The sequence below is a fragment of the Rhipicephalus microplus genome, unplaced genomic scaffold (genome assembly GCF_043290135.1).
Source record: "Rhipicephalus microplus isolate Deutch F79 unplaced genomic scaffold, USDA_Rmic scaffold_13, whole genome shotgun sequence".
Lineage (NCBI taxonomy): Eukaryota > Metazoa > Arthropoda > Arachnida > Ixodida > Ixodidae > Rhipicephalus > Rhipicephalus microplus.
This window is the reverse complement of record NW_027464586.1, coordinates 3783169-3926465: the sequence shown is the minus strand read 5'-3', so window position 1 is coordinate 3926465 and position 143297 is coordinate 3783169. Positions and strand designations below refer to the sequence as shown.

General features: G+C 52.0%; 31 non-coding genes across 31 annotated transcripts; all 31 read right to left on the bottom strand.

Annotated features, from left to right (window-relative positions):
* Positions 1-35085: 35085 nt before the first annotated feature.
* On the bottom strand, positions 35086-35162 carry TRNAN-GUU (transfer RNA asparagine (anticodon GUU)). The gene has a single exon. It is a non-coding gene; the product is annotated as a tRNA-Asn (tRNA).
* A 6257-nt stretch (positions 35163-41419) lies between these two features.
* Positions 41420-41496, bottom strand: TRNAN-GUU (transfer RNA asparagine (anticodon GUU)). Its single transcript has one exon. It is a non-coding gene; the product is annotated as a tRNA-Asn (tRNA).
* Positions 41497-43916: 2420 nt separating this feature from the next.
* TRNAN-GUU (transfer RNA asparagine (anticodon GUU)) lies at positions 43917-43993 on the bottom strand. The gene has a single exon. It is a non-coding gene; the product is annotated as a tRNA-Asn (tRNA).
* Positions 43994-45684: 1691 nt separating this feature from the next.
* On the bottom strand, positions 45685-45761 carry TRNAN-GUU (transfer RNA asparagine (anticodon GUU)). Its single transcript has one exon. It is a non-coding gene; the product is annotated as a tRNA-Asn (tRNA).
* A 2422-nt stretch (positions 45762-48183) lies between these two features.
* On the bottom strand, positions 48184-48260 carry TRNAN-GUU (transfer RNA asparagine (anticodon GUU)). Its single transcript has one exon. It is a non-coding gene; the product is annotated as a tRNA-Asn (tRNA).
* Positions 48261-49441: 1181 nt separating this feature from the next.
* On the bottom strand, positions 49442-49518 carry TRNAN-GUU (transfer RNA asparagine (anticodon GUU)). Its single transcript has one exon. It is a non-coding gene; the product is annotated as a tRNA-Asn (tRNA).
* A 1400-nt stretch (positions 49519-50918) lies between these two features.
* Positions 50919-50995, bottom strand: TRNAN-GUU (transfer RNA asparagine (anticodon GUU)). The gene has a single exon. It is a non-coding gene; the product is annotated as a tRNA-Asn (tRNA).
* A 1981-nt stretch (positions 50996-52976) lies between these two features.
* On the bottom strand, positions 52977-53053 carry TRNAN-GUU (transfer RNA asparagine (anticodon GUU)). Its single transcript has one exon. It is a non-coding gene; the product is annotated as a tRNA-Asn (tRNA).
* A 1181-nt stretch (positions 53054-54234) lies between these two features.
* TRNAN-GUU (transfer RNA asparagine (anticodon GUU)) lies at positions 54235-54311 on the bottom strand. The gene has a single exon. It is a non-coding gene; the product is annotated as a tRNA-Asn (tRNA).
* A 1842-nt stretch (positions 54312-56153) lies between these two features.
* On the bottom strand, positions 56154-56230 carry TRNAN-GUU (transfer RNA asparagine (anticodon GUU)). The gene has a single exon. It is a non-coding gene; the product is annotated as a tRNA-Asn (tRNA).
* A 1980-nt stretch (positions 56231-58210) lies between these two features.
* On the bottom strand, positions 58211-58287 carry TRNAN-GUU (transfer RNA asparagine (anticodon GUU)). The gene has a single exon. It is a non-coding gene; the product is annotated as a tRNA-Asn (tRNA).
* A 1181-nt stretch (positions 58288-59468) lies between these two features.
* TRNAN-GUU (transfer RNA asparagine (anticodon GUU)) lies at positions 59469-59545 on the bottom strand. Its single transcript has one exon. It is a non-coding gene; the product is annotated as a tRNA-Asn (tRNA).
* Positions 59546-61387: 1842 nt separating this feature from the next.
* Positions 61388-61464, bottom strand: TRNAN-GUU (transfer RNA asparagine (anticodon GUU)). Its single transcript has one exon. It is a non-coding gene; the product is annotated as a tRNA-Asn (tRNA).
* A 1980-nt stretch (positions 61465-63444) lies between these two features.
* On the bottom strand, positions 63445-63521 carry TRNAN-GUU (transfer RNA asparagine (anticodon GUU)). Its single transcript has one exon. It is a non-coding gene; the product is annotated as a tRNA-Asn (tRNA).
* Positions 63522-64702: 1181 nt separating this feature from the next.
* TRNAN-GUU (transfer RNA asparagine (anticodon GUU)) lies at positions 64703-64779 on the bottom strand. The gene has a single exon. It is a non-coding gene; the product is annotated as a tRNA-Asn (tRNA).
* Positions 64780-71985: 7206 nt separating this feature from the next.
* TRNAN-GUU (transfer RNA asparagine (anticodon GUU)) lies at positions 71986-72062 on the bottom strand. Its single transcript has one exon. It is a non-coding gene; the product is annotated as a tRNA-Asn (tRNA).
* Positions 72063-74042: 1980 nt separating this feature from the next.
* Positions 74043-74119, bottom strand: TRNAN-GUU (transfer RNA asparagine (anticodon GUU)). The gene has a single exon. It is a non-coding gene; the product is annotated as a tRNA-Asn (tRNA).
* A 66-nt stretch (positions 74120-74185) lies between these two features.
* Positions 74186-74262, bottom strand: TRNAN-GUU (transfer RNA asparagine (anticodon GUU)). Its single transcript has one exon. It is a non-coding gene; the product is annotated as a tRNA-Asn (tRNA).
* Positions 74263-74776: 514 nt separating this feature from the next.
* On the bottom strand, positions 74777-74853 carry TRNAN-GUU (transfer RNA asparagine (anticodon GUU)). Its single transcript has one exon. It is a non-coding gene; the product is annotated as a tRNA-Asn (tRNA).
* A 1246-nt stretch (positions 74854-76099) lies between these two features.
* TRNAN-GUU (transfer RNA asparagine (anticodon GUU)) lies at positions 76100-76176 on the bottom strand. The gene has a single exon. It is a non-coding gene; the product is annotated as a tRNA-Asn (tRNA).
* A 1980-nt stretch (positions 76177-78156) lies between these two features.
* TRNAN-GUU (transfer RNA asparagine (anticodon GUU)) lies at positions 78157-78233 on the bottom strand. The gene has a single exon. It is a non-coding gene; the product is annotated as a tRNA-Asn (tRNA).
* Positions 78234-79414: 1181 nt separating this feature from the next.
* On the bottom strand, positions 79415-79491 carry TRNAN-GUU (transfer RNA asparagine (anticodon GUU)). Its single transcript has one exon. It is a non-coding gene; the product is annotated as a tRNA-Asn (tRNA).
* A 15581-nt stretch (positions 79492-95072) lies between these two features.
* On the bottom strand, positions 95073-95149 carry TRNAN-GUU (transfer RNA asparagine (anticodon GUU)). Its single transcript has one exon. It is a non-coding gene; the product is annotated as a tRNA-Asn (tRNA).
* Positions 95150-107281: 12132 nt separating this feature from the next.
* On the bottom strand, positions 107282-107358 carry TRNAN-GUU (transfer RNA asparagine (anticodon GUU)). The gene has a single exon. It is a non-coding gene; the product is annotated as a tRNA-Asn (tRNA).
* Positions 107359-108011: 653 nt separating this feature from the next.
* TRNAN-GUU (transfer RNA asparagine (anticodon GUU)) lies at positions 108012-108088 on the bottom strand. Its single transcript has one exon. It is a non-coding gene; the product is annotated as a tRNA-Asn (tRNA).
* Positions 108089-114037: 5949 nt separating this feature from the next.
* TRNAN-GUU (transfer RNA asparagine (anticodon GUU)) lies at positions 114038-114114 on the bottom strand. Its single transcript has one exon. It is a non-coding gene; the product is annotated as a tRNA-Asn (tRNA).
* Positions 114115-116536: 2422 nt separating this feature from the next.
* Positions 116537-116613, bottom strand: TRNAN-GUU (transfer RNA asparagine (anticodon GUU)). The gene has a single exon. It is a non-coding gene; the product is annotated as a tRNA-Asn (tRNA).
* A 17084-nt stretch (positions 116614-133697) lies between these two features.
* On the bottom strand, positions 133698-133774 carry TRNAN-GUU (transfer RNA asparagine (anticodon GUU)). Its single transcript has one exon. It is a non-coding gene; the product is annotated as a tRNA-Asn (tRNA).
* A 2862-nt stretch (positions 133775-136636) lies between these two features.
* On the bottom strand, positions 136637-136713 carry TRNAN-GUU (transfer RNA asparagine (anticodon GUU)). Its single transcript has one exon. It is a non-coding gene; the product is annotated as a tRNA-Asn (tRNA).
* Positions 136714-137955: 1242 nt separating this feature from the next.
* TRNAN-GUU (transfer RNA asparagine (anticodon GUU)) lies at positions 137956-138032 on the bottom strand. The gene has a single exon. It is a non-coding gene; the product is annotated as a tRNA-Asn (tRNA).
* An 806-nt stretch (positions 138033-138838) lies between these two features.
* Positions 138839-138915, bottom strand: TRNAN-GUU (transfer RNA asparagine (anticodon GUU)). Its single transcript has one exon. It is a non-coding gene; the product is annotated as a tRNA-Asn (tRNA).
* Between the last annotated feature and the right edge of the window lie 4382 nt (positions 138916-143297).

Genomic DNA, 143297 nt, shown 5'->3' with positions numbered 1-143297 from the left:
ATCTTCAAAGCTATCAGCCCAAAAAAAAGCAACACACCACTCCCGGAAGGGCTCGAACCACCAACCTTTCAGTTAACAGCCGATCGCATAGCCAATTGCGCCACGAAGACAGTCGTGCTCCACACTCACCACCATCAGAACATATTTTCAAAGCTATCAGCCCAAAATAAAAAAAGCAACACACCACTCCCGGGAGGGCTCGAACCTCCAAGCTTTCGGTTAACAGCCGATCGCGCAGCCAACTGCGCCACGGAGACAGTCCTGGTCCACACTCACCACCACCAGAACATATCTTCAAAGCTATCAGCCCAAAATAAAAAAAGCAACACACCACTCCCGGGAGGGCTCAAACCTCCAACCTTTCGGTTAACAGCCGATCGCACTAGCCTATTGCGCCACGGAGGCAGTCGTGCTCCACTCTCACCACCATCAGAACATATCTTCAAAGCTATCAGCCCAAAATAAAAAAGCAATGCACCACTCCCGGGAGGGCTCGTACCTCCAACCTTTCGGTTAACAGCCGATCGCGTTAGCCGATTGCGCCATGGAGACAGTCGTGCTCCACTCTCACCACCATCAGAACATATCTTCAAAGCTATCAGCCCAAAGAATAAAAAGCAACACACCACTCCCGGGAGGGCTCCTACCTCCAACCTTTCGGTTAACAGCCGATCGCGCTAGCCAATTGCGCCACGGAGACAGTCGTGCTCCACTCTTACCACCATCCGAACACATCTTCAAAGCTATCAGCCCAAAGAAAAAAAAAGCAACGCACCATTCCGGGGAGGGCTCGTACCTCCAACCTTTCGGTTAACAGCCGATCGGGCTAGCCATATGCGCCACGGAGACAGTTCTGCTCCACACTCACCACCACCAGAACATATCTTCAAAGCTATCAGCCCAAAATAAAAAAAGCAACACACCGCACCCGGGAGGGCTCAAACCTCCAACCTTTCGGTTAACAGCCGATCGCGCTAGACTATTGCGCCACGGAGACAGTCGTGCTCCACTCTCACGACCATCAGAACATATCTTCAAAGCCAAAAGCCCAAAGAAAAAAAAAGCGCCGCACCACCACCGGGTGGGCCCGAACTTCAAACCTTTCGGTTAACAGCCGATCGCGCTAGCCAATTGCGCCACGGACACAGTCCTGCTCCACTCTCACCACCATCAGAACATATCTTCAAAGCTATCAGCCCCCCAAAAAAAGCAACACACCACTCCCTGGAGGACTCGAACCTCCAACCTTTCAGTTAACAGCGATTGCATAGCCAATTGCGCCATGGAGACAGTCGTGCTCCACTCTCACCACCGTCAGAACATTTCTTCAGAGCTATCAGCCCAAAGGAAAAAAATCGCTGCACCACCACCGGGTGGGCTCGAACCGCCAACCTCTCGGTTAACAGCCGATCGCGCTAGCCAATGGCGCCACGGAGACAGTCGTGCTCTACTCTCACCACCATCAGAACATATCTTCAAAGCTATCAGTCCAAAGAAAAAAAAGCGCCACACATTCACCGGGTGAGCTCGTTCTCCAACCATTCGGTTAACAGCCGATCGCGCTAGCCAATTGCAGCACGGAGACAGTCGCGCTCCACTCTCACCACCATCAGAACATTTGTTCAAAGCTATCAGCCCAAAGAAAAAAAAGCACCGCACAACCACCGCGTGGGCTCGAACCTCCAACCTTTCGATTACCAGCCGATCGCGCTACCCAATAGCACCACTGAGACAGTCGTGCTCCACTCTCCCCACCATCAGAACATATCTTCAAAGTTCTCAGCCCAAAGAAAAAAAGCGCCGCACCACCGCCGGGTGGGCTCGTACCTCCAACCTCTCGGTTAACAGCCGATCGCGCTAGCCAATTGCGCCACGAAGACAGTCGTGCTCCACTCTCACCACCATCAGAACATATCTTCAAAGCTATCAGCCCAAAGAAAAAAAAGCGCGGCACCTCCACCGGGTAGGTTCGCATCTCCAACCTTTCGGTTAACAGCCGATCGCGCTAGCCAATTGCGCCACGGCGACAGTCCTGCTCCACACTCACCACCATCAGAACATATTTTCAAAGCTATCAGCCCAAAATAAAAAAGCAACACACCACTCCCGGGAGGGCTCGAACCTCCAACGTTTCGGTTAACAGCCGATCGCGCTAGCCAATCGCGCCACGGAGACAGTCGTGCTCCACTCTCACCACCCTCAGAACATTTCTTCAGAGCTATCAGCCCAAAGAAAAAAAAGCGCCGCACCACCACCGGGTGGGCTCGTACCTCCAACCTTTCGGTTAACAGCCGATCGCGCTAGCCCATTGCGCCACGGAGACAGTCCTGCTCCACTCTCAACACCATCAGAACATATCTTCAAAGCTATCAGCCCAAAGAAAAAAAGCAACACACCACTCCCGGGAGGGCTGGAACCACCAACCTTTCAGTTAACAGCCGATCGCATAGCCAATTGCGCCACGAAGACAGTCGTTCTCCACTCTCACCACCGTCAGAACATTTCTTCACAGCTATCAGCCCGAAGGAAAAAAAGCGCCGCACCACCACCGGGTGGGCTCGAACCTCCAACCTTTCGGTTAACAGCCGATCGCACTAGCCAATTGCGCCACAGAGACAGTCGTGCTCCACTCTCAACACCGTCAGAACTTTTCTTCAGAGCTTTCAGCCCAAAGAAAAAAAAGCACCGCACCACCACCGGGTGGGCTCGTACCTCCAACCTTTCGGTTAACAGCCGATCGCGCTAGCCAATTGCGCCACGGAGACAGTCGTGCTCCACACTCACCACCATCAGAACATATTTTCAAAGCTATCAGCCCAAAATAAAAAAAGCAACACACCACTCCCGGGAGGGCTTGAACCTCCAAGCTTTCGGTTAACAGCCGATCGCGCTAGCCAACTGCGCCACGGAGACAGTCCTGCTCCACACTCACGACCACCAAAACATATCTTCAAAGCTATCAGCCCAAAATAAAAAAGCAAAACGCCAATCCCGGGAGGGCTCAAACCTCCAACCTTTCGGTTAACAGCCGATCGCGCTAGCCTATTGCGCCACGGAGGCAGTCGTGCTCCACTCTCACCACCATCAGAACATATCTTCAAAGCTATCAGCCCAAAATAAAAAAAGCAACGCACCACTCCCGGGAGGGCTTGTACCTCCAACCTTTCGGTTAACAGCCGATCGCGTTAGCCGATTGCGCCACGGAGACAGTCCTGCTCCACTCTCACCACCATCAGAACATATCTTCAAAGCTATCAGCCCAAAGAATAGGAAGCAACACACAACTCCCGGGAGGGCTCGTACCTCCAACCTTTCGGTTAACAGCCGATCGCGCTAGCCAATTGCGCCACGGACACAGTCCTGCTCCACACTCACCACCATCAGAACATATTTTCAAAGCTATCAGCCCAAAGAAAAAAAAGCAACACACCACTCCCGGGAGGGCCCGAACCTCCAACCTTTCAGTTAACAGCCGATCGCATAGCCAATTGCGCCACGGACACAGTCCTGCTCCACTCTCACCACCATCAGAACATATCTTCAAAGCTATCAGCCCCCCAAAAAAAGCAACACACCGCTCCCTGGAGGACTCGAACCTCCAACCTTTCAGTTAACAGCCGATCGCATAGCCAATTGCGCCATGGAGACAGTCATGCTCCACTCTCACCACCGTCAGAACATTTCTTCAGAGCTATCAGCCCAAAGGAAAAAAATCGCTGCACCACCACCGGGTGGGCTCGAACCGCCAACATCTCGGTTAACAGCCGATCGCGCTAGCCAATTGCGCCACGGACACAGTCCTGCTCCACTCTCACCACCATCAAAACATATCTTCAAGCTATCAGCCCAAAATAAAAAAAGCAACGCACCACTCCCGGGAGGGCTCGTACCTCCAACCTTTCGGTTAACAGCCGATCGCGCTAGCCTTATGCGCCACGGAGACAGTCCTGCTCCACACTCACCACCACCAAAACATATCTTCAAAGCTCTCAGCCCAAAATAAAAAAAGCAACACACCACACCCGGGAGGGCTCAAACCTCCAACCTTTCGGTTAACAGCCGATCGCGCTAGCCTATTGCGCCACGAAGACAGTCGTGCTCCACTCTCACCACCATCAGAACATATCTTCAAAGCCATCAGCCCAAAGAAAAAAAAAGCGCCGCACCACCACCGGGTGGGCCCGAACTTCAAACCTTTCGGTTAACAGCCGATCGCGCTAGCCAATTGCGCCTCGGACACAGTCCTGCTCCACTCTCACCACCATCAGAACATATCTTCAAAGCTATCAGCCCCCCCCAAAAAAGCAACACACCACTCCCTGGAGGACTCGAACCTCCAACCTTTCAATTAACAGCCGATCGCATAGCCAATTGCGCCATGGAGACAGTCGTGCTCCACTCTCACCACCGTCAGAACATTTCTTCAGAGCTATCAGCCCAAAGGAAAAAAATCGCTGCACCACCACCGGGTGGGCTCGAACCGCCAACCTCTCGGTTAACAGCCGATCGCGCAAGCCAATTGCGCAGCGGAGACAGTCGTGCTCTACTCTCACCACCATCAGAACATATCTTCAAAGCTATCAGTCCAAAGAAAAAAAAGCGCCGCACATCCAACGGGTGAGCTCGTACCTCCAACCATTCGGTTAACAGCCGATCGCGCTAGCCAATTGCGCCACGGAGACAGTCGTGCTCCACTCTCACCTTCATCAGAACATTTGTTCAAAGCTATCAGCCCAAAGAATAAAAAGCACCGCACAACCACCGCGTGGGCTCGAACCTCCAACCTTTCGATTAACAGCCGATCGCGCTACCCAATAGCACCACTGAGACAGTCATGCTCCACTCTCCCCACCATCAGAACATATCTTCAAAGTTCTCAGCCCAAAGAAAAAAAGCGCCGCACCACCACCGGGTGGGCTCGTACCTCCAACCTCTCGGTTAACAGCCGATCGCGCTAGCCAATTGCGCCACGAAGACAGTCGTGCTCCACTCTCACCACCATCAGAACATATCTTCAAAGCTATCACCCCAAAGAAAAAAAAGCGCGGCACCTCCACCGGGTAGGCTCGCACCTCCAACCTTTCGGTTAACAGCCGATCGCGCTAGCCAATTGCGCCACGGAGACAGTCCTGCTCCACACTCACCACCATCAGAACATATTTTCAAAGCTATCATCCCAAAATAAAAAAAGCAACACACCACTCCCGGGAGGGCTCGAACCTCCAACCTTTCGGTTAACAGCCGATCGCGCTAGCCAATCGCGCCACGGAGACAGTCGTGCTCCACTCTCACCAACCTCAGAACATTTCTTCAGAGCTATCAGCCCAAAGAAAAAAAAGCGCCGCACCACCACCGGGTGGGCTCGTACCTCTAACCTTTCGGTTAACAGCCGATCGCGCTAGCCAATTGCACCACGGAGACAGTCGTGCTCCACTCTCACCACCATCAGAACAAATCTTCAAAGCTATCAGCCCACAGAAAAAAAAGCGCCGCACCACCACCGGGTGGGCTCGTACCTCCAACCTTTCGGTCAACAGCCGATCGCGCTAGCCCATTGCGCCACGGAGACAGTCCTGCTCCACTCTCAACACCATCAGAACATATCTTCAAAGCTATCAGCCCAAAGAAAAAAAGCAACACACCACTCCCGGGAGGGCTCGAACCACCAACCTTTCAGTTAACAGCCGATCGCATAGCCAATTGCGCCACGAAGACAGTCGTTCTCCACTCTCACCACCGTCAGACCATTTCTTCACAGCTATCAGCCCGAAGGAAAAAAAGCGCCGCACCACCAGCGGGTGGGCTCGAACCTCCAACCTTTCGGTTAACAGCCGATCGCATAGCCAATTGCGCCATGGAGACAGTCGTGCTCCACTCTCACCACCGTCAGAACATTTCTTCAGAGCTATCAGCCCAAAGGAAAAAAATCGCTGCACCACCACCGGGTGGGCTCGAACCGCCAACCTCTCGGTTAACAGCCGATCGCGCTAGCCAATGGCGCCACGGAGACAGTCGTGCTCTACTCTCACCACCATCAGAACATATCTTCAAAGCTATCAGCCCAAAATAAAAAAAGCAACACACCACTCCCGGGAGTACTTGAACCTCCAAGCTTTCGGTTAACAGCCGATCGCGCTAGCCAACTGCGCCACGAAAGAGTCCTGCTCCACACTCACCACCACCAGAACATATCTTCAAAGCTATCAGCCAAAATAAAAAAAGCAACACACCACTCCCGGGAGGGCTCAAACCACCAACCTTTCGGTTAACAGCCGATCGCGCCAGCATATTGCGCCATGGAGGCAGTCGTGCTCCACTCTCACCACCATCAGTACATATCTTCAAAGCTATCAGCCCAAAATAAAAAAAGCAACGCACCACTCCCGGGAGGGCTCGTACCTCCAACCTTTCGGTTAACAGCCGAGCGCCTTAGCCGATTGCGCCACGGAGACAGTCCTGCTCCACTCTCACCACCATCAGAACATATCTTCAAAGCTATCAGCCCAAAGAATAAAAAGCAACACACCACTCCCGGGAGGGCTCGTACCTCCAACCTTTTGGTTAACAGCCGATCGCGCTAGCAAAATTGCGCCAAGGAGACAGTCGTGCTCCACTCTTACCACCATCCGAAGACATCTTCAAAGCTATCAGCCCAAAGAAAAAAAAAGCGCCGCACCACAACCGGGTGGGCTTGAACCTCCAACATTTCGGTTAACAGCCGATCGCGCTAGCCAAAAGCGCCACTGAGACAGTCGTGCTCCACTCTCACCACCATCAGAACATATCTTCAAAGCTATCAGCCCAAAGAAAAAAAAGCAACGCACCACTTCCGGGAGGGCTCGTACCTCCAACCTTTCGGTTAACAGCCGATCGCGCTAGCCATATGCGCCACGGAGACAGTCCTGCTCCACACTCACCACCACCAGAACATATCTTCAAAGCTATCAGCCCAAAATAAAAAAAGCAACACACCACTCCCGGGAGGGCTCAAACCTCCAACCTTTCGGTTAACAGCCGATCGCGCTAGCCTATTGCGCCACGGAGACAGTCGTTCTCCACTCTCACCACCATCAGAACATATCTTCAAAGATATCAGCCCAAAGAAAAAAAAGCGCCGCACCACCACCGGGTGGGCCCGAACTTCAAACCTTTCGGTTAACAGCCGATCGCGCTAGCCAATTGCGCCACGGACACAGTCCTGCTCCACTGTCACCACCATCAGAACATACCTTCAAAGCTATCAGCCCCCCCAAAAAAGCAACACATCACTCCCTGGAGGGCTCGAACCTCCAACCTTTCAGTTAACAGCCGATCGCATAGCCAATGGCGCCATGGAGACAGTCGTGCTCCACTCTCACCACCGTGAGAACATTTCTTCAGAGCTATCAGCCCAAAGAAAAAAAAGTGCGCACCACCACCGTGTGGGCTCGTACCTCCAACCTTTCGGTTACCAGCCGATCGCGCTAGCAAATTGCGCCACGGAGACAGTCGTGCTCCACTCTCACCACCATCAGAACATATCTTCTAAGCTATCAGCCCAAAAAAAGCAACATTCCACTCCCGGGAGGGCTGGAACCTCCAACCTTTCAGTTAACAGCCGATCGCATAGCCACTTGCACCATGGAGACAGTCGTGCTCCACTATCACCACCGTCAGAACATTTTTTCAGAGCTATCAGCCCGAAGGAAAAAAATCGCCGCCCCACCACCGGGGAGCTCGAACCTCCAACCTCTCGGTTAACAGCCGATCGCGCTAGCCAATTGCGCCACGGAGACAGTCGTGCTCCACTCTCACCACCATCAGAACATATTTTCAAAGCTATCAGCCCAAAATAAAAAAAGCAACACACCACTCCCGGGAGGGCTCGAACCTCCAAACTTTCGGTTAACAGCCGACCGCGCTAGCCAATTGCGCCACGGAGACAGTCGTGCTCCACTCTCACCACCATCAGAACATTTCTTCAAAGCTATCAGCCCAAAGAAAACAAAGCGCCGCACCTCCACCGGGTGGGCTCGTACCTCCAACCTTTCGGTTAACAGCCGATCGCGGTAGCCGATTGCGCCACGGAGACAGTCCTGCTCCACTCTCACCACCATCAGAACATATCTTCGAAGCTATCAGTCAAAGAAAAAAAGCCACACACCACTCCTGGGAGGGCTAGAACAACCAACCTTTCAGTTAACAGCCGATCGAATACGCGATTGCGCCACGGAGACAGTCGTGCTCCACTCTCACCACCTTCAGAACATTTCTTCAAAGCTATCAGCCCAAAGAAAAAAAAGCGCCGCACCTCCACCGGGTGGGCTCGTACCTCCAACCTTTCGGTTAACAGCCGATCGCGGTAGCCGATTGCGCCACGGAGACAGTCCTGTCCACTCTCACCACCATCAGAACATATCTTCGAAGCTATCAGTCAAAGAAAAAAAAGCCACACACCACTCCCGGGAGGGCTAGAACAACCAACCTTTCAGTTAACAGCCGATCGAATACCCGATTGCGCCACGGAGACAGTCGTGCTCCACTCTCACCACCATCAGAACATATCTTCAAAGCGATCAGCCCAAAGAAAAAAAAGCGCCGCACCACCACCGGGTGGGCTCGTATCTCCAACCTTTCGGTTAACAGCCGATCGCGCTAGCCAATTGCGCCACGGAGACAGTCGTGCTCCACTCTCACCACCATCAGAACATATCTTCGAAGCTATCAGCCCAAATTAAAAAAAGCAACACACCACTCCCTGGAGGGCGCGAACCTCCAACCTTTCAGTTAACAGCCGATCGCATAGCCAATTGCGCCATGGAGACAGTCGTGCTCCACTCTCACCACCGTCAGAACATTTCTTCAGAGCTATCAGCCCAAAGGAAAAAAAAGCGCCGCACCACCACCGGGTTGGCTCGATTCTCCAACCTTTCGGTTAACAGCCAATCGCGCTAGCCAATTGCGCCACGGAGACAGTCGTGCTCCACTCTCACCACCATCAGAGCATATCTTCAAAGCTATCAGCCCAAAGAAAAAAAAAGCGCCGCACTTCCACCGGGTGGGCTCGTACCTCCAACCTTTCGGTTAACAGCCGATCGCGGTAGCCAATTGCGCCACGGAGACAGTCCTGCTCCACTCTCACCACCATCAGAACATATCTTCGAAGCTATCAGTCAAAGAAAAAAAAAGCCACACACCACTCTCGGGAGGGCTAGAACAACCAACCTTTCAGTTAACAGCCGATCGAATACCCGATTGCGTCACGGAGACAGTCCTGCTCCCCACTCACCACCATCAGAACATATTTTCAAAGCTATCAGCCCAAAGAAAAGAAAGCAACACACCACTCCCGGGAGGGCTCGAACCTCCAACCTTTCAGTTAACAGCCAATCGCATAGCCAATCGCGCCACGAAGACAGTCGTGCTCCACTCTCACCACCGTCAGAACATTTCTTCAGAGCTATCAGCCCAAAATAAAAAAAGCAACACACCACTCCCGGGAGGACTTGAACCTCCAAGCTTTCGGTTAACAGCCGATCGCGCTAGCCAACTGCGCCACGGAGACAGTCCTAATCCACACTCACCACCACCAGAACATATCTTCAAAGCTATCAGCCAAAATAAAAAAAGCAACACACCACTCCCGGGAGGGCTCAAACCACCAACCTTTCGGTTAACAGCCAATCGCGCCAGCATATTGCGCCATGGAGGCAGTCGTGCTCCACTCTCACCACCATCAGAACATATCTTCAAAGCTATCAGCCCAAAATAAAAAAAGCAACGCACCACTCCCGGGAGGGCTCGTACCTTTAACCTTTCGGTTAACAGCCGATCGCCTTAGCCGATTGCGCCACGGAGACAGTCCTGCTCCACTCTCACCACCATCAGAACATATCTTCAAAGCTATCAGCCCAAAGAATAAAAAGCAACACACCACTCCCGGGAGGGCTCGTACCTCCAACCTTTCGGTTAACAGCCGATCGCGCTAGCAAAATTGCGCCAAGGAGACAGTCGTGCTCCACTCTTACCACCATCCGAACACATCTTCAAAGCTATCAGCCCAAAGAAAAAAAAAGCGCCGCACCACCACCGGGTGGGCTCGAACCTCCAACATTTCGGTTAACAGCCGATCGCGCTAGCCAATGGCGCCACGGAGACAGTCGTGCTCTACTCTCACCACCATCAGAACATATCTTCAAAGCTATCAGCCCAAAATAAAAAAAGCAACACACCACTCCCGGGAGTACTTGAACCTCCAAGCTTTCGGTTAACAGCCGATCGCGCTAGCCAACTGCGCCACGAAAGAGTCCTGCTCCACACTCACCACCACCAGAACATATCTTCAAAGCTATCAGCCAAAATAAAAAAAGCAACACACCACTCCCGGGAGGGCTCAAACCACCAACCTTTCGGTTAACAGCCGATCGCGCCAGCATATTGCGCCATGGAGGCAGTCGTGCTCCACTCTCACCACCATCAGTACATATCTTCAAAGCTATCAGCCCAAAATAAAAAAAGCAACGCACCACTCCCGGGAGGGCTCGTACCTCCAACCTTTCGGTTAACAGCCGAGCGCCTTAGCCGATTGCGCCACGGAGACAGTCCTGCTCCACTCTCACCACCATCAGAACATATCTTCAAAGCTATCAGCCCAAAGAATAAAAAGCAACACACCACTCCCGGGAGGGCTCGTACCTCCAACCTTTTGGTTAACAGCCGATCGCGCTAGCAAAATTGCGCCAAGGAGACAGTCGTGCTCCACTCTTACCACCATCCGAAGACATCTTCAAAGCTATCAGCCCAAAGAAAAAAAAAGCGCCGCACCACAACCGGGTGGGCTTGAACCTCCAACATTTCGGTTAACAGCCGATCGCGCTAGCCAAAAGCGCCACTGAGACAGTCGTGCTCCACTCTCACCACCATCAGAACATATCTTCAAAGCTATCAGCCCAAAGAAAAAAAAGCAACGCACCACTTCCGGGAGGGCTCGTACCTCCAACCTTTCGGTTAACAGCCGATCGCGCTAGCCATATGCGCCACGGAGACAGTCCTGCTCCACACTCACCACCACCAGAACATATCTTCAAAGCTATCAGCCCAAAATAAAAAAAGCAACACACCACTCCCGGGAGGGCTCAAACCTCCAACCTTTCGGTTAACAGCCGATCGCGCTAGCCTATTGCGCCACGGAGACAGTCGTTCTCCACTCTCACCACCATCAGAACATATCTTCAAAGATATCAGCCCAAAGAAAAAAAAGCGCCGCACCACCACCGGGTGGGCCCGAACTTCAAACCTTTCGGTTAACAGCCGATCGCGCTAGCCAATTGCGCCACGGACACAGTCCTGCTCCACTGTCACCACCATCAGAACATACCTTCAAAGCTATCAGCCCCCCCAAAAAAGCAACACATCACTCCCTGGAGGGCTCGAACCTCCAACCTTTCAGTTAACAGCCGATCGCATAGCCAATGGCGCCATGGAGACAGTCGTGCTCCACTCTCACCACCGTGAGAACATTTCTTCAGAGCTATCAGCCCAAAGAAAAAAAAGTGCGCACCACCACCGTGTGGGCTCGTACCTCCAACCTTTCGGTTACCAGCCGATCGCGCTAGCAAATTGCGCCACGGAGACAGTCGTGCTCCACTCTCACCACCATCAGAACATATCTTCTAAGCTATCAGCCCAAAAAAAGCAACATTCCACTCCCGGGAGGGCTGGAACCTCCAACCTTTCAGTTAACAGCCGATCGCATAGCCACTTGCACCATGGAGACAGTCGTGCTCCACTATCACCACCGTCAGAACATTTTTTCAGAGCTATCAGCCCGAAGGAAAAAAATCGCCGCCCCACCACCGGGGAGCTCGAACCTCCAACCTCTCGGTTAACAGCCGATCGCGCTAGCCAATTGCGCCACGGAGACAGTCGTGCTCCACTCTCACCACCATCAGAACATATTTTCAAAGCTATCAGCCCAAAATAAAAAAAGCAACACACCACTCCCGGGAGGGCTCGAACCTCCAAACTTTCGGTTAACAGCCGACCGCGCTAGCCAATTGCGCCACGGAGACAGTCGTGCTCCACTCTCACCACCATCAGAACATTTCTTCAAAGCTATCAGCCCAAAGAAAACAAAGCGCCGCACCTCCACCGGGTGGGCTCGTACCTCCAACCTTTCGGTTAACAGCCGATCGCGGTAGCCGATTGCGCCACGGAGACAGTCCTGCTCCACTCTCACCACCATCAGAACATATCTTCGAAGCTATCAGTCAAAGAAAAAAAGCCACACACCACTCCTGGGAGGGCTAGAACAACCAACCTTTCAGTTAACAGCCGATCGAATACGCGATTGCGCCACGGAGACAGTCGTGCTCCACTCTCACCACCTTCAGAACATTTCTTCAAAGCTATCAGCCCAAAGAAAAAAAAGCGCCGCACCTCCACCGGGTGGGCTCGTACCTCCAACCTTTCGGTTAACAGCCGATCGCGGTAGCCGATTGCGCCACGGAGACAGTCCTGTCCACTCTCACCACCATCAGAACATATCTTCGAAGCTATCAGTCAAAGAAAAAAAGCCACACACCACTCCCGGGAGGGCTAGAACAACCAACCTTTCAGTTAACAGCCGATCGAATACCCGATTGCGCCACGGAGACAGTCGTGCTCCACTCTCACCACCATCAGAACATATCTTCAAAGCGATCAGCCCAAAGAAAAAAAAGCGCCGCACCACCACCGGGTGGGCTCGTATCTCCAACCTTTCGGTTAACAGCCGATCGCGCTAGCCAATTGCGCCACGGAGACAGTCGTGCTCCACTCTCACCACCATCAGAACATATCTTCGAAGCTATCAGCCCAAATTAAAAAAAGCAACACACCACTCCCTGGAGGGCGCGAACCTCCAACCTTTCAGTTAACAGCCGATCGCATAGCCAATTGCGCCATGGAGACAGTCGTGCTCCACTCTCACCACCGTCAGAACATTTCTTCAGAGCTATCAGCCCAAAGGAAAAAAAAGCGCCGCACCACCACCGGGTTGGCTCGATTCTCCAACCTTTCGGTTAACAGCCAATCGCGCTAGCCAATTGCGCCACGGAGACAGTCGTGCTCCACTCTCACCACCATCAGAGCATATCTTCAAAGCTATCAGCCCAAAGAAAAAAAAAGCGCCGCACTTCCACCGGGTGGGCTCGTACCTCCAACCTTTCGGTTAACAGCCGATCGCGGTAGCCAATTGCGCCACGGAGACAGTCCTGCTCCACTCTCACCACCATCAGAACATATCTTCGAAGCTATCAGTCAAAGAAAAAAAAAGCCACACACCACTCTCGGGAGGGCTAGAACAACCAACCTTTCAGTTAACAGCCGATCGAATACCCGATTGCGTCACGGAGACAGTCCTGCTCCCCACTCACCACCATCAGAACATATTTTCAAAGCTATCAGCCCAAAGAAAAGAAAGCAACACACCACTCCCGGGAGGGCTCGAACCTCCAACCTTTCAGTTAACAGCCAATCGCATAGCCAATCGCGCCACGAAGACAGTCGTGCTCCACTCTCACCACCGTCAGAACATTTCTTCAGAGCTATCAGCCCAAAATAAAAAAAGCAACACACCACTCCCGGGAGGACTTGAACCTCCAAGCTTTCGGTTAACAGCCGATCGCGCTAGCCAACTGCGCCACGGAGACAGTCCTAATCCACACTCACCACCACCAGAACATATCTTCAAAGCTATCAGCCAAAATAAAAAAAGCAACACACCACTCCCGGGAGGGCTCAAACCACCAACCTTTCGGTTAACAGCCGATCGCGCCAGCATATTGCGCCATGGAGGCAGTCGTGCTCCACTCTCACCACCATCAGAACATATCTTCAAAGCTATCAGCCCAAAATAAAAAAAGCAACGCACCACTCCCGGGAGGGCTCGTACCTTTAACCTTTCGGTTAACAGCCGATCGCCTTAGCCGATTGCGCCACGGAGACAGTCCTGCTCCACTCTCACCACCATCAGAACATATCTTCAAAGCTATCAGCCCAAAGAATAAAAAGCAACACACCACTCCCGGGAGGGCTCGTACCTCCAACCTTTCGGTTAACAGCCGATCGCGCTAGCAAAATTGCGCCAAGGAGACAGTCGTGCTCCACTCTTACCACCATCCGAACACATCTTCAAAGCTATCAGCCCAAAGAAAAAAAAAGCGCCGCACCACCACCGGGTGGGCTCGAACCTCCAACATTTCGGTTAACAGCCGATCGCGCTAGCCAATAGCGCCACCGAGACAGTCGTGCTCCACTCTCACCACCATCACAACATATCTTCTAAGCTATCAGCCCAAAAAAAGCAACATTCCACTCCCGGGAGGGCTGGAACCTCCAACCTTTCAGTTAACAGCCGATCGCATAGCCACTTGCACCATGGAGACAGTCGTGCTCCACTCTCACCACCGTCAGAACATTTTTTCAGAGCTATCAGCCCGAAGGAAAAAAATCGCCGCCCCACCACCGGGGAGCTCGAACCTCCAACCTCTCCGTTAACAGCCGATCGCGCTAGGCAATTGTGCCACGGAGACAGTCGTGCTCCACTCTCACCACCATCAGAACATATTTTCAAAGCTATCAGCAAAAAATAAAAAAAGCAACACACCACTCCCGGGAGGGCTCGAACCTCCAAACTTTCGGTTAACAGCCGACCGCGCTAGCCAATTGCGCCACGGAGACAGTCGTGCTCCACTCTCACCACCATCAGAACATTTCTTCAAAGCTATCAGCCCAAAGAAAACAAAGCGCCGCACCTCCACCGGGTGGGCTCGTACCTCCAACCTTTCGGTTAACAGCCGATCGCGGTAGCCGATTGCGCCACGGAGACAGTCCTGCTCCACTCTCACCACCATCAGAACATATCTTCGAAGCTATCAGTCAAAGAAAAAAAAGCCACACACCACTCCCGGGAGGGCTAGAACAACCAACCTTTCAGTTAACAGCCGATCGAATACCCGATTGCGCCACGGAGACAGTCGTGCTCTACTCTCACCACCATCAGAACATTTCTTCAAAGCTATCAGCCCAAAGAAAAAAAGCGCCGCACCTCCACCGGGTGGGCTCGTACCTCCAACCTTTCGGTTAACAGCCGATCGCGCTAGCCAATTGCGCCACGGAGACAGTCGTGCTCCACTCTCACCACCATCAGAACATATCTTCGAAGCTATCAGCCCAAATTAAAAAAGCAACACACCACTCCCTGGAGGGCGCGAACCTCCAACCTTTCAGTTAACAGCCGATCGCATAGCCAATTGCGCCATGGAGACAGTCGTGCTCCACTCTCACCACCGTCAGAACGATTCTTCAGAGCTACCAGCCCAAAGAAAAAAAAAGCGCCGCACCACCACCGGGTGGGCTCGTACCTCCAACCTTTCGGTTAACAGCCGATCGCGCTAGCCAATTGCGCCACGGAGACAGTCGTGCTCCACTCTGACTACCATCAGAACATATCTTTAAAGCTATCAGCCCAAAGAAAAAAAAGCAACGCACCAGTCCCGGGAAGGCTCGTACCTCCAACCTTTCGGTTAACCGCCGATCACGCTAGCCAATTGCGCCACGGAGACAGTCCTGCTCCACTCTCACCACCATCAAAACATATCTTCGAAGCTATCAGTCAAAGAAAAAAAAGCCACAAACCACTCCCGGGAGGGCTAGAACAACCAACCTTTCAGTTAACAGCCGATCGAATACCCGATTGCGCCACGGAGACAGTCGTGCTCCACTCTCACCACCATCAGAACATATCTTCAAAGCGATCAGCCCAAAGAAAAAAAAGCGCCGCACCACCACCGGGTGGGCTCGTACCTCCAACCTTTCGGTTAACAGCCGATCGCGCTCGCCAATTGCGCCACGGAGACAGTCGTGCTCCACTCTCACCACAATCAGAACATATCTTCGAAGCTATCAGCCCAAAGAATAAAAAGCAACACACCACTCCCGGGAGGGCTCTTACCTCCAACCTTTCGGTTAAAAGCCGATCGCGGAAGGTAATTGCGCCACGGAGACAGTCGTGCTCCACTCTCACCACCGTCAGAACATTTCTTCTGAGCTATCAGCCCAAAGAAAAAAAAGCGCCGCACCACCACAGGTTGGGCATGTACCTCCAACCTTTCGGTTAACAGCCGATCGCGCTAGCCTATTGCGCCACGGAGACAGTCGTGATCCACTCTCACCACCATCAGAACATATCTTTAAAGCTATCAGCCCAAAGAAAAAAAAGCAACGCACCAGTCCCGGGAAGGCTCGTACCTCCAACCTTTCGGTTAACAGCCGATCGCGCTAGCCAATTGCGCCACGGAGACAGTCCTGCTCCACTCTCACCACCATCAGAACATATCTTCCAAGCTATCAGCCCAAAGAAAAAAAAGCAACACACCACTCCCGGGAGGGCTCGAACCACCAACCTTCCGGTTAACAGCCTTTCGCATAGCCAATTGCGCCACGGAGACAGTCGTGCTCCACTCTCACCACCGTGAGAACATTTCTTCAGAGCTATCAGCCCAAAGAAAAAAAAAGTGCCGCACCACCACCGTGTGGGCTCGTACCTCCAACCTTTCGGTTAACAGCCGATCGCGCTAGCAAATTGCGCCACGGAGACAGTCGTGCTCCACTCTCACCACCATCAGAACATATCTTCTAAGCTATCAGCCCAAAAAAAGCAACACTCCACTCCCGGGAGGGCTGGAACCTCCAACCTTTCAGTTAACAGCCGATCGCATAGCCACTTGCACCATGGAGACAGTCGTGCTCCACTCTCACCAACGTCAGAACATTTTTTCAGAGCTATCAGCCCAAAGGAAAAAAATCGCCACACCACCACCGGGGAGTTCGAACCTCCAACCTCTCGGTTAACAGCCGATCGCGCTAGCCAATTGCGCCACGGAGACAGTCGTGCTCCACTCTCACCACCATCAGAACATATTTTCAAAGCTATCAGCCCAAAATAAAAAAAGCAACACACCACTCCCGGGTGGGATAGAACAACCAACCTTTCGGTTAACAGCCGATCGCGCTAGCCAATTGCGCCACGGAGACAGTCGTGCTCCACTCTCACCACCATCAGAACATATCTTCGAAGCTATCAGCCCAAATTAAAAAAAATTGCCCGCATCTTCCCTCGGGGGAACACTGAGGAGGATGCGGAGCATATAATTGGTTAACGGGGTGTTAAAGTGCGACTTACTTGGGTCGATGGCTAAATTGGTTAACGCGGTTGTGAAATGGGGTGTTAAATTGCGACTTACTTGGGTCGATGGCTAAATTGGTTAACGTGGTTGTAGGAGGGGGTGTTAAATGAGTGAACACGTACACACGTATGCGAAAGGGCGGCGCTGGTCGAAGGGACGTCGATCATTGTGTTTGTGGATTCGTTGGAATTCATTTCACCGCGACCTTGGACGTCGACGCGCCGTACAAACCAACCGACGAGCGGCAACTGAGCGAGCGAGCGCCGACCTTGAGTAAATATACAGCTCGACGGCGCATGCACTGTCAGCTGTTGAATGTTCTCGAAGCGCGACGCCACATGCGCGTCCACTGGAGAATCAGGAGAATTGTAGATGTCGAACGCGGTGTGTAGTGGAGGAAGGGTGCACAGATGGTGGAGGAGTGAAGCACGCACGGTGTGTAGAGGAGGAAGGGATGCACAGATGGTGGAAGAGTGGGCGACGGCGCGACGGCGCATGCGCGCGCGTCAGCTGTCGAATGTTTGAGAAGTGGTGCGGACGGCGTGGACGGCGCACTACAAGGCGCGAGTATAAGATGCTTCCGCATCTAAAAAAGCAACACACCACTCCCGGGAGGGCTCGTACCTCCAACCTTTTGGTTAACAGCCGATCGCGTTAGCCAATTGCGCCACGGAGACAGCCCTGCTCCACTCTCACCTCCATCAGAACATATCTTCAAAGCTATCAGCCCAAAGAATATAAAGCAACACACCACTCCCGGGAGGGCTCGTGCCTCCAACCTTTCGGTTAACAGCCGATCGCGCAAGTTAATTGCGCCACGGAGACAGTCGTGCTCCACTCTCACAACCGTCAGAACATTTCTTCTGAGCTATCAGCCCAAAGAAAAAAAAGCGCCGCACCACCACCGCTTGGGCGCGTACCTCCAATCTTTCGGTTAACAGCCGATCGCGCTAGCCAATTGTGCCACGGAGACAGTCGTGCTCCACTCTCAACACCATCAGAACATATCTTTAAAGCTATCAGTCCAAAGAAAAAAAGCAACGCACCAGTCCCGGGAGGGCTCGTACCTCCAAACTTTCGGTTAACAGCCGATCGCGCTAGCCAATTGCGCCACGGAGACAGTCCGGCTCCACACTCACCACCACCAGAACATATCTTCAAAACTATCAGCCCAAAATAAAAAAAGCAAGACACCACCACCGGTTGGGCTCGTACCTCCAACCTTTCGGTTAACAGCCGATCGCGCTAGCCTATTGCGCCACGGAGACAGTCGTGCTCCACTCTCACCACCATCAGAACATATCTCTAAAGCTATCAGTCTAAATAAAAAAGCAACGCAGCAGTCCCGGGAGGGCTCGTACCTCCAAACTTTCGGTTAACAGCCGATCGCGCTAGCAAATTGCGCCATGGAGACAGTCGTGCTCCACTCTCACCACCATCAGAACATATCTTCTATGCTATCAGCCCAAAAAAAGCAACACTCCACTCCCGGGAGGGCTGGAACCTCCAACCTTTCAGTTAACAGCCGATCGCATAGCCACTTGCACCATGGAGACAGTCGTGCTCCACTCTCACCACCGTCAGAACATTTTTTCAGAGCTATCAGCCCAAAGGAAAAAAATCGCCGCACCACCACCGGGGAGCTCGAACCTCCAACCTCTCGGTTAACAGCCGATCGCGCTAGCAAATTGCGCCACAGAGACAGTCGTGCTCCACTCTCACCACCATCAGGACATATCTTCAAAGCTATCAGTCCAAAGAAAAAAAAGTGCGGCACCACCACCGGGTGGGCTCGTACCTCCAACCTTTCGGTTAACAGCCGATCGCGCTAGCCAAATGCGTCACGGAGACAGTCTTGCTCCACACTCACCACCATCAAAACATATTTTCAAAGCTATCAGCCCAAAATAAAATAAGCAATACACCACTCCCGGGAGGGCTCGAACCTCCAACCTTTCGGTTAACAGCCGACCGCGCTAGCCAATTGCGCCACGGAGACAGTCGTGCTCCACTCTCACCACCATCAGAACATTTCTTCAAAGCTATCAGCCCAAAGAAAAAAAAGCGCCGCACCACCACCGGGTGGGCTCGTACCTCCAACCTCTCGGTTAACATCCGATCGCGCTAGCCAATTGCGCCACGGAGACATTCGTGCTCCACTCTCACCACCATCAGAACAATTCTTCAAAGCTATCAGCCCAAAGAAAAAAAAAGCACCGCACAACCACTGCGTGGGCTCGAACCTCCAACCTTTCGATTAACAGCCGATCGCGCTACCCAATTGCACCACTGAGACAGTCGTGCTCCACTCTCCCCACCATCAGAACATATCTTCAAAGCTCTCAGCCCAAAGAAAAAAAGCGCCGCACCACCACCGGGTGGGCTCGTACCTCCAACCTTTCGGTTAACAGCCGATCGCGGTAGCCGATTGCGCCACGGAGACAGTCCTGCTCCACTCTCACCACCATCAGAACATATCTTCGAAGCTATCGGCCCAAATTAAAAAAGCAACACACCACTCCCTGGAGGGCGCGAACCTCCAACCTTTCAGTTAACAGCCGATCGCATAGCCAATTGCGCCATGGAGACAGTCGTGCTCCACTCTCACCACCGTCAGAACATTTCTTCAGAGCTATCAGCCCAAAGGAAAAAAAGCGCCGCACCACCACCGGGTTGGCTCGATTCTCCAACCTTTCGGTTAACAGCAAATCGCGCTAGCCAATTGCGCCACGGAGACAGTCGTGCTTTACTCTCACCACCATCAGAACATTTGTTCAAAGCTATCAGCCCAAAGAAAAAAAAAGCACCGCACAACCACCGCGTGGGCTCGAACCTCCAACCTTTCGATTAACAGCCGATCGCGCTACCCAATTGCACCACTGAGACAGTCGTGCTCCACTCTCCCCACCATCAGAACATATCTTCAAAGCTCTCAGCCCAAAGAAAAAAAGCGCCGCACCACCACCGGGTGGGCTCGTACCTCCAACCTTTCGGTTAACAGCCGATCGCGGTAGCCGATTGCGCCACGGAGACAGTCCTGCTCCACTCTCACCACCTTCAGAAGATATCTTCGAATCTATCAGCCCGAAGAAAAAAAGCCACACACCACTCCCGGAGGGCTAGAACATCCAACCTTTCAGTTACCAGCCGATCGAATAGCCAATTGCGCCGCGGAGACAGTCGTGCTCCACTCTCACCACCATCAGAACATATCTTCAAAGCTATCAGCCCAAAGAAAAAAAAGCGCCGCACCACCACCGGGCGGGCTCGTACCTCCAACCTTTCGGTTAACAGCCGATCGAATACCCAATTGCGCCACGGAGACAGTCGTGCTCCACTCTCACCCCCATCAGAACATATCTTCAAAGCTATCAGCCCAAAATAAAAAAAGCAACACACCACTCCCGGGAGGGCTCGTACGTCCAACCCTTCGGTTAGCAGCCGATCGCGTTAGCCAATTGCGCCACGGAGACAGTCCTGCTCCACTCTCACCACCATCAGAACATATCTTCAAAGCTATCAGCCCAAAGAATAAAAAGGAACACACCACTCCCGGGAGGGCTCGTACCTCCAACCTTTCGGTTAACAGCCGATCGCGCTAGCCAATTGCGCCACGGAGACAGTCGTGCTCCACTCTCACCACCGTCAGAACATTTCTTCAGAGCTACCAGCCCAAAGAAAAAAAAAGCGCCGCACCACCACCGGGTGGGCTCGTACCTCCAACCTTTCGGTTAACAGCCGATCGCGCTAGCCAATTGCGCCACGGAGACAGTCGTGCTCCACTCTGACTACCATCAGAACATATCTTTAAAGCTATCAGCCCAAAGAAAAAAAAGCAACGCACCAGTCCCGGGAAGGCTCGTACCTCCAACCTTTCGGTTAACCGCCGATCGCGCTAGCCAATTGCGCCACGGAGACAGTCCTGCTCCACTCTCACCACCATCAGAACATATCTTCGAAGCTATCAGTCAAAGAAAAAAAAGCCACACACCACTCCCGGGAGGGCTAGAACAACCAACCTTTCAGTTAACAGCCGATCGAATACCCGATTGCACCACGGAGACAGTCGTGCTCCACTCTCACCACCATCAGAACATATCTTCAAAGCGATCAGCCCAAAGAAAAAAAAGCGCCGCACCACCACCGGGTGGGCTCGTACCTCCAACCTTTCGGTTAACAGCCGATCGCGCTCGCCAATTGCGCCACGGAGACAGTCGTGCTCCACTCTCACCACAATCAGAACATATCTTCGAAGCTATCAGCCCAAAGAATAAAAAGCAACACACCACTCCCGGGAGGGCTCTTACCTCCAACCTTTCGGTTAAAAGCCGATCGCGCAAGTTAATTGCGCCACGGAGACAGTCCTGCTCCACTCTCACCACCATCAGAACATATCTTCGAAGCTATCAGCCCAAAGAAAAAAAGCAACACACCACTCCCGGGAGGGCTCGAACCACCAACCTTCCGGTTAACAGCCTTTCGCATAGCCAATTGCGCCACGGAGACAGTCGTGCTCCACTCTCACCACCGTGAGAACATTTCTTCAGAGCTATCAGCCCAAAGAAAAAAAAAGTGCCGCACCACCACCGTGTGGGCTCGTACCTCCAACCTTTCGGTTAACAGCCGATCGCGCTAGCAAATTGCGCCACGGAGACAGTCGTGCTCCACTCTCACCACCATCAGAACATATCTTCTAAGCTATCAGCCCAAAAAAAGCAACACTCCACTCCCGGGAGGGCTGGAACCTCCAACCTTTCAGTTAACAGCCGATCGCATAGCCACTTGCACCATGGAGACAGTCGTGCTCCACTCTCACCACCGTCAGAACATTTTTTCAGAGCTATCAGCCCAAAGGAAAAAAATCGCCGCACCACCACCGGGGAGCTCGAACCTCCAACCTCTCGGTTAACAGCCGATCGCGCTAGCCAATTGCGCCACGGAGACAGTCGTGCTCCACTCTCACCACCATCAGAACATATTTTCAAAGCTATCAGCCCAAAATAAAAAAAGCAACACACCACTCCCGGGTGGGATAGAACAACCAACCTTTCGGTTAACAGCCGATCGCGCTAGCCAATTGCGCCACGGAGACAGTCGTGCTCCACTCTCACCACCATCAGAACATATCTTCGAAGCTATCAGCCCAAATTAAAAAAAATTGCCCGCAGCTTCCCTCGGGGGAACACTGAGGAGGATGCGGAGCATATAATTGGTTAACGGGGTGTTAAAGTGCGACTTACTTGGGTCGATGGCTAAATTGGTTAACGCGGTTGTGAAATGGGGTGTTAAATTGCGACTTACTTGGGTCGATGGCTAAATTGGTTAACGTGGTTGTAGGAGGGGGTGTTAAATGAGTGAACACGTACACACGTATGCGAAAGGGCGGCGCTGGTCGAAGGGACGTCGATCATTGTGTTTGTGGATTCGTTGGAATTCATTTCACCGCGACCTTGGACGTCGACGCGCCGTACAAACCAACCGACGAGCGGCAACTGAGCGAGCGAGCGCCGACCTTGAGTAAATATACAGCTCGACGGCGCATGCACTGTCAGCTGTTGAATGTTCTCGAAGCGCGACGCCACATGCGCGTCCACTGGAGAATCAGGAGAATTGTAGATGTCGAACGTGGTGTGTAGTGGAGGAAGGGTGCACAGATGGTGGAGGAGTGAAGCACGCACGGTGTGTAGAGGAGGAAGGGATGCACAGATGGTGGAAGAGTGGGCGACAGCGCGACGGCGCATGCGCGCGCGTCAGCTGTCGAATGTTTGAGAAGTGGTGCGGACGGCGTGGACGGCGCATTACAAGGCGCGAGTATAAGATGCTTCCGCATCTAAAAAAGCAACACACCACTCCCGGGAGGGCTCGTATTTCCAACCTTTTGGTTAACAGCCGATCGCGTTAGCCAATTGCGCCACGGAGACAGCCCTGCTCCACTCTCACCTCCATCAGAACATATCTTCAAAGCTATCAGCCCAAAGAATAAAAGGCAACACACCACTCCCGGGAGGGCTCGTGCCTCCAACCTTTCGGTTAACAGCCGATCGCGCAAGTTAATTGCGCCACGGAGACAGTCGTGCTCCACTCTCACCACCGTCAGAACATTTCTTCTGAGCTATCAGCCCAAAGAAAAAAAAGCGCCGCACCACCACCGCTTGGGCGCGTACCTCCAATCTTTCGGTTAACAGCCGATCGCGCTAGCCAATTGTGCCACGGAGACAGTCGTGCTCCACTCTCAACACCATCAGAACATATCTTTAAAGCTATCAGTCCAAAGAAAAAAAGCAACGCACCAGTCCCGGGAGGGCTCGTACCTCCAAACTTTCGGTTAACAGCCGATCGCGCTAGCCAATTGCGCCACGGAGACAGTCCGGCTCCACACTCACCACCACCAGAACATATCTTCAAAACTATCAGCCCAAAATAAAAAAAGCAAGACACCACCACCGGTTGGGCTCGTACCTCCAACCTTTCGGTTAACAGCCGATCGCGCTAGCCTATTGCGCCACGGAGACAGTCGTGCTCCACTCTCACCACCATCAGAACATATCTCTAAAGCTATCAGTCTAAATAAAAAAGCAACGCAGCAGTCCCGGGAGGGCTCGTACCTCCAAACTTTCGGTTAACAGCCGATCGCGCTAGCAAATTGCGCCATGGAGACAGTCGTGCTCCACTCTCATTACCATCAGAACATATCTTCTATGCTATCAGCCCAAAAAAAAGCAACACTCCACTCCCGGGAGGGCTGGAACCTCCAACCTTTCAGTTAACAGCCGATCGCATAGCCACTTGCACCATGGAGACAGTCGTGCTCCACTCTCGCCACCGTCAGAACATTTTTTCAGAGCTATCAGCCCAAAGGAAAAAAATCGCCGCACCACCACCGGGGAGCTCGAACCTCCAACCTCTCGGTTAACAGCCGATCGCGCTAGCAAATTGCGCCACAGAGACAGTCGTGCTCCACTCTCACCACCATCAGGACATATCTTCAAAGCTATCAGTCCAAAGAGAAAAAAGTGCGGCACCACCACCGGGTGGGCTCGTACCTCCAACCTTTCGGTTAACAGCCGATCGCGCTAGCCAAATGCGTCACGGAGACAGTCTTGCTCCACACTCACCACCATCAAAACATATTTTCAAAGCTATCAGCCCAAAATAAAATAAGCAATACACCACTCCCGGGAGGGCTCGAACCTCCAACCTTTCGGTTAACAGCCGACCGCGCTAGCCAATTGCGCCACGGAGACAGTCGTGCTCCACTCTCACCACCATCAGAACATTTCTTCAAAGCTATCAGCCCAAAGAAAAAAAAAGCGCCGCACCACCACCGGGTGGGCTCGTACCTCCAACCTCTCGGTTAACATCCGATCGCGCTAGCCAATTGCGCCACGGAGACATTCGTGCTCCACTCTCACCACCATCAGAACAATTCTTCAAAGCTATCAGCCCAAAGAAAAAAAAGCGCCGCACCACCACCGGGTGGGCCCGTACCTCCAACCTTTCGGTTAACAGCCGATCGTGCTAGCCAATTGCGCCACGGAGACAGTCCTGCTCCACTCTCACCACCATGAGAACATATCTTCAAAGCTATAAGCCCAAAGAAAAAAAGCAACACACCAATCCCGGGAGGGCTCGAACCTCCAACCTTCTGGTTAACAGCCTTTCGCATAGCCAATTGCGCCACGGAGACAGTCGTGCTCCACTCCCACCACCGTCAGAACATTTCTTCAGAGCTATCAGCCCAATGAAAAGTAAAGTGCCGCACCACCACCGTGTGGGCTCGTACCTCCAACCTTTCGGTTAACAGCCGATCGCGATAGTAAATTGCGCCACGGAGACAGTCGTGCTCCACTCTCACCACCATCAGAACATATCTTCTAAGCTATCAGCCTAAAAAAAAGCCACACACCACTCCCGGGAGGGCTGGAACCTCCAACCTTTCAGTTAACAGCCGATCGCATAGCCACTTGCGCCATGAAGACAGTCGTGCTCCACTCTCACCACCGTCAGAACGTTTTTTCAGAGCTATCAGCCCAAAGGTAAAAAATCGCCGCACCACCACCGGGTGGGCTCGAACCTCCAACCACTCGGTTAACAGCCGATCGCGCTAGCCAATTGCGCCACGAAGACAGTCGTGCTCCACTCTCACCACCATCAGGACATATCTTCAAAGCTATCAGTCCAAAGAAAAAAAAGCGCCGCACCTCCACCGGGTGGCTCGTACCTCCAACCTTTTGGTTAACAGCCGATCGCGCTAGCCAAATGCGTCATGGAGACAATCCTGCTCCCCACTCACCACCATCAAAACATAGTTTCAAAACTATCAGCCCAAAGTAAAAAAAGCAACACACCACTCCAGGGAGGGCTCGAACCTCCAACCTTTCGGTTAAAAGCCGACCGCGCTAGCCAATTGCGCCACGGAGACAGTCGTGCTCCACTCTCACCACTATCAGAACATTTCTTCAAAGCTAGTAGCCCAAAGAAAAAAAAGCGCCGCACCACCACCAGATGGGCTCGTACCTCCATCCTCTCGGTTAACAGCCGATCGCGCTAGCCAATTGCGCCACGGAGACAGTCGTGCTCCACTCTCACCACCATCAGGACATATCTTCAAAGCTATCAGGCCAAAGAAAAAAAAGCGCCGCACCTCCACCGGGTCGGCTCGTACCTCCAACCTTTCGGTTAACAGCCGATCACACTAGCCAATTGCCTCACGGAGACAGTCCTGCTTCACACTCACCACCATCAAAACATATTTTCAAAGCTATCAGCAGCCGATCGCGCTAGCCAATTGCGCCATGGAAACAATCGTGCTCCACTCTCACCACCGTCAGAACATTTCTTCACAGCTATCTGCCCAAAAAACAGCGCCGCACCACCACCGGGTGGGCTCGAGCCTCCAACCTCTCGGTTAACAGCCGATCGCGCTAGCCAATTGCGCCACGAAGACAGTCGTGCTCCACTCTCACCACCGTCAGAACATTTTTTCAGAGCTATCAGCACAAAGGGAAAAAATCGCCGCACCACCACCGGGTGGGCTCGAGCCTCCAACCTCTCGGTTAACAGCTGATCGCGCTAGCCAATTGCGCCACGAAGACAGTCGTGCTCCACTCTCACCACTATCAGAACATATCTTCAAAGCTATCAGCCCAAAGAAAAAAAAGCGCCGCACCACCTCCGGGTGGATTCGTACCTCCAACTTTTCGGTTAACAGCCGATCGCGCTAGCCAATTGCGCCACGGAGACAGTCCTGCTCCACTCTCACCACCATCAGAACATATCTTCAAAGCTATCAGCCCAAAGAAAAAAAAGCAACACACCACTCCCGGGAGGGCTCGAACCTCCAACCTTCCGGTTAACAGCCTTTCGCATAGCCAATTGCGCCACGGATACAGTCGTGCTCCACTCTCACCACCATCAGAACATTTCTTCAAAGCTATTAGCCCAAAGAAAAAAAAGCGCCGCACCACCACCAGGTGGGCTCGTACCTCCAACCTCTCGGTTAACAGCCGATCGCGCTAGCCAATTGCGCCACGGAGACAGTCCTGCTTCACACTCACCACCATCAAAACATATTTTCAAAGCTATCAGCAGCCGCTCGCGCCATCCAATTGCGTCACGGAGACAGTCCTGCTTCACACTCACCACCATCAAAACATATTTTCAAAGCTATCAGCCCAAAATAAAAAAAGCAACACACCACTCCCGGGAGGGCTCGAACCTCCAACCTTTCGGTTAAAAGCCGACCGCGCTAGCCAATTGCGCAACGGAGACAGTCGTGCTCCACTCTCACCACCATCAGGACATATCTTCAAAGCTATCAGGCCAAAGAAAAAAAAGCGCCGCACCTCCACCGGGTGGGCTCGTACCTCCAACCTCTCGGTTAACAGCTAATCGCGCTAGCCGATTGCGCCACGGAGACAGTCCTGCTCCACTCTCACCACCATGAGAACATATCTTCAGAGCTATCAGCCCAAAGAAAAAAAGCAACACACCACTCCCGGGAGGGCTCGAACCTCCAACCTTCCGCTTAACAGCCTTTCGCATAGCCAAATGCGCCACGGAGACAGTCGTGCTCCACTCTCACCACCGTCAGAACATTTCTTCAGAGCTATCAGCCCAAAGAAAAAAAAAGTGCCGCACCACCACCGTGTGGGCTCGTACATCCAACCTTTCGGTTAACAGCCGATCGCGATAGCAAATTGCGCCACGGAGACAGTCGTGCTCCACTCTCACCACAATCAGAACCTATCTTCTAAGCTATCAGCCCAAAAAAAGCAACACACCACTCCCGGGAGGGCTGGAACCTCCAACCTCTCGGTTAACAGCCGATCGCGCTAGCCAATTGCGCCACGGAGACAGTCGTGCTCCACTCTCACCTCCATCAGGACATATCTTCAAAGCTATCAGTCCAAAGAAAAAAAAGCGCCGCACCTCCACCGGGTGGGCTCGTACCTCCAACCTTTTGGTTAACAGCCGATCGCGCTAGCCAAATGCGTCACGGAGACAGTCCTGCTCCACACTCACCACCATCAAAACATATTTTCAAACCTATCAGCCCAAAATAAAAAAAGCAACACACCACTCCCGGGAGGGCTCGAACCTCCAACCTTTCGGTTAACAGCCGAACGCGCTAGCCAATTGCGTCACGGAGACAGTCCTGCTTCACACTCACCACCATCAAAACATATTTTCAAAGCTATCAGCCCAAAATAAAAAAAGCCACACACCACTTCCGGGAGGGCTCGAACCTCCAACCTGTCGGTTAACAGCTGATCGCGCTAGCCAATTGCGCCACGGAGACAGTCGTGCTCCACTCTCACCACCATCAGAACATATCTTCAAAGCTATCAGCCCAAAGAAAAAAAGCAATACACCACTCCCGGGAGGACTCGAACCTCCAACCTTTCAGTTAACAGCCGATCGCATAGCCAATTGCGCCATGGAGACAATCGTGCTCCACTCTCACCACCGTCAGAACATTTCTTCAGAGCTATCAGCCAAAAGGAAAAAAATCGCCGCACCACCACCGGGTGGGCTCCAACCTCCAACCTCTCGGTTAACAGCCGATCGCGCTAGCCAATTGCGCCACGGAGACAGTCCTGCTTCACACTCACCACCATCAAAACATATTTTCAAAGCTATCAGCAGCCGCTCGCGCCATCCAATTGCGTCACGGAGACAGTCCTGCTTCACACTCACCACCATCAAAACATATTTTCAAAGCTATCAGCCCAAAATAAAAAAAGCAACACACCACTCCCGGGAGGGCTCGAACCTCCAACCTTTCGGTTAAAAGCCGACCGCGCTAGCCAATTGCGCAACGGAGACAGTCGTGCTCCACTCTCACCACCATCAGGACATATCTTCAAAGCTATCAGGCCAAAGAAAAAAAAGCGCCGCACCTCCACCGGGTGGGCTCGTACCTCCAACCTCTCGGTTAACAGCTAATCGCGCTAGCCGATTGCGCCACGGAGACAGTCCTGCTCCACTCTCACCACCATGAGAACATATCTTCAGAGCTATCAGCCCAAAGAAAAAAAGCAACACACCACTCCCGGGAGGGCTCGAACCTCCAACCTTCCGCTTAACAGCCTTTCGCATAGCCAAATGCGCCACGGAGACAGTCGTGCTCCACTCTCACCACCGTCAGAACATTTCTTCAGAGCTATCAGCCCAAAGAAAAAAAAAGTGCCGCACCACCACCGTGTGGGCTCGTACATCCAACCTTTCGGTTACAAGCCGATCGCGATAGCAAATTGCGCCACGGAGACAGTCGTGCTCCACTCTCACCACAATCAGAACCTATCTTCTAAGCTATCAGCCCAAAAAAAGCAACACACCACTCCCGGGAGGGCTGGAACCTCCAACCTCTCGGTTAACAGCCGATCGCGCTAGCCAATTGCGCCACGGAGACAGTCGTGCTCCACTCTCACCTCCATCAGGACATATCTTCAAAGCTATCAGTCCAAAGAAAAAAAAGCGCCGCACCTCCACCGGGTGGGCTCGTATCTCCAACCTTTTGGTTAACAGCCGATCGCGCTAGCCAAATGCGTCACGGAGACAGTCCTGCTCCACACTCACCACCATCAAAACATATTTTCAAACCTATCAGCCCAAAATAAAAAAAGCAACACACCACTCCCGGGAGGGCTCGAACCTCCAACCTTTCGGTTAACAGCCGAACGCGCTAGCCAATTGCGTCACGGAGACAGTCCTGCTTCACACTCACCACCATCAAAACATATTTTCAAAGCTATCAGCCCAAAATAAAAAAAGCCACACACCACTTCCGGGAGGGCTCGAACCTCCAACCTGTCGGTTAACAGCTGATCGCGCTAGCCAATTGCGCCACGGAGACAGTCGTGCTCCACTCTCACCACCATCAGAACATATCTTCAAAGCTATCAGCCCAAAGAAAAAAAAGCAATACACCACTCCCGGGAGGACTGTAACCTCCAACCTTTCAGTTAACAGCCGATCGCATAGCCAATTGCGCCATGCAGACAATCGTGCTCCACTCTCACCACCGTCAGAACATTTCTTCAGAGCTATCAGCCCAAAGAAAAAAAAAGTGCCACATTACCACCGTGTGGGCTCGTACCTCCAACCTTTCGGTTAACAGCCGATCGCGATAGCAAATTGCGCCACGGAGACAGTCGTGCTCCACTCTCACCACCATCAGAACATATCTTCTAAGCTATCAGCCCAAAAAAAAGCAACACACCACTCCCGGGAGGGCTGGAACCTCCAACCTTTCACTTAACAGCCGATCGCATAGCCACTTGCGCCATGGAGACAGTCGTGCTCCACTCTCACTACCGTCAGGACATATCTTCAAAGCTATCAGGCCAAAGAAAAAAAGCGCCGCACCTCCACCGGGTGGGCTCGTACCTCTAACCTTTCGGTTAACAGCCGATCGCGCTAGCCAATTGCGTCACGGAGACAGTCCTGCTTCACACTCACCACCATCAAAGCATATTTTCAAAGCTATCAGCCCAAAATAAAAAAAGCAACACACCACTCCCGGGAGGGCTGGAACCTCTAACCTCTCGGTTAACAGCCGATCGCGCTAGCCAATTGCGCCACGGAGACAGCCGTGCTCCACTCTCACCACCATCAGAACATTTCTTCAAAGCTATCAGCCAGAAGAAAAAAAAGCGCCGCACCACCACCGGGTGGGCTCGTACCTCCAACCTCTCGGTTAACAGCCAATCGCGCTAGCCAATTGCGCCACGGAGACAGTCCTGCTCCACTCTCACCACCGTGAGAACATATCTTCAAAGCCATCAGCCCAAAGAATAAAAAGCAACACACCACTCCCGGGAAGGCTCCAACCTCCAACCTTTCAGTTAACAGCCGATCGCATAGCCAACTGCGCCACGTAGACAGTCGTGCTCCACTCTCACCACCGTCAGAACATTTCTTCAGAGCTATCAGCCCAAAGAAAAAAAAGCGCCACACCACCACCGGGTGGGCTCGTACCTCCAAACTTTCGGTTAACAGCTGATCGCGCTAGCCAATTGCGCCACGGAGACAGTCGTGCTCCACTCTCACCACCATCAGAACATATCTTCAAAGCTATCAGCCCAAAGAAAAAAAAGCAATACACCACTCCCGGGAGGACTGTAACCTCCAACCTTTCAGTTAACAGCCGATCGCATAGCCAATTGCGCCATGGAGACAATCGTGCTCCACTCTCACCACCGTCAGAACATTTCTTCTGAGCTATCAGCCAAAAGGAAAAAAATCGCCGCACCACCACCGGGTGGGCTCGTACCTCCAACCTTTCGGTTAACAGCCGATCGCGCTAGCCAATTGCGCCACGGAGACAGTCCTACTCCACACTCACCACCATCAGAATATATTTTCAAAGCTATCAGCCCAAAATAAAAAAAGCAACACACCACTCACGGGAGGGCTCGAACCTCCAACGTTTCGGTTAACAGCCGATCACGCTAGCCAATTGCGCCACGGAGACAGTCGTGCTCCACTCACACCACTGTCAGAACATTTCTTCAGAGCTATCAACCCAAAGAAAAAAAGCGCCGCACCACCACCCGGTGGGCTCGTACCTCTAACCTTTCGGTTGACAGCCGATCGCGCTAGCCAATTGCGCCACGGAAACAGTCGTGCTCCACTCTCACCACCATCAGAACATATCTTCAAAGCTATCAGCCCAAAGAATAAAAAGCAACACACCACTCCCGGGAGGGCTCGTACCTCCAACCTTTCGGTTAACAGCCGATCGCGCTAGTCTATTGCGCCACGGAGACAGTCGTGCTCCACTCTCACCACCATCAAAACATATCTTCAAAGCTATCAGCCCAAAGAAAAAAGTGCCGCACCACCACCGTGTGGGCTCGTACCGCCAACCTTTCGGTTAACAGCCGATTGCGATAGCAAATTGTGCCACGGAGACAGTCGTGCTCCACTCTCACCACCATCAGAACATAACTTCTAAGCTATCAGCCCAAAAAAAAGCAACACACCACTCCCGGGAGGGCTAGAACCTCCAACCTTTCAGTTAACAGCCGATCGCATAGCCACTTGCGCCATGGACACAGTCGTGCTCCACTCTCACCACCGCCAGGACATATCTTCAAAGCTATCAGGCCAAAGAAAAAAAAGCGTCGCACCTCCACTGGGTGGGCTCGTACCTCCAACCTTTCGGTTAACAGCCGATCGCGCTAGCCAATTGCGTCACGGAGACAGTCCTGCTTCACCCTCACCACCATCAAAGCATATTTTCAAAGCTATCAGCCCAAAATAAAAAAAGCAACACACCACTCCCGGGAGGGCTCGAACCTCCAACCTGTCGGTTAACAGCCGACCACGCTAGCCAATTGCGCCACGGAGACGGTCGTGCTCCACTCTCACCACCATCAGAACATTTCTTCAAAGCTATCAGCCCAAAAAAAGCGCCGCACCACCACCGGGTGGGCTCGTACCTCGAACCTCTCGGTTAACAGCCAATCGCGCTAGCCAATTGCGCCACGGAGACAGTCCTGCTCCACTCTCACCACCATGAGAAAATACCTTCAAAGCTATCAGCCCAAAGAAAAAAAAGCAACACACCACTCCCGGGAGGGCTCGAACCTCCAACCTTCCGGTTAACAGCCTTTCGCATAGCCAATTGCGCCACGGAGACAGTCGTGCTCCACTCTCACCACCGTCAGAACATTTCTTCAGAGCTATCAGCCCAAAGAAAAAAAAAGTGCCGCACCACCACCGTGTGGGCTCGTACCTCCAACCTTTCGGTTAACAGCCGATCGCGATAGCAAATTGCGCCACGGACACAGTCGTGCTCCACTCTCACCACCATCAGAACATATCTTCTAAGCTATCAGCCCAAAAAAAGCAACACACAACTCCCGGGAGGGCTGGAACCTCCAACCTCTCGGTTAACAGCCGATCGCGCTAGCCAATTGCGCCACGGAGACAGTCGTGCTCCACTCTCACCACCATCAGGACATATCCTCAAAGCTATCAGGCCAAAGAAGAAAAGCGCCGCACCACCACCGTGTGGGCTCGAAGCTCCAACCTTTCGGTTAACAGCCGATCGCGCTAGCCAATTGCGTCACGGAGACAATCCTGCTTCACACTCACCACCATCAAAACATATTTTCAAAGCTATCAGCCCAAAATAAAAAAAAGCAACACACCACTCCCGGGAGGGCTGGAACCTCTAACCTCTCGGTTAACAGCCGATCGCGCTATCCAATTGCGCCACGGAGACAGCCGTGCTCCACTCTCACCACCATCAGAACATTTCTTCAAAGCTATCAGCCAGAAGAAATAAAAGCGTCGCACCACCACCGGGTGGGCTCGTACCTCCAACCTCTCGGTTAACAGCCAATCGCGCTAGCCAATTGCGCCACGGAGACAGTCCTGCTCCACTCTCACCACCGTGAGAACATATCTTCAAAGCTATCAGCCCAAAGAAAAAAAAGCAACACACCACTCCCGGGAAGGCTCCAACTTCCAACCTTTCAGTTAACAGCCGATCGCATAGCCAATTGCGCCACGAAGACAGTCGTGCTCCACTCTCACCACCGTCAGAACATTTCTTCAGAGCTATCAGCCCAAAGAAAAAAAAGCGCCACACCACCACCGGGTGGGCTCGTACCTCCAAACTTTCGGTTAACAGCTGATCGCGCTAGCCAATTGCGCCACGGAGACAGTCGTGCTCCACTCTCACCACCATCAGAACATATCTTCAATGCTATCAGCCCAAAGAAAAAAAAGCAATACACCACTCCCGGGAGGACTGTAACCTCCAACCTTTCAGTTAACAGCCGATCGCATAGCCAATTGCGCCATGCAGACAATCGTGCTCCACTCTCACCACCGTCAGAACATTTCTTCAGAGCTATCAGCCAAAAGGAAAAAAATCGCCGCACCACCACCGGGTGGGCTCCAACCTCCAACCTCTCGGTTAACAGCCGATCGCGCTAGCCAATTGCGCCAAGGAGACAGTCGTGCTCCACTCTCACCAGCATCAGAACATAGCTTCAAAGCTATCAGCCCAAAGAAAAAAAAGCGCCGCACTTCCACCGGGTAGGCTCGTACCTCCAACCTTTCGGTTAACAGCCGATCGCGCTAGCCAATTGCGCCACGGACACAGTCCTGCTCCACACTCACCACCATCAGAACATATTTTCAAAGCTATCAGCCCAAAATAAAAAAAGCAACACACCACTCCTGGGAGGGCTCGAACCTCCAACCTTTCGGTTAACAGCCGATCGCGCTAGCCAATTGCGCCACGGAGACAGTCGTGCTCCACTCACACCACTGTCAGAACATTTCTTCAGAGCTATCAGCCCAAAGAAAAAAAGCGCCGCACCACCACCAGGTGGGCTCGTACCTCTAACCTTTCGGTTGACAGCCGATCGCGCTAGCCGATTGCGCCACAGAGACAGTCGTGCTCCACTCTCACCACCATCAGAACATATCTTCAAAGCTATCAGCCCAAAGAATAAAAAGCAACACACCACTCCCGGGAGGGCTCGTACCTCCAACCTTTCGGTTAACAGCCGATCGCGCTAGCCTATTGCGCCACGGAGACAGTCGTGCTGCTCCACTCTCACCACTATCAGAACATATCTTCAAAGCTATCAGCCCAAAGAAAAAAAAGCGCCGCACCACCTCCGGGTGGATTCGTACCTCCAATCTTTCGGTTAACAGCCGATCGCGCTAGCCAATTGCGCCACGGAGACAGTCCTGCTCCACTCTCACCACCATCAGAACATATCTTCAAAGCTATCAGCCCAAAGAAAGAAAAAGCAACACACCACTCCCGGGAGGGCTCGAACCTCCAACCTTCCGGTTAACAGCCTTTCGCATAGCCAATTGCGCCACGGATACAGTCGTGCTCCACTCTCACCACCGTCAGAACATTTCTTCAGAGCTATCAGCCCAAAGAAAAAAAAAGTGCCGCACCACCACCGTGTGGGCTCGTACCTCCAACCTTTCGGTTAACAGCCGATCGCGATAGCAAATTGCGCCACGGAGACAGTTGTGCTCCACTCTCACCACCATCAGAACATATCTTCTAAGCTATCAGCCCAAAAAAAAGCAACAAACCACTCCCGGGAGGGCTGGAACCTCCAACCTTTCACTCAACAGCCGATCGCATAGCCACTTGCGCCATGGAGACAGTCGTGCTCCACTCTCACCACCGTCAGGACATATCTTCAAAGCTATCAGGCCAAAGAAAAAAAAGCGCCGCACCTCCACCGGGTGGGCTCGTACCTCCAACCTTTCGGTTAACAGCCGATCGCGCTAGCCAATTGCGTCACGGAGACAGTCCTGCTTCACACTCACCACCATCAAAGCATATTTTCAAAGCTATCAGCCCAAAATAAAAAAAGCAACACACCACTCCCGGGAGGGCTCGAACCTCCAACCTGTCGGTTAACAGCCGACCGCGCTAGCCAATTGCGCCACGGAGACAGTCGTGCTCCACTCTCACCACCATCAGAACATTTCTTCAAAGCTATCGGCCCAAAGAAAAAAAAGCGCCGCACCACCACCGGGTGGGCTCGTACTTCCAACCTCTCGGTTAACAGCCAATCGCGCTAGCCAATTGCGCCACGGAGACAGTCCTGCTCCACTCTCACCACCATGAGAAAATACCTTCAAAGCTATCAGCCCAAAGAAAAAAAAAGCAACACACCACTCCCGGGAGGGCTCGAACCTCCAACCTTCCGGTTAACAGCCTTTCGCATAGCCAATTGCGCCACGGAGACAGTCGTGCTCCACTCTCACCACCGTCAGAACATTTCTTCAGAGCTATCAGCCCAAAGAAAAAAAAAGTGCCGCACCACCACCGTGTGGGCTCGTACCTCCAACCTTTCGGTTAACAGCCGATCGCGATAGCAAATTGCGCCACGGACACAGTCGTGCTCCACTCTCACCACCATCAGAACATATCTTCTAAGCTATCAGCCCAAAAAAAAAGCAACACACAACTCCCGGGAGGGCTGGAACCTCTAACCTCTCGGTTAACAGCCGATCGCGCTAGCCAATTGCGCCACGGAGACAGCCGTGCTCCACTCTCACCACCATCAGAACATTTCTTCAAAGCTATCAGCCAGAAGAAAAAAAAGCGTCGCACCACCACCGGGTGGGCTCGTACCTCCAACCTCTCGGTTAACAGCCAATCGCGCTAGCCAATTGCGCCACGGAGACAGTCCTGCTCCACTCTCACCACCGTGAGAACATATCTTCAAAGCTATCAGCCCAAAGAAAAAAAAGCAACACACCACTCCCGGGAAGGCTCCAACCTACAACCTTTCAGTTAACAGTCGATCGCATAGCCAATTGCGCCATGAAGACAGTCGTGCTCCACTCTCACCACCGTCAGAACATTTCTTCAGAGCTATCAGCCCAAAGAAAAAAAAGCGCCACACCACCACCGGGTGGGCTCGTACCTCCAAACTTTCGGTTAACAGCTGATCGCGCTAGCCAATTGTGCCACGGAGACAGTCGTGCTCCACTCTCACCACCATCAGAACATATCTTCAATGCTATCAGCCCAAAGAAAAAAAGCAATACACCACTCCCGGGAGGACTGTAACCTCCAACCTTTCAGTTAACAGCCGATCGCATAGCCAATTGCGCCATGCAGACAATCGTGCTCCACTCTCACCACCGTCAGAACATTTCTTCAGAGCTATCAGCCAAAAGGAAAAAAATCGCCGCACCACCACCGGGTGGGCTCCAACCTGCAACCTCTCGGTTAACAGCCGATCGCGCTAGCCAATTGCGCCAAGGAGACAGTCGTGCTCCACTCTCACCAGCATCAGAACCTACCTTCAAAGCTATCAGCCCAAAGAAAAAAACGAAACACACCACTCCCGGGAGGGCTCGAACCTCCAACCTTTCAGTTAACAACCGATTGCATAGCCAATTGCGCCACGAAGACAGTCGTGCTCCACTCTCACCACCGTCAGAACATTTCTTCAGAGCTATCAACCCAAAGGAAAAAAAGCGCCGCACCACCACCGGGTGGGCTCGAACCTCCAACCTTTCGGTTAACAGCCGATCGCGCTAGCCAATTGCGCCACGGAGACAGTCGTGCTCCACTCTCACCACCATCAGAACATTTTTAAAGCTATCAGCCCAAAGAAAAAAAACCACCGCACCACCACCGCGTGGGCTCGTACCTCCAACCTTTCGGTTAACAGCCGATCGCGATAGCAAATTGCGCCACGGAGACAGTCGTGCTCCACTCTCACCACCATCAGAACATATCTTCTAAGCTATCAGCCCCAAAAAAAGCAACACACCACTCCCGGGAGGGCTGGAACCTCTAACCTCTCGGTTAACAGCCGATCGCGCTAGCCAATTGCGCCACGGAGACAGCCGTGCTCCACTCTCACCACCATCAGAACATTTCTTCAAAGCTATCAGCCCAAAGAAAAAAAAGCGCCGCACTTCCACCGGGTAGGCTCGTACCTCCAACCTTTCGGTTAACAGCCGATCGCGCTAGCCAATTGCGCCACGGACACAGTCCTGCTCCACACTCACCACCATCAGAACATATTTTCAAAGCTATCAGCCCAAAATAAAAAAAGCAACACACCACTCCCGGGAGGGCTCGAACCTCCAACCTTTCGGTTAACAGCCGATCGCGCTAGCCAATTGCGCCATGGAGACAGTCGTGCTCCACTCACACCACTGTCAGAACATTTCTTCAGAGCTATCAGCCCAAAGAAAAAAAGCGCCGCACCACCACCAGGTGGGCTCGTACCTCTAACCTTTCGGTTGACAGCCGATCGCGCTAGCCAATTGCGCCACAGAGACAGTCGTGCTCCACTCTCACCACCATCAGAACATATCTTCAAAGCTATCAGCCCAAAGAATAAAAAGCAACACACCACTCCCGGGAGGGCTCGTACCTCCAACCTTTCGGTTAACAGCCGATCGCGCTAGCCTATTGCGCCACGGAGACAGTCGTGCTGCTCCACTCTCACCACTATCAGAACATATCTTCAAAGCTATCAGTCCAAAGAAAAAAAAGCGCCGCACCACCTCCGGGTGGATTCGTACCTCCAATCTTTCGGTTAACAGCCGATCGCGCTAGCCAATTGCGCCACGGAGACAGTCCTGCTCCACTCTCACCACCATCAGAACATATCTTCAAAGCTATCAGCCCAAAGAAAAAAAAAGCAACACACCACTCCCGGGAGGGCTCGAACCTCCAACCTTCCGGTTAACAGCCTTTCGCATAGCCAATTGCGCCACGGATACAGTCGTGCTCCACTCTCACCACCGTCAGAACATTTCTTCAGAGCTATCAGCCCAAAGAAAAAAAAAGTGCCGCACCACCACCGTGTGGGCTCGTACCTCCAACCTTTCGGTTAACAGCCGATCGTGATAGCAAATTGCGCCACGGAGACAGTCGTGCTCCACTCTCACCACCATCAGAACATATCTTCTAAGCTATCAGCCCAAAAAAAAGCAACAAACCACTCCCGGGAGGGCTGGAACCTCCAACCTTTCACTTAACAGCCGATCGCATAGCCACTTGCGCCATGGAGACAGTCGTGCTCCACTCTCACCACCGTCAGGACATATCTTCAAAGCTATCAGGCCAAAGAAAAAAAAGCGCCGCACCTCCACCGGGTGGGCTCGTACCTCCAACCTTTCGGTTAACAGCCAATCGCGCTAGCCAATTGCGCCACGGAGACAGTCCTGCTCCACTCTCACCACCATGAGAAAATACCTTCAAAGCTATCAGCCCAAAGAAAAAAGAGCAACACACCACTCCCGGGAGGGCTCGAACCTCCAACCTTCCGGTTAACAGCCTTTCGCATAGCCAATTGCGCCACGGAGACAGTCGTGCTCCACTCTCACCACCGTCAGAACATTTCTTCAGAGCTATCAGCCCAAAGAAAAAAAAGTGCCGCACCACCACCGTGTGGGCTCGTACCTCCAACCTTTTGGTTAACAGCCGATCGCGATAGCAAATTGCGCCACGGACACAGTCGTGCTCCACTCTCACCACCATCAGAACATATCTTCTAAGCTATCAGCCCAAAAAAAGCAACACACAACTCCCGGGAGGGCTGGAACCTCCAACCTCTCGGTTAACAGCCGATCGCGCTAGCCAATTGCGCCACGGAGACAGTCGTGCTCCACTCTCACCACCATCAGGACATATCCTCAAAGCTATCAGGCCAAAGAAGAAAAGCGCCACACCACCACCGTGTGGGCTCGTACCTCCAACCTTTCGGTTAACAGCCGATCGCACTAGCCAATTGCGTCACGGAGACAATCCTGCTTCACACTCACCACCATCAAAACATATTTTCAAAGCTATCAGCCCAAAATAAAAAAAGCAACACACCACTCCCGGGAGGGCTGGAACCTCTAACCTCTCGGTTAACAGCCAATCGCGCTAGCCAATTGCGCCACGGAGACAGCCGTGCTCCACTCTCACCACCATCAGAACATTTCTTCAAAGCTATCAGCCAGAAGAAAAAAAAGCGTCGCACCACCACCGGGTGGGCTCGTACCTCCAACCTCTCGGTTAAGGGCCAATCGCGCTAGCCAATTGCGCCACGGAGACAGTCCTGCTCCACTCTCACCACCGTGAGAACATATTTTCAAAGCTATCAGCCCAAAGAAAAAAAAAGCAACACACCACTCCCGGGAAGGCTCCAACCTCCAACCTTTCAGTTAACAGCCGATCGCATAGCCAATTGCGCCACGAAGACAGTCGTGCTCCACTCTCACCACCGTCAGAACATTTCTTCAGAGCTATCAGCCCAAAGAAAAAAAAAGCGCACACCACCACCGGGTGGATTAGTACCTCCAAACTTTCGGTTAACAGCTGATCGCGCTAGCCAATTGCGCCACGGAGACAGTCGTGCTCCACTCTCACCACCATCAGAACATATCTTCAATGCTATCAGCCCAAAGAAAAAAAAGCAATACACCACTCCCGGGAGGACTGTAACCTCCAACCTTTCAGTTAACAGCCGATCGCATAGCCAATTGCGCCATGCAGACAATCGTGCTCCACTCTCACCACCGTCAGAACATTTCTTCAGAGCTATCAGCCAAAAGGAAAAAAATCGCCGCACCACCACCGGGTGGGCTCCAACCTCCAACCTCTCGGTTAACAGCCGATCACGCTAGCCAATTGTGCCAAGGAGACAGTCGTGCTCCACTCTCACCAGCATCAGAACATAGCTTCAAAGCTATCAGCCCAAAGAAAAAAAAGCGCCGCACTTCCACCGGGTAGGCTCGTACCTCCAACCTTTCGGTTAACAGCCGATCGCGCTAGCCAATTGCGCCACGGACACAGTCCTGCTCCACACTCACCACCATCAGAACATATTTTCAAAGCTATCAGCCCAAAATAAAAAAAGCAACACACCACTCCCGGGAGGGCTCGAACCTCCAACCTTTCGGTTAACAGCCGATCGCGCTAGCCAATTGCGCCACGGAGACAGTCGTGCTCCACTCACACCACTGTCAGAACATTTCTTCAGAGCTATCAGCCCAAAGAAAAAAAGCGCCGCACCACCACCAGGTGGGCTCGTACCTCTAACCTTTCGGTTGACAGCCGATCGCGCTAGCCAATTGCGCCACAGAGACAGTCGTGCTCCACTCTCACCACCATCAGAACATATCTTCAAAGCTATCAGCCCAAAGAATAAAAAGCAACACACCACTCCCGGGAGGGCTCGTACCTCCAACCTTTCGGTTAACAGCCGATCGTGCTAGCCTATTGCGCCACGGAGACAGTCGTGCTGCTCCACTCTCACCACTATCAGAACATATCTTCAAAGCTATCAGCCCAAAAAAAAGCGCCGCACCACCTCCGGGTGGATTAGTACCTCCAACCTTTCGGTTAACAGCCGATCGCGCTAGCCAATTGCGCCACGGAGACAGTTCTGCTCCACTCTCACCACCATCAGAACATATCTTCAAAGCTATCAGCCCAAAGAAAAAAAAAGCAACACACCACTCCCGGGAGGGCTCGAACCTCCAACCTTCCGGTTAACAGCCTTTCGCATAGCCAATTGCGCCACGGATACAGTCGTGCTCCACTCTCACCACCGTCAGAACATTTCTTCAGAGCTATCAGCCCAAAGAAAAAAAAAGTGCCGCACCACCACCGTGTGGGCTCGTACCTCCAACCTTTCGGTTAACAGCCGATCGCGATAGCAAATTGCGCCACGGAGACAGTCGTGCTCCACTCTCACCACCATCAGAACATATATTCTAAGCTATCAGCCCAAAAAAAAGCAACACACCACTCCCGGGAGGGCTGGAACCTCCAACCTTTCACTTAACAGCCAATCGCATAGCCACTTGCGCCATGGAGACAGTCGTGCTCTACTCTCACCACCGTCAGGACATATCTTCAAAGCTATCAGGCCAAAGAAAAAAAGCGCCGCACCGCCACCGGGTGGGCTCGTACCTCCAACCTTTCGGTTAACAGCCGATCGCGCTAGCCAATTGCATCACGGAGACAGTCCTGCTCCACTCTCACCACCATGAGAAAATACCTTCAAAGCTATCAGCCCAAAGAAAAAAAAGCAACACACCACTCCCGGGAGGGCTCGAACCTCTAACCTTCCGGTTAACAGCCTTTCGCATAGCCAATTGCGCCACGGAGACAGTCGTGCTCCACTCTCACCACCATCAAAGCATATTTTCAAAGCTATCAGCCCAATATAAAAAAAGCAACACACCACTCCCGGGAGGGCTCGAACCTCCAACCTGTCGGTTAACAGCCGACCGCGCTAGCCAATTGCGCCACGGAGACAGTCGTGCTCCACTCTCACCACCATCAGAACATTTCTTCAAAGCTATCAGCCCAAAAAAAAAGCGCCACACCACCACCGGGTGGGCTCGTACTTCCAACCTCTTGGTTAACAGCCAATCGCGCTAGCCAATTGCGCCACGGAGACAGTCCTGCTCCACTCTCACCACCATGAGAAAATACCTTCAAAGCTATCAGCCCAAAGAAAAAAAAGCAACACACCACTCCCGGGAGGGCTCGAACCTCCAACCTTCCGGTTAACAGCCTTTCGCATAGCCAATTGCGCCACGGAGACAGTCGTGCTCCACTCTCACCACCGTCAGAACATTTCTTCAGAGCTATCAGCCCAAAGAAAAAAAAAGAGCCGCACCACCACCGTGTGGGCTCGTACCTCCAACCTTTCGGTTAACAGCCGATCGCGATAGCAAATTGCGCCACGGAGACAGTCGTGCTCCACTCTCACCACCATCAAAACATATCTTCTAAGCTTTCAGCCCAAAAAAAGCAACACACCACTCCCGGGAGGGCTGGAACCTCTAACCTCTCAGTTAACAGCCGATCGCGCTAACCAATTGCGCCGCGGAGACAGCCGTGCTCCACTCTCACCACCATCAGAACATTTCTTCAAAGCTATCAGGCAGAAGAAAAAAAAGCGCCGCACCACCACCGGGTGGGCTCGTACCTCCAACCTCTCGGTTAACAGCCAATCGCGCTAGCCAATTGCGCCACGGAGACAGTCCTGCTCCACTCTCACCACCGTGAGAACATATCTTCAAAGCTATCAGCCCAAAGAAAAAAAAGCAACACACCACTCCCGGGAAGGCTCCAACCTCCAACCTTTCAGTTAACAGCCGATCGCATAGCCAATTGCGCCACGTAGACAGTCGTGCTCCACTCTCACCACCGTCAGAACATTTCTTCAGAGCTATCAGCCCAAAGAAAAAAAAGCGCCACACCACCACCGGGTGGGCTCGTACCTCCAAACTTTCGGTTAACAGCTGATCGCGCTAGCCAATTGCGCCACGGAGACAGTCGTGCTCCACTCTCACCACCATCAGAACATATCTTCAAAGCTATCAGCCCAAAGAAAAAAAAGCAATACACCACTCCCGGGAGGACTGTAACCTCCAACCTTTCAGTTAACAGCCGATCGCATAGCCAATTGCGCCATGGAGACAATCGTGCTCCACTCTCACCACCGTCAGAACATTTCTTCAGAGCTATCAGCCAAAAGGAAAAAATTCGCCGCACCACCACCGGGTGGGCTCCAACCTCCAACCTCTCGGTTAACAGCCGATCGCGCTAGCCAATTGCGCCAAGGAGACAGTCGTGCTCCACTCTCACCACCATCAGAACATATCTTCAAAGCTATCAGCCCAAAGAAAAAAAAGCGCCGCACCTCCACCGGGTAGGCTCGTACCTCCAACCTTTCGGTTAACAGCCGATCGCGCTAGCCAATTGCGCCACGGAGACAGTCCTGCTCCACACTCACCACCATCAGAATATATTATCAAAGCTATCAGCCCAAAATAAAAAACCAACACACCACTCCCGGGAGGGCTCGAACCTCCAACATTTCGGTTAACAGCCGATCGCGCTAGCCAATTGCGCCACGGAGACAGTCGTGCTCCACTCACACCACTGTCAGAACATTTCTTCAGAGCTATCAACCCAAAGAAAAAAAGCGCCGCACCACCACCGGGTGGGCTCGTACCTCTAACCTTTCGGTTGACAGCCGATCGCGCTAGCCAATTGCGCCACGGAGACAGTCGTGCTCCACTCTCACCACCATCAGAACATATCTTCAAAGCTATCAGCCCAAAGAATAAAAAGCAACACACCACTCCCGGGAGGGCTCGTACCTCCAACCTTTCGGTTAACAGCCGATCGCGCTAGTCTATTGCGCCACGGAGACAGTCGTGCTCCACTCTCACCACCATCAAAACATATCTTCAAAGCTATCAGCCCAAAGAAAAAAAGTGCCGCACCACCACCGTGTGGGCTCGTACCGCCAACCTTTCGGTTAACAGCCGATTGCGATAGCAAATTGCACCACGGAGACAGTCGTGCTCTACTCTCACCATCATCAGAACATATCTTCTAAGCTATCAGCCCAAAAAAAGCAACACACCACTCCCGGGAGGGCTGGAACCTCCAACCTTTCAGTTAACAGCCGATCGCATAGCCACTTGCGCCATGGAGACAGTCGTGCTCCACTCTCACCACCGTCAGGACATATCTTCAAAGCTATCAGGCCAAAGAAAAAAAAGCGTCGCTCCTCCACCGGGTGGGCTCGTACCTCCAACCTTTCGGTTAACAGCCGATCGCGCTAGCCAATTGCGTCACGGAGACAGTCCTGCTTCACACTCACCACCATCAAAGCATATTTTCAAAGCTATCAGCAGAAAATAAAAAAAGCAACACACCACTCCCGGGAGGGCTCGAACCTCCGACCTGTCGGTTAACAGCCGACCGCGCTAGCCAATTGCGCCACGGAGACAGTCGTGCTCCACTCTCACCACCATCAGAACATTTTTTAAAAGCTATCAGCCCAAAAAAAGCGCCGCACCACCACCGGGTAGGCTCGTACCTCGAACCTCTCGGTTAACAGCCAATCGCGCTAGCCAATTGCGCCACGGAGACAGTCCTGCTCTACTCTCACCACCATGAGAAAATACCTTCAAAGCTATCAGCCCAAAGAAAAAAAGCAACACACCACTCCCAGGAGGGCTCGAACCTCCAACCTTCCGGTTAACAGCCTTTCGCATAGCCAATTGCGTCACGGAGACAGTCGTGCTCCACTCTCACCACCGTCAGAACATTTCTTCAGAGCTATCAGCCCAAAGAAAAAAAAAGTGCCGCACCACCACCGTGTGGGCTCGTACCTCCAAACTTTCGGTTAACAGCCGATCGCGCTAGCCAATTGCGTCACGGAGACAATCCTGTTTCACACTCACCACCATCAAAACATATTTTCAAAGCTATCAGCCCAAAATAAAAAAAGCAACACACCACTCCCGGGAGGGCTGGAACCTCTAACCTCTCGGTTACCAGCCGATCGCGCTAGCCAATTGCGCCACGGACACAGTCGTGCTCCACTCTCACCACCATCAGGACATATCCTCAAAGCTATCAGGCCAAAGAAAAAAGCGCCGCACCACCACCGTGTGGGCTCGTACCTCCAACCTTTCGGCTAACAGCCGATCGCGCTAGCCAATTGCGTCACGGAGACAATCCTGTTTCACACTCACCACCATCAAAACATATTTTCAAAGCTATCAGCCCAAAATAAAAAAAGCAACACACCACTCCCGGGAGGGCTCGAACCTCCAACCTGTCGGTTAACAGCCGATCGCGCAAGCCAATTGCGCCACGGAGACAGTCGTGCTCCACTCACACCACTGTCAGAACATTTCTTCAGAGCTATCAGCCCAAAGAAAAAAAGCGCCGCACCACCACCAGGTGGGCTCGTACCTCTAACCTTTCGGTTGACAGCCGATCGCGCTAGCCGATTGCGCCACAGAGACAGTCGTGCTCCACTCTCACCACCATCAGAACATATCTTCAAAGCTATCAGCCCAAAGAATAAAAAGCAACACACCACTCCCTGGAGGGCTCGTACCTCCAACCTTTCGGTTAACAGCCGATCGCGCTAGCCTATTGCGCCACGGAGACAGTCGTGCTGCTCCACTCTCACCACTATCAGAACATATCTTCAAAGCTATCAGCCCAAAGAAAAAAAAAGCAACACACCACTCCCGGGAGGGCTCGAACCTCCAACCTTCCGGTTAACAGCCTTTCGCATAGCCAATTGCGCCACGGATACAGTCGTGCTCCACTCTCACCACCGTCAGGACATATCTTCAAAGCTATCAGGCCAAAGAAAAAAAGCGCCGCACCGCCACCGGGTGGGCTCGTACCTCCAACCTTTCGGTTAACAGCCGATCGCGCTAGCCAATTGCATCACGGAGACAGTCCTGCTCCACTCTCACCACCATGAGAAAATACCTTCAAAGCTATCAGCCCAAAGAAAAAAAAGCAACACACCACTCCCGGGAGGGCTCGAACCTCCAACCTTCCGGTTAACAGCCTTTCGCATAGCCAATTGCGCCACGGAGACAGTCGTGCTCCACTCTCACCACCATCAAAGCATATTTTCAAAGCTATCAGCCCAAAATAAAAAAAGCAACACACCACTCCCGGGAGGGCTCGAACCTCCAACCTGTCGGTTAACAGCCGACCGCGCTAGCCAATTGCGCCACGGAGACAGTCGTGCTCCACTCTCACCACCATCAGAACATTTCTTCAAAGCTATCAGCCCAAAGAAAAAAAGCGCCGCACCACCACCGGGTGGGCTCGTACTTCCAACCTCTTGGTTAACAGCCAATCGCGCTAGCCAATTGCGCCACGGAGACAGTCCTGCTCCACTCTCACCACCATGAGAAAATACCTTCAAAGCTATCAGCCCAAAGAAAAAAAAGCAACACACCACTCCCGGGAGGGCTCGAACCTCCAACCTTCCGATTAACAGCCTTTCGCATAGCCAATTGCGCCACGGAGACAGTCGTGCTCCACTCTCACCACCGTCAGAACATTTCTTCAGAGCTATCAGCCCAAAGAAAAAAAAAGTGCCGCACCACCACCGTGTGGGCTCGTACCTCCAACCTTTCGGTTAACAGCCGATCGCAATAGCAAATTGCGCCACGGAGACAGTCGTGCTCCACTCTCACCACCATCAAAACATATCTTCTAAGCTTTCAGCCCAAAAAAGCAACACACCACTCCCGGGAGGGCTGGAACCTCTAACCTCTCGGTTAACAGCCGATCGCGCTAACCAATTGCGCCGCGGAGACAGCCGTGCTCCACTCTCACCACCATCAGAACATTTCTTCAAAGCTATCAGGCAGAAGAAAAAAAAGCGCCGCACCACCACCGGGTGGGCTCGTACCTCCAACCTCTCGGTTAACAGCCAATCGCGCTAGCCAATTGCGCCACGGAGACAGTCCTGCTCCACTCTCACCACCGTGAGAACATATCTTCAAAGCTATCAGCCCAAAGAAAAAAAAGCAACACACCACTCCCGGGAAGGCTCCAACCTCCAACCTTTCAGTTAACAGCCGATCGCATAGCCAATTGCGCCACGTAGACAGTCGTGCTCCACTCTCACCACCGTCAGAACATTTCTTCAGAGCTATCAGCCCAAAGAAAAAAAAGCGCCACACCACCACCGGGTGGGCTCGTACCTCCAAACTTTCGGTTAACAGCTGATCGCGCTAGCCCATTGCGCCACGGAGACAGTCGTGCTCCACTCTCACCACCATCAGAACATATCTTCAAAGCTATCAGCCCAAAGAAAAAAAAGGAATACACCACTCCCGGGAGGACTGTAACCTCCAACCTTTCAGTTAACAGCCGATCGCATAGCCAATTGCGCCATGGAGACAATCGTGCTCCACTCTCACCACCGTCAGAACATTTCTTCAGAGCTATCAGCCAAAAGGAAAAAAATCGCCGCACCACCACCGGGTGGGCTCCAACCTCCAACCTCTCGGTTAACAGCCGATCGCGCTAGCCAATTGCGCCAAGGAGACAGTCGTGCTCCACTCTCACCACCATCAGAACATATCTTCAAAGCTATCAGCCCAAAGAAAAAAAAGCGCCGCACCTCCACCGGGTAGGCTCGTACCTCCAACCTTTCGGTTAACAGCCGATCGCGCTAGCCAATTGCGCCACGGAGACAGTCCTGCTCCACACTCACCACCATCAGAATATATTATCAAAGCTATCAGCCCAAAATAAAAAAGCAACACACCACTCCCGGGAGGGCTCGAACCTCCAACATTTCGGTTAACAGCCGATCGCGCTAGCCAATTGCGCCACGAAGACAGTCGTGCTCCACTCACACCACTGTCAGAACATTTCTTCAGAGCTATCAACCCAAAGAAAAAAAGCGCCGCACCACCACCGGGTGGGCTCGTACCTCTAACCTTTCGGTTGACAGCCGATCGCGCTAGCCAATTGCGCCACGGAGACAGTCGTGCTCCACTCTCACCACCATCAGAACATATCTTCAAAGCTATCAGCCCAAAGAATAAAAAGCAACACACCACTCCCGGGAGGGCTCGTACCTCCAACCTTTCGGTTAACAGCCGATCGCGCTAGTCTATTGCGCCACGGAGACAGTCGTGCTCCACTCTCACCACCATCAAAACATATCTTCAAAGCTATCAGCCCAAAGAAAAAAAGTGCCGCACCACCACCGTGTGGGCTCGTACCGCCAACCTTTCGGTTAACAGCCGATTGCGATAGCAAATTGCACCACGGAGACAGTCGTGCTCCACTCTCACCATCATCAGAACATATCTTCTAAGCTATCAGCCCAAAAAAAGCAACACACCACTCCCGGGAGGGCTGGAACCTCCAACCTTTCAGTTAACAGCCGATCGCATAGCCACTTGCGCCATGGAGACAGTCGTGCTCCACTCTCACCACCGTCAGGACATATCTTCAAAGCTATCAGGCCAAAGAAAAAAAAAGCGTCGCTCCTCCACCGGGTGGGCTCGTACCTCCAACCTTTCGGTTAACAGCCGATCGCGCTAGCCAATTGCGTCACGGAGACAGTCCTGCTTCACACTCACCACCATCAAAGCATATTTTCAAAGCTATCAGCCCAAAATAAAAAAAGCAACACACCACTCCCGGGAGGGCTCGAACCTCCGACCTGTCGGTTAACAGCCGACCGCGCTAGCCAATTGCGCCACGGAGACAGTCGTGCTCCACTCTCACCACCATCAGAACATTTTTTCAAAGCTATCAGCCCAAAAAAAGCGCCGCACCACCACCGGGTGGGCTCGTACCTCGAACCTCTCGGTTAACAGCCAATCGCGCTAGCCAATTGCGCTACGGAGACAGTCCTGCTCTACTCTCACCACCATGAGAAAATACCTTCAAAGCTATCAGCCCAAAGAAAAAAAAGCAAAACACCACTCCCGGGAGGGCTCGAACCTCCAACCTTCCGGTTAACAGCCTTTCGCATAGCCAATTGCGCCACGGAGACAGTCGTGCTCCACTCTCACCACCGTCAAAACATTTCTGCAGAGTTATCAGCCCAAAGAAAAAAAAAGTGCCGCACCACCACCGTGTGGGCTCGTACCTCCAACCTTTCGGTTAACAGCCGATCGCGAGAGCACATTGCGCCACGGACACAGTCGTGCTCCACTCTCACCACCTTCAGAACATATCTTCTAAGCTATCAGCCCAAAAAAAAGCAACACACAACTGCCGGGAGGGCTGGAAACTCCAACCTCTCGGTTAACAGCCGATCGCGCTAGCCAATTGCGCCACGGACACAGTCGTGCTCCACTCTCACCACCATCAGGACATATCCTCAAAGCTATCAGGCCAAAGAAAAAAGCGCCGCACCACCACCGTGTGGGCTCGTACCTCCAACCTTTCGGTTAACAGCCGATCGCGCTAGCCAATTGCGTCACGGAGACAATCCTGTTCCACACTCACCACCATCAAAACATATTTTCAAAGCTATCAGCCCAAAATAAAAAAAGCAACACACCACTCCCGGGAGGGCTGGAACCTCTAACCTCTCGGTTACCAGCCGATCGCGCTAGCCAATTGCGCCACGGAGACAGCCGTGCTCCACTCTCACCACCATCAGAACATTTCTTCAAAGCTATCAGGCCAAAGAAAAAAAAGCGCCGCACCTCAACCGGGTGGGCTCGTACCTCCAACCTTTCGGTTAACAGCCGATCACACTAGCCAATTGCGTCACGGAGACAGTCCTGCTTCACACTCACCACCATCAAAACATATTTTCAAAGCTATCAGCAGCCGATCGCGCTATCCAATTGCGTCACGGAGACAGTCCTGCTTCACACTCACCACCATCAAAACATATTTTCAAAGCTATCAGCCCAAAATAAAAAAAGCAACACACCACTCCCGGGAGGGCTCGAACCTCCAACCTGTCGGTTAACAGCCGACCGCGCTAGCCAATTGCGCCACGGAGACAGTCGTGCTCCACTCTCACCACCATCAGAACATTTCTTCAAAGCTATCAGCCCAAAGAAAAAAAAGCGCCGCACCACCACCGGGTGGGCTCGTACCTCCAACCTCTCGGTTAACAGCCAATCGCGCTTGCCAATTGCGCCACGGAGACAGTCCTGCTCCACTCTCACCACCATGAGAACATATCTTCAAAGCTATCAGCCCAAAGAAAAAAAAGCAACACACCACTCCCGGGAGGGCTCCAACCTCCAACCTTTCGGTTAACAGCCGATCGCATAGCCAATTGCGCCACGGAGACAGTCGTGCTCCACTCTCACCTCCATCAGGACATATCTTCAAAGCTATCAGTCCAAAGAAAAAAAAGCGCCGCACCTCCACCGGGTGGGCTCGTACCTCCAACCTTTTGGTTAACAGTCGATCGCGCTAGCCAAATGCGTCACGGAGACAGTCCTGCTCCACACTCACCACCATCAAAACATATTTTCAAAGCTATCAGCCCAAAATAAAAAAAGCAACACACCACTCCCGGGAGGGCTCGAACCTCCAACCTTTCGGTTAAAAGCCGACCGCGCTAGCCAATTGCGCAACGGAGACAGTCGTGCTCTACACTCACCACCATCAGGACATATCTTCAAAGCTATCAGGCCAAAGAAAAAAAAGCGCCGCACCTCCACCGGGTGGGCTCATACCTCCAACCTTTCCGTTAACAGCCAATCGCGCTAGCCAATTGCGTCACGGAGACAGTCCTGCTTCACACTCACCACCATCAAAACATATTTTCAAAGCTATCAGCCCAAAATAAAAAAAGGAACACACCACTCCCGGGAGGGCTCGAACCTCCAACCTGTCGGTTAACAGCTGATCGCGCTAGCCAATTGCGCCACGGAGACAGTCGTGCTCCACTCTCACCACCATCAGAACATATCTTCAAAGCTATCTGCCCAAAGAAAAAAAGCAATACACCACTCCCGGGAGGACTCAAACCTCCAACCTTTCAGTTAACAGCCGATCGCATAGCCAATTGCGCCATGGAGACAATCGTGCTCCACTCTCACCACCGTCAGAACATTTCTTCAGAGCTATCAGCCAAAAGGAAAAAAATCGCCGCACCACCACCGGGTGGGCTCCAACCTCCAACCTCTCGGTTAACAGCCGAACGCGCTAGCCAATTGCGCCAAGGAGACAGTCGTGCTCCACTCTCACCAGCATCAGAACATAGCTTCAAAGCTATCAGCCCAAAGAAAAAAAAGCGCCGCACCTCCACCGGGTAGGCTCGTACCTCCAACCTTTCGGTTAACAGCCGATCGCGCTAGCCAATTGCGCCACGGAGACAGTCCTGCTCCACACTCACCACCATCAGAACATATTTTCAAAGCTATCAGCCCAAAATAAAAAAAGCAACACACCACTCCCGGGAGGGCTCGAACCTCCAACCTGTCGGTTAACAGCCGACCGCGCTAGCCAATTGCGCCACGGAGACAGTCGTGCTCCACTCTCACCACCATCAGAACATTTCTTCAAAGCTATCAGCCCAAAGAAAAAAAGCGCCGCACCACCACCGGGTGGGCTCGTACTTCCAACCTCTTGGTTAACAGCCAATCGCGCTAGCCAATTGCGCCACGGAGACAGTCCTGCTCCACTCTCACCACCATGAGAAAATACCTTCAAAGCTATCAGCCCAAAGAAAAAAAAGCAACACACCACTCCCGGGAGGGCTCGAACCTCCAACCTTCCGGTTAACAGCCTTTCGCATAGCCAATTGCGCCACGGAGACAGTCGTGCTCCACTCTCACCACCGTCAGAACATTTCTTCAGAGCTATCAGCCCAAAGAAAAAAAAAGTGCCGCACCACCACCGTGTGGGCTCGTACCTCCAACCTTTCGGTTAACAGCCGATCGCGATAGCAAATTGCGCCACGGAGACAGTCGTGCTCCACTCTCACCACCATCAAAACATATCTTCTAAGCTTTCAGCCCAAAAAAAGCAACACACCACTCCCGGGAGGGCTGGAACCTCTAACCTCTCGGTTAACAGCCGATCGCGCTAACCAATTGCGCCGCGGAGACAGCCGTGCTCCACTCTCACCACCATCAGAACATTTCTTCAAAGCTATCAGGCAGAAGAAAAAAAAGCGCCGCACCACCACCGGGTGAGCTCGTACCTCCAACCTCTCGGTTAACAGCCAATCGCGCTAGCCAATTGCGCCACGGAGACAGTCCTGCTCCACTCTCACCACCGTGAGAACATATCTTCAAAGCTATCAGCCCAAAGAAAAAAAAGCAACACACCACTCCCGGGAAGGCTCCAACCTCCAACCTTTCAGTTAACAGCCGATCGCATAGCCAATTGCGCCACGTAGACAGTCGTGCTCCACTCTCACCACCGTCAGAACATTTCTTCAGAGCTATCAGCCCAAAGAAAAAAAAGCGCCACACCACCACCGGGTGGGCTCGTACCTCCAAACTTTCGGTTAACAGCTGATCGCGCTAGCCAATTGCGCCACGGAGACAGTCGTGCTCCACTCTCACCACCATCAGAACATATCTTCAAAGCTATCAGCCCAAAGAAAAAAAAGCAATACACCACTCCCGGGAGGACTGTAACCTCCAACCTTTCAGTTAACAGCCGATCGCATAGCCAATTGCGCCATGGAGACAATCGTGCTCCACTCTCACCACCGTCAGAACATTTCTTAAGAGCTATCAGCCAAAAGGAAAAAAATCGCCGCACCACCACCGGGTGGGCTCCAACCTCCAACCTCTCGGTTAACAGCCGATCGCGCTAGCCAATTGCGCCAAGGAGACAGTCGTGCTCCACTCTCACCACCATCAGAACATATCTTCAAAGCTATCAGCCCAAAGAATAAAAAGCAACACACCACTCCTGGGAGGGCTCGTACCTCCAACCTTTCGGTTAACAGCCGATCGCGCTAGTCTATTGCGCCACGGAGACAGTCGTGCTCCACTCTCACCACCATCAAAACATATCTTCAAAGCTATCAGCCCAAAGAAAAAAAGTGCCGCACCACCACCGTGTGGGCTCGTACCGCCAACCTTTCGGTTAACAGCCGATTGCGATAGCAAATTGCACCACGGAGACAGTCGTGCTCCACTCTCACCATCATCAGAACATATCTTCTAAGCTATCAGCCCAAAAAAAAGCAACACACCACTCCCGGGAGGGCTGGAACCTCCAACCTTTCAGTTAACAGCCGATCGCATAGCCACTTGCCCCATGGAGACAGTCGTGCTCCACTCTCACCACCGTCAGGACATATCTTCAAAGCTATCAGGCCAAAGAAAAAAAAGCGTCGCTCCTCCACCGGGTGGGCTCGTACCTCCAACCTTTCGGTTAACAGCCGATCGCGCTAGCCAATTGCGTCACGGAGACAGTCCTGCTTCACACTCACCACCATCAAAGCATATTTTCAAAGCTATCAGCCCAAAATAAAAAAAGCAACACACCACTCCCGGGAGGGCTCGAACCTCCGACCTGTCGGTTAACAGCCGACCGCGCTAGCCAATTGCGCCACGGAGACAGTCGTGCTCCACTCTCACCACCATCAGAACATTTTTTCAAAGCTATCAGCCCAAAAAAAGCGCCGCACCACCACTGGGTGGGCTCGTACCTCGAACCTCTCGGTTAACAGCCAATCGCGCTAGCCAATTGCGCCACGGAGACAGTCCTGCTCTACTCTCACCACCATGAGAAAATACCTTCAAAGCTATCAGCCCAAAGAAAAAAAAGCAACACACCACTCCCGGGAGGGCTCGAACCTCCAACCTTCCGGTTAACAGCCTTTCGCATAGCCAATTGCGCCACGGAGACAGTCGTGCTCCACTCTCACCACCGTCAGAACATTTCTTCAGAGCTATCAGCCCAAAGAAAAAAAAAGTGCCGCACCACCACCGTGTGGGCTCGTACCTCCAACCTTTCGGTTAACAGCCGATCGCGATAGCACATTGCGCCACGGACACAGTCGTGCTCCACTCTCACCACCATCAGAACATATCTTCTAAGCTATCAGCCCAAAAAAAAGCAACACACAACTGCCGGGAGGGCTGGAAACTCCAACCTCTCGGTTAACAGCCGATCGCGCTAGCCAATTGCGCCACGGACACAGTCGTGCTCCACTCTCACCACCATCAGGACATATCCTCAAAGCTATCAGGCCAAACAAAAAAGCGCCGCACCACCACCGTGTGGGCTCGTACCTCCAACCTTTCGGTTAACAGCCGATCGCGCTAGCCAATTGCGTCACGGAGACAATCCTGTTTCACACTCACCACCATCAAAACATAGTTTCAAAGCTATCAGCCCAAAATAAAAAAAGCAACACACCACTCCCGGGAGGGCTGGAACCTCTAACCTCTCGGTTACCAGCCGATCGCGCTAGCCAATTGCGCCACGGAGACAGCCGTGCTCCACTCTCACCACCATCAGAACATTTCTTCAAAGCTATCAGGCCAAAGAAAAAAAAGCGCCGCACCTCAACCGGGTGGGCTCGTACCTCCAACCTTTCGGTTAACAGCCGATCACACTAGCCAATTGCGTCACGGAGACAGTCCTGCTTCACACTCACCACCATCAAAACATATTTTCAAAGCTATCAGCAGCCGATCGCGCTATCCAATTGCGTCACGGAGACAGTCCTGCTTCACACTCACCACCATCAAAACATATTTTCAAAGCTATCAGCCCAAAATAAAAAAAGCAACACACCACTCCCGGGAGGGCTCGAACCTCCAACCTGTCGGTTAACAGCCGACCGCGCTAGCCAATTGCGCCACGGAGACAGTCGTGCTCCACTCTCACCACCATCAGAACATTTCTTCAAAGCTATCAGCCCAAAGAAAAAAAAGCGCCGCACCACCACCGGGTGGGCTCGTACCTCCAACCTCTCGGTTAACAGCCAATCGCGCTTGCCAATTGCGCCACGGAGACAGTCCTGCTCCACTCTCACCACCATGAGAACATATCTTCAAAGCTATCAGCCCAAAGAAAAAAAAGCAACACACCACTCCCGGGAGGGCTCCAACCTCCAACCTTTCGGTTAACAGCCGATCGCATAGCCAATTGCGACACGGAGACAGTCGTGCTCCACTCTCACCTCCATCAGGACATATCTTCAAAGCTATCAGTCCAAAGAAAAAAAAGCGCCGCACCTCCACCGGGTGGGCTCGTACCTCCAACCTTTTGGTTAACAGTCGATCGCGCTAGCCAAATGCGTCACGGAGACAGTCCTGCTCCACACTCACCACCATCAAAACATATTTTCAAAGCTATCAGCCCAAAATAAAAAAAGCAACAGACCACTCCCGGGAGGGCTCGAACCTCCAACCTTTCGGTTAAAAGCCGACCGCGCTAGCCAATTGCGCAACGGAGACAGTCGTGCTCCACACTCACCACCATCAGGACATATCTTCAAAGCTATCAGGCCAAAGAAAAAAAAGCGCCGCACCTCCACCGGGTGGGCTCATACCTCCAACCTTTCCGTTAACAGCCAATCGCGCTAGCCAATTGCGTCACGGAGACAGTCCTGCTTCACACTCACCACCATCAAAACATATTTTCAAAGCTATCAGCCCAAAATAAAAAAAGCAACACACCACTCCCGGGAGGGCTCGAACCTCCAACCTGTCGGTTAACAGCTGATCGCGCTAGCCAATTGCGCCACGGAGACAGTCGTGCTCCACTCTCACCACCATCAGAACATATCTTCAAAGCTATCAGCCCAAAGAAAAAAAGCAATACACCACTCCCGGGAGGACTCGAACCTCCAACCTTTCAGTTAACAGCCGATCGCATAGCCAATTGCGCCATGGAGACAATCGTGCTCCACTCTCACCACCGTCAGAACATTTCTTCAGAGCTATCAGCCAAAAGGAAAAAAATCGCCGCACCACCACCGGGTGGGCTCCAACCTCCAACCTCTCGGTTAACAGCCGAACGCGCTAGCCAATTGCGCCAAGGAGACAGTCGTGCTCCACTCTCACCAGCATCAGAACATAGCTTCAAAGCTATCAGCCCAAAGAAAAAAAAGCGCCGCACCTCCACCGGGTAGGCTCGTACCTCCAACCTTTCGGTTAACAGCCGATCGCGCTAGCCAATTGCGCCACGGAGACAGTCCTGCTCCACACTCACCACCATCAGAACATATTTTCAAAGCTATCAGCCCAAAATAAAAAAAGCGACACACCACTCCCGGGAGGGCTCGAACCTCCAACCTTTCGGTTAACAGCCGATCGTGCTAGCCAATCGCGCCACGGAGACAGTCGTGCTCCACTCACACCACTGTCAGAACATTTCTTCAGAGCTATCAGCCCAAAGAAAAAAAGCGCCGCACCACCACCGGATGGGCTCGTACCTCTAACCTTTCGGTTGACAGCCGATCGCGCTAGCCAATTGCGCCACGGAGACAGTCGTGCTCCACTGTCACCACCATCAGAACATATCTTCAAAGCTATCAGCCCAAAGAATAAAAAGCAACACACCACTCCCGGGAGGGCTCGAACCTCCAACCTTCCGGTTAACAGCCTTTCGCATAGCCAATTGCGCCACGGAGACAGTCGTGCTCCACTCTCACCACCATCAAAGCATATTTTCAAAGCTATCAGCCCAAAATAAAAAAAGCAACACACCACTCCCGGGAGGGCTCGAACCTCCAACCTGTCGGTTAACAGCCGACCGCGCTAGCCAATTGCGCCACGGAGACAGTCGTGCTCCACTCTCACCACCATCAGAACATTTCTTCAAAGCTATCAGCCCAAAGAAAAAAAGCGCCGCACCACCACCGGGTGGGCTCGTACTTCCAACCTCTTGGTTAACAGCCAATCGCGCTAGCCAATTGCGCCACGGAGACAGTCCTGCTCCACTCTCACCACCATGAGAAAATACCTTCAAAGCTATCAGCCCAAAGAAAAAAAAGCAACACACCACTCCCGGGAGGGCTCGAACCTCCAACCTTCCGGTTAACAGCCTTTCGCATAGCCAATTGCGCCACGGAGACAGTCGTGCTCCACTCTCACCACCGTCAGAACATTTCTTCAGAGCTATCAGCCCAAAGAAAAAAAAAGTGCCGCACCACCACCGTGTGGGCTCGTACCTCCAACCTTTCGGTTAACAGCCGATCGCGATAGCAAATTGCGCCACGGAGACAGTCGTGCTCCACTCTCACCACCATCAAAACATATCTTCTAAGCTTTCAGCCCAAAAAAAGCAACACACCACTCCCGGGAGGGCTGGAACCTCTAACCTCTCGGTTAACAGCCGATCGCGCTAACCAATTGCGCCGCGGAGACAGCCGTGCTCCACTCTCACCACCATCAGAACATTTCTTCAAAGCTATCAGGCAGAAGAAAAAAAAGCGCCGCACCACCACCGGGTGAGCTCGTACCTCCAACCTCTCGGTTAACAGCCAATCGCGCTAGCCAATTGCGCCACGGAGACAGTCCTGCTCCACTCTCACCACCGTGAGAACATATCTTCAAAGCTATCAGCCCAAAGAAAAAAAAGCAACACACCACTCCCGGGAAGGCTCCAACCTCCAACCTTTCAGTTAACAGCCGATCGCATAGCCAATTGCGCCACGTAGACAGTCGTGCTCCACTCTCACCACCGTCAGAACATTTCTTCAGAGCTATCAGCCCAAAGAAAAAAAAGCGCCACACCACCACCGGGTGGGCTCGTACCTCCAAACTTTCGGTTAACAGCTGATCGCGCTAGCCAATTGCGCCACGGAGACAGTCGTGCTCCACTCTCACCACCATCAGAACATATCTTCAAAGCTATCAGCCCAAAGAAAAAAAAGCAATACACCACTCCCGGGAGGACTGTAACCTCCAACCTTTCAGTTAACAGCCGATCGCATAGCCAATTGCGCCATGGAGACAATCGTGCTCCACTCTCACCACCGTCAGAACATTTCTTCAGAGCTATCAGCCAAAAGGAAAAAAATCGCCGCACCACCACCGGGTGGGCTCCAACCTCCAACCTCTCGGTTAACAGCCGATCGCGCTAGCCAATTGCGCCAAGGAGACAGTCGTGCTCCACTCTCACCACCATCAGAACATATCTTCAAAGCTATCAGCCCAAAGAATAAAAAGCAACACACCACTCCTGGGAGGGCTCGTACCTCCAACCTTTCGGTTAACAGCCGATCGCGCTAGTCTATTGCGCCACGGAGACAGTCGTGCTCCACTCTCACCACCATCAAAACATATCTTCAAAGCTATCAGCCCAAAGAAAAAAAGTGCCGCACCACCACCGTGTGGGCTCGTACCGCCAACCTTTCGGTTAACAGCCGATTGCGATAGCAAATTGCACCACGGAGACAGTCGTGCTCCACTCTCACCATCATCAGAACATATCTTCTAAGCTATCAGCCCAAAAAAAGCAACACACCACTCCCGGGAGGGCTGGAACCTCCAACCTTTCAGTTAACAGCCGATCGCATAGCCACTTGCCCCATGGAGACAGTCGTGCTCCACTCTCACCACCGTCAGGACATATCTTCAAAGCTATCAGGCCAAAGAAAAAAAAGCGTCGCTCCTCCACCGGGTGGGCTCGTACCTCCAACCTTTCGGTTAACAGCCGATCGCGCTAGCCAATTGCGTCACGGAGACAGTCCTGCTTCACACTCACCACCATCAAAGCATATTTTCAAAGCTATCAGCCCAAAATAAAAAAAGCAACACACCACTCCCGGGAGGGCTCGAACCTCCGACCTGTCGGTTAACAGCCGACCGCGCTAGCCAATTGCGCCACGGAGACAGTCGTGCTCCACTCTCACCACCATCAGAACATTTTTTCAAAGCTATCAGCCCAAAAAAAGCGCCGCACCACCACTGGGTGGGCTCGTACCTCGAACCTCTCGGTTAACAGCCAATCGCGCTAGCCAATTGCGCCACGGAGACAGTCCTGCTCTACTCTCACCACCATGAGAAAATACCTTCAAAGCTATCAGCCCAAAGAAAAAAAAGCAACACACCACTCCCGGGAGGGCTCGAACCTCCAACCTTCCGGTTAACAGCCTTTCGCATAGCCAATTGCGCCACGGAGACAGTCGTGCTCCACTCTCACCACCGTCAGAACATTTCTTCAGAGCTATCAGCCCAAAGAAAAAAAAAGTGCCGCACCACCACCGTGTGGGCTCGTACCTCCAACCTTTCGGTTAACAGCCGATCGCGATAGCACATTGCGCCACGGACACAGTCGTGCTCCACTCTCACCACCATCAGAACATATCTTCTAAGCTATCAGCCCAAAAAAAAGCAACACACAACTGCCGGGAGGGCTGGAAACTCCAACCTCTCGGTTAACAGCCGATCGCGCTAGCCAATTGCGCCACGGACACAGTCGTGCTCCACTCTCACCACCATCAGGACATATCCTCAAAGCTATCAGGCCAAACAAAAAAGCGCCGCACCACCACCGTGTGGGCTCGTACCTCCAACCTTTCGGTTAACAGCCGATCGCGCTAGCCAATTGCGTCACGGAGACAATCCTGTTTCACACTCACCACCATCAAAACATAGTTTCAAAGCTATCAGCCCAAAATAAAAAAAGCAACACACCACTCCCGGGAGGGCTGGAACCTCTAACCTCTCGGTTACCAGCCGATCGCGCTAGCCAATTGCGCCACGGAGACAGCCGTGCTCCACTCTCACCACCATCAGAACATTTCTTCAAAGCTATCAGGCCAAAGAAAAAAAAGCGCCGCACCTCAACCGGGTGGGCTCGTACCTCCAACCTTTCGGTTAACAGCCGATCACACTAGCCAATTGCGTCACGGAGACAGTCCTGCTTCACACTCACCACCATCAAAACATATTTTCAAAGCTATCAGCAGCCGATCGCGCTATCCAATTGCGTCACGGAGACAGTCCTGCTTCACACTCACCACCATCAAAACATATTTTCAAAGCTATCAGCCCAAAATAAAAAAAGCAACACACCACTCCCGGGAGGGCTCGAACCTCCAACCTGTCGGTTAACAGCCGACCGCGCTAGCCAATTGCGCCACGGAGACAGTCGTGCTCCACTCTCACCACCATCAGAACATTTCTTCAAAGCTATCAGCCCAAAGAAAAAAAAGCGCCGCACCACCACCGGGTGGGCTCGTACCTCCAACCTCTCGGTTAACAGCCAATCGCGCTTGCCAATTGCGCCACGGAGACAGTCCTGCTCCACTCTCACCACCATGAGAACATATCTTCAAAGCTATCAGCCCAAAGAAAAAAAAGCAACACACCACTCCCGGGAGGGCTCCAACCTCCAACCTTTCGGTTAACAGCCGATCGCATAGCCAATTGCGACACGGAGACAGTCGTGCTCCACTCTCACCTCCATCAGGACATATCTTCAAAGCTATCAGTCCAAAGAAAAAAAAGCGCCGCACCTCCACCGGGTGGGCTCGTACCTCCAACCTTTTGGTTAACAGTCGATCGCGCTAGCCAAATGCGTCACGGAGACAGTCCTGCTCCACACTCACCACCATCAAAACATATTTTCAAAGCTATCAGCCCAAAATAAAAAAAGCAACAGACCACTCCCGGGAGGGCTCGAACCTCCAACCTTTCGGTTAAAAGCCGACCGCGCTAGCCAATTGCGCAACGGAGACAGTCGTGCTCCACACTCACCACCATCAGGACATATCTTCAAAGCTATCAGGCCAAAGAAAAAAAAGCGCCGCACCTCCACCGGGTGGGCTCATACCTCCAACCTTTCCGTTAACAGCCAATCGCGCTAGCCAATTGCGTCACGGAGACAGTCCTGCTTCACACTCACCACCATCAAAACATATTTTCAAAGCTATCAGCCCAAAATAAAAAAAGCAACACACCACTCCCGGGAGGGCTCGAACCTCCAACCTGTCGGTTAACAGCTGATCGCGCTAGCCAATTGCGCCACGGAGACAGTCGTGCTCCACTCTCACCACCATCAGAACATATCTTCAAAGCTATCAGCCCAAAGAAAAAAAGCAATACACCACTCCCGGGAGGACTCGAACCTCCAACCTTTCAGTTAACAGCCGATCGCATAGCCAATTGCGCCATGGAGACAATCGTGCTCCACTCTCACCACCGTCAGAACATTTCTTCAGAGCTATCAGCCAAAAGGAAAAAAATCGCCGCACCACCACCGGGTGGGCTCCAACCTCCAACCTCTCGGTTAACAGCCGAACGCGCTAGCCAATTGCGCCAAGGAGACAGTCGTGCTCCACTCTCACCAGCATCAGAACATAGCTTCAAAGCTATCAGCCCAAAGAAAAAAAAGCGCCGCACCTCCACCGGGTAGGCTCGTACCTCCAACCTTTCGGTTAACAGCCGATCGCGCTAGCCAATTGCGCCACGGAGACAGTCCTGCTCCACACTCACCACCATCAGAACATATTTTCAAAGCTATCAGCCCAAAATAAAAAAAGCGACACACCACTCCCGGGAGGGCTCGAACCTCCAACCTTTCGGTTAACAGCCGATCGTGCTAGCCAATCGCGCCACGGAGACAGTCGTGCTCCACTCACACCACTGTCAGAACATTTCTTCAGAGCTATCAGCCCAAAGAAAAAAAGCGCCGCACCACCACCGGATGGGCTCGTACCTCTAACCTTTCGGTTGACAGCCGATCGCGCTAGCCAATTGCGCCACGGAGACAGTCGTGCTCCACTGTCACCACCATCAGAACATATCTTCAAAGCTATCAGCCCAAAGAATAAAAAGCAACACACCACTCCCGGGAGGGCTCGAACCTCCAACCTTCCGGTTAACAGCCTTTCGCATAGCCAATTGCGCCACGGAGACAGTCGTGCTCCACTCTCACCACCATCAAAGCATATTTTCAAAGCTATCAGCCCAAAATAAAAAAAGCAACACACCACTCCCGGGAGGGCTCGAACCTCCAACCTGTCGGTTAACAGCCGACCGCGCTAGCCAATTGCGCCACGGAGACAGTCGTGCTCCACTCTCACCACCATCAGAACATTTCTTCAAAGCTATCAGCCCAAAGAAAAAAAGCGCCGCACCACCACCGGGTGGGCTCGTACTTCCAACCTCTTGGTTAACAGCCAATCGCGCTAGCCAATTGCGCCACGGAGACAGTCCTGCTCCACTCTCACCACCATGAGAAAATACCTTCAAAGCTATCAGCCCAAAGAAAAAAAAGCAACACACCACTCCCGGGAGGGCTCGAACCTCCAACCTTCCGGTTAACAGCCTTTCGCATAGCCAATTGCGCCACGGAGACAGTCGTGCTCCACTCTCACCACCGTCAGAACATTTCTTCAGAGCTATCAGCCCAAAGAAAAAAAAAGTGCCGCACCACCACCGTGTGGGCTCGTACCTCCAACCTTTCGGTTAACAGCCGATCGCGATAGCAAATTGCGCCACGGAGACAGTCGTGCTCCACTCTCACCACCATCAAAACATATCTTCTAAGCTTTCAGCCCAAAAAAAGCAACACACCACTCCCGGGAGGGCTGGAACCTCTAACCTCTCGGTTAACAGCCGATCGCGCTAACCAATTGCGCCGCGGAGACAGCCGTGCTCCACTCTCACCACCATCAGAACATTTCTTCAAAGCTATCAGGCAGAAGAAAAAAAAGCGCCGCACCACCACCGGGTGGGCTCGTACCTCCAACCTCTCGGTTAACAGCCAATCGCGCTAGCCAATTGCGCCACGGAGACAGTCCTGCTCCACTCTCACCACCGTGAGAACATATCTTCAAAGCTATCAGCCCAAAGAAAAAAAAGCAACACACCACTCCCGGGAAGGCTCCAACCTCCAACCTTTCAGTTAACAGCCGATCGCATAGCCAATTGCGCCACGTAGACAGTCGTGCTCCACTCTCACCACCGTCAGAACATTTCTTCAGAGCTATCAGCCCAAAGAAAAAAAAGCGCCACACCACCACCGGGTGGGCTCGTACCTCCAAACTTTCGGTTAACAGCTGATCGCGCTAGCCAATTGCGCCACGGAGACAGTCGTGCTCCACTCTCACCACCATCAGAACATATCTTCAAAGCTATCAGCCCAAAGAAAAAAAAGCAATACACCACTCCCGGGAGGACTGTAACCTCCAACCTTTCAGTTAACAGCCGATCGCATAGCCAATTGCGCCATGGAGACAATCGTGCTCCACTCTCACCACCGTCAGAACATTTCTTCAGAGCTATCAGCCAAAAGGAAAAAAATCGCCGCACCACCACCGGGTGGGCTCCAACCTCCAACCTCTCGGTTAACAGCCGATCGCGCTAGCCAATTGCGCCAAGGAGACAGTCGTGCTCCACTCTCACCACCATCAGAACATATCTTCAAAGCTATCAGCCCAAAGAATAAAAAGCAACACACCACTCCTGGGAGGGCTCGTACCTCCAACCTTTCGGTTAACAGCCGATCGCGCTAGTCTATTGCGCCACGGAGACAGTCGTGCTCCACTCTCACCACCATCAAAACATATCTTCAAAGCTATCAGCCCAAAGAAAAAAAGTGCCGCACCACCACCGTGTGGGCTCGTACCGCCAACCTTTCGGTTAACAGCCGATTGCGATAGCAAATTGCACCACGGAGACAGTCGTGCTCCACTCTCACCATCATCAGAACATATCTTCTAAGCTATCAGCCCAAAAAAAGCAACACACCACTCCCGGGAGGGCTGGAACCTCCAACCTTTCAGTTAATAGCCGATCGCATAGCCACTTGCCCCATGGAGACAGTCGTGCTCCACTCTCACCACCGTCAGGACATATCTTCAAAGCTATCAGGCCAAAGAAAAAAAAGCGTCGCTCCTCCACCGGGTGGGCTCGTACCTCCAACCTTTCGGTTAACAGCCGATCGCGCTAGCCAATTGCGTCACGGAGACAGTCCTGCTTCACACTCACCACCATCAAAGCATATTTTCAAAGCTATCAGCCCAAAATAAAAAAAGCAACACACCACTCCCGGGAGGGCTCGAACCTCCGACCTGTCGGTTAACAGCCGACCGCGCTAGCCAATTGCGCCACGGAGACAGTCGTGCTCCACTCTCACCACCATCAGAACATTTTTTCAAAGCTATCAGCCCAAAAAAAGCACCGCACCACCACTGGGTGGGCTCGTACCTCGAACCTCTCGGTTAACAGCCAATCGCGCTAGCCAATTGCGCCACGGAGACAGTCCTGCTCTACTCTCACCACCATGAGAAAATACCTTCAAAGCTATCAGCCCAAAGAAAAAAAAGCAACACACCACTCCCGGGAGGGCTCGAACCTCCAACCTTCCGGTTAACAGCCTTTCGCATAGCCAATTGCGCCACGGAGACAGTCGTGCTCCACTCTCACCACCGTCAGAACATTTCTTCAGAGCTATCAGCCCAAAGAAAAAAAAAGTGCCGCACCACCACCGTGTGGGCTCGTACCTCCAACCTTTCGGTTAACAGCCGATCGCGATAGCACATTGCGCCACGGACACAGTCGTGCTCCACTCTCACCACCATCAGAACATATCTTCTAAGCTATCAGCCCAAAAAAAAGCAACACACAACTGCCGGGAGGGCTGGAAACTCCAACCTCTCGGTTAACAGCCGATCGCGCTAGCCAATTGCGCCACGGACACAGTCGTGCTCCACTCTCACCACCATCAGGACATATCCTCAAAGCTATCAGGCCAAACAAAAAAGCGCCGCACCACCACCGTGTGGGCTCGTACCTCCAACCTTTCGGTTAACAGCCGATCGCGCTAGCCAATTGCGTCACGGAGACAATCCTGTTTCACACTCACCACCATCAAAACATATTTTCAAAGCTATCAGCCCAAAATAAAAAAAGCAACACACCACTCCCGGGAGGGCTGGAACCTCTAACCTCTCGGTTACCAGCCGATCGCGCTAGCCAATTGCGCCACGGAGACAGCCGTGCTCCACTCTCACCACCATCAGAACATTTCTTCAAAGCTATCAGGCCAAAGAAAAAAAAGCGCCGCACCTCAACCGGGTGGGCTCGTACCTCCAACCTTTCGGTTAACAGCCGATCACACTAGCCAATTGCGTCACGGAGACAGTCCTGCTTCACACTCACCACCATCAAAACATATTTTCAAAGCTATCAGCAGCCGATCGCGCTATCCAATTGCGTCACGGAGACAGTCCTGCTTCACACTCACCACCATCAAAACATATTTTCAAAGCTATCAGCCCAAAATAAAAAAAGCAACACACCACTCCCGGGAGGGCTCGAACCTCCAACCTGTCGGTTAACAGCCGACCGCGCTAGCCAATTGCGCCACGGAGACAGTCGTGCTCCACTCTCACCACCATCAGAACATTTCTTCAAAGCTATCAGCCCAAAGAAAAAAAAGCGCCGCACCACCACCGGGTGGGCTCGTACCTCCAACCTCTCGGTTAACAGCCAATCGCGCTTGCCAATTGCGCCACGGAGACAGTCCTGCTCCACTCTCACCACCATGAGAACATATCTTCAAAGCTATCAACCCAAAGAAAAAAAAGCAACACACCACTCCCGGGAGGGCTCCAACCTCCAACCTTTCGGTTAACAGCCGATCGCATAGCCAATTGCGACATGGAGACAGTCGTGCTCCACTCTCACCTCCATCAGGACATATCTTCAAAGCTATCAGTCCAAAGAAAAAAAAGCGCCGCACCTCCACCGGGTGGGCTCGTACCTCCAACCTTTTGGTTAACAGTCGATCGCGCTAGCCAAATGCGTCACGGAGACAGTCCTGCTCCACACTCACCACCATCAAAACATATTTTCAAAGCTATCAGCCCAAAATAAAAAAAGCAACAGACCACTCCCGGGAGGGCTCGAACCTCCAACCTTTCGGTTAAAAGCCGACCGCGCTAGCCAATTGCGCAACGGAGACAGTCGTGCTCCACACTCACCACCATCAGGACATATCTTCAAAGCTATCAGGCCAAAGAAAAAAAAGCGCCGCACCTCCACCGGGTGGGCTCATACCTCCAACCTTTCCGTTAACAGCCAATCGCGCTAGCCAATTGCGTCACGGAGACAGTCCTGCTTCACACTCACCACCATCAAAACATATTTTCAAAGCTATCAGCCCAAAATAAAAAAAGCAACACACCACTCCCGGGAGGGCTCGAACCTCCAACCTGTCGGTTAACAGCTGATCGCGCTAGCCAATTGCGCCACGGAGACAGTCGTGCTCCACTCTCACCACCATCAGAACATATCTTCAAAGCTATCAGCCCAAAGAAAAAAAGCAATACACCACTCCCGGGAGGACTCGAACCTCCAACCTTTCAGTTAACAGCCGATCGCATAGCCAATTGCGCCATGGAGACAATCGTGCTCCACTCTCACCACCGTCAGAACATTTCTTCAGAGCTATCAGCCAAAAGGAAAAAAATCGCCGCACCACCACCGGGTGGGCTCCAACCTCCAACCTCTCGGTTAACAGCCGAACGCGCTAGCCAATTGCGCCAAGGAGACAGTCGTGCTCCACTCTCACCAGCATCAGAACATAGCTTCAAAGCTATCAGCCCAAAGAAAAAAAAGCGCCGCACCTCCACCGGGTAGGCTCGTACCTCCAACCTTTCGGTTAACAGCCGATCGCGCTAGCCAATTGCGCCACGGAGACAGTCCTGCTCCACACTCACCACCATCAGAACATATTTTCAAAGCTATCAGCCCAAAATAAAAAAAGCAACACACCACTCCCGGGAGGGCTCGAACCTCCAAACTTTCGGTTAACAGCCGATCGCGCTAGCCAATTGCGCCACGGAGACAGTCGTGCTCCACTCACACCACCGTCAGAACATTTCTTCAGAGCTATCAGCCCAAAGAAAAAAAAAGTGCCGCACCACCACCATGTGGGCTCGTACCTCCAACCTTTCGGTTAACAGCCGATCGCGATAGCAAATTGCGCCACGGAGACAGTCGTGCTCCACTCTCACCACCATCAGAACATTTCTTCAAAGCTATCAGCCCAAAGAAAAAAAAGCGCCGCACCACCACCGGATGGGCTCGTACCTCTAACCTTTCGGTTGACAGCCGATCGCGCTAGCCAATTGCGCCACGGAGACAGTCGTGCTCCACTCTCACCACCATCAGAACATATCTTCAAAGCTATCAGCCCAAAGAATAAAAAGCAACACACCACTCCCGGGAGGGCTCGTACCTCCAACCTTTCGGTTAACAGCCGATCGCGCTAGCCTATTGCGCCACGGAGACAGTCGTGCTGCTCCACTCTCACCACTATCAGAACATATCTTCAAAGCTATCAGCCCAAAGAAAAAAAAGCGCCGCACCACCTCCGGGTGGATTCGTACCTCCAACCTTTCGGTTAACAGCCGATCGCGCTAGCCAATTGCGCCACGGAGACAGTCCTGCTCCACTCTCACCACCATCAGAACATATTTCATTTCATTTCATTTCATTTCATTTATTTTACCCTCAATCGCACATAGCTTTACAGAGGGGAGTGGGGTACAGAAAAAAAAACTATAACCAAGAGCAAACATAGTAACATCAAAATAATAAAAATTACAAAACATGAAAATTTGATGTTAAGCAGTACAATGAATGTGCGTGTAAGTATCATCAGAATGGGGCAAACAGAGTACAAAAATATATATGTACAATATACACTTCACGTGTCATCACGTAAGTAATTCTGCACTGTAGATGAGAACAAGTCGTGACTTGAAATGGAAACCATGTCTGAGGGAAGGTGGTTCCAGTCGCTGGATGTGCGTGGGACGAAGGAATGATGAAAAGTGTTAGTGCGGCAGCTAATGACGTGTACCTTATGTTGATGATCTAAACGAGCTGAGCAATAGGCAGGAGTGGTAATGAACTGAGCTTTCAAAAGTGGATGATTGATTATCTTATGAAAAAGTATGAGACGAGATGCTTTGCGACGTGATTCAAGTGACTGTAGTGAAAGGCTCTGTTTCATTGACGTAATACTGCTAGTGCGATGGTAGTTAGATAGAATGAAGCGTGCTGCGTTATTCTGTACCATTTCAAGCGAGTGAGTCAAGTTCAGTTGAAAAGGATCCCAAATGGAGCATGCATATTCAAGTTTTGGACGAACTAGTGTTTTATACATGGTTAGTTTCACGGCTTGAGGGGCACGGCTAAAGTTGCGTCGTAGGTACCCTAGCATACGGTTGCTATTGTTAATAACATAGGTAATATGATGTTTCCAGTTCAAGTCAGATGTTATATGAATCCCCAAGTATTTATACGAAGTTACAGACTCTAGATCAACGTCATTTAAGATGTAGTTAACAGGGGGTCCGGTAGTTCGTGAGATACGTAAAACTTTACATTTGTTAGTGTTGAGATCCATGTGCCAAGTTCTACACCAGCTGGCAATATTATTAATGTCACTTTGCAAAGAAGTAGCGTCAGAGTTAGATGAGATTTCTCGGTAAACAACGCAGTCATCGGCGAAAAGGTGAATCGAAGAAGTTACAACATCGGGTAAGTCGTTAATATAAATAAGGAATAGTAAAGGGCCCAACACAGAACCCTGGGGCACACCAGAAGTAACGGGAGAAGAGGGTGAGCTGTAGTTGTTAGCAACAACGAATTGTGAGCGATTAATTAAGAAAAACTCGATCCAAGCAAGAATGCCGCCATCAATATTAAGGGTCCTAAGCTTATATAGTAGTAGGTGATGATTAATCTTGTCGAAAGCCTTCGAAAAGTCTAAAAAGATGCAGTCGACCAGTGAACTCCGATCTAGAATGATATGTAACGAATGGGTAAAACAAAGCAACTGTGTTTCACATGAGAATGACTTCCTAAATCCATGCTGTGACGTGCTAAAGAACGATTTTGATTCTAGAAAATTGACCAAGTAAGAGAAAATTATGTGCTCCAAAAGTTTGCATGGTATAGAAGTAAGTGAAATAGGTCGGTAATTAGTAACAGAATGCTTGTTTCCTGATTTGTGTAGCGGAACCACCTTTGCCTCTTTCCAAACGCGTGGCACCACACCTTCATTCAAAGACTGTTGGAATATTTTACACAGGAACATAGATGAGGCATGCTTAGTTTCTTTAAGGACTCTTGCGTTTATGTTGTCAACACCACAAGCAGAGGATATTCTGAGCGATTCAATTAGTTTTACAATTCCATGGGCCTCAGTCACTATAACAGACGTTGTTGGATAGTTGCGCGCTGGTAAAGAGACGGTAGCAGAAGTGGACGACCCTGAAAAGTTCCGGACAAAATTTTCGTTCAGGCGTGCTGCACACATCTCGGAAGATACGGGAAGGCCGTCCGAGTCAACAAGTACGATTTCACTGTCGTTGGTATTTGTAATAGTTTTCCAAAACTTTCTAGGGTTGCTTACAAGCATTGATGGCAGAGTGTTAGATAGAAAGTTAGCCTTAGCATCCGAAACTGCTGACGAGTAAACTCGCGCAGCACTCTCGTAGGAGCGCCAGCGTTTCTCCGTACTCTGGAGTTTCGCAGCACGAAACAAGCGTTTCTTTTTGTTAGAAAGTCGCTTTAGGTATGTATTGTACCAGGGTGAGCAAGAGCTCACAGGTATAGACTTTAAGGGAACAAAGGTACGAGTAAGTTCGTAGATTTTGTTAACAAACAGATCCCAGTTTTCCTGCACGGTTCTATTATCAAAGTCATGTAAATAAGTGTCGTAAAATAGAGAGAGTTCGTTGTTGATTGTCTCAAAGTTTGCAGCATTGTAGTTATAGATAACCTTGCGTTTCTTAGTAGCAGTTGGCATGCTGTTGCGTATGTAAAAATGTAGCAGACAGTGATCGCTGAGACCAGGAAGTGAGTTTAGTGCATGAATGTTGTCGGGCATTGTTGTAAGAATCAAGTCAAGAATGTGCGATGAAGAATTGGTGACGCGAGTTGGGTTATTCACCATCTGCGTAAAATTAAACAGGTTGCAAGTATCGAGAAAACATTGGCCATTTGAAGAAAATGGTACGACTTCTGGTAACGATGACGCCCACATTATGGTAGGATAGTTGAAGTCACCGAGAATAGTTATCGAAGAAGATGGGTACCGCATTGTAATTTCATTATTGTTATCGTGAAACTCCTGAACAAAGCTGATGTCTGTATCTGGAGGGCGGTAACAGACGCCAAGAACAAGCGTTTTATTATTCACAACCAACCCGCACCATATCACTTCCAATGTAGACGTCACGTTTATAAGAAAGGACTTGAAACGCTTCGAAATGGCAAGCAAAGTGCCACCACCCTGTCTTCCATCTCTATCGCGGCGGTAAATGTTCAACGATTTGGAAGTAGTAAAAATTTCCTTATCGCAAACATCAGCATTCAACCAAGTCTCGGTCACGGCAATCACGTCGGCTTCACAAGAATCGATAAAAGCGTCAAAAGCGTCCCGCTTTCCCATTATACTACGGATGTTCGTGTAGAGCACCGAAATAGGACGTGATACGATACTGCCACTTCCCCTTGCTGATTGTTATGAGGAGGCATTAGATGTCCGCGCACGGGACAAAAGTGCGGCATCAGGCAATAAACGTGCGTGAAGGTCATGGCTGTGATCAGAAGTTGAGTGCGCCCCATTTTCGATGCGGGATTCGCTGCCATTACTGCGAGAATGCGCAGTAGTCTCGCGAACAATGCCCGCGGAAGCATCATAACAATAGTTTCTGTGGTTAACAACGAGCTTGTCGTAACGAAGCTGAAAAGCGGGTCGGCCAGGCAATGATTTTGCATAATTGTGCAGCATCTTGCGCGCTGTTCTTGTAGCCTGACAGTAGTCCTCCGATACAGAGACTTTATGACTTCTCAGCTTCGATCGACGTGCCATCACAAGTTCTTTTGCTTTAAGGCTTGCAAATTTTACTATCACTGGTCGAGTTTTCTCGCGTATATATGGACCACCTAAACGATGGGCCTTTTCTACTGCATTCGGGTCGAACTCGGCGCCTAGGCTACTAGAGAGCAAGTTCGTAAGTGCCTCTTCAGTAGCTTGCCAGGTCTCATTTTTATCGGGCATACCGAAAAACACTAAGTTGCACCTTCGGGCTCTGTCCTCGAGGTCGTTTAGACGGGACACCAATGCGTCGTTTGTTTGAGTGATGCTGCCGATAGCTTCATTCGCGACCTGCAATTCCTTCTCAATGTCCGCAACCGAGTTAGTCCGCAGTTCAACCGTCGAAAGCCGCCTTTCAATCTCGCATAATTTGCTCGCCACAAGTTGCTGGTTGGCTTTCACCTCGCCGATCGCCTTTGCCAAATTGGACTGCTCAACGGCAGATGAATCACAGCGGGCGCTTATCTTAGAAAGCATTGCCATAACTTCTTTATGACGCGCATCAGAAGAAGCTGTGTTGTTCTCGACATCATCTTGTGGCCCAGGGGTCTTTTTTGGAGGCCCTGGGTTTGCTTCAACGTCACCGAAACACAAGAGTAGCGAGCAAAGGGCGTTAGTACACTCTCGCGACAAGACGTATAACACCTGTGGGCGTGGAAGCAGCAGTAAACAACGGTTACTTGTCTTCTTAGCATGTAATGAATCGATTTCACCAACCTGTATAACGTGAAAGCGAAGCTCGTAAGCCATCTTGATATCTTCAAAGCTATCAGCCCAAAGAAAAAAAAGCAACACACCACTCCCGGGAGGGCTCGAACCTCCAACCTTCCGGTTAACAGCCTTTCGCATAGCCAATTGCGCCACGGATACAGTCGTGCTCCACTCTCACCACCGTCAGAACATTTCTTCAGAGCTATCAGCCCAAAGAAAAAAAAAGTGCCGCACCACCACCGTGTGGGCTCGTACCTCCAACCTTTTGGTTAACAGCCGATCGCGATAGCAAATTGCGCCACGGAGACAGTCGTGCTCCACTCTCACCACCATCAGAACATATCTTCTAAGCTATCAGCCCAAAGAAAAAAAAGCGCCGCACCTCCACCGGGTAGGCTCGTACCTCCAACCTTTCGGTTAACAGCCGATCGCGCTAGCCAATTGCGCCACGGAGACAGTCCTGCTCCACACTCACCACCATCAGAACATATTTTCAAAGCTATCAGCCCAAAATAAAAAAAGCGACACACCACTCCCGGGAGGGCTCGAACCTCCAACCTTTCGGTTAACAGCCGATCGTGCTAGCCAATCGCGCCACGGAGACAGTCGTGCTCCACTCACACCACTGTCAGAACATTTCTTCAGAGCTATCAGCCCAAAGAAAAAAAGCGCCGCACCACCACCGGATGGGCTCGTACCTCTAACCTTTCGGTTGACAGCCGATCGCGCTAGCCAATTGCGCCACGGAGACAGTCGTGCTCCACTGTCACCACCATCAGAACATATCTTCAAAGCTATCAGCCCAAAGAATAAAAAGCAACACACCACTCCCGGGAGGGCTCGAACCTCCAACCTTCCGGTTAACAGCCTTTCGCATAGCCAATTGCGCCACGGAGACAGTCGTGCTCCACTCTCACCACCATCAAAGCATATTTTCAAAGCTATCAGCCCAAAATAAAAAAAGCAACACACCACTCCCGGGAGGGCTCGAACCTCCAACCTGTCGGTTAACAGCCGACCGCGCTAGCCAATTGCGCCACGGAGACAGTCGTGCTCCACTCTCACCACCATCAGAACATTTCTTCAAAGCTATCAGCCCAAAGAAAAAAAGCGCCGCACCACCACCGGGTGGGCTCGTACTTCCAACCTCTTGGTTAACAGCCAATCGCGCTAGCCAATTGCGCCACGGAGACAGTCCTGCTCCACTCTCACCACCATGAGAAAATACCTTCAAAGCTATCAGCCCAAAGAAAAAAAAGCAACACACCACTCCCGGGAGGGCTCGAACCTCCAACCTTCCGGTTAACAGCCTTTCGCATAGCCAATTGCGCCACGGAGACAGTCGTGCTCCACTCTCACCACCGTCAGAACATTTCTTCAGAGCTATCAGCCCAAAGAAAAAAAAAGTGCCGCACCACCACCGTGTGGGCTCGTACCTCCAACCTTTCGGTTAACAGCCGATCGCGATAGCAAATTGCGCCACGGAGACAGTCGTGCTCCACTCTCACCACCATCAAAACATATCTTCTAAGCTTTCAGCCCAAAAAAAGCAACACACCACTCCCGGGAGGGCTGGAACCTCTAACCTCTCGGTTAACAGCCGATCGCGCTAACCAATTGCGCCGCGGAGACAGCCGTGCTCCACTCTCACCACCATCAGAACATTTCTTCAAAGCTATCAGGCAGAAGAAAAAAAAGCGCCGCACCACCACCGGGTGGGCTCGTACCTCCAACCTCTCGGTTAACAGCCAATCGCGCTAGCCAATTGCGCCACGGAGACAGTCCTGCTCCACTCTCACCACCGTGAGAACATATCTTCAAAGCTATCAGCCCAAAGAAAAAAAAGCAACACACCACTCCCGGGAAGGCTCCAACCTCCAACCTTTCAGTTAACAGCCGATCGCATAGCCAATTGCGCCACGTAGACAGTCGTGCTCCACTCTCACCACCGTCAGAACATTTCTTCAGAGCTATCAGCCCAAAGAAAAAAAAGCGCCACACCACCACCGGGTGGGCTCGTACCTCCAAACTTTCGGTTAACAGCTGATCGCGCTAGCCAATTGCGCCACGGAGACAGTCGTGCTCCACTCTCACCACCATCAGAACATATCTTCAAAGCTATCAGCCCAAAGAAAAAAAAGCAATACACCACTCCCGGGAGGACTGTAACCTCCAACCTTTCAGTTAACAGCCGATCGCATAGCCAATTGCGCCATGGAGACAATCGTGCTCCACTCTCACCACCGTCAGAACATTTCTTCAGAGCTATCAGCCAAAAGGAAAAAAATCGCCGCACCACCACCGGGTGGGCTCCAACCTCCAACCTCTCGGTTAACAGCCGATCGCGCTAGCCAATTGCGCCAAGGAGACAGTCGTGCTCCACTCTCACCACCATCAGAACATATCTTCAAAGCTATCAGCCCAAAGAATAAAAAGCAACACACCACTCCTGGGAGGGCTCGTACCTCCAACCTTTCGGTTAACAGCCGATCGCGCTAGTCTATTGCGCCACGGAGACAGTCGTGCTCCACTCTCACCACCATCAAAACATATCTTCAAAGCTATCAGCCCAAAGAAAAAAAGTGCCGCACCACCACCGTGTGGGCTCGTACCGCCAACCTTTCGGTTAACAGCCGATTGCGATAGCAAATTGCACCACGGAGACAGTCGTGCTCCACTCTCACCATCATCAGAACATATCTTCTAAGCTATCAGCCCAAAAAAAGCAACACACCACTCCCGGGAGGGCTGGAACCTCCAACCTTTCAGTTAACAGCCGATCGCATAGCCACTTGCCCCATGGAGACAGTCGTGCTCCACTCTCACCACCGTCAGGACATATCTTCAAAGCTATCAGGCCAAAGAAAAAAAAGCGTCGCTCCTCCACCGGGTGGGCTCGTACCTCCAACCTTTCGGTTAACAGCCGATCGCGCTAGCCAATTGCGTCACGGAGACAGTCCTGCTTCACACTCACCACCATCAAAGCATATTTTCAAAGCTATCAGCCCAAAATAAAAAAAGCAACACACCACTCCCGGGAGGGCTCGAACCTCCGACCTGTCGGTTAACAGCCGACCGCGCTAGCCAATTGCGCCACGGAGACAGTCGTGCTCCACTCTCACCACCATCAGAACATTTTTTCAAAGCTATCAGCCCAAAAAAAGCACCGCACCACTCCCGGGAGGGCTCGAACCTCCAACCTGTCGGTTAACAGCCGACCGCGCTAGCCAATTGCGCCACGGAGACAGTCGTGCTCCACTCTCACCACCATCAGAACATTTCTTCAAAGCTATCAGCCCAAAGAAAAAAAAGCGCCGCACCACCACCGGGTGGGCTCGTACCTCCAACCTCTCGGTTAACAGCCAATCGCGCTTGCCAATTGCGCCACGGAGACAGTCCTGCTCCACTCTCACCACCATGAGAACATATCTTCAAAGCTATCAGCCCAAAGAAAAAAAAGCAACACACCACTCCCGGGAGGGCTCCAACCTCCAACCTTTCGGTTAACAGCCGATCGCATAGCCAATTGCGACACGGAGACAGTCGTGCTCCACTCTCACCTCCATCAGGACATATCTTCAAAGCTATCAGTCCAAAGAAAAAAAAGCGCCGCACCTCCACCGGGTGGGCTCGTACCTCCAACCTTTTGGTTAACAGTCGATCGCGCTAGCCAAATGCGTCACGGAGACAGTCCTGCTCCACACTCACCACCATCAAAACATATTTTCAAAGCTATCAGCCCAAAATAAAAAAAGCAACACACCACTCCCGGGAGGGCTCGAACCTCCGACCTGTCGGTTAACAGCCGACCGCGCTAGCCAATTGCGCCACGGAGACAGTCGTGCTCCACTCTCACCACCATCAGAACATTTTTTCAAAGCTATCAGCCCAAAAAAAGCGCCGCACCTCCACCGGGTGGGCTCATACCTCCAACCTTTCCGTTAACAGCCAATCGCGCTAGCCAATTGCGTCACGGAGACAGTCCTGCTTCACACTCACCACCATCAAAACATAATTTCAAAGCTATCAGCCCAAAATAAAAAAAGCAACACACCACTCCCGGGAGGCCTCGAACCTCCAACCTGTCGGTTAACAGCTGATCGCGCTAGCCAATTGCGCCACGGAGACAGTCGTGCTCCACTCTCACCACCATCAGAACATATCTTCAAAGCTATCAGCCCAAAGAAAAAAAGCAATACACCACTCCCGGGAGGACTCGAACCTCCAACCTTTCAGTTAACAGCCGATCGCATAGCCAATTGCGCCATGGAGACAATCGTGCTCCACTCTCACCACCGTCAGAACATTTCTTCAGAGCTATCAGCCAAAAGGAAAAAAATCGCCGCACCACCACCGGGTGGGCTCCAACCTCCAACCTCTCGGTTAACAGCCGAACGCGCTAGCCAATTGCGCCAAGGAGACAGTCGTGCTCCACTCTCACCAGCATCAGAACATAGCTTCAAAGCTATCAGCCCAAAGAAAAAAAAGCGCCGCACCTCCACCGGGTAGGCTCGTACCTCCAACCTTTCGGTTAACAGCCGATCGCGCTAGCCAATTGCGCCACGGAGACAGTCCTGCTCCACACTCACCACCATCAGAACATATTTTCAAAGCTATCAGCCCAAAATAAAAAAAGCGACACACCACTCCCGGGAGGGCTCGAACCTCCAACCTTTCGGTTAACAGCCGATCGTGCTAGCCAATCGCGCCACGGAGACAGTCGTGCTCCACTCACACCACTGTCAGAACATTTCTTCAGAGCTATCAGCCCAAAGAAAAAAAGCGCCGCACCACCACCGGATGGGCTCGTACCTCTAACCTTTCGGTTGACAGCCGATCGCGCTAGCCAATTGCGCCACGGAGACAGTCGTGCTCCACTGTCACCACCATCAGAACATATCTTCAAAGCTATCAGCCCAAAGAATAAAAAGCAACACACCACTCCCGGGAGGGCTCGAACCTCCAACCTTCCGGTTAACAGCCTTTCGCATAGCCAATTGCGCCACGGAGACAGTCGTGCTCCACTCTCACCACCATCAAAGCATATTTTCAAAGCTATCAGCCCAAAATAAAAAAAGCAACACACCACTCCCGGGAGGGCTCGAACCTCCAACCTGTCGGTTAACAGCCGACCGCGCTAGCCAATTGCGCCACGGAGACAGTCGTGCTCCACTCTCACCACCATCAGAACATTTCTTCAAAGCTATCAGCCCAAAGAAAAAAAGCGCCGCACCACCACCGGGTGGGCTCGTACTTCCAACCTCTTGGTTAACAGCCAATCGCGCTAGCCAATTGCGCCACGGAGACAGTCCTGCTCCACTCTCACCACCATGAGAAAATACCTTCAAAGCTATCAGCCCAAAGAAAAAAAAGCAACACACCACTCCCGGGAGGGCTCGAACCTCCAACCTTCCGGTTAACAGCCTTTCGCATAGCCAATTGCGCCACGGAGACAGTCGTGCTCCACTCTCACCACCGTCAGAACATTTCTTCAGAGCTATCAGCCCAAAGAAAAAAAAAGTGCCGCACCACCACCGTGTGGGCTCGTACCTCCAACCTTTCGGTTAACAGCCGATCGCGATAGCAAATTGCGCCACGGAGACAGTCGTGCTCCACTCTCACCACCATCAAAACATATCTTCTAAGCTTTCAGCCCAAAAAAAGCAACACACCACTCCCGGGAGGGCTGGAACCTCTAACCTCTCGGTTAACAGCCGATCGCGCTAACCAATTGCGCCGCGGAGACAGCCGTGCTCCACTCTCACCACCATCAGAACATTTCTTCAAAGCTATCAGGCAGAAGAAAAAAAAGCGCCGCACCACCACCGGGTGGGCTCGTACCTCCAACCTCTCGGTTAACAGCCAATCGCGCTAGCCAATTGCGCCACGGAGACAGTCCTGCTCCACTCTCACCACCGTGAGAACATATCTTCAAAGCTATCAGCCCAAAGAAAAAAAAGCAACACACCACTCCCGGGAAGGCTCCAACCTCCAACCTTTCAGTTAACAGCCGATCGCATAGCCAATTGCGCCACGTAGACAGTCGTGCTCCACTCTCACCACCGTCAGAACATTTCTTCAGAGCTATCAGCCCAAAGAAAAAAAAGCGCCACACCACCACCGGGTGGGCTCGTACCTCCAAACTTTCGGTTAACAGCTGATCGCGCTAGCCAATTGCGCCACGGAGACAGTCGTGCTCCACTCTCACCACCATCAGAACATATCTTCAAAGCTATCAGCCCAAAGAAAAAAAAGCAATACACCACTCCCGGGAGGACTGTAACCTCCAACCTTTCAGTTAACAGCCGATCGCATAGCCAATTGCGCCATGGAGACAATCGTGCTCCACTCTCACCACCGTCAGAACATTTCTTCAGAGCTATCAGCCAAAAGGAAAAAAATCGCCGCACCACCACCGGGTGGGCTCCAACCTCCAACCTCTCGGTTAACAGCCGATCGCGCTAGCCAATTGCGCCAAGGAGACAGTCGTGCTCCACTCTCACCACCATCAGAACATATCTTCAAAGCTATCAGCCCAAAGAATAAAAAGCAACACACCACTCCTGGGAGGGCTCGTACCTCCAACCTTTCGGTTAACAGCCGATCGCGCTAGTCTATTGCGCCACGGAGACAGTCGTGCTCCACTCTCACCACCATCAAAACATATCTTCAAAGCTATCAGCCCAAAGAAAAAAAGTGCCGCACCACCACCGTGTGGGCTCGTACCGCCAACCTTTCGGTTAACAGCCGATTGCGATAGCAAATTGCACCACGGAGACAGTCGTGCTCCACTCTCACCATCATCAGAACATATCTTCTAAGCTATCAGCCCAAAAAAAGCAACACACCACTCCCGGGAGGGCTGGAACCTCCAACCTTTCAGTTAACAGCCGATCGCATAGCCACTTGCCCCATGGAGACAGTCGTGCTCCACTCTCACCACCGTCAGGACATATCTTCAAAGCTATCAGGCCAAAGAAAAAAAAGCGTCGCTCCTCCACCGGGTGGGCTCGTACCTCCAACCTTTCGGTTAACAGCCGATCGCGCTAGCCAATTGCGTCACGGAGACAGTCCTGCTTCACACTCACCACCATCAAAGCATATTTTCAAAGCTATCAGCCCAAAATAAAAAAAGCAACACACCACTCCCGGGAGGGCTCGAACCTCCGACCTGTCGGTTAACAGCCGACCGCGCTAGCCAATTGCGCCACGGAGACAGTCGTGCTCCACTCTCACCACCATCAGAACATTTTTTCAAAGCTATCAGCCCAAAAAAAGCACCGCACCACCACTGGGTGGGCTCGTACCTCGAACCTCTCGGTTAACAGCCAATCGCGCTAGCCAATTGCGCCACGGAGACAGTCCTGCTCTACTCTCACCACCATGAGAAAATACCTTCAAAGCTATCAGCCCAAAGAAAAAAAAGCAACACACCACTCCCGGGAGGGCTCGAACCTCCAACCTTCCGGTTAACAGCCTTTCGCATAGCCAATTGCGCCACGGAGACAGTCGTGCTCCACTCTCACCACCGTCAGAACATTTCTTCAGAGCTATCAGCCCAAAGAAAAAAAAAGTGCCGCACCACCACCGTGTGGGCTCGTACCTCCAACCTTTCGGTTAACAGCCGATCGCGATAGCACATTGCGCCACGGACACAGTCGTGCTCCACTCTCACCACCATCAGAACATATCTTCTAAGCTATCAGCCCAAAAAAAAGCAACACACAACTGCCGGGAGGGCTGGAAACTCCAACCTCTCGGTTAACAGCCGATCGCGCTAGCCAATTGCGCCACGGACACAGTCGTGCTCCACTCTCACCACCATCAGGACATATCCTCAAAGCTATCAGGCCAAACAAAAAAGCGCCGCACCACCACCGTGTGGGCTCGTACCTCCAACCTTTCGGTTAACAGCCGATCGCGCTAGCCAATTGCGTCACGGAGACAATCCTGTTTCACACTCACCACCATCAAAACATATTTTCAAAGCTATCAGCCCAAAATAAAAAAAGCAACACACCACTCCCGGGAGGGCTGGAACCTCTAACCTCTCGGTTACCAGCCGATCGCGCTAGCCAATTGCGCCACGGAGACAGCCGTGCTCCACTCTCACCACCATCAGAACATTTCTTCAAAGCTATCAGGCCAAAGAAAAAAAAGCGCCGCACCTCAACCGGGTGGGCTCGTACCTCCAACCTTTCGGTTAACAGCCGATCACACTAGCCAATTGCGTCACGGAGACAGTCCTGCTTCACACTCACCACCATCAAAACATATTTTCAAAGCTATCAGCAGCCGATCGCGCTATCCAATTGCGTCACGGAGACAGTCCTGCTTCACACTCACCACCATCAAAACATATTTTCAAAGCTATCAGCCCAAAATAAAAAAAGCAACACACCACTCCCGGGAGGGCTCGAACCTCCAACCTGTCGGTTAACAGCCGACCGCGCTAGCCAATTGCGCCACGGAGACAGTCGTGCTCCACTCTCACCACCATCAGAACATTTCTTCAAAGCTATCAGCCCAAAGAAAAAAAAGCGCCGCACCACCACCGGGTGGGCTCGTACCTCCAACCTCTCGGTTAACAGCCAATCGCGCTTGCCAATTGCGCCACGGAGACAGTCCTGCTCCACTCTCACCACCATGAGAACATATCTTCAAAGCTATCAACCCAAAGAAAAAAAAGCAACACACCACTCCCGGGAGGGCTCCAACCTCCAACCTTTCGGTTAACAGCCGATCGCATAGCCAATTGCGACACGGAGACAGTCGTGCTCCACTCTCACCTCCATCAGGACATATCTTCAAAGCTATCAGTCCAAAGAAAAAAAAGCGCCGCACCTCCACCGGGTGGGCTCGTACCTCCAACCTTTTGGTTAACAGTCGATCGCGCTAGCCAAATGCGTCACGGAGACAGTCCTGCTCCACACTCACCACCATCAAAACATATTTTCAAAGCTATCAGCCCAAAATAAAAAAAGCAACAGACCACTCCCGGGAGGGCTCGAACCTCCAACCTTTCGGTTAAAAGCCGACCGCGCTAGCCAATTGCGCAACGGAGACAGTCGTGCTCCACACTCACCACCATCAGGACATATCTTCAAAGCTATCAGGCCAAAGAAAAAAAAGCGCCGCACCTCCACCGGGTGGGCTCATACCTCCAACCTTTCCGTTAACAGCCAATCGCGCTAGCCAATTGCGTCACGGAGACAGTCCTGCTTCACACTCACCACCATCAAAACATATTTTCAAAGCTATCAGCCCAAAATAAAAAAAGCAACACACCACTCCCGGGAGGGCTCGAACCTCCAACCTGTCGGTTAACAGCTGATCGCGCTAGCCAATTGCGCCACGGAGACAGTCGTGCTCCACTCTCACCACCATCAGAACATATCTTCAAAGCTATCAGCCCAAAGAAAAAAAGCAATACACCACTCCCGGGAGGACTCGAACCTCCAACCTTTCAGTTAACAGCCGATCGCATAGCCAATTGCGCCATGGAGACAATCGTGCTCCACTCTCACCACCGTCAGAACATTTCTTCAGAGCTATCAGCCAAAAGGAAAAAAATCGCCGCACCACCACCGGGTAGGCTCCAACCTCCAACCTCTCGGTTAACAGCCGAACGCGCTAGCCAATTGCGCCAAGGAGACAGTCGTGCTCCACTCTCACCAGCATCAGAACATAGCTTCAAAGCTATCAGCCCAAAGAAAAAAAAGCGCCGCACCTCCACCGGGTAGGCTCGTACCTCCAACCTTTCGGTTAACAGCCGATCGCGCTAGCCAATTGCGCCACGGAGACAGTCCTGCTCCACACTCACCACCATCAGAACATATTTTCAAAGCTATCAGCCCAAAATAAAAAAAGCAACACACCACTCCCGGGAGGGCTCGAACCTCCAACCTTTCGGTTAACAGCCGATCGTGCTAGCCAATCGCGCCACGGAGACAGTCGTGCTCCACTCACACCACTGTCAGAACATTTCTTCAGAGCTATCAGCCCAAAGAAAAAAAGCGCCGCACCACCACCGGATGGGCTCGTACCTCTAACCTTTCGGTTGACAGCCGATCGCGCTAGCCAATTGCGCCACGGAGACAGTCGTGCTCCACTCTCACCACCATCAGAACATATCTTCAAAGCTATCAGCCCAAAGAATAAAAAGCAACACACCACTCCCGGGAGGGCTCGTACCTCCAACCTTTCGGTTAACAGCCGATCGCGCTAGCCTATTGCGCCACGGAGACAGTCGTGCTGCTCCACTCTCACCACTATCAGAACATATCTTCAAAGCTATCAGCCCAAAGAAAAAAAAGCGCCGCACCACCTCCGGGTGGATTCGTACCTCCAACCTTTCGGTTAACAGCCGATCGCGCTAGCCAATTGCGCCACGGAGACAGTCCTGCTCCACTCTCACCACCATCAGAACATATTTCATTTCATTTCATTTCATTTCATTTATTTTACCCTCAATCGCACATAGCTTTACAGAGGGGAGTGGGGTACAGAAAAAAAAACTATAACCAAGAGCAAACATAGTAACATCAAAATAATAAAAATTACAAAACATGAAAATTTGATGTTAAGCAGTACAATGAATGTGCGTGTAAGTATCATCAGAATGGGGCAAACAGAGTACAAAAATATATATGTACAATATACACTTCACGTGTCATCACGTAAGTAATTCTGCACTGTAGATGAGAACAAGTCGTGACTTGAAATGGAAACCATGTCTGAGGGAAGGTGGTTCCAGTCGCTGGATGTGCGTGGGACGAAGGAATGATGAAAAGTGTTAGTGCGGCAGCTAATGACGTGTACCTTATGTTGATGATCTAAACGAGCTGAGCAATAGGCAGGAGTGGTAATGAACTGAGCTTTCAAAAGTGGATGATTGATTATCTTATGAAAAAGTATGAGACGAGATGCTTTGCGACGTGATTCAAGTGACTGTAGTGAAAGGCTCTGTTTCATTGACGTAATACTGCTAGTGCGATGGTAGTTAGATAGAATGAAGCGTGCTGCGTTATTCTGTACCATTTCAAGCGAGTGAGTCAAGTTCAGTTGAAAAGGATCCCAAATGGAGCATGCATATTCAAGTTTTGGACGAACTAGTGTTTTATACATGGTTAGTTTCACGGCTTGAGGGGCACGGCTAAAGTTGCGTCGTAGGTACCCTAGCATACGGTTGCTATTGTTAATAACATAGGTAATATGATGTTTCCAGTTCAAGTCAGATGTTATATGAATCCCCAAGTATTTATACGAAGTTACAGACTCTAGATCAACGTCATTTAAGATGTAGTTAACAGGGGGTCCGGTAGTTCGTGAGATACGTAAAACTTTACATTTGTTAGTGTTGAGATCCATGTGCCAAGTTCTACACCAGCTGGCAATATTATTAATGTCACTTTGCAAAGAAGTAGCGTCAGAGTTAGATGAGATTTCTCGGTAAACAACGCAGTCATCGGCGAAAAGGTGAATCGAAGAAGTTACAACATCGGGTAAGTCGTTAATATAAATAAGGAATAGTAAAGGGCCCAACACAGAACCCTGGGGCACACCAGAAGTAACGGGAGAAGAGGGTGAGCTGTAGTTGTTAGCAACAACGAATTGTGAGCGATTAATTAAGAAAAACTCGATCCAAGCAAGAATGCCGCCATCAATATTAAGGGTCCTAAGCTTATATAGTAGTAGGTGATGATTAATCTTGTCGAAAGCCTTCGAAAAGTCTAAAAAGATGCAGTCGACCAGTGAACTCCGATCTAGAATGATATGTAACGAATGGGTAAAACAAAGCAACTGTGTTTCACATGAGAATGACTTCCTAAATCCATGCTGTGACGTGCTAAAGAACGATTTTGATTCTAGAAAATTGACCAAGTAAGAGAAAATTATGTGCTCCAAAAGTTTGCATGGTATAGAAGTAAGTGAAATAGGTCGGTAATTAGTAACAGAATGCTTGTTTCCTGATTTGTGTAGCGGAACCACCTTTGCCTCTTTCCAAACGCGTGGCACCACACCTTCATTCAAAGACTGTTGGAATATTTTACACAGGAACATAGATGAGGCATGCTTAGTTTCTTTAAGGACTCTTGCGTTTATGTTGTCAACACCACAAGCAGAGGATATTCTGAGCGATTCAATTAGTTTTACAATTCCATGGGCCTCAGTCACTATAACAGACGTTGTTGGATAGTTGCGCGCTGGTAAAGAGACGGTAGCAGAAGTGGACGACCCTGAAAAGTTCCGGACAAAATTTTCGTTCAGGCGTGCTGCACACATCTCGGAAGATACGGGAAGGCCGTCCGAGTCAACAAGTACGATTTCACTGTCGTTGGTATTTGTAATAGTTTTCCAAAACTTTCTAGGGTTGCTTACAAGCATTGATGGCAGAGTGTTAGATAGAAAGTTAGCCTTAGCATCCGAAACTGCTGACGAGTAAACTCGCGCAGCACTCTCGTAGGAGCGCCAGCGTTTCTCCGTACTCTGGAGTTTCGCAGCACGAAACAAGCGTTTCTTTTTGTTAGAAAGTCGCTTTAGGTATGTATTGTACCAGGGTGAGCAAGAGCTCACAGGTATAGACTTTAAGGGAACAAAGGTACGAGTAAGTTCGTAGATTTTGTTAACAAACAGATCCCAGTTTTCCTGCACGGTTCTATTATCAAAGTCATGTAAATAAGTGTCGTAAAATAGAGAGAGTTCGTTGTTGATTGTCTCAAAGTTTGCAGCATTGTAGTTATAGATAACCTTGCGTTTCTTAGTAGCAGTTGGCATGCTGTTGCGTATGTAAAAATGTAGCAGACAGTGATCGCTGAGACCAGGAAGTGAGTTTAGTGCATGAATGTTGTCGGGCATTGTTGTAAGAATCAAGTCAAGAATGTGCGATGAAGAATTGGTGACGCGAGTTGGGTTATTCACCATCTGCGTAAAATTAAACAGGTTGCAAGTATCGAGAAAACATTGGCCATTTGAAGAAAATGGTACGACTTCTGGTAACGATGACGCCCACATTATGGTAGGATAGTTGAAGTCACCGAGAATAGTTATCGAAGAAGATGGGTACCGCATTGTAATTTCATTATTGTTATCGTGAAACTCCTGAACAAAGCTGATGTCTGTATCTGGAGGGCGGTAACAGACGCCAAGAACAAGCGTTTTATTATTCACAACCAACCCGCACCATATCACTTCCAATGTAGACGTCACGTTTATAAGAAAGGACTTGAAACGCTTCGAAATGGCAAGCAAAGTGCCACCACCCTGTCTTCCATCTCTATCGCGGCGGTAAATGTTCAACGATTTGGAAGTAGTAAAAATTTCCTTATCGCAAACATCAGCATTCAACCAAGTCTCGGTCACGGCAATCACGTCGGCTTCACAAGAATCGATAAAAGCGTCAAAAGCGTCCCGCTTTCCCATTATACTACGGATGTTCGTGTAGAGCACCGAAATAGGACGTGATACGATACTGCCACTTCCCCTTGCTGATTGTTATGAGGAGGCATTAGATGTCCGCGCACGGGACAAAAGTGCGGCATCAGGCAATAAACGTGCGTGAAGGTCATGGCTGTGATCAGAAGTTGAGTGCGCCCCATTTTCGATGCGGGATTCGCTGCCATTACTGCGAGAATGCGCAGTAGTCTCGCGAACAATGCCCGCGGAAGCATCATAACAATAGTTTCTGTGGTTAACAACGAGCTTGTCGTAACGAAGCTGAAAAGCGGGTCGGCCAGGCAATGATTTTGCATAATTGTGCAGCATCTTGCGCGCTGTTCTTGTAGCCTGACAGTAGTCCTCCGATACAGAGACTTTATGACTTCTCAGCTTCGATCGACGTGCCATCACAAGTTCTTTTGCTTTAAGGCTTGCAAATTTTACTATCACTGGTCGAGTTTTCTCGCGTATATATGGACCACCTAAACGATGGGCCTTTTCTACTGCATTCGGGTCGAACTCGGCGCCTAGGCTACTAGAGAGCAAGTTCGTAAGTGCCTCTTCAGTAGCTTGCCAGGTCTCATTTTTATCGGGCATACCGAAAAACACTAAGTTGCACCTTCGGGCTCTGTCCTCGAGGTCGTTTAGACGGGACACCAATGCGTCGTTTGTTTGAGTGATGCTGCCGATAGCTTCATTCGCGACCTGCAATTCCTTCTCAATGTCCGCAACCGAGTTAGTCCGCAGTTCAACCGTCGAAAGCCGCCTTTCAATCTCGCATAATTTGCTCGCCACAAGTTGCTGGTTGGCTTTCACCTCGCCGATCGCCTTTGCCAAATTGGACTGCTCAACGGCAGATGAATCACAGCGGGCGCTTATCTTAGAAAGCATTGCCATAACTTCTTTATGACGCGCATCAGAAGAAGCTGTGTTGTTCTCGACATCATCTTGTGGCCCAGGGGTCTTTTTTGGAGGCCCTGGGTTTGCTTCAACGTCACCGAAACACAAGAGTAGCGAGCAAAGGGCGTTAGTACACTCTCGCGACAAGACGTATAACACCTGTGGGCGTGGAAGCAGCAGTAAACAACGGTTACTTGTCTTCTTAGCATGTAATGAATCGATTTCACCAACCTGTATAACGTGAAAGCGAAGCTCGTAAGCCATCTTGATATCTTCAAAGCTATCAGCCCAAAGAAAAAAAAGCAACACACCACTCCCGGGAGGGCTCGAACCTCCAACCTTCCGGTTAACAGCCTTTCGCATAGCCAATTGCGCCACGGATACAGTCGTGCTCCACTCTCACCACCGTCAGAACATTTCTTCAGAGCTATCAGCCCAAAGAAAAAAAAAGTGCCGCACCACCACCGTGTGGGCTCGTACCTCCAACCTTTTGGTTAACAGCCGATCGCGATAGCAAATTGCGCCACGGAGACAGTCGTGCTCCACTCTCACCACCATCAGAACATATCTTCTAAGCTATCTACCGAAAAAAAGCAACACACCACTCCCGGGAGGGCTGGAACCTCCAACCTTTCACTTAACAGCCAATCGCATAGCCACTTGCGCCATGGAGACAGTCGTGCTCCACTCTCACCACCGTCAGGACATATCTTCAAAGCTATCAGGCCAAAGAAAAAAAAGCGCCACACCTCCACCGGGTGGGCTCGTACCTCAAACCTCTCGGTTAACAGCTAATCGCGCTAGCCGATTGCGCCACGGAGACAGTCCTGCTCCACTCTCACCACCATGAGAACATATCTTCAGAGCTATCAGCCCAAAGAAAAAAAGCAACACACCACTCCCGGGAGGGCTCGAACCTCCAACATTCCGCTTAACAGCCTTTCGCATAGCCAATTGCGCCACCGACACAGTCGTGCTCCACTCTCACCACCGTCAGAACATTTCTTCAGAGCTATCAGCCCAAAGAAAAAAAAAGTGCCGCACCACCACCGTGTGGGCTCGTACCTCCAACCTTTCGGTTAACAGCCGATCGCGATAGCAAATAGCGCCACGGAGACAGTCGTGCTCCACTCTCACCACAATCAGAACATATCTTCTAAGCTATCAGCCCAAAAAAAGCAACACACCACTCCCGGGAGGGCTGGAACCTCCAACCTCTCGGTTAACAGCCGATCGCGCTAGCCAATTGCGCCACGGAGACAGTCGTGCTCCACTCTCACCTCCATCAGGACATATCTTCAAAGCTATCAGTCCAAAGAAAAAAAGCGCCGCACCTCCACCGGGTGGGCTCGTACCTCCAACCTTTTGGTTAACAGCCGATCGCGCTAGCCAAATGCGTCACGGAGACAGTCTTGCTCCACACTCACCACCATCAAAACATATTTTCAAAGCTATCAGCCCAAAATAAAAAAAGCAACACACCACTCCCGGGAGGGCTCGAACCTCCAACCTTTCGGTTAACAGCCAATCGCGCTAGCCAATTGCGTCACGGAGACAGTCCTGCTTCACACTCACCACCATCAAAACATATTTTCAAAGCTATCAGCCCAAAATAAAAAAAGCCACACACCACTTCCGGGAGGGCTCGAACCTCCAACCTGTCGGTTAACAGCTGATCGCGCTAGCCAAATGCGCCACGGAGACAGTCGTGCTCCACTCTCACCACCATCAGAACATATCTTCAAAGCTATCAGCCCAAAGAAAAAAAGCAATACACCACTCTCGGGAGGACTCGAACCTCCAACCTTTCAGTTAACAGCCGATCGCATAGCCAATTGCGCCATGGAGACAATCGTGCTCCACTCTCACCACCGTCAGAACATTTCTTCAGAGCTATCAGCCAAAAGGAAAAAAATCGCCGCACCACCACCGGGTGGGCTCCAACCTCCAACCTCTCGGTTAACAGCCGATCGCGCTAGCCAATTGCGCCAAGGAGACAGTCGTGCTCCACTCTCACCAGCATCAGAACATAGCTTCAAAGCTATCAGCCCAAAGAAAAAAAAGCGCCGCACCTCCACCGGATAGGCTCGTACCTCCAACCTTTCGGTTAACAGCCGATCGCGCTAGCCAATTGCGCCACGGAGACAGTCCTGCTCCACACTCACCACCATCAGAACATATTTTCAAAGCTATCAGCCCAAAATAAAAAAAGCAACACACCACTCCCGGGAGGGCTCGAACCTCCAACCTTTCGGTTAACAGCCGATCGCGCTAGCCAATTGCGCCACGGAGACAGTCGTGCTCCACTCTCACCACCGTCAGAACATTTCTTCAGAGCTATCAGCCCAAAGAAAAAAAAGCGCCACACCACCACCGGGTGGGCTCGTACCTCCAAACTTTCGGTTCACAGCTGATCGCGCTAGCCAATTGTGCCACGGAGACAGTCGTGCTCCACTCTCACCACCATCAGAACATATCTTCAAAGCTAGCAGCCCAAAGAAAAAAAAGCAATACACCACTCCCGGGAGGACTGTAACCTCCAACCTTTCGGTTAACAGCCAATCGCATAGCCAATTGCGCCATGGAGACAATCGTGCTCCACTCTCACCACCGTCAGAACATTTCTTCAGAGCTATAAGCCAAAAGGAAAAAAATCGCCGCACCACCACCGGGTGGGCTCGTACCTCCAACCTTTCGGTTAACAGCCGATCGCGCTAGCCAATTGCGCCACGGAGACAGTCCTACTCCACACTCACCACCATCAGAATATATTTTCAAAGCTATCAGCCCAAAATAAAAAAAGCAACACACCTCTCCCGGGAGGGCTCGAACCTCCAACGTTTCGGTTAACAGCCGATCGCGCTAGCCAATTGCGCCATGGAGACAGTCGTGCTCCACTCACACCACTGTCAGAACATTTCTTCAGAGCTATCAACCCAAAGAAAAAAAGCGCCGCACCACCACCGGGTGGGCTCGTACCTCTAACCTTTCGGTTGACAGCCGATCGCGCTAGCCAATTGCGCCACAGAGACAGTCGTGCTCCACTCTCACCACCATCAGAACATATCTTCAAAGCTATCAGCCCAAAGAATAAAAAGCAACACACCACTCCCGGGAGGGCTCGTACCTCCAACCTTTCGGTTAACAGCCGATCGCGCTAGTCTATTGCGCCACGGAGACAGTCGTGCTCCACTCTCACCACCATCAAAACATATCTTCAAAGCTATCAGCCCAAAGAAAAAAAGTGCCGCACCACCACCGTGTGGGCTCGTACCGCTAAACTTTCGGTTAACAGCCGATTGCGATAGCAAATTGCGCCACGGAGACAGTCGTGCTCCACTCTCACCACCATCAGAACATAACTTCTAAGCTATCAGCCCAAAAAAAGCAACACACCACTCCCGGGAGGGCTGGAACCTCCAACCTTTCAGTTAACAGCCGATCGCATAGCCACTTGCGCCATGGACACAGTCGTGTTCCACCCTCACCACCGCCAGGACATATCTTCAAAGCTATCAGCCCAAAAAAAAGCGCCGCACCACCACCGGGTGGGCTCGTACCTCGAACCTCTCGGTTAACAGCCAATCGCGCTAGCCAATTGCGCCACGGAGACAGTCCTGCTCCACTCTCACCACCATGAGAAAATAACTTCAAAGCTATCAGCCCAAATAAAAAAAAGCAACACACAACTCCCGGGACGGCTCGAACCTCCAACCTTCCGGTTAACAGCCTTTCGCATAGCCAATTGCGCCACGGAGACAGTCGTGCTCCACTCTCACCACCGTCAGAACATTTCTTCAGAGCTATCAGCCCAAAGAAAAAAAAAGTGCCGCACCACCACCGTGTGGGCTCGTACCTCGAACCTCTCGGTTAACAGCCGATCGCGCTAGCCAATTGCGCCACGGAGACAGTCCTGCTCCACTCTCACCACCATGAGAAAATACCTTCAAAGCTATCAGCCCAAATAAAAAAAAGCAACACACAACTCCCGGGACGGCTCGAACCTCCAACCTTCCGGTTAACAGCCTTTCGCATAGCCAATTGCGCCACGGAGACAGTCGTGCTCCACTCTCACCACCGTCAGAACATTTCTTCAGAGCTATCAGCCCAAAGAAAAAAAAGTGCCGCACCACCACCGTGTGGGCTCGTACCTCCAACCTTTCGGTTAACAGCCGATCGCGATAGCAAATTGCGCCACGAACACAGTCGTGCTCCACTCTCACCACCATCAGAACATATCTTCTAAGCTATCAGCCCCAAAAAAAGCAACACACCACTCCCGGGAGGGCTGGAACCTCCAACCTCTCGGTTAACAGCCGATCGCGCTAGCCAATTGCGCCACGGAGATAGTCGTGCTCCACTCTCACCACCATCAGGACATATCCTCAAAGCTATCAGGCCAAAGAAGAAAAGCGCCACACCACCACCGTGTGGGCTCGTACCTCCAACCTTTCGGTTAACAGCCGATCGCGCTAGCCAATTGCGTCACGGAGACAATCCTGCTTCACACTCTCCACCATCAAAACATATTTTCAAAGCTATCAGCCCAAAATAAAAAAAGCAACACACCACTCCCGGGAGGGCTGGAACCTCTTACCTCTCGGCTAACAGCCGATCGCGCTAGCCAATTGCGCCACGGAGACAGCCGTGCTCCACTCTCACCACCATCAGAACATTTCTTCAAAGCTATCAGCCAGAAGAAAAAAAAGCGTCGCACCACCACCGGGTGGGCTCGTACCTCCAACCTCTCGATTAACAGCCAATCGCGCTAGCCAATTGCGCCACGGAGACAGTCCTGCTCCACTCTCACCACCGTGAGAACATATCTTCAAAGCTATCAGCCCAAAGAAAAAAAAGCAACACACCACTCCCGCGAAGGCTCCAACCTCCAACCTTTCAGTTAACAGCCGATCGCATAGCCAATTGCGCCACGAAGACAGTCGTGCTCCACTCTCACCACCGTCAGAACATTTCTTCAGAGCTATCAGCCCAAAAAAAAAAGCGCCACACCACCACCGGGTGGGCTCGTACCTCCAAACTTTCGGTTAACAGCTGATCGCGCTAGCCAATTGCGCCACGGAGACAGCCGTGCTCCACTCTCACCACCATCAGAACATTTCTTCAAAGCTATCAGCCAGAAGAAAAAAAAGCGTCGCACCACCACCGGGTGGGCTCGTACCTCCAACCTCTCGATTAACAGCCAATCGCGCTAGCCAATTGCGCCACGGAGACAGTCCTGCTCCACTCTCACCACCGTGAGAACATATCTTCAAAGCTATCAGCCCAAAGAAAAAAAAGCAACACACCACTCCCGGGAAGGCTCCAACCTCCAACCTTTCAGTTAACAGCCGATCGCATAGCCAATTGCGCCACGAAGACAGTCGTGCTCCACTCTCACCACCGTCAGAACATTTCTTCAGAGCTATCAGCCCAAAAAAAAAGCGCCACACCACCACCGGGTGGGCTCGTACCTCCAAACTTTCGGTTAACAGCTGATCGCGCTAGCCAATTGCGCCACGGAGACAGTCGTGCTCCACTCTCACCACCATCAGAACATATCTTCAATGCTATCAGCCCAAAGAAAAAAAAGCAATACACCACTCCCGGGAGGACTGTAACCTCCAACCTTTCAGTTAACAGCCGATCGCATAGCCAATTGCGCCATGCAGACAATCGTGCTCCACTCTCACCACCGTCAGAACATTTCTTCAGAGCTATCAGCCAAAAGGAAAAAAATCGCCGCACCACCACCGGGTGGGCTCCAACCTCCAACCTCTCGGTTAACAGCCGATCGCGCTAGCCAATTGCGCCAAGGAGACAGTCGTGCTCCACTCTCACCAGCATCAGAACATAGCTTCAAAGCTATCAGCCCAAAGAAAAAAAAGCGCCACATTTCCACCGGGTAGGCTCGTACCTCCAACCTTTCGGTTAACAGCCGATCGCGCTAGCCAATTGCGCCACGGACACAGTCCTGCTCCACACTCACCACCATCAGAACATATTTTCAAAGCTATCAGCCCAAAATAAAAAAAGCAACACACCACTCCCGGGAGGGCTCGAACCTCCAACCTTTCGGTTAACAGGCGATCGCGCTAGCCAATTGCGCCACGGAGACAGTCGTGCTCCACTCACACCACTGTCAGAACATTTCTTCAGAGCTATCAGCCCAAGGAAAAAAAGCGCCGCACCACCACCAGGTGGGCTCGTACCTCTAACCTTTCGGTTGACAGCCGATCGCGCTAGCCACATGCGCCACAGAGACAGTCGTGCTCCACTCTCACCACCATCAGAACATATCTTCAAAGCTATCAGCCCAAAGAATAAAAAGCAACACACCACTCCCGGGAGGACTCGTACCTCCAACCTTTCGGTTAACAGCCGATCGCGCTAGCCTATTGCGCCACGGAGACAGTCGTGCTGCTCCACTCTCACCACTATCAGAACATATCTTCAAAGCTATCAGCCCAAAGAAAAAAAAGCGCCGCACCACCTCCAGGTGGATTCGTACCTCCAACCTTTCGGTTAACAGCCGATCGCGCTAGCCAGTTGCGCCACGGAGACAGTCCTGCTCCACTCTCACCACCATCAGAACATATCTTCAAAGCTATCAGCCCAAAGAAAAAAAAGCAACACACCACTCCCGGGAGGGCTCGAACCTCCAACCTTCCGGTTAACAGCCTTTCGCATTGCCAATTGCGCCACGGATACAGTCGTGCTCCACTCTCACCACCGTCAGAACATTTCTTCAGAGCTATCAGCCCAAAGAAAAAAAAAGTGCCGCACCACCACCGTGTGGGCTCGTACCTCCAACCTTTCGGTTAACAGCCGATCGCGATAGCAAATTGCGCCACGGAGACAGTCGTGCTCCACTCTCACCACCATCAGAACATATCTTCTAAGCTATCAGCCAAAAAAAAAGCAACACACCACTCTCGGGAGGGCTGGAACCTCCAACCTTTCACTTAACAGCCGATCGCATAGCCACTTGCGCCATGGACACAGTCGTGCTCCACTCTCACCACCGTCAGGACATATCTTCAAAGATATCAGGCCAAAGAAAAAAAAGCGCCGCACCTCCACCGGGTGGGCTCGTACCTCCAACCTTTCGGTTAACAGCCGATCGCGCTAGCCAATTGCGTCACGGAGACAGTCCTGCTTCACACTCACCACCATCAAAGCATATTTTCAAAGCTATCAGCCCAAAATAAAAAAAGCAACACACCACTCCCGGGAGGGCTCGAACCTCCAACCTGTCGGTTAACAGCCGACCGCACTAGCCAATTGCACCGCGGAGACAGTCGTGCTCCACTCTCACCACCATCAGAACATTTTTTCAAAGCTATCAGCCCAAAGAAAAAAAAGCGCCGCACCACCACCGGGTGGGCTCGTACTTCCACCCTCTCGGTTAACAGCCAATCGCGCTAGCCAATTGCGCCACGGAGACAGTCCTGCTCCACTCTCACCACCATGAGAAAATACCTTCAAAGCTATCAGCCCAAAGAAAAAAAAGCAACACACCACTCCCGAGAGGGCTCGAACCTCCAACCTTCCGGTTAACAGCCTTTCGCATAGCCAATTGCGCCACGGAGACAGTCGTGCTCCACTCTCACCACCGTCAGAACATTTCTTCAGAGCTATCAGCCCAAAGAAAAAAAAAGTGCCGCACCACCACCGTGTGGGCTCGTACCTCCAACCTTTCGGTTAACAGCCGATCGCGATAGCAAATTGCGCCACGGAGACAGTCGTGCTCCACTCTCACCACCATCAGAACATATCTTCTAAGCTATCAGCCCAAAAAAAGCAACACACCACTCCCGGGAGGGCTGGAACCTCTAACCTCTCGGTTAACAGCCGATCGCGCTAGCCAATTGCGCCACGGAGACAGCCGTGCTCCACTCTCACCACCATCAGAACATTTCTTCAAAGCTATCAGGCAGAAGAAAAAAAAGCGCCGCACCACCACCGGGTGGGCTCGTACCTCCAACCTCTCGGTTAACAGCCAATCGCGCTAGCCAATTGCGCCACGGAGACAGTCCTGCTCCACTCTCACCACCGTGAGAACATATCTTCAAAGCTATCAGCCCAAAGAAAAAAGCAACACACCACTCCCGGGAAGGCTCCAACCTCCAACCTTTCAGTTAACAGCCGATCGCATAGCCAATTGCGCCACGTAGACAGTCGTGCTCCACTCTCACCACCGTCAGAACATTTCTTCAGAGCTATCAGCCCAAAGAAAAAAAAGCGCCACACCACCACCGGGTGGGCTCGTACCTCCAAACTTTCGGTTAACAGCTGATCGCGCTAGCCAATTGCGCCACGGAGACAGTCGTGCTCCACTCTCACCACCATCAGAACATATCTTCAAAGCTATCAGCCCAAAGAAAAAAAAGCAATACACCACTCCCGGGAGGACTGTAACCTCCAACCTTTCAGTTAACAGCCGATCGCATAGCCAATTGCGCCATGGAGACAATCGTGCTCCACTCTCACCACCGTCAGAACATTTCTTCAGAGCTACCAGCCAAAAGGAAAAAAATCGCCGCACCACCACCGGGTGGGCTCCAACCTTCAACCTCTCGGTTAACAGCCGATCGCGCTAGCCAATTGCGCCAAGGAGACAGTCGTGCTCCACTCTCACCACCATCAGAACATATCTTCAAAGCTATCAGCCCAAAGAAAAAAAAGCGCCGCACCTCCACCGGGTAGGCTCGTACCTCCAACCTTTCGGTTAACAGCCGATCGCGCTAGCCAATTGCGCCACGGAGACAGTCCTGCTCCACACTCACCGCCATCAGAATATATTATCAAAGCTATCAGCCCAAAATAAAAAAAGCAACACACCACTCCCGGGAGGGCTCGAACCTCCAACCTTTCGGTTAACAGCCGATCGCGCTAGCCAATTGCGCCACGGAGACAGTCGTGCTCCACTCACACCACTGTCAGAACATTTCTTCAGAGCTATCAACCCAAAGAAAAAAAGCGCCGCACCACCACCGGGTGGGCTCGTACCTCTAACCTTTCGGTTGACAGCCGATCGCGCTAGCCAATTGCGCCACGGAGATAGTCGTGCTCCACTCTCACCACCATCAGAACATATCTTCAAAGCTATCAGCCCAAAGAATAAAAAGCAACACACCACTCCCGGGAGGGCTCGTACCTCCAACCTTTCGGTTAACAGCCGATCGCGCTAGTCTATTGCGCCACGGAGACAGTCGTGCTCCACTCTCACCACCATCAAAACATATCTTCAAAGCTATTAGCCCAAAGAAAAAAAGTGCCGCACCACCACCGTGTGGGCTCGTACCGCCAACCTTTCGGTTAACAGCCGATTGCGATAGCAAATTGCACCACGGAGACAGTCGTGCTCCACTCTCACCATCATCAGAACATATCTTCTAAGCTATCAGCCCAAAAAAAAGCAACACACCACTCCCGGGAGGGCTGGAACCTCCAACCTTTCAGTTAACAGCCGATCGCATAGTCACTTGCGCCATGGAGACAGTCGTGCTCCACTCTCACCACCGTCAGGACATATCTTCAAAGCTATCAGGCCAAAGAAAAAAAAGCGTCGCACCTCCACCGGGTGGGCTCGTACCTCCAACCTCTCGGTTAACAGCCGATCGCGCTAGCCAATTGCGTCACGGAGACAGTCCTGCTTCACACTCACCACCATCAAAGCATATTTTCAAAGCTATCAGCCCAAAATAAAAAAAGCAACACACCACTCCCGGGAGGGCTCGAACCTCCGACCTGTCGGTTAACAGCCGACTGCGCTAGCCAATTGCGCCACGGAGACAGTCGTGCTCCACTCTCTCCACCATCAGAACATTTCTTCAAAGCTATCAGCCCAAAAAAGCGCCGCACCACCACCGGGTGGGCTCGTACCTCGAACCTTTCGGTTAACAGCCAATCGCGCTAGCCAATTGCGCCACGGAGACAGTCCTGCTCCGCTCTCACCACCATCAGAATATATTTTCAAAGCTATCAGCCCAAAATAAAAAAAGCAACACACCACTCCCGGGAGGGCTCGAACCTCCAACCTTTCGGTTAACAGCCGATCGCGCTAGCCAATTGCGCCACGGAGACAGTCATGCTCTACTCACACCACTGTCAAAACATTTCTTCAGAGCTATCAGCCCAAAGAAAAAAAGCGCCGCACCACCACCGGGTGGGCTCGTACCTCTAACCTTTCGGTTGACAGAAGATTGCGCTAGCCAATTGCGCCACGGAGACAGTCGTGCTCCACTCTCACCACCATCAGAACCTATCTTCAAAGCTATCAGCCCAAAGAATAAAAAGCAACACACCACTCCCGGGAGGGCTCGAACCTCCAACCTTTCAGTTAACAGCCGATCGCATAGCCAATTGCGCCACGGAGACAGTCGTTCTCCACTTTCACCACCATCAGAACATTTCTTCAAAGCTATCAGCCAAAAGAAAAAAAGCACCGCACCACCACCGCGTGGGGTCGAACCTCCAACCTTTCGGTTAACAGCCGATCGCGCTAGCCAATTGCGCCACGCAGACAGTCCTACTTCACTCTCACCACCATCAGAACCTACCTTCAAAGCTATCAGCCCAAAGAAAAAAACGAAACACACCACTCCCGGGAGGGCTCGAACCTCCAACCTTTCAGTTAACAACCGATTGCATAGCCAATTGCGCCACGAAGAGCAGTCGTGCTCCACTCTCACCACCGTCAGAACATTTCTTCAGAGCTATCAACCCAAAGGAAAAAAAAGCCGCACCACCACCGGGTGGGCTCGAACCTCCAACCTTTCGGTTAACAGCCGATCGCGCTAGCCAATTGCGCCACGGAGACAGTCGTGCTCCACTCTCACCACCATCAGAACATTTTTAAAGCTATCAGCCCAAAGAAAAAAAACCACCGCACCACCACCGCGTGGGCTCGAACATCCAACCTTTCGGTTAACAGCCGATCGCGCTAGCCAATTGCGCCACGGAGACAGTCGTTCTCCACTCTCACCACCATCAGAACATATCTTCAAAACTATCAGCCCAAAAAAAAGCAACACACCACTCCCGGGAGGGCTCGAATCTCCAACCTTTCAGGTAACAGCCCATCGCATAGCCAATTGCGCCATGGAGACAATCGTGCTCCACTCTCACCACCGTCAGAACATTTCTTCAGAGCTATCAGCCAAAAGGAAAAAAATCGCCGCACCACCACCGGGTGGGCTCCAACCTCCAACCTCTCGGTTAACAGCCGATCGCGCTAGCCAATTGCGCCAAGGAGACAGTCGTGCTCCACTCTCACCAGCATCAGAACATAGCTTCAAAGCTATCAGCCCAAAGAAAAAAAAGCGCCGCACCTCCACCGGGTAGGCTCGTACCTCCGACCTTTCGGTTAACAGCCGATCGCGCTAGCCAATTGCGCCACGGAGACAGTCCTGCTCCACACTCACCACCATCAGAACATATTTTCAAAGCTATCAGCCCAAAGAAAAAAAAGCAACACACCACTCCCGGGAGGGCTCGAACCTCCAACCTTCCGGTTAACAGCCTTTCGCATAGCCAATTGCGCCACGGAGACAGTCGTGCTCCACTCTCACCACCGTCAGAACATTTCTTCAGAGCTATCAGCCCAAAGAAAAAAAAAGTGCCGCACCACCACCGTGTGGGCTCGTACCTCCAACCTTTCGGTTAACAGCCGATCGCGATAGCAAATTGCGCCACGGAGACAGTCGTGCTCCACTCTCACCACCATCAGAACATATCTTCTAAGCTATCAGCCAGAAGAAAAAAAGCGCCGCACCACCACCGGGTGGGCTCGTACCTCCAACCTCTCGGTTAACAGCCAATCGCGCTAGCCAATTGCGCCACGGAGACAGTCCTGCTCCACTCTCACCACCGTGAGAACATATCTTCAAAGCTATCAGCCCAAAGAATAAAAAGCAACACACCACTCCCGGGAAGGCTCCAACCTCCAACCTTTCAGTTAACAGCCGATCGCATAGCCAATTGCGCCACGTAGACAGTCGTGCTCCACTCTCACCACCGTCAGAACATTTATTCAGAGCTATCAGCCCAAAGAAAAAAAAGCGCCACACCACCACCGGGTGGGCTCGTACCTCCAAACTTTTGGTTCACAGCTGATCGCGCTAGCCAATTGCGCCACGGAGACAGTCGTGCTCCACTCTCACCACCATCAGAACATATCTTCAAAGCTAGCAGCCCAAAGAAAAAAAAGCAATACACCACTCTCGGGAGGACTGTAACCTCCAACCTTTCAGTTAACAGCCAATCGCATAGCCAATTGCGCCATGGAGACAATCGTGCTCCACTCTCACCACCGTCAGAACATTTCTTCAGAGCTATCAGCCAAAAGGAAAAAAATCGCCGCACCACCACCGGGTGGGCTCGTACCTCCAACCTTTCGGTTAACAGCCGATCGCGCTAGCCAATTGCGCCACGGAGACAGTCCTACTCCACACTCACCACCATCAGAATATATTTTCAAAGCTATCAGCCCAAAATAAAAAAAGCAACACACCACTCCCGGGAGGGCTCGAACCTCCAACGTTTCGGTTAACAGCCGATCGCGCTAGCCAATTGCGCCACGGAGACAGTCGTGCTCCACTCACACCACTGTCAGAACATTTCTTCAGAGCTATCAACCCAAAGAAAAAAAGCGCCGCACCACTACCGGGTGGGCTCGTACCTCTAACCTTTCGGTTGACAGCCGATCGCGCTAGCCAATTGCGCCACGGAGACAGTCGTGCTCCACTCTCACCACCATCAGAACATATCTTCAAAGCTATCAGCCCAAAGAATAAAAAGCAACACACCACTCCCGGGAGGGCTCGTACCTCCAACCTTTCGGTTAACAGCCGATCGCGCTAGTCTATTGCGCCACGGAGACAGTCGTGCTCCACTCTCACCACCATCAAAACATATCTTCAAAGCTATCAGCCCAAAGAAAAAAAGTGCCGCACCACCACCGCGTGGGCTCGTACCGCCAACCTTTCGGTTAACAGCCGATTGCGATAGCAAATTGCGCCACGGAGACAGTCGTGCTCCACTTTCACCACCATCAGAACATAACTTCTAAGCTATCAGCCCAAAAAAAAGCAACACACCACTCCCGGGAGGGCTGGAACCTCCAACCTTTCAGTTAACAGCCGATCGCATAGCCACTTGCGCCATGGACACAGTCGTGCTCCACTCTCACCACCGCCAGGACATATCTTCAAAGCTATCAGCCCAAAAAAAAGCGCCGCTCCACCACCGGGTGGGCTCGTACCTCGAACCTCTCGGTTAACAGCCAATCGCGCTAGCCAATTGCGCCACGGAGACAGTCCTGCTCCACTCTCACCACCGTGAGAACATATCTTCAAAGCTATCAGCCCAAAGAAAAAAAAGCAACACACCACTCCCGGGAAGGCTCCAACCTCCAACCTTTCGGTTAACAGCCGATCGCATAGCCAATTGCGCCACGAAGACAGTCCTGCTCCACTCTCACCACCGTGAGAACATATCTTCAAAGCTATCAGCCCAAAGAAAAAAAAGCAACACACCACTCCCGGGAAGGCTCCAACCTCCAACCTTTCAGTTAACAGCCGATCGCATAGCCAATTGCGCCACGAAGACAGTCGTGCTCCACTCTCACCACCGTCAGAACATTTCTTCAGAGCTATCAGCCCAAAGAAAAAAAAGCGCCACACCACCACCGGGTGGGCTCGTACCTCCAAACTTTCGGTTAACAGCTGATCGCGCTAGCCAATTGCGCCACGGAGACAGTCCTGCTCCACTCTCACCACCATCAAAACATATTTTCAAAGCTATCAGCCCAAAATAAAAAAAGCAACACACCACTCCCGGGAGGGCTGGAACCTCTTACCTCTCGGTTAACAGCCGCTCGCGCTAGCCAATTGCGCCACGGAGACAGCCGTGCTCCACTCTCACCACCATCAGCACATTTCTTCAAAGCTATCAGCCAGAAGAAAAAAAAGCGTCGCACCACCACCGGGTGGGCTCGTACCTCCAACCTCTCGATTAACAGCCAATCGCGCTAGCCAATTGCGCCACGGAGACAGTCGTGCTCCACTCTCACCACCATCAGAACATATCTTCAATGCTATCAGCCCAAAGAAAAAAAGCAATACACCACTCCCGGGAGGACTGTAACCTCCAACCTTTCAGTTAACAGCCGATCGCATAGCCAATTGCGCCATGCAGACAATCGTGCTCCACTCTCACCACCGTCAGAACATTTCTTCAGAGCTATCAGCCAAAAGGAAAAAAATCGCCGCACCACCACCGGGTGGGCTCCAACCTCCAACCTCTCGGTTAACAGCCGATCGCGCTAGCCAATTGCGCCAAGGAGACAGTCGTGCTCCACTCTCACCAGCATCAGAACATAGCTTCAAAGCTATCAGCCCAAAGAAAAAAAAGCGCCGCATTTCCACCGGGTAGGCTCGTACCTCCAACCTTTCGGTTAACTGCCGATCGCGCTAGCCAATTGCGCCACGGACACAGTCCTGCTCCACACTCACCACCATCAGAACATATTTTCAAAGCTATCAGCCCAAAATAAAAAAAGCAACACACCACTCCCGGGAGGGCTCGAACCTCCAACCTTTTGGTTAACAGCCGATCGCGCTAGCCAATTGCGCCACGGAGACAGTCGTGCTCCACTCACACCACTGTCAGAACATTTCTTCAGAGCTATCAGCCCAAGGAAAAAAAGCGCCGCACCACCACCAGGTGGGCTCGTACCTCTAACCTTTCGGTTGACAGCCGATCGCGCTAGCCAATTGCGCCACAGAGACAGTCGTGCTCCACTCTCACCACCATCAGAACATATCTTCAAAGCTATCAGCCCAAAGAATAAAAAGCAACACACCACTCCCGGGAGGGCTCGTACCTCCAACCTTTCGGTTAACAGCCGATCGCGCTAGCCTATTGCGCCACGGAGACAGTCGTGCTGCTCCACTCTCACCACTATCAGAACATATCTTCAAAGCTATCAGCCCAAAGAAAAAAAAGCGCCGCACCACCTCCAGGTGGATTCGTACATCCAACCTTTCGGTTAACAGCCGATCGCGCTAGCCAATTGCGCAACGGAGACAGTCCTGCTCCACCCTCACCACCATCAGAGCATATCTTCAAAGCTATCAGCCCAAAGAAAAAAAAAGCAACACACCACTCCCGGGAGGGCTCGAACCTCCAACCTTCCGGTTAACAGCCTTTCGCATAGCCAATTGCGCCACGGATACAGTCGTGCTCCACTCTCACCACCGTCAGAACATTTCTTCAGAGCTATCAGCCCAAAGAAAAAAAAAGTGCCGCACCACCACCGTGTGGGCTCGTACCTCCAACCTTTCGGTTAACAGCCGATCGCGATAGCAAATTGCGCCACGGAGACAGTCGTGCTCCACTCTCACCACCATCAGAACATATCTTCTAAGCTATCAGCCAAAAAAAAGCAACACACCACTCCCGGGAGGGCTGGAACCTCCAACCTTTCACTTAACAGCCGATCGCATAGCCACTTGCGCCATGGAGACAGTCGTGCTCCACTCTCACCACCGTCAGGACATATCTTCAAAGCTATCAGGCCAAAGAAAAAAAAGCGCCACACCTCCACCGGGTGGGCTCGTACCTCCAACCTTTCGGTTAACAGCCGATCGCGCTAGCCATTTGCGTCACGGAGACAGTCCTGCTTCACACTCACCACCATCAAAGCATATTTTCAAAGCTATCAGCCCAAAATAAAAAAAGCAACACACCACTCCCGGGAGGGCTCGAACCTCCAACCTGTCGGTTAACAGCCGACCGCACTAGCCAATTGCACCACGGAGACAGTCGTGCTCCACTCTCACCACCATCAGAACATTTCTTCAAAGCTATCAGCCCAAAGAAAAAAAAGCGCCGCACCACCACCGGGTGGGCTCGTACTTCCAACCTCTCGGGTAACAGCCAATCGCGCTAGCCAATTGCGCCACGGAGACAGTCCTGCTCCACTCTCATCACCATGAGAAAATACCTTCAAAGCTATCAGCCCAAAGAAAAAAAAGCAACACACCACTCTCGGGAGGGCTCGAACCTCCAACCTTCCGGTTAACAGCCTTTCGCATAGCCAATTGCGCCACGGAGACAGTCGTGCTCCACTCTCACCACCGTCAGAACATTTCTTCAGAGCTATCAGCCCAAAGAAAAAAAAGTGCCGCACCACCACCGTGTGGGCTCGTACCTCCAACCTTTCGGTAAACAGCCGATCGCGCTAGTCTATTGCGCCACGGAGACAGTCGTGCTCCACTCTCACCACCATCAAAACATATCTTCAAAGCTATCAGCCCAAAGAAAAAAAGAGCCGCACCACCACCGCGTGGGCTCGTACCGCCAACCTTTCGGTTAACAGCCGATTGCGATAGCAAATTGCGCCACGGAGACAGTCGTGCTCCACTCTCACCACCATCAGAACATAACTTCTAAGCTATCAGCCCAAAAAAAAGCAACATACCACTCCCGGGAGGGCTGGAACCTCCAACCTTTCAGTTAACAGCCGATCGCATAGCCACTTGCGCCATGGACACAGTCGTGCTCCACACCCACCACCGCCAGGACATATCTTCAAAGCTATCAGCCCAAAAAAAAGCGCCGCACCACCACCGGGTGGGCTCGTACCTCGAACCTCTCGGTTAACAGCCAATCGTGCTAGCCAATTGCGCCACGGAGACAGTCCTGCTCCACTCTCACCACCATGAGAAAATACCTTCAAAGCTATCAGCCCAAAGAGAAAAAAGCAACACACCACTCCCGGGAGGGCTCGAACCTCCAACCTTTCGGTTAACAGCCGCTCGCGATAGCAAATTGCGCCACGAACACAGTCGTGCTCCACTCTCACCACCATCAGAACATATCTTCTAAGCTATCAGCCCCCAAAAAAAGCAACACACAACTCCCGGGAGGGCTGGAACCTCCAACCTCTCGGTTAACAGCCGATCGCGCTAGCCAATTGCGCCACGGAGATAGTCGTGCTCCACTCTCACCACCATCAGGACATATCCTCAAAGCTATCAGGCCAAAGAAGAAAAGCGCCGCACCACCACCGTGTGGGCTCGTACCTCCAACCTTTCGGTTAACAGCCGATCGCGCTAGCCAATTGCGTCACGGAGACAATCCTGCTTCACACTCACCACCATCAAAACATATTTTCAAAGCTATCAGCCCAAAATAAAAAAAGCAACACACCACTCCCGGGAGGGCTGGAACCTCTTACCTCTCGGTTAACAGCCGATCGCGCTAGCCAATTGCGCCACGGAGACAGCCGTGCTCCACTCTCACCACCATCAGCACATTTCTTCAAAGCTATCAGCCAGAAGAAAAAAAAAGCGTCGCACCACCACCGGGTGGGCTCGTACCTCCAACCTCTCGATTAACAGCCAATCGCGCTAGCCAATTGCGCCACGGAGACAGTCCTGCTCCACTCTCACCACCGTGAGAACATATCTTCAAAGCTATCAGCCCAAAGAAAAAAAAGCAACACACCACTCCCGGGAAGGCTCCAACCTCCAACCTTTCAGTTAACAGCCGATCGCATAGCCAATTGCGCCACGGAGACAGTCGTGCTCCACTCTCACCACCGTCAGAACATTTCTTCAGAGCTATCAGCCCAAAGAAAAAAAAGCGCCACACCACCACCGGGTGGGCTCGTACCTCCAAACTTTCGGTTAACAGCTGATCGCGCTAGCCTATTGCGCCACGAAGACAGTCGTGCTCCACTCTCACCACCATCAGAACATATCTTCAATGCTATCAGCCCAAAGAAAAAAAGCAATACACCACTCCCGGGAGGACTGTAACCTCCAACCTTTCAGTTAACAGCCGATCGCATAGCCAATTGCGCCATGCAGACAATCGTGCTCCACTCTCACCACCGTCAGAACATTTCTTCAGAGCTATCAGCCAAAAGGAAAAAAATCGCCGCACCACCACCGGGTGGGCTCCAACCTCCAACCTCTCGGTTAACAGCCGATCGCGCTAGCCAATTGCGCCAAGGAGACAGTCGTGCTCCACTCTCACCAGCATCAGAACATAGCTTCAAAGCTATCAGCCCAAAGAAAAAAAGCGCCGCATTTCCACCGGGTAGGCTCGTACCTCCAACCTTTCGGTTAACAGCCGATCGCGCTAGCCAATTGCGCCACGGACACAGTCCTGCTCCACACTCACCACCATCAGAACATATTTTCAAAGCTATCAGCCCAAAATAAAAAAAGCAACACACCACTCCCGGGAGGGCTCGAACCTCCAACATTTAGGTTAACAGCCGATCGCGCTAGCCAATTGCGCCACGGAGACAGTCGTGCTCCACTCACGCCACTGTCAGAACATTTCTTCAGAGCTATCAGCCCAAGGAAAAAAAGCGCCGCACCACCACCAGGTGGGCTCGTACCTCTAACCTTTCGGTTGACAGCCGATCGCGCTAGCCAATTGCGCCACAGAGACAGTCGTGCTCCACTCTCACCACCATCAGAACATATCTTCAAAGCTATCAGCCCAAAGAATAAAAAGCAACACACCACTCCCGGGAGGGCTCGTACCTCCAACCTTTCGGTTAACAGCCGATCGCGCTAGCCTATTGCGCCACGGAGACAGTCGTGCTGCTCCACTCTCACCACTATCAGAACATATCTTCAAAGCTATCAGCCCAAAGAAAAAAAAGCGCCGCACCACCTCCAGGTGGATTCGTACATCCAACCTTTCGGTTAACAGCCGATCGCGCTAGCCAATTGCGCCACGGAGACAGTCCTGCTCCACTCTCACCACCATCAGAACATATCTTCAAAGCTATCAGCCCAAAGAAAAAAAAAGCAACACACCACTCCCGGGAGGGCTCGAACCTCCAACCTTCCGGTTAACAGCCTTTCGCATAGCCAATTGCGCCACGGATACAGTCGTGCTCCACTCTCACCACCGTCAGAACATTTCTTCAGAGCTATCAGCCCAAAGAAAAAAAAGTGCCGCACCACCACCGTGTGGGCTCGTACCTCCAACCTTTCGGTTAACAGCCGATCGCGATAGCAAATTGCGCCACGGAGACAGTCGTGCTCCACTCTCACCACCATCAGAACATATCTTCTAAGCTATCAGCCAAAAAAAAGCAACACACCACTCCCGGGAGGGCTGGAACCTCCAACCTTTCACTTAACAGCCGATCGCATAGCCACTTGCGCCATGGAGACAGTCGTGCTCCACTCTCACCACCGTCAGGACATATCTTCAAAGCTATCAGGCCAAAGAAAAAAAAGCGCCGCACCTCCACCGGGTGGGCTCGTACCTCCAACCTTTCGGTTAACAGCCGATCGCGCTAGCCAATTGCGTCACGGAGACAGTCCTGCTTCACACTCACCACCATCAAAGCATATTTTCAAAGCTATCAGCCCAAAATAAAAAAAGCAACACACCACTCCCGGGAGGGCTCGAACCTCCAACCTGTCGGTTAACAGCCGACCGCACTAGCCAATTGCACCACGGAGACAGTCGTGCTCCACTCTCACCACCATCAGAACATTTCTTCAAAGCTATCAGCCCAAAGAAAAAAAAGCGCCGCACCACCACCGGGTGGGCTCGTACTTCCAACTTCTCGGTTAACAGCCAATCGCGCTAGCCAATTGCGCCACGGAGACAGTCCTGCTCCACTCTCACCACCATGAGAAAATACCTTCAAAGCTATCAGCCCAAAGAAAAAAAAGCAACACACCACTCCCGGGAGGGCTAGAACCTCCAACCTTCCGGTTAACAGCCTTTCGCATAGCCAATTGCGCCACGTAGACAGTCGTGCTCCACTCTCACCACCGTCAGAACATTTCTTCAGAGCTATCAGCCCAAAGAAAAAAAGTGCCGCACCACCACCGTGTGGGCTCGTACCTCCAACCTTTCGGTTAACAGCCAATCGCGATAGCAAATTGCGCCACGGAGACAGTCGTGCTCCACTCTCACCACCATCAGAACATATCTTCTAAGCTATCAGCCCAAAAAAAGCAACACACCCCTCCCGGGAGGGCTGGAACTTCTAACCTCTCGGTTAACAGCTGATCGCGCTAGCCAATTGCGCCACGGAGACAGCCGTGCTCCACTCTCACCACCATCAGAACATTTCTTCAAAGCTATCAGGCAGAAGAAAAAAAAGCGCCGCACCACCACCGGGTGGGCTCGTACCTCCAACCTCTCGGTTAACAGCCAATCGCGCTAGCCAATTGCGCCACGGAGACAGTCCTGCTCCACTCTCACCACCGTGAGAACATATCTTCAAAGCTATCAGCCCAAAGAAAAAAAAGCAACACACCACTCCCGGGAAGGCTCCAACCTCCAACCTTTCAGTTAACAGCCGATCGCATAGCCAATTGCGCCACGTAGACAGTCGTGCTCCACTCTCACCACCGTCAGAACATTTCTTCAGAGCTATCTGCCCAACGAAAAAAAAGCGCCACACCACCACCGGGTGGGCTCGTACCTCCAAACTTTCGGTTAACAGCTGATCGCGCTAGCCAATTGCGCCACGGAGACAGTCGTGCTCCACTCTCACCACCATCAGAACATATCTTCAAAGCTATCAGCCCAAAGAAAAAAAAGCAATACACCACTCCCGGGAGGACTGTAACCTCCAACCTTTCAGTTAACAGCCGATCGCATAGCCAATTGCGCCATGGAGACAATCGTGCTCCACTCTCACCACCGTCAGAACATTTCTTCAGAGCTATCAGCCAAAAGGAAAAAAATCGCCGCACCACCACCGGGTGGGCTCCAACCTCCAACCTCTCGGTTAACAGCCGATCGCGCTAGCCAATTGTGCCAAGGAGACAGTCGTGCTCCACTCTCACCACCATCAGAACATATCTTCAAAGCTATCAGCCCAAAGAAAAAAAAGCGCCGCACCTCCACCGGGTAGGCTCGTACCTCCAACCTTTCGGTTAACAGCCGATCGCGCTAGCCAATTGCGCCACGGAGACAGTCCTGCTCCACACTCACCACCATCAGAATATATTATCAAAGATATCAGCCCAAAATAAAAAAAGCAACACACCACTCCCGGGAGGGCTCGAACCTCCAACCTTTCGGTTAACAGCCGATCGCGCTAGCCAATTGCGCCACGGAGACAGTCGTGCTCCACTCACACCACTGTCAGAACATTTCTTCAGAGCTATCAACCCAAAGAAAAAAAGCGCCGCACCACCACCGGGTGGGCTCGTACCTCTAACCTTTCGGTTGACAGCCGATCGCGCTAGCCAATTGCGCCACGGAGACAGTCGTGCTCCACTCTCACCACCATCAGAACATATCTTCAAAGCTATCAGCCCAAAGAATAAAAAGCAACACACCACTCCCGGGAGGGCTCGTACCTCCAACCTTTCGGTTAACAGCCGATCGCGCTAGTCTATTGCGCCACGGAGACAGTCGTGCTCCCCTCTCAGCACCATCAAAACATATCTTCAAAGCTATCAGCCCAAAGAAAAAAAGTGCCGCACCACCACCGTGTGGGCTCGTACCGCCAACCTTTCGGTTAACAGCCGATTGCAATAGCAAATTGCACCACGGAGACAGTCGTGCTCCACTCTCACCATCATCAGAACATATCTTCTAAGCTATCAGCCCAAAAAAAAAGCAACACACCACTCCCGGGAGGGCTGGAACCTCCAACCTTTCAGTTAACAGCCGATCGCATAGCCACTTGCGCCATGGAGACAGTCGTGCTCCACTCTCACCACCGTCAGGACATATCTTCAAAGCTATCAGGCCAAAGAAAAAAAAGCGTCGCACCTCCACCGGGTGGGCTCGTACCTCCAACCTTTCGGTTAACAGCCGATCGCGCTAGCCAATTGCGTCACGGAGACAGTCCTGCTTCACACTCACCACCATCAAAGCATATTTTCAAAGCTATCAGCCCAAAATAAAAAAAGCAACACACCACTCCCGGGAGGGCTCGAACCTCCGACCTGTCGGTTAACAGCCGACTGCGCTAGCCAATTGCGCCACGGAGACAGTCGTGCTCCACTCTCTCCACCATCAGAACATTTCTTCAAAGCTATCAGCCCAAAAAAAGCGCCGAACCACCACCGGGTGGGCTCGTACGTCGAACCTCTCGGTTAACAGCCGATCGCGCTAGTCTATTGCGCCACGGAGACAGTCGTGCTCCCCTCTCAGCACCATCAAAACATATCTTCAAAGCTATCAGCCCAAAGAAAAAAAGTGCCGCACCACCACCCTGTGGGCTCGTACCGCCAACCTTTCGGTTAACAGCCGATTGCAATAGCAAATTGCACCACGGAGACAGTCGTGCTCCACTCTCACCATCATCAGAACATATCTTCTAAGCTATCAGCCCAAAAAAAAAGCAACACACCACTCCCGGGAGGGCTGGAACCTCCAACCTTTCAGTTAACAGCCGATCGCATAGCCACTTGCGCCATGGAGACAGTCGTGCTCCACTCTCACCACCGTCAGGACATATCTTCAAAGCTATCAGGCCAAAGAAAAAAAAGCGTCGCACCTCCACCGGGTGGGCTCGTACCTCCAACCTTTCGGTTAACAGCCGATCGCGCTAGCCAATTGCGTCACGGAGACAGTCCTGCTTCACACTCACCACCATCAAAGCATATTTTCAAAGCTATCAGCCCAAAATAAAAAAAGCAACACACCACTCCCGGGAGGGCTCGAACCTCCGACCTGTCGGTTAACAGCCGACTGCGCTAGCCAATTGCGCCACGGAGACAGTCGTGCTCCACTCTCTCCACCATCAGAACATTTCTTCAAAGCTATCAGCCCAAAAAAAGCGCCGAACCACCACCGGGTGGGCTCGTACGTCGAACCTCTCGGTTAACAGACAATCGCGCTAGCCAATTGCGCCACGGAGACAGTCCTGCTCCGCTCTCACCACCATCAGAATATATTTTCAAAGCTATCAGCCCAAAATAAAAAAGCAACACACCACTCCCGGGAGGGCTCGAACCTCCAACCTTTCGGTTAACAGCCGATCGCGCTAGCCAATTGCGCCACGGAGACAGTCGTGCTCCACTCTCACCACCATCAGAACATATCTTCAAAGCTATCAGGCCAAAGAAAAAAAAGCGTCGCACCTCCACCGGGTGGGCTCCAACCTCCAACCTCTCGGTTAACAGCCGATCGCGCTAGCCAATTGCGCCAAGGAGACAGTCGTGCTCCACTCTCACCACCATCAGAACATATCTTCAAAGCTATCAGCCCAAAGAAAAAAAAGCGCCGCACCTCCACCGGGTAGGCTCATACCTCCAACCTTTCGGTTAACAGCCGATCGCGCTAGCCAATTGCGCCACGGAGACAGTCCTGCTCCACACTCACCACCATCAGAATATATTATCAAAGCTATCAGCCCAAAGAAAAAAAGTGCCGCACCACCACCGTGTGGGCTCGTACCGCCAACCTTTCGGTTAACAGCCGATTGCGATAGCAAATTGCACCACGGAGACAGTCGTGCTCCACTCTCACCATCATCAGAACATATCTTCTAAGCTATCAGCCCAAAAAAGGCAACACACCACTCCCGGGAGGGCTGGAACCTCCAACCTTTCAGTTAACAGCAGATCGCATAGCCACTTGCGCCATGGAGACAGTCGTGCTCCACTCTCACCACCGTCAGGACATATCTTCAAAGCTATCAGGCCAAAGAAAAAAAAGCGTCGCACCTCCACCGGGTGGGCTCGTACCTCCAACCTTTCGGTTAACAGCCGATCGCGCTAGCCAATTGCGTCACGGAGACAGTCCTGCTTCACACTCACCACCATCAAAGCATATTTTCAAAGCTATCAGCCCAAAATAAAAAAAGCAACACACCACTCCCGGGAGGGCTCGAACCTCCGACCTGTCGGTTAACAGCCGACTGCGCTAGCCAATCGCGCCACGGAGACAGTCGTGCTCCACTCTCTCCACCATCAGAACATTTCTTCAAAGCTATCAGCCCAAAAAAAGCGCCGCACCACCACCGGGTGGGCTCGTACCTCGAACCTCTCGGTTAACAGCCAATCGCGCCAGCCAATTGCGCCACGGAGACAGTCCTGCTCCGCTCTCACCACCATCAGAATATATTTTCAAAGCTATCAGCCCAAAATAAAAAAAGCAACACACCACTTCGGGAGGGCTCGAACCTCCAACCTTTCGGTTAACAGCCGATCGCGCTAGCCAATTGCGCCACGGAGACAGTCATGCTCTACTCACACCACTGTCAGAACATTTCTTCAGAGCTATCAGCCCAAAGAAAAAAAGCGCCGCACCACCACCGGGTGGGCTCGTACCTCTAACCTTTCGGTTGACAGAAGATCGCGCTAGCCAATTGCGCCACGGAGACAGTCGTGCTCCACTCTCACCACCATCAGAACATATCTTCAAAGCTATCAGCCCAAAGAATAAAAAGCAACACACCACTCCCGGGAGGGCTCGAACCTCCAACCTTTCAGTTAAAAGCCGATCGCATAGCCAATTGCGCCACGGAGACAGTCGTTCTCCACTTTCACCACCATCAGAACATTTCTTCAAAGCTATCAGCCAAAAGAAAAAAAGCACCGCACCACCACCGCGTGGGGTCGAACCTCCGACCTTTCGGTTAACAGCCGATCGCGCTAGCCAATTGCGCCACGCAGACAGTCGTGCTCCACTCTCTCCACCATCAGAACATTTCTTCAAAGCTATCAGCCCAAAAAAAGCGCCGCACCACCACCGGGTGGGCTCGTACCTCGAACCTCTCGGTTAACAGCCAATCGCGCTAGCCAATTGCGCCACGGAGACAGTCCTGCTCCGCTCTCACCACCATCAGAATATATTTTCAAAGCTATCAGCCCAAAATAAAAAAAGCAACACACCACTCCCGGGAGGGCTCGAACCTCCAACCTTTCGGTTAACAGCCGATCGCGCTAGCCAATTGCGCCACGGAGACAGTCATGCTCTACTCACACCACTGTCAGAACATTTCTTCAGAGCTATCAGCCCAAAGAAAAAAAGCGCCGCACCACCACCGGGTGGGCTCGTACCTCTAACCTTTCGGTTGACAGAAGATCGCGCTAGCCAATTGCGCCACGGAGACAGTCGTGCTCCACTCTCACCACCATCAGAACATATCTTCAAAGCTATCAGCCCAAAGAATAAAAAGCAACACACCACTCCCGGGAGGGCTCGAACCTCCAACCTTTCAGTTAACAGCCGATCGCATAGCCAATTGCGCCACGGAGACAGTCGTTCTCCACTTTCACCACCATCAGAACATTTCTTCAAAGCTATCAGCCAAAAGAAAAAAAGCACTGCACCACCACCGCGTGGGGTCGAACCTCCGACCTTTCGGTTAACAGCCGATCGCGCTAGCCAATTGCGCCACGCAGACAGTCCTAGTCCTACTTCACTCTCACCACCATCAGAACCTACCTTCAAAGCTATCAGCCCAAAGAAAAAAACGAAACACACCACTCCCGGGAGGGCTCGAACCTCCAACCTTTCAGTTAACAACCGATTGCATAGCCAATTGCGCCACGAAGAGCAGTCGTGCTCCACTCTCACCACCGTCAGAACATTTCTTCAGAGCTATCAACCCAAAGGAAAAAAAGCGCCGCACCACCACCGGGTGGGCTCGAACCTCCAACCTTTCGGTTAACAGCCGATCGCGCTAGCCAATTGCGCCACGGAGACAGTCGTGCTCCACTCTCACCACCATCAGAACATTTTTAAAGCTATCAGCCCAAAGAAAAAAAACCACCGCACCACCACCGCGTGGGCTCGAACATCCAACCTTTCGGTTAACAGCCGATCGCGCTAGCCAATTGCGCCACGGAGACAGTCGTTCTCCACTCTCACCACCATCAGAACATATCTTCAAAACTATCAGCCCAAAAAAAAAGCAACACACCACTCCCGGGAGGGCTCGAATCTCCAACCTTTCAGGTAACAGCCCATCGCATAGCCAATTGCGCCATGGAGACAATCGTGCTCCACTCTCACCACCGTCAGAACATTTCTTCAGAGCTATCAGCCAAAAAGAAAAAAATCGCCGCACCACCACCGGGTGGGCTCCAACCTCCAACCTCTCGGTTAACAGCCGATCGCGCTAGCCAATTGCGCCAAGGAGACAGTCGTGCTCCACTCTCACCAGCATCAGAACATAGCTTCAAAGCTATCAGCCCAAAGAAAAAAAAGCGCCGCACCTCCACCGGGTAGGCTCGTACCTCCGACCTTTCGGTTAACAGCCGATCGCGCTAGCCAATCGCGCCACGTAGACAGTCCTGCTCCACACTCACCACCATCAGAACATATTTTCAAAGCTATCAGCCCAAAATAAAAAAAGCAACACACCACTCCCGGGAGGGCTCGAACCTCCAACCTTTCGGTTAACAGCCGATCGCGCTAGCCAATTGCGCCACGGAGACAGTCGTGCTCCACTCACACCACTGTCAGAACATTTCTTCAGAGCTATCAGCCCAAAGAAAAAAGCGCCGCACCACCACCGGGTGGGCTCGTACCTCTAACCTTTCGGTTGACAGCCGATCGCGCTAGCCAATTGCGCCACGGAGACAGTCGTGCTCCACTCTCACAACCATCAGAACATATCTTCAAAGCTATCAGCCCAAAGAATAAAAAGGAACACACCACTCCCGGGAGGGCTCGTACCTCCAACCTTTCGGTTAACAGCCGATCGCGCTAGCCTATTGCGCCACGGAGACAGTCGTGCTGCTCCACTCTCACCACTATCAGAACATATATTCAAAGCTATCAGCCCAAAGAAAAAAAAGCGCCGCACCACCTCCGGGTGGATTCGTACCTCCAACCTTTCGGTTAACAGCCGATCGCGCTAGCCAATTGCGCCACGGAGACACTCCTGCTCCACTCTCAGCACCATCAGAACATATCTTCAAAGCTATCAGCCCAAAAAAAAGCAACACACCACTCCCGGGAGGGCTCGAACCTCCAACCTTCCGGTTAACAGCATTTCGCATAGCCAATTGCGCCACGGATACAGTCGTGCTCTACTCTCACCACCGTCAGAATATTTCTTCAGAGCTATCAGCCCAAAGAAAAAAAAAAGTGCCGCACCACCACCGTGTGGGCTCGTACCTCCAACCTTTCGGTTAACAGCCGATTGCGATAGCAAATTGCGCCACGGAGACAGTCGTGCTCCACTCTCACCACCATCAGAACATATCTTCTAAGCTATCGGCCCAAAAAAAGCAACACACCACTCCCGGGAGGGCTGGAACCTCCAACCTTTCACTTAACAGCCGATCGCATAGCCACTTGCGCCATGGAGACAGTCGTGCTCCACTCTCACCACCGTCAGGAGATGTCTTCAAAGCTATCAGGCCAAAGAAAAAAAAGCGCCGCACCTCCACCGGGTGGGCTCGTACCTCCAACCTTTCGGTTAACAGCCGATCGCGCTAGCCAATTGCGTCACGGAGACAGTCCTGCTTCACACTCACCACCATCAAAGATATTTTCAAAGCTATCAGCCCAAAATAAAAAAAAGCAACACACCACTCCCGGGAGGGCTCGAACCTCCAACCTATCGGTTAACAGCCGACCGCGCTAGCCAAATGCGCCACGGAGACAGTCGTGCTCCACTCTCACCACCATCAGAACATTTCTTCAAAGCTATCAGCCCAAAGAAAAAAAAGCGCCGCACCACCACCGGGTGGGCTCGTACCTCGAACCTCTCGGTTAACAGCCGATCGCGCTAGCCAATTGCGCCACGGAGACAGTCATGCTCTACTCACACCACTGTCAGAACATTTCTTCAGAGCTATCAGCCCAAAGAAAAAAAGCGCCGCACCACCACCGGGTGGGCTCGTACCTCTAACCTTTCGGTTGACAGCCGATCGCGCTAGCCAATTGCGCCACGGAGACAGTCGTGCTCCACTCTCACCACCATCAGAACATATCTTCAAAGCTATCAGCCCAAAGAATAAAAAGCAACACACCACTCCCGGGAGGGCTCGTACCTCCAACCTTTCGGTTAACAGCCGATCGCGCTAGTCTATTGCGCCACGGAGACAGTCGTGCTCCACTCTCACCACCATCAAAACATATCTTCAAAGCTATCAGCCAAAAGAAAAAAAGCACCGCACCACCACCGCGTGGGGTCGAACCTCCAACCTTTCGGTTAACAGCCGATCGCGCTAGCCAATTGCGCCACGCAGACAGTCCTACTTCACTCTCACCACCATCAGAACCTACCTTCAAAGCTATCAGCCCAAAGAAAAAAACGAAACACACCACTCCCGGGAGGGCTCGAACCTCCAACCTTTCAGTTAACAACCGATTGCATAGCCAATTGCGTCACGGAGACAGTCCTGCTTCACACTCACCACCATCAAAGATATTTTCAAAGCTATCAGCCCAAAATAAAAAAAGCAACACACCACTCCCGGGAGGGCTCGAACCTCCAACCTGTCGGTTAACAGCCGACCGCGCTAGCCAAATGCGCCACGGAGACAGTCGTGCTCCACTCTCACCACCATCAGAACATTTCTTCAAAGCTATCAGCCCAAAGAAAAAAAAGCGCCGCACCACCACCGGGTGGGCTCGTACCTCAAACCTCTCGGTTAACAGCCGATCGCGCTAGCCAATTGCGTCACGGAGACAGTCCTGCTTCACACTCACCACCATCAAAGCATATTTTCAAAGCTATCAGCCCAAAATGAAAAAAGCAACACACCACTCCCGGGAGGGCTCGAACCTCCGACCTGTCGGTTAACAGCCGACTGCGCTAGCCAATTGCGCCACGGAGACAGTCGTGGTCCACTCTCTCCACCATCAGAACATTTCTTCAAAGCTATCAGCCCAAAAAAAGCGCCGCACCACCACCGGGTGGGCTCGTACCTCGAACCTCGCGGTTAACAGCCAATCGCGCTAGCCAATTGCGCCACGGAGACAGTCCTGCTCCGCTCTCACCACCATCAGAATATATTTTCAAAGCTATCAGCCCAAAATAAAAAAAGCAACACACCACTCCCGGGAGGGCTCGAACCTCCAACCTTTCGGTTAACAGCCGATCGCGCTAGCCAATTGCGCCACGGAGACAGTCATGCTCTACTCACACCACTGTCAGAACATTTCTTCAGAGCTATCAGCCCAAAGAAAAAAAGCGCCGCACCACCACCGGGTGGGCTCGTACCTCTAACCTTTCGGTTGACAGAAGATCGCGCTAGCCAATTGCGCCACGGAGACAGTCGTGCTCCACTCTCACCACCATCAGAACATATCTTCAAAGCTATCAGCCCAAAGAATAAAAAGCAACACACCACTCCCGGGAGGGCTCGAACCTCCAACCTTTCAGTTAACAGGCGATCGCATAGCCAATTGCGCCACGGAGACAGTCGTTCTCCACTTTCACCACCATCAGAACATTTCTTCAAAGCTATCAGCCAAAAGAAAAAAAGCACCGCACCACCACCGCGTGGGGTCGAACCTCCAACCTTTCGGTTAACAGCCGATCGCGCTAGCCAATTGCGCCACGCAGACAGTCCTACTTCACTCTCACCACCATCAGAACCTACCTTCAAAGCTATCAGCCCAAAGAAAAAAATGAAACACACCACTCCCGGGAGGGCTCGAACCTCCAACCTTTCAGTTAACAACCGATTGCATAGCCAATTGCGCCACGAAGAGCAGTCGTGCTCCACTCTCACCACCGTCAGAACATTTCTTCAGAGCTATCAACCCAAAGGAAAAAAAGCGCCGCACCACCACCGGGTGGGCTCGAACCTCCAACCTTTCGGTTAACAGCCGATCGCGCTAGTCTATTGCGCCACGGAGACAGTCGTGCTCCACTCTCACCACCATCAAAACATATCTTCAAAGCTATCAGCCAAAAGAAAAAAAGCACCGCACCACCACCGCGTGGGGTCGAACCTCCAACCTTTCGGTTAACAGCCAATCGCGCTAGCCAATTGCGCCACGCAGACAGTCCTACTTCACTCTCACCACCATCAGAACCTACCTTCAAAGCTATCAGCCCAAAGAAAAAAACGAAACACACCACTCCCGGGAGGGCTCGTACCTCCAACCTTTCGGTTAACAGCCGATCGCGCTAGCCAATTGCGTCACGGAGACAGTCCTGCTTCACACTCACCACCATCAAAGATATTTTCAAAGCTATCAGCCCAAAATAAAAAAAGCAACACACCACTCCCGGGAGGGCTCGAACCTCCAACCTGTCAGTTAACAGCCGACCGCGCTAGCCAAATGCGCCACGGAGACAGTCGTGCTCCACTCTCACCACCATCAGAACATTTCTTCAAAGCTATCAGCCCAAAGAAAAAAAAGCGCCGCACCACCACCGGGTGGGCTCGTACCTCGAACCTCTCGGTTAACAGCCGATCGCGCTAGCCAATTGCGCCACGGAGACAGTCGTGATCCACTCACACCACTGTCAGAACATTTCTTCAGAGCTATCAACCCAAAGAAAAAAAGCGCCGCACCACCACCGGGTGGGCTCGTACCTCTAACCTTTCGGTTGACAGCCGATCGCGCTAGCCAATTGCGCCACGGAGACAGTCGTGCTCCACTCTCACCACCATCAGAACATATCTTCAAAGCTATCAGCCCAAAGAATAAAAAGCAACACACCACTCCCGGGAGGGCTCGTACCTCCAACCTTTCGGTTAACAGCCGATCGCGCTAGTCTATTGCGCCACGGAGACAGTCGTGCTCCACTCTCACCACCATCAAAACATATCTTCAAAGCTATCAGCCCAAAGAAAAAAAGTGCCGCACCACCACAGTGTGGGCTCGTACCGCCAACCTTTCGGTTAACAGCCGATTGCGATAGCAAATTGCACCACGGAGACAGTCGTGCTCCACTCTCACCATCATCAGAACATATCTTCTAAGCTATCAGCCCAAAAAAAAGCAACACACCACTCCCGGGAGGGCTGGAACCTCCAACCTTTCAGTTAACAGCCGATCGCATAGCCACTTGCGCCATGGAGACAGTCGTGCTCCACTCTCACCACCGTCAGGACATATCTTCAAAGCTATCAGGCCAAAGAAAAAAAAGCGTCGCACCTCCACCGGGTGGGCTCGTACCTCCAACCTTTCGGTTAACAGCCGATCGCGCTAGCCAATTGCGTCACGGAGACAGTCCTGCTTCACACTCACCACCATCAAAGCATATTTTCAAAGCTATCAGCCCAAAATAAAAAAAGCAACACACCACTCCCGGGAGGGCTCGAACCTCCGACCTGTCGGTTAACAGCCGACTGCGCTAGCCAATTGCGCCACGGAGACAGTCGTGCTCCACTCTCTCCACCATCAGAACATTTCTTCAAAGCTATCAGCCCAAAAAAAGCGCCGCACCACCTCCGGGTGGATTCGTACCTCCAACCTTTCGGTTAACAGCCGATCGCGCTAGCCAATTGCGCCACGGAGACAGTCCTGCTCCACTCTCACCACCATCAGAACATATCTTCAAAGCTATCAGCCCAAAAAAAAGCAACACACCACTCCCGGGAGGGCTCGAACCTCCAACCTTCCGGTTAACAGCATTTCGCATAGCCAATTGCGCCACGGATACAGTCGTGCTCCACTCTCACCACCGTCAGAACATTTCTTCAGAGCTATCAGCCCAAAGAAAAAAAAAGTGCCGCACCACCACCGTGTGGGCTCGTACCTCCAACCTTTCGGTTAACAGCCGATCGCGCTAGCCAATTGCGTCACGGAGACAGTCCTGCTTCACACTCACCACCATCAAAGATATTTTCAAAGCTATCAGCCCAAAATAAAAAAAGCAACACACCACTCCCGGGAGGGCTCGAACCTCCAACCTGTCGGTTAGCAGCCGACCGCGCTAGCCAAATGCGCCACGGAGACAGTCGTGCTCCACTCTCACCACCATCAGAACATTTCTTCAAAGCTATCAGCCCAAAGAAAAAAAAGCGCCGCACCACCACCGGGTGGGCTCGTACTTCCAACCTCTCGGTTAACAGCCAATCGCGCTAGCCAATTGCGCCACGGAGACTGTCCTGCTCCACTCTCACCACCATGAGAAAATACCTTCAAAGCTATCAGCCCAAAGAAAAAAAAGCAACACACCACTCTCGGGAGGGCTCGAACCTCCAACCTTCCGGTTAACAGCCTTTCGCATAGCCAATTGCGCCACGGAGACAGTCGTGCTCCATTCTCACCACCGTCAGAACATTTCTTCAGAGCTATCAGCCCAAAGAAAAAAAAGTGCCGCACCACCACCGTGTGGGCTCGTACCTCCAACCTTTCAGTTAACAGCCGATCGCGATAGGAAATTGCGCCACGGAGACAGTCGTGCTCCACTCTCACCACCATCAGAACATATCTTCTAAGCTATCAGCCCAAAAAAAGCAACACACCACTCCCGGGAGGGCTGGAACCTCTAACCTCTCGGTTAACAGCCGATCGCGCTAGCCAATTGCCCCACGGAGACAGCCGTGCTCCACTCTCACCACCATCAGAACATTTCTTCAAAGCTATCAGCCAGAAGAAAAAAAAGCGCCGCACCACCACCGGGTGGGCTCGTACCTCCAACCTCTCGGTTAACAGCCAATCGCGCTAGCCAATTGCGCCATGGAGACAGTCCTGCTCCACTCTCACCACCGTGAGAACATATCTTCAAAGCTATCAGCCCAAAGAAAAAAAAGCAATACACCACTCCCGGGAGGACTGTAACCTCCAACCTTTCAGTTAACAGCCGATCGCATAGCCAATTGCGCCATGGAGACAATCGTGCTCCACTCTCACCACCGTCAGAACATTTCTTCAGAGCTATCAGCCAAAAGGAAAAAAATCGCCGCACCACCACCGGGTGGGCTCCAACCTCCAACCTCTCGGTTAACAGCCGATCGCGCTAGCCAATTGCGCCAAGGAGACAGTCGTGCTCCACTCTCACCACCATCAGAACATATCTTCAAAGCTATCAGCCCAAAGAAAAAAAAAGCGCCACACCTCCACCGGGTAGGCTCGTACCTCCAACCTTTCGGTTAACAGCCGATCGCGCTAGCCAATTGCGCCACGGAGACAGTCCTGCTCCACACTCACCACCATCAGAATATATTTTCAAACCTATCAGCCCAAAATAAAAAAAGCAACACACCACTCCCGGGAGGGCTCGAACCTCCAACCTTTCGGTTAACAGCCGATCGCGCTAGCCAATTGCGCCACGGAGACAGGCGTGCTCCACTCACACCACTGTCAGAACATTTCTTCAGAGCTATCAACCCAAAGAAAAAAAGCGCCGCACCACCACCGGGTGGGCTCGTACCTCTAACCTTTCGGTTGACAGCCGATCGCGCTAGCCAATTGCGCCACGGAGACAGTCGTGCTCCACTCTCACCACCATCAGAACATATCTTCAAAGCTATCAGCCCAAAAAATAAAAAGCAACACACCACTCCCGGGAGGGCTCGTACCTCCAACCTTTCGGTTAACAGCCGATCGCGCTAGTCTATTGCGCCACAGAGACAGTCGTGCTCCACTCTCACCACCTTGAGAAAATACCTTCAAAGCTATCAGCACAAAGAAAAAAAAAGCAACACACCACTCCCGGGAGGGCTCGAACCTCCAACCTTCCGGTTAACAGCCTTTCGCATAGCCAATTGCGCCACGGAGACAGTTGTGCTCCACTCTCACCACCGTCAGAACATTTCTTCAGAGCTATCAGCCCAAAGAAAAAAAAAGTGCCGCACCACCACCGTGTGGGCTCGTACCTCTAACCTTTCGGTTAACAGCCGATCGCGATAGCAAATTGCGCCACGGATACAGTCGTGCTCCACTCTCACCACCATCAGAACATATCTTCTAAGCTATCAGCCCAAAAAAGCAGCACACAACTCCCGGGAGGGCTGGAACCTCCAACCTCTCGGTTAACAGCCGATCGCGCTAGCCAATTGCGCCACGGAGACAGTCGTGCTCCACTCTCACCACCATCAGGACATATCCTCAAAGCTATCAGGCCAAAGAAAAAAAAGCGCCGCACCACCACCGTGTGGGCTCGTACCTCCAACCTTTCGGTTAACAGCCGATCGCGCTAGCCAATTGCGTCACGGAGACAATCCTGCTTCACACTCACCACCATCAGAACATATCTTCAAAGCTATCAGCCAAAAGAATAAAAAGCAACACACCACTCCCGGGAGGGCTCGTACCTCCAACCTTTCGGTTTTAACAGCCGATCGCGCTAGTCTATTGCGCCACGGAGACAGTCGTGCTCCACTCTCACCACCATCAAAACATATCTTCAAAGCTATCAGCCCAAAAAAAAGTGCCGCACCACCACCGTGTGGGCTCGTATCGCCAACCTTTCGGTTAACAGCCGATTGCGATAGCAAATTGCGCCACGGAGACAGTCGTGCTCCACTCTCACCACCATCAGAACATATCTTCTAAGCTATCAGCCCAAAAAAAAGCAACACACCACTGCCGGGAGGGCTGGAACCTCCAACCTTTCAGTTAACAGCCGATCGCATAGCCACTTGCGCCGTGGAGACAGTCGTGCTCCACTCTCACCACCGTCAGGACATATCTTCAAAGCTATCAGGCCAAAGAAAAAAAAGCGCCGCACCTCCACCGGGTGGGCTCGTACCTCCAACCTTTCGGTTAACAGCCGATCGCGCTAGCCAATTGCGTCACGGAGACAGTCCTGCTTCACACTCCCCACCATCAAAGCATATTTTCAAAGCTATCAGCCCAAAATAAAAAAAGCAACACACCACTCCCGGGAGGGCTCGAACCTGCAACCTAACGGTTAACAGCCGACCGCGCTAGCCAATTGCGCCACGGAGACAGTCGTGCTCCACTCTCACCACCATCAGAACATTTCTTCAAAGCTATCAGCCCAAAAAAAAAGCGCCGCACCACCACCGGGTGGGCTCGTACCTCGAACCTCTCGGTTAACAGCCAATCGCGCTAGCCAATTGCGCCACGGAGACAGTCCTGCTCCACTCTCACCACCATGAGAAAATACCTTCAAAGCTATCAGCCCAAAGAAAAAAAAGCAACACACCACTCCTGGGAGGGCTCGAACCTCCAACCTTCCGGTTAACAGCCTTTCGCATAGCCAATTGCGCCACGGAGACAGTCGTGCTCCACTCTCACCACCGTCAGAACATTTCTTCAGAGCTATCAGCCCAAAGAAAAAAAAAGTGCCGCACCACCACCGTGTGGGCTCGTACCTCCAACCTTTCGGTTAACAGCCGATCGCGATAGCAAATTGCGCCACGGATACAGTCGTGCTCCACTCTCACCACCATCAGAACATATCTTCAAAGCTATCAGCCCAAAAAATAAAAAGCAACACACCACTCCCGGGAGGGCTCGTACCTCCAACCTTTCGGTTAACAGCCGATCGCGCTAGTCTATTGCGCCACAGAGACAGTCGTGCTCCACTCTCACCACCATGAGAAAATACCTTCAAAGCTATCAGCACAAAGAAAAAAAAGCAACACACCACTCCCGGGAGGGCTCGAACCTCCAACCTTCCGGTTAACAGCCTTTCGCATAGCCAATTGCGCCACGGAGACAGTCGTGCTCCACTCTCACCACCGTCAGAACATTTCTTCAGAGCTATCAGCCCAAAGAAAAAAAAGTGCCGCACCACCACCGTGTGGGCTCGTACCTCCAACCTTTCGGTTAACAGCCGATCGCGATAGCAAATTGCGCCACGGATACAGTCGTGCTCCACTCTCACCACCTTCAGAACATATCTTCTAAGCTATCAGCCCAAAAAAAGCAACACACAACTCCCGGGAGGGCTGGAACCTCCAACCTCTCGGTTAACAGCCGATCGCGCTAGCCAATTGCGCCACGGAGAAAGTCGTGCTCCACTCTCACCACCATCAGGACATATCCTCAAAGCTATCAGGCCAAAGAAAAAAAAGCGCCGCACCACCACCGTGTGGGCTCGTACCTCCAACCTTTCGGTTAACAGCCGATCGCGCTAGCCAATTGCGTCACGGAGACAATCCTGCTTCACACTCACCACCATCAGAATATATTTTCAAAGCTATCAGCCCAAAATAAAAAAAGCAACACACCACTCCCGGGAGGGCTCAAACCTCCAACCTTTCGGTTAACAGCCGATCGCGCTAGCCAATTGCGCCACGGAGACAGTCGTGCTTCACTCACACCACTGTCAGAACATTTCTTCAGAGCTATCAGCCCAAAGAAAAAAAGCGCCGACAACCACCGGGTGGGCTCGTACCTCTAACCTTTCGGTTGACAGCCGATTGCGCTAGCCAATTGCGCCACGGAGACAGTCGTGCTCCACTCTCACCACCATCAGAACATATCTTCAAAGCTATCAGCCAAAAGAATAAAAAGCAACACACCACTCCCGGGAGGGCTCGTACCTCCAACCTTTCGGTTTTAACAGCCAATCGCGCTAGTCTATTGCGCCACGGAGACAGTCGTGCTCCACTCTCACCACCATCAAAACATATCTTCAAAGCTATCAGCCCAAAAAAAAGTGCCGCACCACCACCGGGTGGGCTCGTACCTCGAACCTCTCGGTTAACAGTCAATCGCGCTAGCCAACTGCGCCACGGAGACAGTCCTGCTCCACTCTCACCACCATGAGAAAATACCTTCAAAGCTAGCAGCCCAAAGAAAAAAAAGCAACACACCACTCCCGGGAGGGCTCGAACCTCCAACCTTCCGGTTAACAGCCTTTCGCATAGCCAATTGCGCCACGGAGACAGTCGTGCTCCACTCACACCACTGTCAGAACATTTCTTCAGAGCTATCAGCCCAAAGAAAAAAAGCGCCGCACCACCACCGGGTGGGCTCGTACCTCTAACCTTTCGGTTGACAGCCGATCGCGCTAGCCAATTGCGCCACGGAGACAGTCGTGCTCCACTCTCACCACCATCAGAACATATCTTCAAAGCTATCAGCCCAAAGAATAAAAAGCAACACACCACTCCCGGGAGGGCTCGTACCTCCAACCTTTCGGTTAACAGCCGATCGCGCTAGTCTATTGCGCCCCGGAGACAGTCGTGCTCCACTCTCACCACCATCAAAACATATCTTCAAAGCTATCAGCCCAAAGAAAAAAAGTGCCGCACCAACACCGTGTGGGCTCGTACCGCCAACCTTTCGGTTAACAGCCGATTGCGATAGCAAATTGCGCCACGGAGACAGTCGTGCTCCACTCTCACCACCATCAGAAGATATCAGCCCAAAAAAAAGCAACACACCACTCCCGGGAGGGCTGGAACCTCCAACCTTTCAGTTAACAGCCGATCGCATAGCCACTTGCGCCATGGAGACAGTCGTGCTCCACTCTCACCACCGTCAGGACATTTCTTCAAAGCTATCAGGCCAAAGAAAAAAAAGCGTCGCACCTCCACCGGCTGGGCTCGTACCGCCAACCTTTCGGTTAACAGCCGATCGCGCTAGCCAATTGCGTCACGGAGACAGTCCTGCTTCACACTCACCACCATCAAAGCATATTTTCAAAGCTATCAGCCCAAAATAAAAAAAGGAACACACCACTCCCGGGAGGGCTCGAACCTGCAACCTGTTGGTTAACAGCCGACCGCGCTAGCCAATTGCGCCACGGAGACAGTCGTGCTCCACTCTCACCACCGTGATAACATATCTTCAAAGCTATCAGCCCAAAGAAAAAAAAGCAACACACCACTCCCGGGAGGGCTCCAACCTCCAACCTTTCACTTAACAGCCGATCGCATAGCCAATTGCGCCACGAAGACAGTCGTGCTCCACTCTCACCACCGTCAGAACATTTCTTCAGAGCTATCAGCCCAAAGAAAAAAAAAGCGCCACACCAGCACCGGGTGGGCTCGTACCACCAAACTTTCGGTTAACAGCCGATCGCGCTAGCCAATAGCGCCATGAAGACAGTCGTGCTCCACTCTCACCACCATCAGAACATATCTTCAAAGCTATCAGCCCAAAGAAAAAAAAGCAATACACCACTCCCGGGAGGACTGGAACCTCCAACCTTTCAGTTAACAGCCGATCGCATAGCCAATTGCGCCATGGAGACAATCGTGCTCCACTCTCATCACCGTCAGAACATTTCTTCAGAGCTATCAGCCAAAAGGAAAAAAATCGCCGCACCACCACCGGGTGGGCTCCAACCTCCAACCTCTCGGTTAACAGCCGATCGCGCTAGCCAATTGCGCCAAGGAGACAGTCGTGCTCCACTCTCACCACCATCAGAACATAACTTCAAAGCTATCAGCCCAAAGAAAAAAAAAGCGCCGCGCCTCTACCGGGTAGGCTCGAACCTCCAACCTTTCGGTTAACAGCCGATCGCGCTAGCCAATTGCACCACGGAGACAGTCGTGCTCCACTCACACCACTGTCAGAACATTTCTTCAGAGCTATCAGCCCAAAAAAAGCGCCGCACCACCACCGGGTGGGCTCGTACCTCTAACCTTTCGGTTAACAGCCGATCGCGCTAGCCGATTGCGCCACGGAGACAGTCGTGCTCCACTCTCACCACCATCAGAACATATATTCAAAGCTATCAGCCCAAAGAATAAAAAGCAACACACCACTCCTTGGAGGGCTCGTACCTCCAACCTTTCGGTAAAGAGCCGATCGCGCTAGCCTATTGCGCCACGGAGACAGTCGTGCTCTACTCTCACCACCATCAGAACATATCTTCAAAGCGATCAGCCCAAAGAAAAAAAAGCGCCGCACCCTCACCAGGTGGACTCGTACCTCCAACCTTTCGGTTAACAGCCAATCGCGCTAGCCAATTGCGCCACGGAGACAGTCCTGCTCCACTCTCACCACCATCAGAACATATCTTCAAAGCTATCAGCCCAAAGATAAAAAAGCAACACACCACTCCCGGGAGGGCTCCAACCTCCAACCTTTCAGTTAACAGCCGATCCCATAGCCAATTGTGCCACGAAGACAGTCGTGCTCCACTCTCACCACCGTCAGAACATTTCTTCAGAGCTATCAGCCCAAAGAAAAAAAAGCGCCACACCACCACCGGGTGGGCTCGTACCTCCAAACTTTCGGTTAACAGCTGATCGCGCTAGCCAATTGCGCCACGGAGAAGGTCGTGCTCCACTCTCACCACCATCAGAACATATCTTCAAAGCTATCAGCCCAAAGAAAAAAAAGCAATACACCCCTCCCGGGAGGACTGTAACCACCAACCTTTCAGTTAAAAGCCGATCGCATAGCCAATTGCGCCATGCAGACAATCGTGCTCCACTCTCACCACCGTCAGAACATTTCTTCAGAGCTATCAGCCAAAAGGAAAAAAATCGCCGCACCACCACCGGGTGGGCTCCAACCTCCAACCTCTCGGTTAACAGCCGATCGCGCTAGCCAATTGCGCCAAGGAGACAGTCGTGCTCCACTCTCACCACCATCAGAACATATCTTCAAAGCTATCAGCCCAAAGAAAAAAAAGCGCAGCACCTCCACCGGGTAGGCTCGTAACTCGTTAACAGCCGATCGCGCTAGCCAATTGCGCCACGGAGACAGTCCTGCTCCACACTCACCACCATCAGAATATATTTTCAAAGCTATCAGCCCAAAATGAAAAAAGCAACACACCACTCCCGGGAGGGCTCGAACCTCCAACCTTTCGGTTAACAGCCGATCGCGCTAGCCAATTGCGCCACGGAGACAGTCGTGCTCCACTCACACCACTGTCAGAACATTTCTTCAGAGCTATCAGCCCAAAGAAAAAAAGCGCCGCACCACCACCGGGTGGGCTCGTACCTCTAACCTTTCGGTTGACAGCCGATCGCGCTAGCCAATTGCGCCACGGAGACAGTCGTGCTCCACTCTCACCACCATCAGTACATATCTTCAAAGCTATCAGCCCAAAGAATAAAAAGCAACACACCACTCCCGGGAGGGCTCGTACCTCCAACCTTTCGGTTAACAGCCGATCGCGCTAGTCTATTGCGCCCCGGAGACAGTCGTGCTCCACTCTCACCACCATCAAAACATATCTTCAAAGCTATCAGCCCAAAGAAAAAAAGTGCCGCACCAACACCGTGTGGGCTCGTACCGCCAACCTTTCGGTTAACAGCCGATTGCGATAGCAAATTGCGCCACGGAGACAGTCGTGCTCCACTCTCACCACCATCAGAACATATCTTCTAAGCTATCAGCCCAAAAAAAAGCAACACACCACTCCCGGGAGGGCTGGAACCTCCAACCTTTCAGTTAACAGCCGATCGCATAGCCACTTGCGCCATGGAGACAGTCGTGCTCCACTCTCACCACCGTCAGGACATATCTTCAAAGCTATCAGGCCAAAGAAAAAAAAGTGTCGCACCTCCACCGGGTGGGCTCGTACCTCCAACCTTTCGGTTAACAGCCGATCGCGCTAGCCAATTGCGTCACGGAGACAGTCCTGCTTCACACTCACCACCATCAAAGCATATTTTCAAAGCTATCAGCCCAAAATAAAAAAAGCAACACACCACTCCCGGGAGGGCTCGAACCTGCAACCTGTCGGTTAACAGCCGACCGCGCTAGCCAATTGCGCCAGGGAGACAGTCGTGCTCCACTCTCACCACCATCAGAACATTTCTTCAAAGCTATCAGCGAAAAAAAAAAAGCGCCGCACCACCACCGGGTGGGCTCGTACCTCGAACCTCTCGGTTAACAGCCAATCGCGCTAGTCAATTGCGCCACGGAGACAGTCCTGCTCCACTCTCACCACCATGAGAAAATACCTTCAAAGCTATCAGCCCAAAGAAAAAAAAGCAACACACCACTCCCGGGAGGGCTCGAACCTCCAACCTTCCGGTTAACAGCCTTTCGCATAGCCAATTGCGCCACGGAGACAGTCGTGCTCCACTCTCACCACCGTCAGAACATTTCTTCAGAGCTATCAGCCCAAAGAAAAAAAAAGTGCCGCACCACCACCGTGTGGGCTCGTACCTCCAACCTTTCGGTTAACAGCCGATCGCGATAGCAAATTGCGCCACGGACACAGTCGTGCTCCACTCTCACCACCATCAGGACATATCTTCAAAGCTATCAGTCCAAAGAAAAAAAAGCGCCGCACCTCCACCGGGTGGGCTCGTACCTCCAACCTTTCGGTTAACAGCCGATCGCGCTAGCCAAATGCGTCACGGAGACAGTCCTGCTCCACACTCACCACCATCAAAACATATTTTCAAAGCTATCAGCCCAAAATAAAAAAAAGCAACACACCACTCCCGGGAAGGCTCCAACCTCCAACCTTTCAGTTAACAGCCGATCCCATAGCCAATTGTGCCACGAAGACAGTCGTGCTCCACTCTCACCACCGTCAGAACATTTCTTCAGAGCTATCAGCCCAAAGAAAAAAAAGCGCCACACCACCACCGGGTGGGCTCGTACCTCCAAACTTTCGGTTAACAGCTGATCGCGCTAGCCAATTGCGCCACGGAGAAGGTCGTGCTCCACTTTCACCACCATCAGAACATATCTTCAAAGCTATCAGCCCAAAGAAAAAAAAGCAATACACCACTCCCGGGAGGACTGTAACCTCCAACCTTTCAGTTAACAGCCGATCGCATAGCCAATTGCGCCATGCAGACAATCGTGCTCCACTCTCACCACCGTCAGAACATTTCTTCAGAGCTATCAGCCAAAAGGAAAAAAATCGCCGCACCACCACCGGGTGGGCTCCAACCTCCAACCTCTCGGTTAACAGCCGATCGCGCTAGCCAATTGCGCCAAGGAGACAGTCGTGCTCCACTCTCACCACCATCAGAACATATCTTCAAAGCTATCAGCCCAAAGAAAAAAAAGCGCAGCACCTCCACCGGGTAGGCTCGTAACTCGTTAACAGCCGATCGCGCTAGCCAATTGCGCCACGGAGACAGTCCTGCTCCACACTCACCACCATCAGAATATATTTTCAAAGCTATCAGCCCAAAATGAAAAAAGCAACACACCACTCCCGGGAGGGCTCGAACCTCCAACCTTTCGGTTAACAGCCGATCGCGCTAGCCAATTGCGCCACGGAGACAGTCGTGCTCCACTCACACCACTGTCAGAACATTTCTTCAGAGCTATCAGCCCAAAGAAAAAAAGCGCCGCACCACCACCGGGTGGGCTCGTACCTCTAACCTTTCGGTTGACAGCCGATCGCGCTAGCCAATTGCGCCACGGAGACAGTCGTGCTCCACTCTCACCACCATCAGTACATATCTTCAAAGCTATCAGCCCAAAGAATAAAAAGCAACACACCACTCCCGGGAGGGCTCGTACCTCCAACCTTTCGGTTAACAGCCGATCGCGCTAGTCTATTGCGCCCCGGAGACAGTCGTGCTCCACTCTCACCACCATCAAAACATATCTTCAAAGCTATCAGCCCAAAGAAAAAAAGTGCCGCACCAACACCGTGTGGGCTCGTACCGCCAACCTTTCGGTTAACAGCCGATTGCGATAGCAAATTGCGCCACGGAGACAGTCGTGCTCCACTCTCACCACCATCAGAACATATCTTCTAAGCTATCAGCCCAAAAAAAGCAACACACCACTCCCGGGAGGGCTGGAACCTCCAACCTTTCAGTTAACAGCCGATCGCATAGCCACTTGCGCCATGGAGACAGTCGTGCTCCACTCTCACCACCGTCAGGACATATCTTCAAAGCTATCAGGCCAAAGAAAAAAAAGTGTCGCACCTCCACCGGGTGGGCTCGTACCTCCAACCTTTCGGTTAACAGCCGATCGCGCTAGCCAATTGCGTCACGGAGACAGTCCTGCTTCACACTCACCACCATCAAAGCATATTTTCAAAGCTATCAGCCCAAAATAAAAAAAGCAACACACCACTCCCGGGAGGGCTCGAACCTGCAACCTGTCGGTTAACAGCCGACCGCGCTAGCCAATTGCGCCACGGAGACAGTCGTGCTCCACTCTCACCACCATCAGAACATTTCTTCAAAGCTATCAGCCCAAAAAAAAAGCGCCGCACCACCACCGGGTGGGCTCGTACCTCGAACCTCTCGGTTAACAGCCAATCGCGCTAGTCAATTGCGCCACGGAGACAGTCCTGCTCCACTCTCACCACCATGAGAAAATACCTTCAAAGCTATCAGCCCAAAGAAAAAAAAGCAACACACCACTCCCGGGAGGGCTCGAACCTCCAACCTTCCGGTTAACAGCCTTTCGCATAGCCAATTGCGCCACGGAGACAGTCGTGCTCCACTCTCACCACCGTCAGAACATTTCTTCAGAGCTATCAGCCCAAAGAAAAAAAAAGTGCCGCACCACCACCGTGTGGGCTCGTACCTCCAACCTTTCGGTTAACAGCCGATCGCGATAGCAAATTGCGCCACGGACACAGTCGTGCTCCACTCTCACCACCATCACAACATATCTTCTAAGCTATCAGCCCAAAAAAAAGCAACACACAACTCCCGGGAGGGCTGGAACCTCCAACCTCTCGGTTAACAGCCGATCGCGCTAGCCAATTGCGCCACGGAGACAGTCGTGCTCCACTCTCACCACCATCAGGACATATCTTCAAAGCTATCAGGCCAAAGAAAAAAAGCGCCGCACCACCACCGTGTGGGCTCGTACCTCCAACCTTTCGGTTAACAGCCGATCGCGCTAGCCAATTGCGTCACGGAGACAATCCTGCTTCACACTCACCACCATCAAAACATATTTTCAAAGCTATCAGCCCAAAATAAAAAAAGCAACAAACCACTCCCGGGAGGGCTCGAACCTCCAACCTGTCGGTTAACAGCCGAGCGCGCTAGCCAATTGCGCCACGGAGACAGTTGTGCTCCACTCTCACCACCATCAGAACATTTCTTCAAAGCTATCAGCCCAAAGAAAAAAAAGCGCCGCACCACCACCGGGTGGGCTCGTACCTCCAACCTCTCGGTTAACAGCCAATCGCGCTAGCCAATTGCGCCACGGAGACAGTCCTGCTCCACTCTCACCACCGTGATAACATATCTTCAAAGCTATCAGCCCAAAGAAAAAAAAAGCAACACACCACTCCCGGGAGGGCTCCAACCTCCAACCTTTCAGTTAACAGCCGATCGCATAGCCAATTGCGCCACGAAGACAGTTGTGCTCCACTCTCACCACCGTCAGAACATTTCTTCAGAGCTATCAGCCCAAAGAAAAAAAAGCGCCACACCACCACCAGGTGGGCTCGTACCTCCAAACTTTCGGTTAACAGCCGATCGCGCTAGCCAATTGCGCCATGGAGACAGTCGTGCTCCACTCTCACCACCATCAGAACATATCTTCAAAGCTCTCAGCCCAAAGAAAAAAAAGCAATACACCACTCCCGGGAGGACTGGAACCTCCAGCATTTCAGTTAACAGCCGATCGCATAGCCAATTGCGCCATGGAGACAATCGTGCTCCACTCTCATCACCGTCAGAACATTTCTTCAGAGCTATCAGCCAAAAGGAAAAAAATCGCCACACCACCACCGGGTGGGCTCCAACCTCCAACCTTTCGGTTAACAGCCGATCGCGCTAGCCAATTGCGCCAAGGAGACAGTCGTGCTCCACTCTCACCACATTCAGAACATATCTTCAAAGCTATCAGCCCAAAGAAAAAAAAGCGCCGCACCTCCACCGGGTAGGCTCGTACCTCCAACCTTTCGGTTAACAGCCCATCGCGCTAGCCAATTGCGCCACGGAGACAGTCCTGCTCCACACTCACCACCATCAGAACATATTTTCAAAGCTATCAGCCCAAAATAAAAAAAGCAACACACCACTCCTGGGAGGGCTCGAACCTCCAACCTTTCGGTTAACAGCCGATCGCGCTAGCCAATTGCGCCACGGAGACAGTCGTGCTCCACTCACACCACTGACAGAACATTTCTTCAGAGCTATCAGCCCAAAGAAAAAAAAGCAACACACCACTCCCGGGAGGGCTCGAACCTCCAACCTTCCGGTTAACAGCCTTTCGCATAGCCAATTGCGCCACGGAGACAGTCGTGCTCCACTTTCTCCACCGTCAGAACATTTCTTCAGAGCTATCAGCCCAAAGAAAAAAAAGTGCCGCACCACCACCGTGTGGGCTCGTACCTCCAACCTTTCGGTTAACAGCCGATCGGGATAGCAAATTGCGCCACAGAGACAGTCGTGCTCCACTCTCACCATCATTCGAACATATCTTCTAAGCTATCAGCCCAAAAAAAGCAACACACCACTCCCGGGAGGGCTGGAACCTCCAACCTTTCAGTTAACAGCCGATCGCATAGCCACTTGCGCCATGGAGACAGTCGTGCTCCACTCTCACCACCGTCAGGACATATCTTCAAAGCTATCAGGCCAAAGAAAAAAAAGCGCCGCACGTCCACCGGGTGGGCTCGTACCTCCAACCTTTTGGTTAACAGCCGATCGCGCTAGCCAATTGCGGCACGGAGACAGTCCTGCTCCACACTCACCACCATCAGAACATATTTTCAAAGCTATCAGCCCAAAATAAAAAAGCAACACACCACTCCCGGGAGGGCTCGAACCTCCAACCTTTCGGTTAACAGCCGATCGCGCTAGCCAATTGCGCCACGGAGACAGTCGTGCTCCACTCACACCACTGTCAGAACATTTCTTCAGAGCTATCAGCCCAAAAAAAGCGCCGCACCACCACCGGGTGGGCTCGTACCCCTAACCTTTCGGTTAACAGCCGATCGCGCTAGCCGATTGCGCCACGGAGACAGTCGTGCTCCACTCTCACCACCATCAGAACATATCTTCAAAGCTATCAGCCCAAAGAATAAAAAGCAACACACCACTCCTTGGAGGGCTCGTACCTTCAACCTTTCGTTAAGAGCCGATCGCGCTAGCCTATTGCGCCACGGAGACAGTCGTGCTCCACTCTCACCACCATCAGAACATATCTTCAAAGCGATCAGCCCAAAGAAAAAAAAGCGCCGCACCACCACCCGGTGGACTCGTACCTCCAACCTTTCGGTTAACAGCCAATCGCGCTAGCCAATTGCGCCACGGAGACAGTCCTGCTCTACTGTCACCACCATCAGAACATATCTTCAAAGCTATCAGCCCAAAGAAAAAAAAGCAACACACCACTCCCGGGAGGGCTCGAACCTCCAACCTTCCGGTTAACAGCCTTTCGCATAGCCAATTGCGCCACGGAGACAGTCGTGCTCCACTCTCACCACCGTCAGAACATTTCTTCAGAGCTATCAGCCCAAAGAAAAAAAAGTGCCGCACCACCAACGTGTGGGCTCGTACCTCCAACCTTTCGGTTAACAGCCGATCGCGATAGCAAATTGCGCCACGGAGACAGTCGTGCTCCACTCTCACCACCATCAGAACTTATCTTCTTAGCTATCAGCCCAAAAAAAGCAACACACCACTCCCGGGAGGGCTGGAACCTCCAACCTTTCAGTTAACAGCCGATCGCATAGCCACTTGCGCCATGGAGACAGTCGTGCTCCACTCTCACCACCGTCAGAACATTTTTTCGGAGCTATCAGCCCAAAGAGAAAAAATCGCCGCATCACCACCGGGTGGGCTCGAACCTCCAACCTCTCGGTTAACAGCCGATCGCGCTAGCCAATTACGCCACGAAGACAGTCGTGCTCCACTCTCACCACCATCAGGACATATCTTCAAAGCTATCAGTCCAAAGAAAAAAAAGCGCCGCACCTCCACCGGGTGGGCTCGTACCTCCAACCTTTCGGTTAACAGCCGATCGCGCTAGCCAATTGCGTCACGAAGACAGTCCTGCTCCACTCTCACCACCATCAGGACATATCTTCAAAGCTATCAGCCCAAAGAAAAAAAAGCGCCGCACCTCCACCGGGTGGGCTCGTACCTCCAACCTTTCGGTTAACAGCCGATCGCGCTAGCCAATTGCGTCACGAAGACAGTCCTGCTCCACTCTCACCACCATCAGAACATATCTTCAAATCTATCAGCCCAAAGAAAAAAAAGCAACACACCACTCCCGGGAGGGCTCGAACCTCCAACCTTCCGGTTAACAGCCTTTCGCATAGCCAATTGCGCCACGGAGACAGTCGTGCTCCACTTTCTCCACCGTCAGAACATTTCTTCAGAGCTATCAGCCCAAAGAAAAAAAAGTGCCGCACCACCACCGTGTGGGCTCGTACCTCCAACCTTTCGGTTAACAGCCGATCGGGATAGCAAATTGCGCCACAGAGACAGTCGTGCTCCACTCTCACCATCATTCGAACATATCTTCTAAGCTATCAGCCCAAAAAAAGCAACACACCACTCCCGGGAGGGCTGGAACCTCCAACCTTTCAGTTAACAGCCGATCGCATAGCCACTTGCGCCATGGAGACAGTCGTGCTCCACTCTCACCACCGTCAGGACATATCTTCAAAGCTATCAGGCCAAAGAAAAAAAAGCGCCGCACGTCCACCGGGTGGGCTCGTACCTCCAACCTTTTGGTTAACAGCCGATCGCGCTAGCCAATTGCGGCACGGAGACAGTCCTGCTCCACTCTCACCACCATGAGAACATATCTTCAAAGCTATCAGCCCAAAGAAAAAAAAGCAACACACCACTCCCGGGAGGGCTCGAACCTCCAACCTTCCTGTTAACAGCCTTTCGCATAGCCAATTGCGCCACGGAGACAGTCGTGCTCCACTCTCACCACCTTCAGAACATTTCTTCAGAGCTATCAGCCCAAAGAAAAAAAAACTGCCGCACCACCACCATGTGGGCTCGTACCTCCAACCTTTCGGTTAACAGCCGATCGCGATAGCTAATTGCGCCACGGAGACAGTCGTGCTCCACTCTCACCACCATCAGAACATATCTTCTAAGCTATCAGCCCAAAAAAAGCAACACACCACTCCCGGGAGGGCTCGAACCTCCAACCTCTCGGTAACAGCCAATCGCGCTAGCCAAATGCGCCACGGAGACGGTCCTGCTCCACTCTCACCACCATGAGAACATATCTTCAAAGCTATCAGCCCAAAGAAAAAAAAGCAACACAACACTCCCGGGAGGGCTCGAACCTCCAACCTTTCGGTTAACAGCCGATCGCAATAGCAAATTGCGCCACGGAGACAGTCTTGCTCCACTCTCACCACCATCAGAACATATCTTCTAAGCTATCAGCCCAAAAAAAGCAACACACCACTCCCGGGAGGGCTGGAACCTCAGACCTCTCGGTTAACAGCCGATCGCGCTAGCCAATGGCGCCACGGAGACAGTCGTGCTCCACTCTCACCACCATCAGGACATATCTTCAAAGCTATCAGGCCAAAGAAAAAAAAGCGCCGCACCTCCACCGGGTGGGCTCGTACCTCCAACCTTTCGGTTAACAGCCAATCGCGCTAGCCAATTGCGTCACGGAGACAGTCCTGCTTCACACTCACCACCATCAAGATATATTTTCAAAGCTATCAGCCCAAAATAAAAAAAGCAACACACCACTCCCGGGAGGGCTCGAACCTCCAACCTGTCGGTTAACAGCCGACCGCGCTAGCCAATTGCGCCACGGAGACAGTCGTGCTCCACTCTCACCACCATCAGAACATTTCTTCAAAGCTATCAGCCCAAAAAAAGCGCCGCACCACCGCCGGGTGGGCTCGTACCTCCAACCTCTCGGTTAACACCAATCGCGCTAGCCAATTGCGCCACGGAGACAGTCCTGCTCCACTCTCACCACCATGAGAACATATCTTCAAAGCTATCAGCCCAAAGAAAAAAAAGCAACACACCACTCCCGGGAGGGCTCCAACCTCCAGCCTTTCAGTTAACAGCCGATCGCATAGCCAATTGCGCCACGAAGACAGTCGTGCTCCACTCTCACCACCGTCAGAACATTTCTTCAGAGCTATCAGCCCAAAGAAAAAAAAGCGCCACACCACCACCGGGTGGGCTCGTACCTCCAAACTTTCGGTTAACAGCCGATCGCGCTAGCCAATTGCGCCACGGAGACAGTCGTGCTCCACTCTCACCACCATCAGAACATATTTTCAAAGCTATCAGCCCAAAGAAAAAAAAGCAATACACCACTCCCGGGAGGACTCGAACCTCCAACCTTTCATTTAACAGCCGATCGCATAGCCAATTGCGCCATGGAGACAATCGTGCTCCACTCTCACCACCGTCAGAACATTTCTTCAGAGCTATAAGCCAAAAGAAAAAAAATCGCCGCACCACCACCGGGTGGGCTCCAACCTCCAACCTCTCGGTTAACAGCCGATCGCGCTAGCCAATTGCGCAAGGAGACAGTCGTGCTCCACTCTCACCACCATCAGAACATATCTTCAAAGCTATCAGCCCAAAGAAAAAAAAGCGCCGCACCTCCACCGGGTAGGCTCGTACCTCCAACCTTTCGGTTAACAGCCGATCGCGCTAACCAATTGCGCCACGGAGACAGTCCTGCTCCACACTCACCACCATCAGAACATATTTTCAAAGCTCTAAGCCCAAAATAAAAAAAGCAACACACCACTCCCGGGAGGGCTCGAACCTCCAACCTTTCGGTTAACAGCCGATCGCGCTAGCCAACTGCGCCACGGAGACAGTCGTGCTCCACTCACACCACCGTCAGAACATTTCTTCAGAGCTATCAGCCCAAAGAAAAAAAAGCGCCGCACCTCCACCGGGTGGGCTCGTACCTCCAACCTTTCGGTTAACAGCCGATCGCGCTAGCCAATTGCGTCACGAAGACAGTCCTGCTCCACTCTCACCACCATCAGGACATATCTTCAAAGCTATCAGCCCAAAGAAAAAAAAGCGCCGCACCTCCACCGGGTGGGCTCGTACCTCCAACCTTTCGGTTAACAGCCGATCGCGCTAGCCAATTGCGTCACGAAGACAGTCCTGCTCCACTCTCACCACCATCAGAACATATCTTCAAATCTCTCAGCCCAAAGAAAAAAAAGCAACACACCACTCCCGGGAGGGCTCGAACCTCCAACCTTCCGGTTAACAGCCTTTCGCATAGCCAATTGCGCCACGGAGACAGTCGTGCTCCACTTTCTCCACCGTCAGAACATTTCTTCAGAGCTATCAGCCCAAAGAAAAAAAAGTGCCGCACCACCACCGTGTGGGCTCGTACCTCCAACCTTTCGGTTAACAGCCGATCGGGATAGCAAATTGCGCCACGGAGACAGTCGTGCTCCACTCTCACCATCATTCGAACATATCTTCTAAGCTATCAGCCCAAAAAAAGCAACACACCACTCCCGGGAGGGCTGGAACCTCCAACCTTTCAGTTAACAGCCGATCGCATAGCCACTTGCGCCATGGAGACAGTCGTGCTCCACTCTCACCACCGTCAGGACATATCTTCAAAGCTATCAGGCCAAAGAAAAAAAAGCGCCGCACGTCCACCGGGTGGGCTCGTACCTCCAACCTTTCGGTTAACAGCCGATCGCGCTAGCCAATTGCGCCACGGAGACAGTCCTGCTCCACTCTCACCACCATGAGAACATATCTTCAAAGCTATCAGCCCAAAGAAAAAAAAGCAACACACCACTCCCGGGAGGGCTCGAACCTCCAACCTTCCTGTTAACAGCCGTTTCGCATAGCCAATTGCGCCACGGAGACAGTCGTGCTCCACTCTCACCACCTTCAGAACATTTCTTCAGAGCTATCAGCCCAAAGAAAAAAAAAGTGCCGCACCACCACCATGTGGGCTCGTACCTCCAACCTTTCGGTTAACAGCCGATCGCGATAGCTAATTGCGCCACGGAGACAGTCGTGCTCCACTCTCACCACCATCAGAACATATCTTCTAAGCTATCAGCCCAAAAAAAGCAACACACCACTCCCGGGAGGGCTCGAACCTCCAACCTCTCGGTAACAGCCAATCGCGCTAGCCAATTGCGCCACGGAGACAGTCCTGCTCCACTCTCACCACCATGAGAACATATCTTCAAAGCTATCAGCCCAAAGAAAAAAAAGCAACACACCACTCTCGGGAGGGCTCGAACCTCCAACCTTCCTGTTAACAGCCTTTCGCATAGCCAATTGCGCCACGGAGACAGTCGTGCTCCACTCTCACCACCGTCAGAACATTTCTTCAGAGCTATCAGCCCAAAGAAAAAAAAAGTGCCGCACCACCACCATGTGGGCTCGTACCTCCAACCTTTCGGTTAACAGCCGATCGCGCTAGCCAATGGCGCCACGGAGACAGTCGTGCTCCACTCTCACCACCATCAGGACATATCTTCAAAGCTATCAGGCCAAAGAAAAAAAAGCGCCGCACCTCCACCGGGTGGGCTCCTACCTCCAACCTTTCGGTTAACAGCCAATCGCGCTAGCCAATTGCGTCACGGAGACAGTCCTGCTTCACACTCACCACCATCAAGATATATTTTCAAAGCTATCAGCCCAAAATAAAAAAAGCAACACACCACTCCCGGGAGGGCTCGAACCTCCAACCTGTCGGTTAACAGCCGACCGCGCTAGCCAATTGCGCCACGGAGACAGTCGTGCTCCACTCTCACCACCATCAGAACATTTCTTCAAAGCTATCAGCCCAAAAAAAGCGCCGCACCACCGCCGGGTGGGCTCGTACCTCCAACCTCTCGGTTAACACCAATCGCGCTAGCCAATTGCGCCACGGAGACAGTCCTGCTCCACTCTCACCACCATGAGAACATATCTTCAAAGCTATCAGCCCAAAGAAAAAAAAGCAACACACCACTCCCGGGAGGGCTCCAACCTCCAGCCTTTCAGTTAACAGCCGATCGCATAGCCAATTGCGCCACGAAGACAGTCGTGCTCCACTCTCACCACCGTCAGAACATTTCTTCAGAGCTATCAGCCCAAAGAAAAAAAAGCGCCACACCACCACCGGGTGGGCTCGTACCTCCAAACTTTCGGTTACCAGCCGATCGCGCTAGCCAATTGCGCCACGGAGACAGTCGTGCTCCACTCTCACCACCATCAGAACATATTTTCAAAGCTATCAGCCCAAAGAAAAAAAAGCAATACACCACTCCCGGGAGGACTCGAACCTCCAACCTTTCATTTAACAGCCGATCGCATAGCCAATTGCGCCATGGAGACAATCGTGCTCCACTCTCACCACCGTCAGAACATTTCTTCAGAGCTATAAGCCAAAAGAAAAAAAATCGCCGCACCACCACCGGGTGGGCTCCAACCTCCAACCTCTCGGTTAACAGCCGATCGCGCTAGCCAATTGCGCAAGGAGACAGTCGTGCTCCACTCTCACCACCATCAGAACATATCTTCAAAGCTATCAGCCCAAAGAAAAAAAAGCGCCGCACCTCCACCGGGTAGGCTCGTACCTCCAACCTTTCGGTTAACAGCCGATCGCGCTAATCAATTGCGCCACGGAGACAGTCCTGCTCCACACTCACCACCATCAGAACATATTTTCAAAGCTCTAAGCCCAAAATAAAAAAAGCAACACACCACTCCCGGGAGGGCTCGAACCTCCAACCTTTCGGTTAACAGCCGATCGCGCTAGCCAACTGCGCCACGGAGACAGTCGTGCTCCACTCACACCACCGTCAGAACATTTCTTCAGAGCTATCAGCCCAAAGAAAAAAAAGTGCCGCACCACCACCATGTGGGCTCGTACCTCCAACTTTTCGGTTAACAGCCGATCGCGATAGCAAATTGCGCCACGGAGACAGTCGTGCTCTACTCTCACCACCATCAGAACATATCTTCTAAGCTATCAGCCCAAAAAAAAGCAACACACCACTCCCGGGAGGGCTCGAACCTCCAACCTGTCGGTTAACAGCCGACCGCGCTAGCCAATTGCGCCACGGAGACAGTTGTGCTCCACTCTCACCACCATCAGAACATTTCTTCAAAGCTATCAGCCCAAAGGAAAAAAAGGGCCGCATAACCACCGGGTGGGCTCGTACCTCCAACCTCTCGGTAACAGCCAATCGCGCTAGCCAATTGCGCCACGGAGACAGTCCTGCTCCACTCTCACCACCATGAGAACATATCTTCAAAGCTATCAGCCCAAAGAAAAAAAAGCAACACACCACTCCCGGGAGGGCTCGAACCTCCAACCTTCCTTTTAACAGCCTTTCGCATAGCCAATTGCGCCACGGAGACAGTCGTGCTCCACTCTCACCACCGTCAGAACATTTCTTCAGAGCTATCAGCCCAAAGAAAAAAAAAGTGCCGCACCACCACCATGTGGGCTCGTACCTCCAACCTTTCGGTTAACAGCCGATCGCGATAGCAAATTGCGCCACGGAGACAGTCGTGCTCCACTCTCACCACCATCAGAACATATCTTCTAAGCTATCAGCCCAAAAAAAAGCAACACACCACTCCCGGGAGGGCTGGAACCTCAGACCTCTCGATTAACAGCTGATCGCGCTAGCCAATTGCGCCACGGAGACAGTCGTGCTCCACTCTCACCACCATCAGGACATATCTTCAAAGCTATCAGGCCAAAGAAAAAAAGCGCCGCACCTCCACCGGTAGGGCTCGTACCTCCAACCTTTCGGTTAACAGCCGATCGCGCTAGCCAATTGCGTCACGGAGAGAGTCCTGCTTCACACTCACCACCATCAAAACATATTTTCAAAGCTATCAGCCCAAAATAAAAAACAGCAACACACCACTCCCGGGAGGGCTCGAACCTCCAACCTGTCGGTTAACAGCCGACCGCGCTAGCCAATTGCGCCACGGAGACAGTCGTGCTCCACTCTCACCACCATCAGAACATTTCTTCAAAGCTATCAGCCCAAAGAAAAAAAAGCGCCGCACCACCACCGGGTTGGCTCGTACCTCCAAACTTTCGGTTAACAGCCGATCGCGCTAGCCAATTGCGCCACGGAGACAGTCGTGCTCCACTCTCACCACCATCAGAACATATCTTCAAAGCTATCAGCCCAAAGAAAAAAAAAGCAATACACCACTCCCGGGAGGACTGGAACCTCCAACCTTTCAGTTAACAGCCGATCGCATAGCCAATTGCGCTATGGAGACAATCGTGCTCCACTCTCACCACCGTCAGAACATTTCTTCAGAGCTATCAGCCAAAAGGAAAAAAATCGCCGCACCACCACCGGGTGGGCTCCAACCTCCAACCTCTCGGTTAACAGCCGATCGCGCTAGCCATTTGCGCCAAGGAGACAGTCGTGCTCCACTCTCTCCACCATCAGAACATATCTTCAAAGCTATCAGCCAAAGAAAAAAAAGCGCCGCACCTCCACCGGGTAGGCTCGTACCTCCAACCTTTCGGTTAACAGCCCATCGCGCTAGTCAATTGCGCCACGGAGACAGTCCTGCTCCACACTCACCACCATCAAAACATATTTTCAAAGCTATCAGCTCAAAATAAAAAAAAAAGCAACACACCACTCCCGGGAGGTCTCGAACCTCCAACCTTTCGGTTAACAGCCGATCGCGCTAGCCAATTGCGCCACGGAGACAGTCGTGCTCCACTCACACCACTGTCAGAACATTTCTTCAGAGCTATCAGCCCAAAAAAAAGCGCCGCACCACCACCGGGTGGGCTCGTACCTCTAACCTTTCGGTTAACAGCCGATCGCGCTAGCCGATTGCGCCACGGAGACAGTCGTGCTCCACTCTCACCACCATCAGAACATATCTTCAAAGCTATAAGCCCAAAGAATAAAAAGCAACACACCACTCCTTGGAGGGCTCGTACATCCAACCTTTCGGTTAAGAGCCGATCGCGCTAGCCTATTGCGCCACGGAGACAGTCGTGCTCCACTCTCACCACCATCAGAACATATCTTCAAAGCGATCAGCCCAAAGAAAAGCAACACACCACTCCCGGGAGGGCTCGAACCTCCAACCTTCCGGTTAACAGCCTTTCGCATAGCCAATTGCGCCACGGAGACAGTCGTGCTAGACTCTCACCACCGTCAGAACATTTCTTCAGAGCTATCAGCCTAAAAAAAAAGTTCCGCACCACCACCATGTGGGCTCGTACCTCCAACCTTTCGGTTAACAGCCGATCGCGATAGCAAATTGAGCCACGGAGACAGTCGTGCTCCACTCTCACCACCATCAGAACATATCTTCTTAGCTATCAGCCCAAAAAAAAGCAACACACCACTCCCGGTAGGGCTGGAACCTCCAACCTTTCAGTTAACAGCTGATCGCCTAGCCACTTGCGCCATGGAGACAGTCGTGCTCCACTCTCACCACCATCAGAACATTTTTTCAGAGCTATCAGCCCAAAGGGAAAAAATCGCCGCATCACCACCGGGTGGGCTCGAACCTCCAACCTCTCGGTTAACAGCCGATCGCGCTAGCCAATTACGCCACGAAGACAGTCGTGCTCCACTCTCACCACCATCAGGACATATCTTCAAAGCTATCAGTCCAAAGAAAAAAAAGCGCCGCACATCCACCGGGTGGGCTCGTACCTCCAACCTTTCGGTTAACAGCCGATCGCGCTAGCCAAATGCGTCACGGAGACAGTCCTGCTCCACACTCACCACCATCAAAACATATTTTCAAAGCTATCAGCCCAAAATAAAAAAAAGCTACACACCACTCCCGGGAGGGCTCGAACCTCACCTTTTGGTTAACAGCCGACCGCCCTAGCCAATTGCGCCACGGAGACAGTCGTGCTCCACTCTCACCACCATCAGAAGATTTCTTCAAAGCTATCAGCCGAAAGAAAAAAAAGCGCCGCACCACCAACGGGTGGGCTCGTACCTCCAACCTCTCGGTTAACAGCCGATCGCGCTAGCCAATTGCGCCACGGAGACAGTCGTGCTCCACTCTCACCACCATCAGAACATTTCTTCAAAGCTATCAGCCTAAAGAAAAAAAAGCGCTGCACCACCACCGGGTGGGCTCGTACCTCCAAACTTTCGGTTAACAGCCGATCGCGCTAGCCAATTGCGCCACGGAGACAGTCGTGCTCCACTCTCACCACCATCAGAACATATCTTCAAAGCTATCAGCCCAAAGAAAAAAAAGCAATACACCACTCCCGGGAGGACTGGAACCTCCAACCTTTCAGTTAACAGCCGATCGCATAGCCAATTGCACCAAGGAGACAATCGTGCTCCACTCTCACCACCGTCAGAAGATTTCTTCAGAGCTATCAGCCAAAAGGAAAAAAATCGCCGCACCACCGGGTGGGCTCCAACCTCCAACCTCTCGCTTACTAGCCGATCGCGCTAGCCAATTGCGCCAAGGAGACAGTCGTGCTCCACTCTCTCCACCATCAGAACATATCTTCAAAGCTATCAGCCCAAAGAAAAAAAAGCGCCGCACCTCCACCGGGTAGGCTCGTACCTCCAACCTTTCGGTTAACAGCCCATCGCGCTAGCCAATTGCGCCACGGAGACAGTCCTGCTCCACTCTCACCACCATCAGAACATAACTTCAATGCTATCAGCCCAAAGAATAAAAAGCAACACACCACTCCTTGGAGGGCTCGTACCTCCAACCTTTCGGTTAAGAGCCGATCGCGCTAGCCTATTGCGCCACGGAGACAGTCGTGCTCCACTCTCACCACCATCAGAACATATCTTCAAAGCGATCAGCCCAAAGAAAAAAAAGCGCCGCACCACCACCGGGTGGACTCGTACCTCCAACCTTTCGGTTAACAGCCAATCGCGCTAGCCAATTGCGCCACGGAGACAGTCCTGCTCCACTCTCACCACCATCAGAACATATCTTCAAAGCTATCAGCCCAAAGAAAAAAAAGCAACACACCACTCCCGGGAGGGCTCGAACCTCCAACCTTCCGGTTAACAGCCTTTCGCATAGCCAATTGCGCCACGGAGACAGTAGTGCTCCACTCTCACCACCGTCAGAACATTTCTTCAGAGCTATCAGCCCAAAGAAAAAAAAAGTGCCGCACCACCACCATGTGGGCTCGTACCTCCAACCTTTCGGTTAACAGCCGATCGCGATAGCAAATTGCGCCACGGAGACAGTCGTGCTCCACTCTCACCACCATCAGAACATATCTTCTAAGCTATCAGCCCAAAAAAAAGCAACACACCACTCCCGGGAGGGCTGGAACCTCAGACCTCTCGGTTAACAGCTGATCGCGCTAGCCAATTGCGCCACGGAGACAGTCGTGCTCCACTCTCACCACCATCAGGACATATCTTCAAAGCTATCAGGCCAAAGAAAAAAAAGCGCCGCACCTCCACCGGTAGGGCTCGTACCTCTAACCTTTCGGTTAACAGCCGATCGCGCTAGCCAATTGCGTCACGGAGAGAGTCCTGCTTCACACTCACCACCATCAAAACATATTTTCAAAGCTATCAGCCCAAAATAAAAAACAGCAACACACCCCTCCCGGGAGGGCTCGAACCTCCAACCTGTCGGTTAACAGCCGACCGCGCTAGCCAATTGCGCCACGGAGACAGTCGTGCTCCACTCTCACCACCATCAGAACATTTCTTCAAAGCTATCAGCCCAAAGAAAAAAAAAGCGCCGCACCACCACCGGGTTGGCTCGTACCTCCAAACTTTCGGTTAACAGCCGATCGCGCTAGCCAATTGCGCCACGGAGACAGTCGTGCTCCACTCTCACCACCATCAGAACATATCTTCAAAGCTATCAGCCCAAAGAAAAAAAAAGCAATACACCACTCCCGGGAGGACTGGAACCTCCAACCTTTCAGTTAACAGCCGATCGCATAGCCAATTGCGCTATGGAGACAATCGTGCTCCACTCTCACCACCGTCAGAACATTTCTTCAGAGCTATCAGCCAAAAGGAAAAAAATCGCCGCACCACCACCGGGTGGGCTCCAACCTCCAACCTCTCGGTTAACAGCCGATCGCGCTAGCCATTTGCGCCAAGGAGACAGTCGTGCTCCACTCTCTCCACCATCAGAATATATCTTCAAAGCTATCAGCCAAAGAAAAAAAAGCGCCGCACCTCCACCGGGTAGGCTCGTACCTCCAACCTTTCGGTTAACAGCCCATCGCGCTAGTCAATTGCGCCACGGAGACAGTCCTGCTCCACACTCACCACCATCAAAACATATTTTCAAAGCTATCAGCTCAAAATAAAAAAAAAGCAACACACCACTCCCGGGAGGTCTCGAACCTCCAACCTTTCGGTTAAC